At 41.6% G+C, this 144,179-nt stretch overlaps 3 protein-coding genes and 1 long non-coding RNA gene across 4 annotated transcripts in view; 3 read left to right on the forward strand and 1 right to left on the reverse strand.

Moving 5' to 3' along the window:
• Window positions 1-2,089, forward strand: part of LOC129516586 (uncharacterized) — a 2,307-nt gene extending 218 nt beyond the window's left edge. Inside the window, exons 2-3 of the long non-coding RNA XR_008665795.1 lie at window positions 363-432; window positions 1,294-2,089. This is a non-coding gene — a long non-coding RNA (uncharacterized LOC129516586). The remainder of the gene's footprint in view (window positions 1-362; window positions 433-1,293) is intronic.
• Window positions 2,090-32,389: 30,300 nt separating this feature from the next.
• On the forward strand, window positions 32,390-47,083 carry MED4 (mediator complex subunit 4). Its single transcript, XM_055335695.1, has 7 exons — window positions 32,390-32,520; window positions 35,194-35,260; window positions 39,162-39,332; window positions 41,671-41,728; window positions 43,178-43,264; window positions 44,499-44,630; window positions 46,202-47,083. The coding sequence occupies exons 1-7, from the start codon at window positions 32,396-32,398 to the stop codon at window positions 46,372-46,374; spliced, it is 813 nt and encodes a 270-aa protein (XP_055191670.1). The 5' UTR covers window positions 32,390-32,395; the 3' UTR covers window positions 46,375-47,083.
• A 3,378-nt stretch (window positions 47,084-50,461) lies between these two features.
• NUDT15 (nudix hydrolase 15) lies at window positions 50,462-62,561 on the reverse strand. The gene is made up of 3 exons (XM_055335696.1): window positions 62,391-62,561; window positions 58,400-58,596; window positions 50,462-54,150 (listed from the first exon to the last, which is right to left on the reverse strand). The coding sequence occupies exons 1-3, from the start codon at window positions 62,546-62,548 to the stop codon at window positions 54,008-54,010; spliced, it is 498 nt and encodes a 165-aa protein (XP_055191671.1). The 5' UTR covers window positions 62,549-62,561; the 3' UTR covers window positions 50,462-54,007.
• Window positions 62,562-77,195: 14,634 nt separating this feature from the next.
• SUCLA2 (succinate-CoA ligase ADP-forming subunit beta) lies at window positions 77,196-118,935 on the forward strand. Its single transcript, XM_055335697.1, has 11 exons — window positions 77,196-77,335; window positions 83,147-83,327; window positions 95,048-95,147; window positions 95,537-95,699; window positions 102,182-102,310; window positions 105,019-105,157; window positions 110,093-110,254; window positions 110,349-110,491; window positions 115,591-115,711; window positions 116,168-116,256; window positions 118,160-118,935. The coding sequence occupies exons 1-11, from the start codon at window positions 77,246-77,248 to the stop codon at window positions 118,232-118,234; spliced, it is 1,392 nt and encodes a 463-aa protein (XP_055191672.1). The 5' UTR covers window positions 77,196-77,245; the 3' UTR covers window positions 118,235-118,935.
• The last annotated feature ends 25,244 nt before the right edge of the window (window positions 118,936-144,179 follow it).

Raw genomic sequence — 144,179 nt, forward strand, 5'->3', positions numbered from 1 at the left:
GGTGACTGTGCTGGTTTGTCTGGGATTGAGGGGTTGTCCAGGAGGTGGGACTTCCAGTGGTAGAACTGGACCAGTCGGTCATACCAGTGTGGGTTTAGGACTGTATGGATCCTTTCTTTGCTCCTGTCACTCTCTCTAGGTACTTGTTCTTCCTTTGACAGCACATTGGGGTGTCTTATGCACCCTAATAAAACCCATGATGTCTGAAAATGACTACATGTTGAGGATTTAGGATATTTCAAATATCTTAACCTTGGAAAACCTTTCATTGGAGTTTTAAAATTACATAAATATCACATGGACATGAACTTGAGACGGGCATGCTTACACCTGTCTAAATAACAACTTATCATCACTTCTAGGCACAGAGTGAAGGTTGACTGCTAGGTGCCAAGCCTGATGCTGGCAATGGGGAGCTGAATGGATAAACAGGTAAATGCCACAGAATTACCAGCGCTAGGCGAGTGGTGTGGGAGGCTGAAGAACAAAGTGATCACTGTGGGCTGGGATACTGGGAGAGGCTTAAAACAGGAATTGGGATGTGGAGAGAGCTACAGAAGCATCCAGAAGAAAAGGTAGACTCTAGATGAGGGGAAGGCTTTTCTAGGCGGCGGAAACGGCTGCCTAGAGATTCAGAAATGCCTGCGTGGGGCCTGCATAGGCGAGTCGCCCTGAAGCTGGGTTTTCAAACGGGTGATGGGTTTGAAGACGGTGTGTGGGACAATTCTTGTATTTCTGTACCACTGCGTTGGCAATTACTCTAGACCCAGTGAGCCCGTCTTTACCAAACAGAGGGAGCCCTTTCTCCTCCTGTCCCTCTGCCAGCTTTTGTAGGTTAGGCCCGGCATCTCTAAAGAATGACCCAACTGTCTCAGTAAATATTTGGGGTGCAAAGAACTAGAGCATTGTCAAAATTCTGTGTGTCTACTCCACCCTTCCTCCTATTGAGTCCAGGACAGAGTAGGGGGGCTTGCGGACCATGGCCAAGGAAGCTATCCTTCACCTCCTTGTAAACAAGCTTTGGCTTGGAGACTTGGAGCATCGGCCCCTGTGCCCCAGTTGTCAGCAAAAGCAGTGAACGTTTGTATGTGCAATGGCTACTGGCCCCCCTTACTCTGCCCTGCTCTTTAGTGGGTTTTCAATGAACTTATCATCGATTGGACATAGCAAACTACCATGGCACCATTTTACCGAAATGACCTTTTCCTTACACAAATCCCATTGTGGTTTTTTTGTTTTGTTTTGTTTTGTTTTGTTTATGTTTTTTTGCTTATTTGTTTGTTTTGTTGGAAGGAAACTCTTTCAATCTGGGCAAAGACAACGGGAAGATGAGTTTGTGAACCAGATAACAACCATCATCATAAATGGGACCACGGAAGACAGAGGCAAAACCAGAAACGTGCCTTCAGTGAGATGTGGGAGAAGGGGCGGGCGGAAGGTTCTCGTGCCTCTTCCACAAGCTTTCCATCTAAAACTTCCTTCTCGTGGAAAGATGAGCTTTAGCTTGTAAATTCTCCTGGGAAGTTGATACCCGTCTTTACTCTCACACTAACGAATCCACATCAGTATTTTCCCTTTTGTGAGGCATGAGGAGAGCCTTGAGTGCCTCAAGAGTAAGTGTCTGCAGATATGAGAAAATGCTGCCAAAATAGAAAGCTTAGCATCTTAAAATCAAATTTATTGCACCAAAAATTTTTTGGAAATTTGTTATAGATTTTATCTGAGATGGCTTGAATCACAACAGCAATCGGTAGAACTGTCTTTTATTTTCCTTCTTTTGGATTTGTAGTTTCTCAATACCGTATGGTCTTGACCATCCACCACCTTCCTTTCGTTGTTTGGTGTCCTTCCTTTGCTCTCAGACTCTTTTGAAAACTATTTTAAGCTGCCCCATTTCTGCTCCTGAATGTCTCCCCCCTTGATTCCCGCTGGTCGTGTTTATTTATTAGCTCACAATGATTGCTTCCTTTCTCAGGTCTGGAGGGGCATGACTGTGCTCAGGTATGACTCTGCCCCTTAAAAAACATGAAAACAAGGCGTGAATATCATTGAGTTGATGACTGTATCTATTAAAAATATCGTGAATCACTGTTCCGCTATCATTTATTTGAAAACATAGGTTGGCAACTAATATGTCTATGCTGTAAAAAATGGGAGGGAAATTCCATTAGACAGTATTAATCAGGCACATTTTTTTTTTTAAAAAAAAAACCCTACCTTTATATTTCTTTTTGTGCCTCTTGGTCCTAATCATAGCTACACCCGAGACTCCTTCTTTCCCCATTCTTCTAGTCTCTGGTATCTCCTTACCCACATCTCTTTGTAAATCGTTATTATTATTATTTCTTTAGTTTGCAACTGGTTCTTCCCTTGGTGGTGTCAGTTAGATCACTCTCCTTTGAATTAAGTGCTAAGGTATGGTGTTTGCAATTAGGTTAAATGTTTCCTTGGAGTGGGTCCAGTTCTTTTTATCTTTTTTGATAAGCAGTGGCTTTCAAGGTCCTGGCTGGAAGATTGTTATTTTGAATTAGGAATCCTTATCTCTACATAATTTGAACAATCCCAGACTACAGGGGCATTGCCCAGGTCCACCAGACGGCTCTCCGTTAGCGCCGTTCAGTGTGAAAGTCTAGAGAAGAACTAAGGCTGCCAGGGTGGACCGGCCGGCTCGCCCGAGAACAGCCAAAGAAGCTACTCGGAGAATATTCTATCAATTTATGCCAACTTAAATACCACTGCCAAGTCATACTGTTCTCTAAAAATTCAGTTAGTCCCGGTTTATGGCTCAAAGCACTTTGCATGTATCAGCCCATTAGGCCTCTGCATTCCTCTGAGTCAGAGAGCTGACAAGTGGAAATAACCCAGTTTCCGAATGTGGACTCAGAGGCACAGACGCTGCAATAACCGCACCAGGATCACTAATTCAGGCCCCTGAACAGTGTACACACGGGACTGAGAGGGTGTCACCGTGTTCCCTAGGACTGAGCCTGGTAACCTCTGCTGGTCTTCCTGTAAGTGGCGGATCTACAACCTCTGGACGCCTTGTCCCTGACCCTTGGGGGGGCATAAGCTGACCTCAGGGAACATCAGTCACATAGGAGAGTTTTGTTTCCTGGGCCATCTTCTCTCTGAGTCAGTTTTCTTTCAGCCATGGCCAAGTGTCTGGACACTAGGACTAGAAATGCTGGAATTCAAACCTTGGCCCTACCAGTATGACCCTAGGCAACTTCCCTAACCTCTCCGTGACTCAGTGTCCTCATCTGTAAAACGATGATTAGTCATAGTGTGTCCCTCAGACAGGGTGATGTGGAGACTGAACACGTTAATTCACGCAAAGCGCTTAGAACAAGAACCTGACACATAAGGATGCCATAACCGTGAGTTGCTTCTCTTGTTCTTCCTCTCCTTTGGGAAGCCTTTTCAAGCTTGGGCCTCCTTCCCAAGGGGAAGTTCTCGTAGTTCCTCTTCCTATCAAAATAGCAAAGGACCCAGTAGCAGCTATTAACATTTTAGTGAGAAAGAGATTCATGTTACCTCTGCCAGCTGGTCTGCTTCTCAAGCATCGTCTCCAATTGTGGAATGAAAAACTTGATTCCCTGCTTAAGGAAGTTGGGGCACCATACGTGTTTTGAGGGCGTAGGGGGAGGTGGGAGATGAGAACAAGAAAACTCTCAATTGGCCTTAAAAATATCTGAAGGAACCTCCGAAGTATTTACAAGGATCATCTTTTGCTTAAGAACAAGCTCACCTACTTGACCACAGCCCCTTCCTTCTTTTTTAGTTATTTTATTTTATTATTATTTTTTTTAGCCCCTTCCTTCTTTGAAAAGCCCTCTCCATCCATCCCTATCCTGTTCCTTCCCATCTCAACGTGAACAATTATTCCTTTACTCACCCTTAGGAATTTTTTTTTTTAAGATTTTATTTATTCATGAGAGATACACAGAGAGAGGCAGAGACACAGGCAGAGGGAGAAGCAGGCTCCATGCAGGGAGCCCGATGTGGGACTCGATCCCAGGACTCCGGGATCAGGCCCTGAGCCTAAGGCAGGCGCTCAATTGCTGAGCCCCCCCAGGCATCCCTCACCCTTAGGATTTTATCCTTCTTTCCTCTCCCTCTAGAGCAAGCCCTTTCACTGCCAGGAATGTGGGGCCTGTTTTCATGTGTCTTCTGCTCCATCAGCCAATTCTGGCCTTGGTTCTCTTTGCCCCAACCCTGCTTTGCCTTGATGACACTGCTGTGTAGACCAAAAGTGAGAAGATTTAAACCATGAAAGTATAATTTGCATGCGCCACTTATGCCTGGTTGTCTATCAGCATAATAATATAGAATTTATACTATTAAATACATAAAACGTTGCCTTTATTAGTCTGTATTCGGAAATAACGAAAGTGTTCTCATATGCTTGGCGTTCTTAATTAGTCGCTGTCTGTAGCCTTATCATTTGATCACAGCCTTGTCCACGGTGTTTTTCCTGCCAGGCATGTGTAATTAAATACATGAAACTCAACTCCTAACCCTTTGCGACGTGGGGGAGACAAAGGTAAGGAACGGAGAGGGGAAAGGACTCGCAGGGGAGGGTAGATGGGAGACAAAGAACTCCCAGAGGCCAGAGATTACTTTCCCCTTGGGCCTTTCCCTCAACGTCACCACCAAGGCCATAAAAATTAATGATTCTCAGATTTAAGCTTGAGTTATCTTTGAATGACAATCGATCTTTCAAAGCCCCCCTTTTAAACAGAAATAGAAATTACAGTTGGTGTAGTTGTTTTAAATGACCTAAATAAAAAAAAAAAAATAAATGACCTAAATAACTTAACAAAAACCCTGGCCAGTTCTTCTAACTGCCCTGGGCAAATCGGAGACAGTGGTCAATGTTTTCTAACTTGCCCATTATCTTTTTGTGCCCTTTGTTTAAAACTTTATTATTTGTATTAGTATATGAAATTCACAGGCACTTAAATTTTTATTCACCATCTCACCGAAGTCCTACTCTACGTGTTTTAGTGGCCTCTGTGTGTATTCACACACTGTAACCCCAAATAACAGATTTTTAGTTCCTCTAAGCTGATCTCCCGTTAAATGTTTTCCCTGGCATTGTCAACCATAAACTCTTTATTTATTTTTTTTATTTTTATTTATTTATTTTTATTTATTTATGACAGTCACACAGATAGAGAGAGAGAGGCAGAGACACAGGCAGAGGGAGAAGCAGGCTCCATGCACCGGGAGCCTGATGTGGGATTCGATCCCGGGTCTCCAGGATCGCGCCCTGGGCCAAAGGCAGGCGCCAAACCGCTGTGCCACCCAGGGATCCCCAACCATAAACTCTTTAAATAAAAATCAAGATCACACCTGTTGGCACAGGCACCAAATGTTGAAAGGAATGTCTTTAGTCGGCCCAACTTTAAAAGTTGCCTCTGGTTATGCTAACACGAGTGGGCCGTATACCTGACCTCACTGTAATCGGTTTAGGATATATATATTGTGTGTGTGTGTGTGTGTGTGTGTGTGTGTGTCTGTGTGTGTGTGTGTTTAAGATTCTATTTTTTAAGATATCTCTACACCCAATGTGGGCCTCAAGACCACAACCCCAAGATCGAGAGTCACATGCTCCACCAACTGAGCCACCCAGGTGCCCCTAGGATATATAGCTTTTAACTTTGATCCAATATGGTTTCCAAACTATGTTCCCTAAATACTTGAGATCCACAGCAGACTTTTAAAAAGATTTTATGTATTTATTTAGAGAGAGAGAGAGTGAGGGGCGGGGAGGCAGAGGGAGAAGGAGAAGCAGACTCCCCACTGAGCAGGGAGCCCAATGCAGCTCAATGCCAGGACCCTTGGGGCTCATGACCTGAGCCAAAGGTAGACACCTAACTGACTGAGCCACCCAGTCGCCCTTCAACAGGGATTTTTGAGTGTCTTAGAAAAAAAGAGCATACACGGAATATGCTTTTGATTCATGTCCGGGTTCATTCTCTCTGGTCACCATTCCATAACCAACTACTGTTCTACGGGCAATTACGTAGGAATCTTGCCTGTGTTTGGACACATAAGATATGATTCACATTCACAAACCAGGTCATGCTTTGATGTACGTGAATATTTGCCAAGTCCTTATTATGTGCCAGCATTGACTCGGATTATTTACACTAGTCTTCCTAACCCACTCTGAGATGCAGGTGTGCTTATTAACCTGATGAAGTAGTAGACCTAGGAGATGAGGAAATCCACTCAAAGTCTCAGAGCAAAAGAAATCAAGAGAAGATTGAAGCCCTAGTATTTGGCTCCCCAAGTCCATGCCCTTAAACACCCAGGTCCACTAGCTCTCTAACAGCAGCAACTGCTGCAGAACAGTCTTCCAGGAATCAAGTTTTCCCTCCGTACAGTATGTTTGGCCCCCACTTCTGACACACCCACCTTGATGAATGCGTCGTCTGATGACCGTGCTTGGGCTATCACTTCCTCCCAAAGGTCAGCAAAGCTCGGGGAGGCCAGCTGCAGACCCCTGCATCCCCCCAGCTCCTTCAGTTCCTGGACGTGCTGTCTACAACTGGCTGCTTCTACGTATGCAAGGGCCTTCAGTAGGGGGCCATTCCTTCAGTTTTTGGAAGGGGTCAATGGATCCTGAGCTCTTATTATTCCATCTTGTTAGTCTCAGCTGAGTTGCCCTGGGGTGGGGGAGATGGATTTTGCTGTGGGTGCCCCGTGGTGCTGACTGACCACATCCCTCAACCCCAAATATGGTTCACCACTGCCACTCTGAAGTCTGCAAGCAAGACCACACTGACTCCATTCCTCAAGCTCCTCTGCCCCTCACTTCCCCACAGTCTATCTGTCATGAGGACTGCTCAGTCGTCCCAGAAACCCACACCCCAGTCTCCTTCAGGTAGATGGAGCCCTTGCCTCTCAGGATTGCTCCTCCATGGACACAAATGAGATAGACAGGCTCTGCCCTTCTCAGACAGTCCTGACACCCTTACTTGTTCTTGGGCCTCACAAGGTATCCTATCTCTCCAATAGCAGCTTGGTCTACTGGGGGGACAGAGCAGACTTTGGGGGCGATGGATTAGGAGAAACTACGGGGAAAACTAACCCACGTTGTCTTCTTCCCAATAACTCTAGGATTAGATCCTTCATCAGTGATTCTTACCGGTCTAAGTCAATCAGGCTATCTTGTCCTCCTTTCGCTTCAACAGCATTTCCTGTCTTTTAGGACACTTTTCTTTACGACCAGACACCTATCCCTCCCTCCCGCCCTCCCTCCCTTCATTGATCCACTCACTGTAAAGCATTTACTGAGCCTCTCCTCTAAGGGTCTTTTCAAGCACTTGGGATTACAATGATTAATAATACATAGTGTCTGCCCTTAAGGGGCTTTTAATCTACTGAAAAAGGTTCAAAGATAAATAGGCGGTTACAGTTATCACATATTGAAATGAGTAATGTTGCCTTGCTGAGCACTGAAGGGGGTACATGTAAATGGCCTTAATCTTCCCCCTTTTCTCTTTGGGAATCAGGCATATTCCATCTCACTGTGACTTCTGACCAACCTCATTAGGCTTTTCAAGGTCTGGACTAAAGTTCAATTTATAAAAGGGAAGTGGAAAATGCTGGACTCTTTGATAATGAAACCAGCTCACTTCAGAAGCAAAAGTAACACTGAGAGAAAACATGTTTTCCAGCCTGTGTCAGCTTTTCTTCCTTTCTTTTTTCAAATGACTTATTTGGAGCACTGGAAAGTGCTAATATCTGAGTTATCAAGGCCCTTACCCTGTCAATTCAGAATATTTATCCTGAGTCGCAAATTCACTTTTCAGGCTTCAGTAGTGGGTGCTTTGCAGTGTTTACAGAGAAGGATGTCTCCGAAGCACAATTATTTTGTCATGCACCTTAACTCTGAACATGCTGATGAAGCAAACTACCTTGTAGTTCTTTCTAAATGTTCTAGACCCAGTAGGGCATTCATATTTCCAATGGATCTTCACTTGGAGCACCCCTGCTGCTTCACTGTACCCTCCACAGGTTTCCCAGAATACCCTTGACTCAGATATGCTTCACTCTCCCAAAAGCAGCATTTGGTCTTTCGTCCTACTGCTTCGAAAATGTACTAAGTTAAAAGTCTTTTGGGACGTCTGGGTGGTTCAGTGGTTGAGCATCTGCCTTCGGCTCAGCATATGACCCCAGGGTCCTGGGATGAGTCCCACATCGGGCTCCCTGCAGGGAGCCTGCCTCTCCCTCTGCCTGTGTCTCTGCCTTTCTGTGTGTGTCTCTCATGAATAAATACATTTATTTTATTTTATTTTACTTTATTTTATTTTATTTTTTATTGGTGTTCAATTTGCCAACATATAGAATAACACCCAGTGCTCATCCTCATCCCATCAAGTGCCCCCCTCAGTGCCCGTCACCCAGTCAACCCCACCCCCCGCCCATCTCCCTTTCTACCACCCCTTGTTCGTTTCCCAGAGTTAGGAGTCTCTCATGTGCTGTCTCCCTTTCTGACATTTCCCACTCATTTTTTTTTCTCCTTTCCCCTTTTAAATAAATTTAAAAAACAAAAAGAAATAAAAGTCTTTTCATTCTTGGACCCCCAATTGAGTCCGCTCGCTCGCTCTGCCAAACACCCTGATGTTTATAACAGACACCCTGAGTGTCTTGGCCCATTGTTGGCCTGACCCAGTAATGGTTCAAATACCCCCCAAATACTCTTGGATAGAAGAATGAATACGATTAGCACCTGAGAGATTCTAGACACTATGCTATTTTCACTTATGTCATTTCATTTAATTCTCAAAATAATGTTAGAAGGCAGGATGAACAGTGCCTGATGCACAGTGGACGCTCATAGAACGCTTGTTGAATGAATGAAGAAATGACAGCTCCTATCTTACAGTCTAGAAGCCCACAGATGAAAGAGGTCATGTCATTTCAAGACCCCTTGGGGGCCAAGCAGGTCGGTGCGCCTCTTCCTTGTCCGTGCTCGCTGTAGCGCGTGCCTTTGGACCAGTAACTCATGAAATATCCTCTCTGAGGAGGCTTATGTTGCGTCACCATCTGACGCCCTAAGGATTTTCTAAATCATGGTAATCAACACTTCCTAAGCCCCCTCAAGTAATCGAAATCTTTTAATCCTCAAATGTGAAAGCTTTAGCTTTGTGTCTGTGTTAGATAAAAGTCTCTCCCGAACCTCATTGGTCTTGGATATCAATTATCCAAAGAAGTGTAGAGAAATTCTCGGGAAAATTCAAGGGCCAAAATTAATTTTAATGGCTTTGATTCACGTCAGGGCTATGAAGGAACTCTAGCTTCCTGACACAATCTTTGCCACATCGCCCTTTGTCTGCCCTATTGAACTCCAACAACTTTTTGGGCTTCATGTTCTTTCTCTCCCGCCACCCCCCCGGCTCCCCAGCATGTCCCTCTGCTTCCTGAGCCTTCCGCCGCTTCCAGTCAGCTTATTCTTATTTGTGGGCCATCGTTTATGATCCATCCTGCACCTGCAAGACTTCTATGTCTCCCCATGACCTGTGTGTGTGTGTGTGTGTGTGTGTGTGTGTCTCCATGACTTATTAAAAAGCAAGGCCTTCTCCCATTTCACTTACAGTCCTGCCTCCTTTTCTAAGAGCGGACATTTGCTTTAGTGGACATTTGTGGCACTGGGTGGATAGTCCTTACTTAGTCTTGTCTTGCCAACTGGATTGGACATTTTCCCCCATCTTAAGATACTCCTAAACATGCCTTAAGTGTTCCTGGGTGTAAGAGGTAGGTGGTGTTAAGTCCTATTAAATACTATTGATAAGCCACTCTCATCCTCTACTGGGCATCAAATAAAAGAGGAACCCGGATACTTCCCCATCTTTCATGGCCTTAGTGCTGAATTTCTTCTACAAAATAGGATAATCTTTCTGGTAGTATCAACTCACAGTTTTCTTTGTCTCCTTAAACTGGTCTATCTACTGTGTTCCTCAAATCCAACAGCCCAAAGATGAGCTCCCCATTTCTCTAGACCTGTTCCTTTTTTTTTTTTTAAGATTTTATTTATTTATTCATGAGTGACACACAGAGAGAGGCAGAGACACAGGCAGAGGGAGAAGCAGGCTCCAGGTAAGGAGCCTGATTTGGGACTCGATCCCAGGACCCCAGGATCACGCCCTGAGCCAAAGGCAGATGCTCAACCGCGGAGCCACCCAGGCATCCCTAGACCTGTTCCTTCTTGTGTCTTTGTCATCTAAATTAATGACACTACCTCTACTATGTCACCACCTAATTTAATAATTTAATTCTTCTCCATCTCCCTACCCCCATTTCTCTCTTTCCTAAATGCAATCAGTCAGACACTCCTTGTTATTTATCTAGTGAGTAAATTTTAAACTGTCTACGCTTTCCATTTCCCACTACTTGTATTTTGATTCAGACCCACATTATTTCTTGCTGGGACTGTTGCAATATTTCTTTATCTCTTTTCCCTCCTCCCGTCTCTCCTAACTGCCCTCCAACCCATTTGCTAAATGGTTGTGTCACTCTCTTGTTTAAAATTCTTTCACTAACTTCTTATAAAACCAAACCCAATTTTATTATGATTTCTAGCTCAATTGAATCTAATCAGAAAAAAATCGATAAAAATCTCTATGGAAGATATCTTGCTAAGATTTTCTTTGTAGTTAAAATACATGAGCAATATTAGTAGATGCTTCATCTACTCTAGTTCACAGAAAGGTCTATATTCCCTATTTGTAGTGTCCATATACTGTTTCTACTAAATTGAGTTTGATTATGTTTTTCAATAGAATGTGATCTTGGGTTTATTTGATATTTGGAATTCAAAAATTGGTTTACCGGGCAGCCCAGGTGGCTCAGCGGTTTAGTGCTGCCTTCAGCCCAGGGTGTGATCCTGGAGACCCAGGATCTAGTCCCAAGTTGGGCTCCCTGCGGAGCCTGCTTCTCCCTCTGCCTGTGTCTCTGCCTCTCTCTCTCTCTCTCTCTCTCTCTCTCTCTCTCTGTGTGTCTCATGAATAAATAAATTAAAAATCTTAAAAAAAAACCAAAAATCTATTTACCAGTGGCTATGCTATAATGATGTTTTGTCAGTTTCCTTATACTTCTGGTTTGTTGGATTGCTTTTGTTTCTTAGTTGGAATATATATCTCAAGCATTCATTCTTGCAACCGGGGAAACTTCTTTGTTGAAAAATTTTTTACCGCTATTTATTTTTATAAACAGTCTTGGAAATAAAAATGTCTTTTATGATATGACTTCCCTTTAACTCTCCAGGCTTTTCTTCTGCTATTCCCTACTTTTCTCTTGACGTACCACTCTGATAGCCTGCTTCTTGTGCTTCAGCTCCTTCCAAATACACTTACAATTATGCTCTTCCTGACATTCCTACATAACTATGACTTGATTTTCATATCTGAGCTCAACTGTTACATCTTGAACCTCTTTGTAAACGCTTAGCATCTGTACTTACCTGTCTTCTCACTTCCTACCTTATGTTATCTGTGTACATGTCTGTGTTTTTCACTAGCGTTAAGTCCTTTAAGAACATGGGCCAGATTTTTTTTTTCTCCCACACAAGGCCTGAAACATGGTAGGTTGCTTAGTTTTCTTGTACTGTAGCCAACTAAACTGAACTCCCAATGGTCATTGCACTTGGAGCCTTGTCCCATTCTAACTCCTCCTTCTCAAGTCCAACATGATTGATCATCTTGGGTTTCCATCATAACCTTCACTTCCTCCTGGATGTTTGACCTGACTTCTCCAGTATAAACTGGAGTGCTTCTTAACCAAGATGTAGCTTCTTTTCCAGGTTCTTTTGTCTCATCTTCCTTGAGTAACCACCTGAGAGTTTGTGATCTCTTGCCTCAGAAGTGGTTTCTTGTAATTCAGTATCATTGGACTTAGTATATTTAAAAGTAGTTGATCCACACACACGAGCATCTATCTATGATCACTCAGAAGTTATATTTTTCATTATAACTTCATTCATCTGTATTCCATGTTAATTAAAACTTCTTGAATAATTAGGTGTTTTTTAAATTTTTTTTCTTAATTTATGAGAGAGAGACAGAGTGTAATAGGGGGGAGGAGCAGAGGGAGAGGGATAAGCAGACTCTGCACAGAGTGTGGAGCCTGATACAGGGCCAGATCCCAGGACTCCAAGATCATGACTTGAGCTGAAACCAAGAGTCTGATGCTCTGCTGACTGAGTCATCCAGGCGCCCCTTGAAGAATTAGTTTATATAACCATTAATGTTTTATTCAGATTCCTTAAGTTGCAAGAACTGAAACTCAGTCAAACTAGCTTGTGTGTGGATGAGGGGGACGATCATTTAGGTGCAACAGTAAGGGAGACAGAGATCGTGAGGATTCATGAACGGAGCTTATGATAAAGCTGAACCTTTTGGGACTGAATCAGGAAAGCTGTCAGGAACTGGGGTGGCCCTCTCTCCCTCTCTCATGGGCCGCGTGTACTCTTCTTTCCTATTACCCCTTTCTTTCCCTATACTTTGCATATCTTTCCTTTTCCTCACAGCATCTACATATTCTTACTGCTTTATAATTTGCTGTCACAGCCTCTTCAGTTTTTCTCTGTGGTGATTTCTCTCTCTCCCTTTCTCTTCCTCTCTCTGTCTGTCTGTCTCTCTCCTCCTCCCCCTAATTTTTCAGAAAGAGAGTTAGTGCCAGGTTCTTCCTAAGCTATGGATAAACGTATCTGTAATTTCTTAACTTTGCTCCATCTCCATGGCTACTATTTTGGTCAAATGACTGTCATTTCTCACGCGAATTAGTACAATGATTTTCCTACCGCCATCTTCCTCCACTCCCAATTCATCTTCCATACCCTTCGGACATTTCCCATTGCCAACATGACGTATTATAGATGCTTTAACATCCTTATAAGACACTTCATGTTCTAGCCTCATGACCTGGTGTCTCGGTACCTTACCAGCCTCATTTCTTCTCAATACTGTACTCTGGCTCCTATCACACTGAAATTATGTAAGTTGCCTAAAACATGCTGTGTTTCCTCTTATGTCTGGTTATATGCTCTTCCTTCCATCTGGAAACTCTTCCTCTTCTACAACTGGCCTTCTCTGAGTCTTCAGCTCTCAGCTTAAACATCACTTTTCCAGGACGTCTTCCTTGATCAGGGTACTTGACTATGGTGCTATATGCTCCCATAGCACTGTATTTTCCCCACCATCACAGAACAATTTATGTTTGTGTATTTAATTGTCAGTCTTCCTAGGTAGAGTGTAAGACTCAAGAGAGCAAGGAAAATGTCTGTGTTGCTTTTGCTTACCATTGTATTCCTGGTATATAACAGTCAGTTAATAAATATTCAGTAAAGGAGTGTAGGCCCTTTCCTAGGTAACTGATACTATTAGTTATTGGGAGCAGGGTCAATTCAGAACATATGGATCTACCTTTATTCTAACTAATATATCTTTAGCACGTATTTGAGGACAGAGGTTTCCCTTAGTAGGGGCTGTGGTCCTGTTAGGCCACACAACTGAAACATTGAACACACGTTACCCTAAATCTGATTTGTCTTTGTGACCAGGAAGATTAAATGACTACTAGGTTGTGGGAATCCTGTGAAGCTCAACCCAAAGCAACTTAGTGACTGCCCTCTGCACTCCCATTGTAACAAAATGAAAATACCAGCTCCTTGCCATGACCTGTAAGCATTCACATGATGAGGCCTCTCTGTGGCACTCTCAGGTCACCCCATTCACTGTTTCTCTCACTATGCTCCAGCCTCCTCAAGCCCTCAAATAACCCCAGGTGTTTCCTATCTCAGGGTCTTTGCACTTGCTGTTCATTCTGCTTGGATCTCTCTTCTCTAGATCATTGCACAGTGAGGTCTCCCTTTACATCCTTTGGTTCTTATCGAAAACAAAACTCTCGGGATCCCTGGGTGGCGCAGCGGTTTGGCGCCTGCCTTTGGCCAAGGGCGCGATCCTGGAGACCCAGGATCGAATCCCACATCGGGCTCCCGATGCATGGAGCCTGCTTCTCCCTCTGCCTATGTCTCTGCGCCTCTCTCTCTCTCTCTCTCTCTCTCTATCATAAATAAATAAAAATTTAAAAAAAAAAGGCTGGCAGCTCTGCCTTTAAAAAAAAAAAAGAAAAAAGAAAACAAAACTCTCTTCTGAGAGGCCTTCCCTATAAAACGGCCTATGTAATATGGCCCCCACTCCTTCGTAATATTTTTTCCTTCATAATATTTTTTTAAATTTTATTCTTTATGATAGTCACAGAGAGAGAGAGAGAGAGAGAGAGAGGCAGAGACACAGGCAGAGGGAGAAGCAGGCTCCATGCACAGGCCCGATGTGGGATTCGATCCCGGGTCTCCAGGATTGCGCCCTGGGCCAAAGGCAGGCGCCAAACTGCTGTGCCACCCAGGGATCCCCTCCTTCATAATATTTATCACAAACTAAATTATCTGGTATGTTTGCTTGTTAATTCTCTGCCAGCCCCCTTGAGAAGGTAAGCTCTAGAAGGGCAGAGAACTTATTTGATTCATCCTCTGCTGTATTGTAAGAATCTAGAACAGTATTTATGACAACAGTTGCTCAATAAATCACTGAATGGATGAATGGATGAATAAATGAATAGGAAGGCTTGGGCTGAGAGTTGACGTAGGATTTTTGTCATCTGAGCCCTCTTCAGCCTTCCACTGCTATACTGTTTCCTGAAAGAAACCCAAGAAGGAGACAGTCTCGCCAAATGTATGCCAACTATCCCTGACAGAAGCCTAGGCACCAACCGCTCTTCCCTGCAGACTCCTCCAGGTTCCCTCATCTTTCCCTGACCCATTCCTGACCTTGACCCTTTGTCCTGACAGCCCAGGGCAGTGTCAAACTTCAGCGGTCTCTTTTCTCCTGTTGGCTGGGGCCGTTTGGAGTAATACCCAGGTTCCTATGGTGCATGTGCAGCAGAAGCTGCATGAATATCAAATAATACTTAGAAACAGAAAGAGGGTTAGTTAGAGCTTTATAGTCCCTGGACTTCTTCCCATCTCACTGTCCTTGATGCACACACATGGGCCAGATTCCTCATTAGTACCGTGGATGTAAAGTCGACTAATATCTCAGGATGCAAATAACCCAAAAAGGTACGATTTTGCAAAAAGATTTAAATATGCCTGTGTCAGAATGGTCCACTTGTCACATGCTTATGCACCACCATTCCACCGCTTCGTCTCTAAATCCGGCATTAAACCCACTCCAGGGGTGGCGTCTCCAGGCCCAGCGAAGAGCCACCGATGCAGCCAAAACCAAATGATCTGAATTCCCTCTGAAACTGTAAGGCCTTTGCTGAGGGATGACGTGGTGGTCCCGCCAGAACCCGAGAAATACCTTTGGGGCGCTTTGCACAGCACACGGGCCAGGCAGGAGCATTGTGCACAGGTCGGTCTTGGAAACGGATTGCCTGGTCATCCAGCAAGTGAAGCACTCTGCGTTTGTCTGGTTGAGAAGAGATAAAAAGCATGGATTAGACAGACTGAAATGTGGCCAAGGTTTGGCGCGGGCTTTCCAATGAAATGAAAAGGTCCTAACAAAGAGTGGAGCTTGCATTTTCAGATCTCCTAGGAGAGAGAATTTGGTGGCTGTAATTAGAAATTTTATATCAGGTGTTAGATTCACAAAATGGGCAGGCCGCTCTCTGGAAGCCTGACTGCTGAGGACAGAGAATCACTGTGCTCCCGGCTGGCTCGGGGCGGCCCAAAGGGAGGAACCAGTGGCTTGGTCTGAGGACCAGACCTGGCTAAAGCCCAGCACGTCGAAGAGCAACAAGTTATCCAAGAAGAGGCAAGGGCCAGGCACCAGAGAATCTGAAAAGACAAAGAAGCTACTGTTCTGCCCTGATGAGCGCCAAGAAACCTCCTTTAACCTCATTGCTTGTATTTGAACGTTTAGCAGTAAACTCATCCTTATGCCTTTAATAGTAAAAATCTTCTGGCTCAGGGTCGAAATCAGATAACAGGAGGATAAACGTATTTGAAAGTCAGTGGAAAAATGGGAAGGAATGATGATGTAGTTCTATTAAGAAGGCTAAATGGGCTGGGAATTTGGTGGTTTTGAGGTAGATTCAATTCTTCATTTCCTGGCACTTGGATATTTATCTCTGCCTTTGCAGGGGATACAGTGACTCATTTGCACACGGGGTCATACAGTACTTTCTGGATTGTGATAAACATTCAGAGAGACAAGGTTAAGGTGATCCAAGGCCAGTTTTGCCAATTGAACTATAATATTTAGCTCATTAGGTGTTTTCCTAAATTAAATCAAATCAGCAGACATTTATCAAACATCTGCCTATCGTATGAGGGCCCAACGCACAAAAATGAACAAGATTTGAAACGCAAGGAAACGAAAAGCAAACCGGCAGCATGGAGATTATAGCTAATCTTTTCTGAATTGTCTCCATGGTTAGAGACAGGAAGGGAACTAACTTTGTAACAGCCAAAAAGGAAATTTTTCTGGGAAATCTCCCTTCGTCTAGCCAAAACAAATATTTAGATCTGGGAGAAAACAAAAGTTGAAATGAATGTAAAACTGATCTTCACGTTAAGATGCTAGGAAGGTCAACCAACATCAATAAAAATACTGAACCTTTACAATGGAGTGAGAACTGGTTCTATGAAATTAAAAAGACATGGCCAACATTCATGGAGACAAACTTAAACATATACTATTCTATGCAAAAAATGTTCCGTTGTCCTCACACTTTTTTTTCGTTGTTGTTGTTTAGGGATATTAGATATAGAAGAATGTTTAAAAATATATTGTATTTGGCAAAATCTATTATGGACTCCTTGTGTAACAACTGAAGCCATGTGGGTAATGGTATAATTAAGTGGATTTGTATTTGGTTAACTGACCATACCCCAGCAGCATTGGTTTGTTGAATAATGGCTGCTGCATCCCAGAAGATTCTTTTTTCTTTTTCTTTTTTTTTTTTAAAGATGGATTTATTTATTTGGGAGAAAGAGAGAGAGTGTGCGTGCAAGGGAGGGAATCTCAAGCAGACTCCCCACTGAGTCCAGAGCCCAACATGCAGGGCTCCATCTCACAACCTTGAGATCATGACCAGAGCCAAATCCAAGAGTCAGACACTCAACTGACTGAACCACCCAGGCACCCCATCCCAGAAGATTCTTGAAGGCATTAGGGTATTGGGGCTAACTGAAATAGCACAGATCTTGGTTTTGGATTGGAATTATATTGACTCTATTCCACAAACACTAGCTGAGAAAAGCAGGAAAAGACATTTAGAGTGTATGTAATCCATTCATTCCTCCAGCTACCTTAAATCAGGTTATACCATCAGAAGACTCTATTCCAGGACATTAAGTGAGCCTCTCACAAAATTGTCTTTGTTGGCCCCAGAGGGGTCTTGGGAGGCAAGGCTTTCAGAAAAAAAAGGGGTATGAAAACTACCTGATATGTTGGAACTTTTGTAAAAATAAATGGAGAATTTTTATAAGAGGTTACAGGAAGAAAAAGAAATGGAGGGGCACCTGGGTGGCTCAGGGGTTGCGGGTCTGCCTTCAGCTCAGGGTGTGATCCTGGAGTCCTGGGATCAAGTCCCACATTGGGCTCCCCACAGGGAGCCTGCTCCTCCCTCTGCCTGTGTCTCTGTCTCTCTCTGTGTGTCTCTCATGAATAAATAAACAAAATCTTTAAAAAAAGAAAAAGAAATAGAAATTACTGGAAAAACTAAAAGCTGTGTAGGAAGGGATTATGAGATTAATATCTTTCTTTGTTCTGCTCTGAATGACAATTATGTAAATTATAATATCGTTAGCATTGTTGAGCACTTAAACATACTTTAGTGGCAGTTTACCTGAAAATCATCAGAATTTTTTTTTTTTTTTAGAGAGAGCTTGTGCACATGAGCAGGGGGAGGGACAGAGGGAGAAGGAGAATCTTAAGCAGGCTCTACACTCAGCATGGACCCCAACTTGGGGCCTGAACTTGAGACCCTGAGAGCATGACCCGAGCCAAAATCAGGAGTCGGACACTTAACCAACGGAGACACTCGGGAGCCCCCAGAATTTTTAAAATTAAACTTTCATTTTAGTATAGTTTTAGACTAACAGAAAATACTATAGAGATAGTAGAGAGATTCCTATATGTTCCACACTAGTTTCACCTATTATTAATATCTTTTATTAGTATGGCACATTTGTCACAATTGATGGACCAATTCCGATATATTATTATTATTAAAGCCCATGCTTTATTCTGATTTTCTTAGTTTTTACCTTGTGTTCTTTTTCTGTTCCAGAATCCATCCAGGATACCATCTTACATTTAGTTGTCATACCTCCTAGGGCTCCTCCTGGTTATGCCAGTTTCTCAGACTTTCCTTGGTTTCGATGACCTTGACATTTTGGAGAAGTCAGCTGCTTTGTAGACGGTCCCTCAGCTGGGTTTGTTGAATGGGATTATGAGTCTGGAGGAAGATCACAGCAGCAAAATGCCATTCTCATCACATTATATCAGGGGCATTGACTTCTTACTGCTGATATTAAATCTGATCACCTGGTTGAGATAGTATTTGTCAGATTTCTCCACCGTAAGACTTCTTCCCCCACCCTTTCTGTACTGGATTCTTTGGAAGGAAGTTACCATGAGCAGCATACACTTAGGGAGCAAGGAATTTATGCACCACCTCCCTGAGGGTAGAGTACCTACATAAATTACTTAGAATTCTACCTGAGAGATTTGTCTGTTCTCCCCAATCTATTTATTTATCCAAAAATTTATTTACACCAGCATGGACTCATGGATACTTATTTTATATTTTAGGTTATAATTCAGTACTATGTTATGTATTTTGTTACTCAAATTGTTCCACCTTTCACCATTGGGAACTCTTTCAGTTGATCCTTTGACATACCGCACTCCATAGGTCTTGCCTTTCCTTTCCTTTCCTTTCCTTTCCTTTCCTTTCCTTTCCTTTCCTTTCCTTTCCTTTCCTTTCCTTTCCTTTCCTTTCCTTCCCTTCCCTTCCCTTCCCTTCCCTTCCCTTCCCTTCCCTTCCCTCTTCCCTTCCCTTCCCTTCCCTCTTCTCTTCCCTTCCCTCTTCCCTTCCCTTCCCTTCCCTCTTCCCTTCCCTCTTCCCTTCCCTTCCTTTCCCTTCCCTTCCCTTCCCTTCCCTCTTCCCTTCCCTTCCCTTCCCTTCCCTTCCCTTCCCTCTTCCCTTCCCTTCCCTTCCCTTTCCTCTCCTTTTCTTTCCAACACTTCCTTACATTCTGGCACTAAAAAAGATGCCCAGGTTCATCTTGTATGTTTCTTGTCCCAGTGCTAGAATCAGGCATTTTCCCCAAGCAATGAATAATGATATTATAAACCAAGAACCAAGAGCTAGACCCTAAGTGTGCTTGTTGCTACCAGGGGAAAAGGATCATTGCTCCCAGGCCCTGTCCAGATGATGGCTCAAGGAAATACATGTGCATGTACTAATCAGAGTTTATACACACACACACCCCATATAAATATTGCTCTTTGTAACCATCTGTATCTCTGTTAAGTAAACATGATTCATACTGATGTGTCCAGCTCTAATCCACTACCACGGGGATTATTCTCACCTTGCTTGTTTATGACATTTTACCCCATAGTGAGAAACCAGGCTCCCGTATCTTCATCTACTTACTTACCTGTTCAATTCCTTTTCTTTTTTTTTTTTTAAAGATTTTATTTATTTATTCCTGAGAGACACAGAGAGAGAGGCAGAGACACAGGCAGAGAGAGAAGCAGGCTCCATGCAGGGAGCCCGACGTGGGACTCAGTCCCGGGTCTCCAGGATCAGGCCCTGGGCTGAAGGCAGCACTGAACCGCTGAGCCACCCTGGCTGCTCTTACCTGTTCAATTCCAATATACATGTATAGTGGTTTCAGAATTGTCGACCTGTACTCCCTTGGGGGGAAAAAAACTGGAATAACTAGACTACAGTGTTTATACATCATTTATTTTGCCTTTCGTCTTACAGATGAAAGTTACTTAGATCAGCACCCATTATACTCACACCCTTTCAGTGTGGCTGTTTCATACATTCGTAATACAGTTAGTTAGATGATTTTGTCACATTCTGCATTTCCTCCTAGGGTCTTTTGACCTCCTAAATAATTTTTTAAATTTGTAGACAATAAGGTTCACTCCTTGTTCTGTGAAGTTCTACGAGTTTTTATGAATGCATGGTGTCACGTATCCACCATTGCAACACCATACAGAAAAGTCTCGTCATCCTAAAAAATCCTCTGTGCTTCACCTTTTCAATCCTCCCCACTTCCTGAGCACTTGGCAACCACTGATGTTTTTACCATCTCAATAGTCAGCTGCTTTTGGAATGTAATAAAGTGGAATCATATAGAATGTAGCCTTTTCTGACCGGTTTCTTTCACTTAGCAATAGGCATTTAAGATTCATGTCACTGCATGGCTTGATAGCTCATTCTTTTTTATTGATGAATAGGAATATATTATGTAGATATACCAATGTTTGTTTATTCTATTACTTATCCAACATACTGAAAGATGTATTGGTTTCTTCCACTTAAAAATTGTTTTTTTTTTAAATTTTTATTTATTTATGATAGTCACATTGAATGAGAGAGAGAGAGAGGCAGAGACACAGGCAGAGGGAGAAGCAGGCTCCATGCACTGGGAGCCGACGTGGGATTCGATCCCGGGTCTCCAGGATCGCGCCCTGGGCCAAAGGCAGGCGCCAAACCGCTGCGCCACCCAGGGATCCCCTAAAAATTGTTTTAATAAATTGCAAACTTAAAACGAATCAGCAAAAATTACGTGACTTCCGAAAAACTTACTATAACACTAGTATGCACTGAAAGAAGTAGAGCGGTTATCACATTAGTTGCTGTGCAACATGGTGTAGTGGTGAAGAACACGGGCTTTGAATTTGGACTGTATCTCCCAAGATGTGAGCGGAGCTGCATTACCTAAATGTGCTGGGCCTCAGTTTCCTTGTTTGTAAACACGGAGAGTGATTATACCTATAGAGTATTAAACACTACTTGGCTTGATAAGCGTTAGCTATTATTCTAACCTATATTGTTTCCACACAGCATGTAACAAATATGTTAACTGTATTATTTTATGCCTTCCAACAAGCTTTCAAAGGAGTATGATTATTCCCGTTTGTAGATGGAAAACCTGAAATGCAGGCCATAAGTCAATGGAATCAGGACTTGAACTGAGGTCCACAGTATTGCAAAGGCTCTGATCTTTTAACTTTACTACAGTGATTCTCCAGAGCATAAGAGGAGCCCCCTTTTATTCAGCTGTAGACCAACCGTACCTGGAACATCATCTTCACTTTGAGTTGCTGCATTTTAAGAAGGGCCACCTGGGTGGCTCAGAGGTTGAGCATCTGCCTTCGGCTCAGGGCGTGATCCCGGGGTCCTGGGATTGAGTCCCACATCGGGCTCCCCACACAGGGAGCCTGCTTCTCCCTCTGCCTGTGTCCTGCCTGTGTCTCTGTTACTCTCTCTTTGTCTCTCAAGAACGAATAAATAAAATCTTAAAAAAAAAAGAAGGGCCATCTAGAATATGTGAAAAAGAGTAATTAGAATGATGAAACATCTAGAAACTCTTTAAATGAGGTGTTACTGAAGGAACTAGGGATGATTGGTGTGGAAAACAAAAAGTTGGGGAAAAAATATAGTAAAATGGTAAAAATATGTGTCTCTTAATGGTGGGTTAACAGGTAATTTTATTTTTTCCTTGTGTTTCCCAGATTTTTAAAGAAGAACATGTTTTCCTTTTGGTTTGCCTTTATTTTTTATACTTTTATAATAAAAGAAAAAACACTAGCAAATCATAGTTAAAAGGAAAAATTGAGTGATGGATGTTAACTAAACTTAACCTGGTAATCATTTCATAATATATACATATATCAAATCATTATGCTCTATATGTAAGTTATACAATATGATGTCATTTGTATCTCAATAAAACTAGGACAAAATAATAGTTACATATAAATATCCAGCACAATATTTACCCTTATTTTTAAAAGATTTTATTATTTATTTATTTATTTATTTATTTATTTATTTATTTATTTATGAGACAGAGAGAGAGGCAGGCATACAAGCAGAGGGAGAAGTAGGCTCCATGCTGGGAGCCCTACGTGGGACCGATCCCAGGATCCCAGGATCATGCCCCAGGCCAAAGGCAGGCGCTGAACCACTGAGCCACCCAGGGATCCCCAAGGCCCTTTTTTAAAAAAATGAGTTACTCAGGTTTTATTTGGAAATCTAAAACTGAAAATTTTGAAATGTGTATTTGAAAACATAATCATTTTTTCCTTGTTAATTCTATAAATACAGTTCACATTGAGAAGAAAGAAAGAAAGAAAGAAAGAAAGAAAGAAAGAAAGTTAGTTTAATGTGAATCTGTGAAAGACAGATTAGATGTATTATTTATGACCTCAGAAGACAGGTTAGGCCCAATGTGTGAAAAACATCCTGATGTACATTTGGGCTCAAAATAAATGAAAATGGCTGATGGGTGAGGAGGCCGGCCTTCCTGTGCCAGAAAATGTTTAATCCCAGGGTGGGGTCCAACTAGAGTAGATGACCTCTTAGGACCTCTGAGATGTCTTTCAGCATTATTTTTTTAAGATTTTATTTATTTATTCATGAGAGACACACAGAGAGAGGCAGAGACACAGGCAGAGGGAGAAGCAGGCTCCATGCAGGGAGCCCAACGTGGGACTCAATCCCGGGTCTCTGGGATCAGCTCCAGGGTGAAGGCGGCACTAAACCACTGAGCCACCCAGGCTGCCCTCTTTCAGCATTTCTTTCATAACCTGGGCTTCTACTAATGAGCACAACAGGTTTTTAACTGTCTTAGCTCACAATGCACAAATCGATGCTGCTAATATAAATGCATTTAGTTTATCGATCTTCAGGCGCCCAAAACACACAGCAATTTGCTTTATGTATGAGAAGAAATAAAGCCCTGTTTCCTTAGAATCTAATTGAGAACATCTCCTCATTCAAACTAGTTTGCACCGGTTGCCTAGGGCTACTGTAATAAATTGGCGCAAACCAGGGGCGCCTGGGTGGCACAGTCAGTTGAGCAACCAACTCTTGGTTTCAGCTCAGGTTGTGATCTCAGGGTTTTGAGATTAAGTCCTGCGTCAGGTTCTACACTCAGCGCAGAATCTGCTTGTTCCTCTCCCTCCGTTCCTCCCCCACCCCCACCCTAGCTCCCACTCTCAAAAATAAATAAATAAATAAATAAATAAATAAATAAATAAATAAATAAAATTAAAAAGAAGTTGGTGAGATACTTTAACCATTCTCTTTCTGACATTGACTCCTTCCTCTATCTCTGCCAGTCTTCCTGCTCCATCTGCTTTCTTTTTTTTTCTTTTTTTAAGATTTTATTTATTTATTCATGAGAGACACAGAGAAAGAGGCAGAAACACAGGCAGAGGGAGAAGCAGGCTCCACGCAGGGAGCCCGACGTGGGACTCGATCCCGGGACCCCGGGATCAGGCCCTGAGGTGAGGGCAGATGCTCCACCGCTGAGCTCCCCAAGTGTCCCTGCCCATCTGCTTTCTTAGGAGTCTCTACTTTCACTTCCTCCAGGAAGACTTCCGACCACTGCTGTCTTGTTCACCTTTGCAGGCCCAGCATTTAGTGCGGTCCCTGGCATGTAAACAGAGCTTAATAAATATTTGTTGAAAAAAATAAATGAATCTATGAAAGGAGGCCATTAGTGTTACCCACATTTCTTTTGGGTTACTGAGAAGTGGTTAGTTTTCAACGATGCCTGGGGAATCTCAGGAAGATGAGACTTTATTTATAGAAGGTCTGTTCATACCAGGAAACCTTTCCATTGAAACCACACCACAAATATTTAAAGAGAATGAGATGTTGAACCTAAACTGTTTTTTAATTCTCAAGGCACAGGAATGTAGGGAGTTAAAGACAAATGCCATGATTTTAATTTAATTAATGATGTTAATTTAATTAACGTTGAGCAATGTTGGACGGTGGAAATTTTTGCTGTGCCATATTTTGGAATGAGGGGGATAGAGCTCTTCAGATGGAGGCTCCATCATGTAACTAGGACGGGGGGGGGGGCGGGGGTGAAGGACATAAGAGGCTTTATTCAGACTGTTAGCTTCTCTTGCTGTACAGCAGCCCCAGCTGGATTTACCAGAGATAACCTGGCTTATTAAAAGCAGTTTAGGGGCACGTGGGTGGCTCAGTTGGTTAAACATGTGACTTTTGATTTTCAGGCCCCAATCTCAGGGTGGTGAGACTCAGCCCCACGTTGGGCTCCATGTTCAGCACTAAGTCTGCTTGAGGTTCTCTGTCTCTCCTTCTGCCCATCCCACCACCTCTAAAAAAAAAAACCAAAATTCAGTTTAAATGGCACATTTTGAGGCTTTGCAATTCATTTAAAAATTGAAGTGTTGTCTTAAGACCTAGCTAGTTGCTGGGAAACCACCTCTTCCCCCAATAGGTTTTTGAGAGGTAATTCATGTTTTCAAAAACCGTAAATGGTGTTTTTGAGATGGAGGCTTGATCTCGAATTGAGTGTTATTTTTACCTGGATTAGGGGCTCTGAGGCTCATGCTCTGAAGTAGAATTTCAAGGTTTTTCGCTTCTTCAAGAGAGTTAGTGGGTGTATGGGGCTTGTTTTCCTCTACTGACAGCCTGACTGTTGGGAGAGAATCGCCTAATCCTGACTCCCTACCCCACTCTTAGTGGGTTTGACGTTGAACACCAGTCCTCAAAAACTTACTTGGGAGAGTGGCTGGGGAAAGGAGCCCCAGGACTAGTGTTTGTTGGGTTACAAAGTAACCATGACCACCATCGATGGAATATTCCATTTCTGGTTGAGGATTTTATAAATATTTGGAGTTGCTTTTGAGAAACCCCAAGGAGAATCACGGACAGAAAAGACTGAAATTATGGTTTTACCATTTAGAGGCAAAACGACAGAAAGCTATAGTTTGTTTTCAGTGCCTCTGGTGGTTTTAGCACCTCGGTCAACAACAAACGTGGAAACACTCACCAGGGCCCAGCCTGCGGCAGGCAGCACGTCGGCACCGGCCGCCTTAGTGAGCAAAGGACAAGACCAGGGACAAAGTGGAAGGCCAAGCTCGCACTCAGGGGAAGCAGTACTTAGCAAAACACGCATCAACTCACGTACAGCGAGCTAGAAGACGACGGATGCTGTGGAAAAGGGCAGAGCAGGGAAAAGAGAATGGAAGGTGGGGGTCGACTGCAGTGAGGAAAAGGGAGCCAGGGAGGCCTGGGGGGCTCAGCGGGGAGCCTCTGCCCTGGGCCCAGGCTGTGACCCCCGGGTCCCGGGATCGAGTCCCACGTCGGGCTCCCTGCATGGGGCCTGCTTCTCCCTCTGCCTGGGTCTCTGCCTCTCTCTCTCTCTCTCTCTGTGTGTGTGACTATCATAAATAAATAAAAAAAATAAAAAAGAAAGAAAGAAAGAAAGAAGAAAGAAAGAAGAAAGAAAGAAAGAAAGAAAAGAAAGAAAGAAAGAAAGAAAGAAAGAAAGAAAGAAAGAAAGAAAGAAAGAAAGAAGAGAGCCAGGCCTGCCTGGGGAAGGGAGGCTCCTGCAGGGAGTGAGAGGGGGACTACTGGGGGCCCCCGGGGCAGGCGGGGACAGCAGGAGGGTGCCTGAGGCCCGGAGGCCCGCGCAGAGGGAACAGAGGCCAGCAAGAAGGGAAGGCCGGGGGGATGCCCGGGTGGCTCAGCGGTGGAGCATCTGCCTTTGGCCCAGGGTGTGACCTTGAGGTCTCAGGATCGAGTCCCATGTCGGGCTCCCTGCATGGAGCCTGCTTCTCCCTCTGCCTGCGTCTCTGCCTGTGTCTCTGCCTCTCTCTCTCTCTCACTCTTTCATGAATAAATAAATTTTTAAAAAAAATAAAAATAATTTTTAAAAAGGAGGTAAGGCCAGAGGAATGGTGCGGAGGGCCTCCCTGCAGCAGCTCCGGGTGGGAGGGGAGCCCCTGCAGAGGTGGGAGGCGGCGGGGCGGCCCCCAGGACAGGCACCAGGTGTGGGGGTGCACCTGCCATCGGCCAAGGCCCGGGCCCAAGCCCAAGGCTCTCGGCTCCTGGACGGTGCACGTGCGGGGGCCAAGCAGCAGGGCGTCTGCACCGGGAGCACGAAGACGCGGGCTGGGGGCAGGTGGCCTAGACCCGCAGGTGGGCTGTGCCTCGGAGCCCCGCCCAGGTGGAGGCATAATGCCCCCCCCCACCGCGCTAAGGGCAGCGAGGCACCCCCCTTGCCCTGGGGCTCGCAGGCCACCTACACCCCAGGTCAACCCCGGGCACCCGCTTCTTGGGCATAGGGTGGGCCCTCCTCTCCTGAGCCTGCTCCTGGAGCACCCTCCAGCACCCTGGAGCACCCTCCAGCACCCTGGAGCACCCTGCAGCACCCTGCAACACCCTGCAGCACCCTGGAGCACCCTCCAACACCCTGCAGCACCCTCCAGCACCATGGAGCACCCTGGAGCACCCTGGAGCACCCTCCAGCACCTGCACACCCTGCAGCACCTGAGCACCCTCCAACACCCTGCAGCACCCTGCAGCACCCTCCAGCACTCTCTAGCACCTCCAGCACCCTGCAGCCCCCCCGACAGAAGGCCAGGGCTCTGGGCCCTTTGCGGCCTGCTCAATCCCTGGAGCAACTCCACCTTCCCCCAGCCCCTGGGTCTGCGGCTTGGCTGCCCAGGCCCGCAGGTCACTAGCAGTTGTCTGGAGGTCACAGAAGCAGCCAGGAGGCTGGTCGACAAGCCTGCGTCCAGGGGTCAGGTCTGCAGGGGAGGCCACTCACGGCGGCATTCAAGGCCCCTGGTCTGGGTGACCCGACCAGGACGGAGTGGTGGACGGGAGGACTAAGATTGGGTGCAGGCCCCTGTGTAGGCACAGGCGCCTGTGTAGGCGCAGGGTGGCCAGGAGGAGGTGGCCGGAGAGACTGGGAGAGGGCAGGAGGAAGGAGCAAAACGGAGAGAGCCCGGCCGGCTGGAAATCGCAGCAGAGGACTGTCCTCCAGGACGTGGGAGGACTGAGGCCCGGGCACCCTCACCTGCAGCCACGTGCTGGTTTCCAGGGACTGTTACACCCGAGGGCTGCTGGGGAAGCCAGGGTGAAAACTAATTGCCAAAAAAAAGGATCCCTGGGTGGCTCAGCGGTTTAGCACCTGCCTTGGGCCCAGGCTGTGACCCTGGGGTCACGAGATGGACCACGTCAGGCCCCCTGCATGGAGCCTGCTTCTCCCTCTGCCTGTGTCTCTGTGTGTGTGTCTCAGGAATAAATAAATAAAATAAAAATAAAAAAAAGAAAGAAAACTAATTGCAACAGGTCTAAGGAGAGAGCGGGATTGAGAGCAAAATACCCAGCTAACTGTCTGCAGGTGTTTTGCCGCCCGGGAGCAGAGAAGCGAGTGAGGCAGTCACTGGTGAGGCGAGTGGGGCGAGAATGGTTTAAAAGCAGGGAAGTAGCAGCAGGCCCCGATGACAGCGGGGAGGGGGTGGCCCGGCTGCCAGGCCTCAGATAGCTGGGGCTGCGGGGAGAGAACCTTCTGTGGCCCCCAGCAGGGGAGGAGCAGGGGAAGGGCACCCAGGGCCCGAGACAGAGGGATTCCTCCTCCTTCTCAGTGAGTTAGAAAGTAAGGTCCCAGGTTGAAAGTGGGGATGGGGGGGGGTGTAGGGGGGGTGGGGGTAAGGTGTTGGAGGTTTGGAGAAAGAGGAAATGGTGGGAAGGTGCGGTGAGGACAGTGGGGAGGGCCCCGCGTGCAGCTGCGGTAGCCCACTGCGTGGTCTGGCCCAGGGAGTGGGCCAAATCAAGGTAAGGGCAGGGAGGTCAAGGGTGTATATGCAAGGCAGTGCTTAGAAATCTCCAGATGCCCGCCTGCAACCTCTCTGTTAGTCGGCTAAGACTCTTACAACAAGATACCACAGACCGGCTTAAATGACGCACACTTACTTTCTCAGGGTTCTAGAGGCAGGAAGTCCCCAAGATCAAGGTCTGGTTTGGTTTCTTCTGAGGTTTGTCTCATCGGATTGCAGAAGGCCCCCTTCCGGCGGCTGTCATTATTTCTTTTCTTTTCTTTTTAAGATTTTATTTATTTGAGAGAGAGAGAGAGAGAGAGAGAGAGAGAGCACACAAGCTGGGGAGAGAGGCAGAGGGAGAGGGAGAAGCAGACTGTCTGAGAGCAGGGGGCCAGACATGGGGCTCCATCCCAGGACCCCCCACCGGGATCAGGACCCGAGCTGAAGGCAGATGCTTAACCAACTGAGCCACCCAGGCACCCCTGCCTTCACGTATTTCTGTAAAAACACCAATCAGATTAGATTAGGGCCACCCTAACAGCCTCATTTTAACTTACTCACTTTGAAGGCCCAAATATAGTTACGTTCTGAGGTTCTGAGGAACAGGGGTGTAAGGGCCTCATGACTGCAATTTTGAGGGCACACGACTGAGCCCCTAACACCCTCCATCTACGCAGTGAATCCCAGAGAATCATCTCAACACAAACTTTTATTGTGCTTTAACTTTCCACCCCTAGAATACAAAGTTTATATAGATCCTTCCTTTGGGGCCCTTCTGGTGGAAGGAGTTGTTTTCCTAAGGGTCAGGGTTGGCATCCTCCGTACACTCCAATGCTTGCAAACTTTTTCAATCCACAGTAATAATATATATTTTATATTTGACCCGGTGCACACACACATAAATATGTAACTGGAAAGTCTGCACAGAGCAGTGCAATGTGTTTCGATGTCCAAGACAAATTTCCGTCCTTTTCCATTTTATATTTCAAACCCTCTACGGAAATATCTGTTAGGCATCTCAAATAAATCACATTGACACAGTTATATGTAAATAATAGCGTAGCAAGGAAAGAATTGACTATTGATTTAACAAAAAATTGGGTTCTGTGCATTGAGAGGACAGAAGAAGGGGAATGGGGCATGGAAGAGAGATGAAATCTTTATTCAGCGCAAAAGGAAAGAGATTTCTAAAAGAGTTGGAAAAAAAGATATAGAATGTATGTGAATTACTTTAAAATACGGAAACAGGGCAGCCCGGGTGGCTCAGGGGTTTGGTGCCACCTATAGCCCGGGTTGTGATCCAGGAGACCGGGGATCGAGTCCCACGTCAGGTCCCTGCTTGGAGCCTGCTTCTCCCTCTCTGTGTCTCTCATGAATAAATAAATTAAATATTTTATAAATAAATAAATAAATAAATAAATAAAAAATAAGGAAACAAGCATAGGAGAAACCGTGAAGAATGTCGAGCGTAGCTGCCAGTAGGGAGCTGGATATCCTTCATGGTTTCTTCTATGCTTTTGAGCAGTATTTCACTTTTTGATCTTTACATATATTGCTCGGTAAAAATAAAAAGATAATTTTAAAATGCACATAATACATGTAGCCACCTATTCTGCTGACTCTTAGGGACAGGCCAGTGGAGTTTCTTGCCATGTACTTCCACCTCCACCTCTTACCAAAAGTTTGTAAACTTCTTTTTACTCCAAATCCCAAACTCTGCATTAGAAAGTGCTTGTATTTTAGACCAGAGGTTCCCAACCCCTTTTCGATGCATGAAGATATCTCTTTCTTTAAAAACAGAGACAGTAGTTCTCCAAAAGAAGACTGTCCACTTCGTGAACTATTAAATAAAGTTCATAAAAAATAAAAATAAAAAAATTAAGAGAGAAGACAGGATAAATAACCAGTGGCTAAGAGCACAGACCTTGGAGCCAGACTCTGTTCAGATCCCAGCTTTGGCGCTTATCGGCTGTAGGATTTGGGGCAAGTCTCTGAATTCCTCTGCCTCTTCAGCTTCGTTATCTGTAACATAGAGATAATAACAATACTCACCTCCAGAAGGTGTGAAAATTCATGGAGTTCATTTTTTTTAAGTGCTTAGACCAGTGCCTGGCATGTTAAATATGTAAAATTTCACAAGAAGGTAGTACTTACCCCTTTGAATCGATAGATTGGGAAACTACTAAATTCAGAGCTACCTTGAGTTATTTATTAACTATTAAAAATATATATGATATTCCTATCAGTTATATTATAAAATAATTCGTATTTTCTTTATCACACCAGAATCTGCAGTTTGCCATAGAGTATGCCTGTAGGAAATGCTATTTCTTGTCAGTCTGTGGACAACGTTCAATACGCATATGACTTTGGGTGAATCTGAGGAGGTCTGGCATTCACAAGACACATATACTGTCCATCTACTAACCCTCCATGCCTGCAAAGTAGGACCTATGATTGGTCATTTTTAACTGATTAGGGTCCTCCCAGAATTTGTATGTGGAAGCTACACTAATAGGATCTCCCCACTCCCTGCACGGGAGTCATGCCCAAGATGAACCTATGAGAAGAAAACCAACACAGACTGCAGCTGAGCCCCTCAGAAACTTAAGAAATTACTGACCAGAGCTGCTGGCAGGTATGCTTGGAATACAAGGGTCATTAGGAAGCTTAAATCTAATGTATTCCATTGTCTGAGAATGGACCATATTTAGAGAAGGGTTTAGCCAAGAGCAGAAGTAGGGAATGGTTGGAAAACCAAAGGTGTCCTCAGGTCTCTTGCACGGTCCGGGGAAGAAGGCTCCCAACCCATGAACACCGATATTCCAATCTCTTTACTACAAACATCCCTATGCTATGGGGATACAAAGCCTGATGGTTGCATTTTTTAAAAAAATCTATATTCATTTGTTACAATCCAGGTTTACCAAGCCACATTCTGGTGATAATTGGTCTTCCTGTATAAGTTTGTCCACAAGGAAAATTGTGCTTGGCACTAATATTTTTCATTGTAAATGAATAAATCAGCATTCTGGATTGTATAGCAGTTGCTGTGAATGGTTTTGTTTTGTTTTCGCATGAGTCCCCGAGGAAATCCTCAAGTCTGGGTACCCAGCAGGAAGCAGGCTAAGCACCTCCAAGAGAACAGGCCGGAGGTCAGGATGACGGAATGAAGGAGACACTCCGAGCTGTTGTCTGTAGGTGACATCTCTCCATCTCATCTTTGAAAATCACAGCTTGGCCCCGTACAGAACCCGCATCCCCGGTACTGTTGCAACTTTGGGTTTTCCTGATAGGGAGAGTTTCCAACTGCATCGTTCTCTCCAGGAAAAGTGAGTTGAGGCGGAGTTTGGGCTTTCATTTGGAATCTGTGTTGTATTGATCATTTAAACCATTTTCATACACCACCACTTACCCGCTAGATTTGCTCATTCACTTCCAACAGGCATCTTGATCAGTGAGCGAGACACTTCGTTGGGAGATAGATGGTTAGAAAGATGGATTGCGAAACCGTAGAAGCAGCCCGCGTGTGTGCGGATGGATGAATGGATAAGCACAATGCGATGGGTACACGGGAGGGAATATTGTCCAGCCTTAAAAAGGAGGGGAATTCTGACACGTGCTAACACGGGGATGGGAGGGGAGGACATTAGGACATTACACTAAGTGAAATGACGCGGTCCCCAAACGACGAATATTGTATGATTTCATTTATATGAGGTCCCTAGAGTAGTCAAAATTTGGAGACAGAGCGTAGAACGGTGGCTGTCAGGGGCTGGGGCAGGAAGGACGGGGGACTTGTTCAGTGGACACAGAGTCCCAGTTCTGCAAGATGGAAAGAGGTAGTGGATGGTGGTGAAAGTAGCATAACCACATGACTACGCTTAAGGCCCCTGACCCTACACTTAGCCATGGTTAACACGGTCCGTTTTAGGTTCCGTGTGTTTCACAACCATAAAGAAAAAGAGGCAGATGATGGCTCTTGTCCTGTGGTGCTTACAACCCCTAGGCGAGGCCCACCAGGAGGGTGGGGCTAGCACTGTAGGGATGCACACTAAAGACCGGTTAATACTGAGGCCAGCCCATCTCACAAAGAAACTGATAGAAGGGGGCCTCTGGGGGCTCAGCGGTGGAGCACCTGCCTCCGGCCCAGGTCGTGACCCCGGGTCACGGGTTCGAGTCCCGCACCGGGCTCCCTGCAGGGAGCCTGCTTCTCCCTCTGTAAATAAAATCCTAAAAAAAAAAAGAAAAAAGAAACTGATACAAGATGTAGGTTGTTATGCAAATTTCCCCACATGCTTCAAACCCCTCGCATTGGTGCTTGAGCCCTGAGCGCCCCAGCCTGCTCCCAGGGCTGCACAGCGCCGCCGCCCGCAGTGCACCGCCAGTCACGTAGGGGGCGCTGCGGCCCCGCCTCTGCTCCGCGTACCCACCCCCACCCCCCGCCCCGCCTCGGTGGCCCTCACTTCCGCTTCCGGAGCCCGCCTCCGCGCGCCGGAGCCTGCGCAGTCTCCGGCTTCCGGCCCGCGAGCAGCATGGCGGCGGCCTCGGGTGGGGAGAAGGAGAAGGAGCGGCCGGGGGGCGGCGCGGGCGCGGCGGGCGGGAACAGCACGCGGGAGCGGCTGCTGTCTGCGCTGGAGGACCTGGAGGTCTTGTCGAGGTAGCGGCGTCGGGCGGGCGGCCTGGCTGGAGTCGGGGAGGCGGCGCTCTGGAGACCGCGGCGGGGTCGTGGCCTCGAGGTCGCAGCCCCGCGGGACCCGGACGCGGCCTCTTCCCCCCGCACCGCCCCCGGGGGACGCTTGATAGCGGCGGTGACCCCGGGACCCCGACACTGGGAGATGGGGGGAGGGGGACCTGGGGGGGCGCTCGGTGACCTGCAGGGACACCCCGGGACCCCGACACTGGGAGATGGGGGAGGGGGGACCTGGGGGGGCGCTCGGTGACCTGCAGGGACACCCCGGGACCCCGACACTCGGGGATGGGGGAGGGGGGACCTGGGGGGCGCTCGGTGACCTGCAGGGACACCCCGGGACCCCGACACTCGGGGATGGGGGAGGGGGGACCTGGGGGGGCGCTCGGTGACCTGCAGGGACACCCCGGGACCCCGACACTCGGAGATGGGGGAGGGGGGACCTGGGGAGCGCTCGGTGACCTGCAGGGACACCCCGGGACCCCGACACTCGGAGATGGGGGAGGGGGGACCTGGGGGGGCGCTCGGTGACCTGCAGGGACACCCCGGGACCCTGACACTGGGAGATGGGGGAGGGGGGATCTAGGGGGGCGCTCGGTGACCTGCAGGGACACCCCAGGACCTGACACTGTGGGAGATGGGGGAGGGGGGCCTCGGGCCGGGGGCTTGGTGACCTGCAGGGACACCCCGGACCCCGGCACTCAGAGATCGCTGTCACCTATTTCCATGACTGTGTCCCAGCGGCTGGGACCTAGTCAAAGCCGATGCCATCCTTTGCCTACAGAAGCCACTTAACTTGATTTCCATTCTACTCCTCTTAAAATCCATTTTCCAGGTAGCTTAGCAATTGCTTACAAACACAAATCAGGTCATGTCATTTCCGTTTAAAATGATCCAGTCAGTGGGGCGCCTGGGTGGCTCAGTCAGTGGGGCGTCCGCCTTGGGCTCAGGTGGGTGCAGGGTCCTGGGATTGAGCCCTGAGACCAGCTCCCCGTTCAGTGGAATCCGCTTCTCCCTCTGCCTCCCCCTCCATTTTTTTTTTTTCTCTCTCAAAATAAAAAAAAAAAATCTTTTTAAAAAAGTTAAAATGATCCAGTCGCTTTCCATTGTACCTGGAATGAAATGCTGATTCTTTACCATGACCCGTGAGGCCCTCACACAGCCTGGCCCGCCCGCCCGCCCTCCCGACCCGTCCTCATTGTGTATCCTGCTCCTCGGTACCTACTGCTGTGTCCCGGCCACCCTTCCTCAAACCCATCTTTGGGCCCCCGAACCCGGCTGTTCTCACTTGCAGAAGCCCTCCCTGACTCCACCAGTGTGCGTGGCCAGACAACTCACTGACACACTCTAACACTGCTTCAGTTTCTTCCCAGCCCTTCTTCTAACTCTGGTTTGATTTACCTGCTTTCTTGGTTTTTCTCTTCTGTATTATAATTTAAATTCCTTTGTTCGCTTTCATAAGCTAGGCATCCAGAAAGTGCCTGGCACACAGTGGAAACTTAAATGTCTAATCAGTGGGTGAATGAAGACTTTCCATTGCCATATCCACTTTATTCATTAATTAGCTAGCTAGTTCATGCATAATGGTATGAGAACCTCATAGTGGGGAAGGTTGGGTCCAGTTGGCACCATCCAGAAAAATAGTTTGAGGCTGGCAGTAAGGAAGATGGAAGTATGCAGGTGAAAATAGCCTGGCGGCCAGTGAGAAGGTACAGGCTTTACTGGGGCTGACTGGCGGTGTCCTGTTGCTAATTGTGCAGCTGTACCTCTTGCATAATTTCTGGAGTCCCATCTGTCAGCAAGTTTGAAACTAGTGTGTCAGGATATTACCTGATACATATTTTATACTCCTCTTTATACTAGTTTTCATAAAGGAAAATTGGCATGTCTAGTAAATAAGCATTCCAAAAAGGTAGGACTTTATTATACGTTAGAATCCCTCTTAGTTGATACCTGTTTGGTTAATTAAAAATTTCAGTTCACATAGAAAATCATTAAAAACGTGATTCATCTACTCCTTAATTTAGGGGGTTTTCTTGCATAAACCACCCATAATGCCTTGCCCACCAATTTCCAGTGTGTTTCGTTAAAGCGAAATGAGGGGTGCCTGACTGGCTCAGGCAGTAGAGTATGCGACTTGATCTATGGGTTGTGAATTTGAGCCCCACCTTGGGCCTAGAGATTACTTAAAAAAAAAAAAAAAAAAGTAAATAAGAACTTAAATGCTTATCAAGCAGTCTTAGGGTAGACTTTTGCTGAATTTTCATGACTTTGCAGTTCTTTGCAGGCAGCTGTTGAGTCTTTCCCAAGTATTCAGCTTAGGTTTTTATGGAAATTACTCTTTTCTGTTGACAGTCATATTTCGTTGGTATTTATGAAATGGATATTTAATATATTTAACTATACTAGTAAAGTAGAACTTTAAAACTTGCATAACTGGATCTGGTAACAGACATAACTGAGTCTTGGTGAGAGAGTACCTCGTAGCTGATGAGCGCCCAAGCGCACGGTCACTGGGCAGCGGCTCTGAGTACTCAGCATGCTGTGGGTGCCATGAATCCAGCAAGTCAGTTAGGTAGAGATCAGTTAATAAAGCTTCTGTTGTATTTATTTTGCAAAGATGTTTTTGTTTTTCTTTTTTAGAGAACTTATAGAAATGCTGGCAATTTCAAGAAACCAAAAGTTGTTGCCGCCTGATGAGGAAAACCAGGTAAGTGGTTTCTTTTTATATTACAAACAAGAAATCCCCATTATTTGTGCAATTTCCCTATTTACATTTACTTTGTGTGAGAACAGGAAGATTGGATTCTGTTAAATTATAGATTACGATTTTTAAATTGATACTTTCTTCGAATCACTTACATAGGCTAACACACTGCTTGAGAAGAAAAAAGTCTAAAGGTTTAGCAGTATTGTTTTTTCTTCTAGTTACACATTTATTCGTTTTTGTCTTTTGAATTAACCAACTAATAAACTTGTTACATGGAGGTTAAAACAATATTTGAAATAAAAAAAGTTAATGCTGTCATAAACTAACCTTTTATTATATAGACCTGGTTCCCCTAATGTAACTTGAGAATTAATAGAAATTAAAGAGCATACAGCTGTTAATAGAAGTTATTTTGTGGAGGTTAAATTTACATGTTTTTATTTTCTTTATTCCTTTCTGTGCTTTGTAATTTTCTACGGTGAGCAGATTTTTTTTCTGATCCAAAACCTTTTTTTAAATTAATTAATTTGTATTATTTACTCATGAGAGACCCAGGCAGAGGGAGAAGCGGGCCCTCTGTGGGGAGCCCGATGTGGGACTCGATCCCAGGACCCCGGGATCACGGCCTGAGCTGAAGGCAGACGCTCAGCCACTAAGCCACCCAGGCATGATCCAAAAACTTTTTAAAGAGGGCAAATGTCATTTTATGTGTTTTCTACTGTAATTAAAAAAAAAAAAAAAAAGTTTTTTTTTAAAAGAAAACAGCTGGGAAAGATTAACCTTTTTAATAACAGGAGACATCTCATAGATCTCTTCTCCATCCTTTCTGCCCTATTATTATCTTACTTTTATGATATGTTTTGAGGGCAGAGAAATTCAATCGGCTGATAATAGAGAAGTATCATAAAACTTGTTTTCTTCAAGGATTAATCCCTTCAGGTGGAGAGGGGGAATTAGATACGCTACAAGTAGTAAAAGCTGGGACTTTTGGGGAGATTAAAGTTGTTTTTTGTCTGTTGTTTGTTTTTAGGAAAAGCTTATAGAGAAAAATCCTAATAGAGGAATGCCAGTCCCAGATACTTTATTGATAAATACATGTAAAATTAAGTAAGTACTTACTACAAAATGAAATACAGGTTTTGACTTTACTTCCCAGGCACACAGATTATTCAGTAGGTCATAACCAAGACCTGCCTGGTCAGCACTAACTTTTCTTATACTTTTTAAGGACTGGCAGTTCTGTCCCTAAAAAATAACAGTACCTTGTCACATAAAGTTGTTGTGAGGATTTACGATACAGCATGTTAAGTACAAATAAGGAGAGCTCAGTAATGGATAATTGTCATCATCACTACCCAGGGAAAGAATTAAACTTTATACTTGTGAATTCCTGTATAATGTTCAATGAAAGTACTAAATATTAGTTTGGATGTGCCCATATGAAAATTTATTTTTGGAAATTGCTCTTTTTTAAACCATCTTCATCATAAAACAATAGTATGCATGACATCACAGGTCTAATATGAGTTATGTATTTTCTTGAACATAATAGCACAAATTTGCAACTGTAAAAGTTTTTTTAAGTATCATACATTTATCATAATAGTATTTCTGCAATCAGCTTAACTCTGAGACAGCCATAATGAAGCATTTACTTATATTGTCAAGTTTCCTTATATAGTTTAATATTTTACTCATTTATTTGCTGTTATAGTTGATTATATACAATTTTGTGACTTTAAAAAAATGTACATTTTGTCATGTCTTTGCATCGTGTTTAGCACTTGGGGTTTTTTAAATTTTTTTCTATTTTTCTTGAGATAACAGAAATATAACATTGCGTTAGTTTAAGATATGCGACAATGATTTGATACATGTATGTATTGTGAAAATGATTATCACAGTAAGTTTAGTTAATTTACGTTACCTCACATACTTAAAATTTTTTTTTCTTAAGAACTTTTAAGAAGATGTCAGGGAAACTGTGGCACCTTTTCATGTACCTGTTGGTGATTAGGGTGCCTTTGGAAAAATTTCTATTCTGTTTCTCTGTACATTTTTAAGAACTTTCTTAAAGTTGCTAAAATTTACTGTCTTAGCAACTTTCAAATATACAATGCAGTATTGTTAACTGTACTCACCGCTTCTGTACATTATATTTCCGGAACTTATCTTATAGCTGGAAGTTTGTACCTTTTGATCATCTTCACCCATTTTGCCCTGGCAACCACCAATCTGATTTGTTATTCTTTGAATTTGGCTCTTTTAGATTCCACATGTAAGTGAGATCATGCAGTTATTTGCCTTTCTCTGTCTGACTTATTTGACTTAATATAATGGCCTGAGGGTTCATCCATGTTGTCACAAATGGCAAGATTTCATTCTTTTTTATGGCTGAATAATATCTCTCTGTGTGTATATATACATTCCACATTTTCTACTAGTTCGAAGGGATACAGGTACCCAATGTTTTTAGCAGTATTATCAGCAATAGCCAAATTATGGGAAAAGCCTAAATGTTCATCAGCTAATGAATGGGTAAAGAAGAGGTGGTGTATATACAGCTAATGAATGGGTAAGAAGAGGTGGTGTATAGAGGTGCTCACACACACACACACACACACACACACACACACTAGAATATTACTCATAAAAAAATAATGAAATCCTGCCATTTGCAGCAATGTGGATGGAGCTACAGAGTATTAGGCCAAGTGAAATTAAGTCAGAAAAAGACAAATACCATATAATTTCATTCATATGGAATTTAAGAAACAAAACAAGTGATCATAGGGGAAAAGGGGGAGAGGGAAATCAAGAAACAGACTCTTAACTATAGAGAACAAATTGATGGTTACCAGAGGGAAGGTGTGTAGGAGAATGGATGAATATAGGTGATGTGGACTAAGGAGTGTACTTGTGATCAGTGAGTATGATGTATGTATTGTACACTTGAAACTAATATTACACTGTATTGCTACTAACTGGAATTTAAATAAGAACTAAAAAAAATACCACATTTTCTTTATCCATCCATATATTGATAGATTGTTATCTATCAATCTTTCAGTCCTGGCTATTGTAAATGCAGCAGTGAACACACGGGTGTAAATGTTTTTGAGATGATAATTTCATTTTCTTCAGATAGGTACCCAGAGTGAAATTGCTAGATCATATGGTAGTTTTATTTTAAAATTTTTAAGTAACTTCCATACTGTTTTCCATGGTGGTTGCACTAGTTAACATTCCTACCATCAGTGCACGAGGGTTCTCTTTTCTCTACATTCTCACCAACACTTACCTCTTGTTTTTTTGATTACAGCCTTTGTAACTGGTATGAGGTGATACCCAATTGTGGTTTTGATTTGCATTTCCCTGATAAGTTAGTGATGTTGAGCACCGTTGCATGTACCTCGTTTGTAGGTCTTTGGAAAAATGTTCAGTTTCTTTGCCCATTTTTTTTTCTTTTTGCCCATTTTTAATCAGACTGTTTGTTTTGTACAAATTTTTTTTTGTACAAATTTTTTAAAGTTCCTGGTGTCATCTAAAATAATCTCAAATACCAAAATTGGGGCGAACCTCCATTACATTATGTTTTTAAGGATAAACTTTAAAATTTTTATTTTTACCGGGAAATGAATAAACCTCATTTTGGCATATTGGAAGTTCTGAAGACTTGTTTTGTATGAAAGAATAGCATATAATTAGAAAAAAAAGTTTTGATACTAATTTGTTTTCTAAAATAATCATAGGCTATTTTTATTCTTAACATTGATTAGAGTAATACATTGAAGGTGCTAAAATTTTATAGCCTGGCCAATTCACATGTAGAGTCTTTGTTTCATTGGAATGCCATTTTTCAGAATTCTGCTTTCTGCTTTAATCAACTGTTACCTGATAGGTCCTGGAGTTGTTAATTCACAGAGATGGGGAATTTCAAGAACTGATGAAGTTGGCACTTAATCAGGGAAAAATCCATCATGAAATGCAAGTTTTAGAAAAGGAAGTGGAGAAGAGGGACAGTGATATTCAGCAACTACAGAAACAGCTAAAGGAAGCAGAGCAAATACTGGTAAGTTGATAGAAGGAAGATAAAAAAGGATATTGTTTAATCTGTTTCTGAAAAAGAAAGCTATTTTAAAGTTTATTTAGATTTCCACAGGACTGGATTAATAGAACTGGGAACTTGTACTTTTATCTTGTCCTGTTAGAAGTTTTCAGTTATTAGTAGCCTAAATCTTTACTTCAGCTTTTAAAATATTTTGAAATCGGTAGAAATATGTACCAATTTTAAAAATTGATTAAAATTTATATTAACTGGGACACCTGGGTGGCTCAGTGGTTGAGCTTCTGCCTTCGGCTCAGGTTATGGTCCCGGGGTCCTGGGATTGAGTCCCACATCGGGCTCCCCGCGGGGAGCCTGCTTTTCCTTCTGCCTGTGTCTCTGCCTCTCTGTCTCTGTGTCTCTCAGGAATAAATCAATGAACTCTTAAAAAAAAAGTTTATAATAACTATTTAGTCTTTCATTCTAAACTAGGTGGAATTTGGGCATATGTCAACTACTCTAGTTTTGGGTTTTTGTTTTTTTTTCTTGCTGTTGGCTACTATTTCAAAAAAAACAATTTCTTTGCTGTTATTTGCCCAGTTGTTTCACTAAATACTGACTAATGAAATTGTTATATGGTGGTATCACAGCAGTGGCTGAGTCTGAGTCTCAAATGGAGTAGATATTGCTGGAATCCTTATCCCTAATGAATCTTCCAAATGTGTCCCAATGGGCTTCAGTAAATAGAAACCTCAGGGGTTCAGGATACTTTAACCACTCCGGCTGAAGAAATGACCCCAAGTAAATGCTTTTTAAAAAAAAAATATATAATGAAATCTATTTTCCATTAGGAAAGTAATACTTGCTAAAAGATACTCAGAAAATAGAGAAAAGTAGAAAGAAGAGGAAAACATTGTCTTTAGTCCCTCTGTTCAGATTACCATTATTCTTAGTTTTGTGCATTTCATTTCAGTGCCAGATGTATTTTTTTTTAATTTTCCTGTAGTCTTATAGGTGATTTTTATTTTTATTTTATTTTTTTTTAAATTTTATTTATTATTTATGATAGTCACACACACACAGAGAGAGAGAGAGAGAGAGAGAGAGAGAGGCAGAGACACAGGCAGAGGGAGAAGCAGACTCCATGCACCGGGAGCCCGACGTGGGATTCGATCCCGGGTCTCCAGGATCGCGCCCTGGGCCAAAGGCAGGCGCCAAACCTCTGCGCCACCCAGGGATCCCTATAGTTGATTTTTTAATTGAAGTCTGATTGACACACGGTGTTACGGAGGTTTCAGGTATACAAACTTTTTTTTTTTTCAGAAGTTTTCATTTTTTATGTCATAATTAGTAGGATACTAACCGGCTTTTATTTACTGTTTATTAAAACTTAAGTGTTTTTCATATATCCTTTGTTTAGTTTTCCAACTTTCTGTTATAAAGAATGCTTTGAGTATCATTGCAAAAAAGTTCTTTTTCTCTTCTGCATTTCAGATTATATTCTTTAGATTAGATTTCCAAAAATGTAATTATTGAATTAAAGACAGTTAATGCAAGGACCATAAAAAGACGGAATTTTATGACTTAGGTATAGCAACTATCATTTATTGGGCACTTGTGCATCAGGCCTTGTGCTTATTTGCAATTTACATGTATTATCTCAGTCTTCTTAACAGTTACTCTAGGTTAGTATTTTACAGATGAAGAAACCCAAGATTTTAATTTTTTTAAATTAACGACTTTGCCCAGGAAGAGTGAAAAGTAGAGAGATGGAACTTAAACCTAGTTCTCTCTGACTCCATATTCTTAACTACTGTTCTAGTTGAGGATGCATATACTAGCTTAACTTCATTTTACCCTTTAATGGAGCAGGGTTGAGGGGGGAACTTGGGGATGTTTTCATTATAGCTATCATTAAGCATGGAGGTAATGGTATTGTATAAGTGAGTAAGACTGTCAATCCAAGAATGTATCTTGAAATTAGAAAAAAAAGTATTTTGGTATTTTCTCTTTGAATAAGAAGAGATAAACGCAAGAATAGGATGTTTTATGAGTCATATGTGATCTGGTTATCTTATGCCTATCTATGATAGAAGGCATAAAGAAATGTTAGTAAACAATCTAATTTATACTTTATTTCTAACAACTAATGAATGAAGACAGATTCATGAATACATATTTCTTTTATTAACCAACTGATATAAATGATTCCCAAGTGGTGTTTCAGAATATTGCAAATAAATTATGGGGATTTCCAAATTTTGCATATTGTTCCTGTGGGATTAATCATTTTGTGAATGAAGGTAAACATTCTGCTTGATAAAGTTAAGAATAAACCATATTTCTTTTTTAATGTTCAAATTAGGCAACAGCTGTTTACCAGGCAAAAGAAAAACTCAAATCAATAGAAAAAGCAAGAAAAGGTTAGTACTATTGGGAACATGAATGACTTTCTGTGTAAAATCCAAGTTTTGGCTTCAAGAAATGGATGAGAGTATTACTGGTAATCATTTGTTGCTATTGAAATGATTCCAATAAATATTTATTGTAAAGTGTCTGCTAGGCTCTAGTACTATATGCTATGTATTGTTAGGGAGATATACCTTTTTCAGGTTCTGAGAAGCAATAATATAAGGGAAGTTATGGCTTTGTATCTGAATGTGCAGTAGACAGGTTTATAAAGTTGTTGGGAGAAAGGAAGAGAACTGCAAGCTGGAAGCAAGTGGCATGTGAGTTGGATCTTAAAAGACAGGATAGAGAGTGAAAGAAAATGTGCAGTGGGCGACTGAAGTGAAATGAGAGTGTCCTGAAGTCAGAGGTAGATGTGGCTTTGGGATGTGTGCACATTTAATGGTGCAACCCCAGCATGCCTTCTTTTTTTTTTTTTAAGACTTTATTTATTCATGAGAGACACAGAGAGAGAAGCAGAGACACAGGTAGAGGAAGAAGCAGGCTCCAGGCAGGGAGCCTGACTTGGGACTCGATCCTGGAACTCCAGGATCACGACCCGGGCCAAAGGCAGGCGCTAAACCGCTGAGCCACCCAGGGATCCCCCTGGTTTGTAGATTATTTACCTATAATCACCTCAGAGTTGTCTGACTTTCCTCCTCTTTTCCTGTTTCAGATAACTACTGTTAATGTTTAGTGTGTGTCCATTTTTTAGGTGTTTAATGCAAATACATATATGTACATATATTCTAAAAAACCAGGTCATGCTATACATATTATTTAGCAGCTTACTTTTTTTTTTTTTTTAAGATTTTTTTGAGTGGGGGGAGAGAGCACAAGGAATGGGGAGGGGTAGAAGGAGAAGCAGACCCACTGAGCAGGGAGCCCAGTGTGAGACACCATCACCGGGCCCTGGAATCACGACCTGAACCAAAGGCAGATGCTTAACCATCTGAGCCACCCAGGCATCCAGCAGCTTAGTTTTTAAATCTAATGAATATATTGTGGACATGTTTCTACTTGGGTCTACTTCTATCCTTAGGGTCACGTTAAGTCACAATTGAGTGGTGTAGTATGAGCTGCTGCTGTAATAGCTAAGCTGTCAATGCAAGACAAAACACCCTTTGCTGTGTCTTATTTGTGTTCACTGTTGCTTTCAGAACAGTAGGAATGTTTAATGGTAGTTAGTAATCAAGATCAGTGGGCATTATCATGCTAATGTCCCAAATATGATACTTTATCAGGTGTATTTTCTAGATGTCTTGTTCTTTAGTTGGGAAATCTTATATGATTTAATAATATACATATTAGTTTTTACTAGGGAAGGTAGGTAACTCGGATTATCCTATTTTCAGGTAATTTAAAATTTAGTAAGTGACTTGTAAGTTACTAGACTAACATGTTACTCTCTCTTCTTGACTCAGGTGCCATCTCCTCTGAAGAAATAATTAAGTATGCACATAGAATAAGTGCAAGTAATGCTGTGTGTGCTCCACTCACCTGGGTTCCAGGTAAAAATACTTCTCTTTTTATTAGGTATATATGGTTTTGAAAATTCTTAGGTAACTATACTCAAAAATAGGAAAAATTTAAATATAGAATATATTTATCCTTAGAAACCTCCTCCGTATATTTTCATATCTTTAATATCTTACAAGTAATAATTTGGGTTATGGGTTTATCAGTTTGGTTTTCTGCAAAGCTTTTGCCATAGAGACTGTGTTTTTGTCCTTTTTAAAGAAAAATCATAAATTGATGTTTAAAAGTACCAGATGATATGTAATGATTCTAAGCTGTAGATTTATATGTCTGTAATATCCAGGCTGGCCAGAAGCCCACTTCTTAGAACCATTGGGATGTCGTCAAGGGTTCTGCCCTTGGAAACGAGACAGTCCCAGCTCTTCAGTGATACAGTGAAGCACTGAGTGCTCACAAACAAACACATGGGACTGGAAAGAGCTGGAATAATTAGAAACAGCACAAAAGGGTAACAAACTACAACATACATTGACAGCACATAAAACATTTATAAGACAGGGACCTGCGGTAGAGCAGCAATCTTCTGGGAAGAGTGGGAGAGTATCTCAGCATCAGAATCTCATGATGGTGGCATTTCACCATACTAAAAACACTAAGATTAACTGCAGTTTCGGAGGTGAGTGATCTGGAATGAGAAATATTACTAAAAAGTTGGTCCAAATCTGCCAAGTTTTCATTATCCCAAAACTATCATGATTAGAAATGAAAGCTCCTGATAAACCTCCACTGGAAAGTTCTACGAATTAATCTCTAAATGACAAGATCAAAGAGGTTGATTAGAAAAAGTTTTAATTTAGGTAGTCCTTCAAATAAGCAGTCCTTTCTGTCTTGTTAAAAAAAAAAAAAGCGCCATATATTTATTCTCCTTCAGAGTATGTATCATTTGTTCTTACTAGGAAATGCGGGTAACTTAGAAGACTCAAGATCATTATTATTTTCTTAATTTGTCATCTAGAATTGCTAAAATGACACTTTTTTTTTTGTATAGAGAATAGTATATTTCTGTGCAGATTCAGAGAAGAAATGCATGTATTTTTAAATTTAATATATTATGCTCTTAATCACAATTGATAAGATGACCTTCCTGTATGAAAATCGAAAATATATTTTTGAGTTTTTCAAAGAGAACCGAGGAAAATCAATACTTCAGGGAAAGTATTGCTGCTTATTTTGCATAAGATTCAATTAAAAGCAGTCTTTTTTTAGGGGACCCACGGAGACCATACCCAACTGATTTAGAGATGAGAAGTGGATTATTGGGTCAAATGAACAATCCTTCCACGAATGGTGTAAATGGTCATTTACCAGGGGATGCACTTGCAGCAGGCAGATTGCCAGGTAATACTAATCAGAATGGGGTTTTCAAACACACCAGAGTTTTTAAGACATGACTGTCTGGCTGTTGAACAAGTTTGAGAGTCTAGACCCAACTCGTTTTAATAGCTAGGTTTTTTGCCAATTATCCTGCTCTGTAGATCAAAAACTGTTCTAGTTGGAGTTTATGAAATTAAAATAAATTGATTTCTCTCTCATTGATTGTTTATTTGCCTCGGCATTAGGCCTTTAATCATTAAAATCTAAACAGCTTTTTAAATTGTGAAATATACTGTACCAACAGAATAAGAAATATAAATGTTCATTTTAAAGAATACAAAGTGAACTCACTCTTGAAAAACTCCCAAGTTAACAAAACGAGTAACAACTTTTTACTTTTGAATAACTGAATAGCACTTTTGAACTAGATAGCACTTCTGTGAGACTCAGACTGTTCTGAATTTCAGCCTTCCTCAAGTTTTACATGTAGTTTTGCGTTATTACATTTATTTTATGTTTCCCACCTTTTATCTTCTGTAGGTGACTTGTTTTGATTTGGTAGAACATTTAAAAAGTTTTTTAAAACTGCTTAAAGGACAAACTGAGAACTCACTGTGCATTAGTTTCCTTTGATATCTTTGCCTTTTTCTCATTTGGGTTATTCCATATCCTGCCAGTCACAGGCCAGTCATGAGGCAGAAACCACATAGTAATATGAGCAAGGAAAATTTAAAGAAAATTTGGTACTGACTACTAAAGGGTAAAGAGAGCTGTTTTTAAAAAATAGAGCACTAACAGATGCGGGAAGCAGCTGCGGCCCAAGGGACGGCAGAGAGGCTGGATGGGGTGTTCCTAGGCTGCAGCCGGCAGGCAGGGATCCAGCCACCAGCCTTCAGATTCCTGGGAGCCCTGCTGGGAAGCCGCCTTGAGGGTGAGGGTGAGACTTCAACGCCCCTGAAACTTGCGAGGGAGTGAGCACCGCTTGAGGTGCTTGATGTCCCTGCGCCGCCGCGCAGCCGCAGCCGGCACCACCGGCCTGAGAAGGAAAACTATAGGATCCCTAGGCCTGGTCCCCTTGCACAGTCCCTCCAGTGCCCTCTGCTGACGAAGATTAACATGGTGGCTGCTGGCAAAGGAGAAACGTTTTCAGGGTCCAGGGAGCAGAGTGGATCCAAAGCTTAGGCAGTTTAAACTTGTAATACTTAGTATAGCACATGTTAGCTATTTAAAATGTGTAGAGAGAATACTATATACGACCTAATACAGATCTGCGTATAGTTTACATCGACACGTATAAGACACATTTGATGGGTCATTGTGAACGTCTTGCAAAAGAAAAATTAGGTCAGCTGATTATATAAAGTTACCTAGATGGAAGCATGATTTCTAAAAAAATAAAACACAGGTTCTGGTTATTAAACACCATGCTATTTCTTGATAACTTTGATCTTCATTAATTTTGCCAAATGTATGTTTTGATTCCTGGCCTTAAAAAATTACTGGCTTCAGATTCTGTGCATGAAGGGAAGTGTAGTTAAGTAGTAAATTAATTACTGGTAGAAGTGTTGTTACATATGCTTCTTTCTTTTCTCCAGATGTCCTTGCTCCGCAGTACCCATGGCAGTCAAATGACATGTCCATGAATATGTTACCACCAAATCACAGTAATGACTTCTTGTTGGAACCTCCGGGGCATAATAAAGAAAATGAAGATGATGTAGAAGTTATGTCAACAGACTCCTCGAGCAGTAGCAGTGACTCTGATTAAAAACATAAAAGACACAATTCATACAGAATTGAATACCATGGGGAGCACTTGGGTGGCTTGGCTGAGCGTCAGACTCTTGATTTTGGCTCAGGTCGTGATCTCAGGGTTGTGAGGTTGAGCCCCGTATCTGGCTCTGTGCTGGGCATGGAGTCTGCTGAAGATTCTCTGAAGATTCCCCCTGCCTCTCTCCCTCTCTAAAAACCAAACAAAACAGAATTGAATGCTGTGGAATTTTGTTTCTAAAACTATTGTAAACCTGTAAAAAATAGCCGGGTAATACTGGCTATAGCGGAATGGTGCGGCCCATCAAGAATCACTGGACTTTTCTTTTAAAAGCCAAAAATCATGGTTTCAGTTCTAAACCACTAAATGAATATTTAAAGAATAATCAAAATTTATTGTTGGGAAAAAAATTACTCAGTGCTGTTCTACGCCGTTATATTCCAGTTATGTTGGACTTGTACATAGTAGGTCTGGAAATACACATTGAGGGAAGTGACCGCTGTACATACACTAATCAGCCCCTGGAATTAGAAAAGCATTTTAAATAAGGGCAGTGGATCACCGAATGTCTGTCGTATCTCAGAGTAACAAAACCCTCATTTTAAAGTGAAGGCTGGGTAGCTTCGGTCACAGTAACGGAAATTGTCTCAATTTGTACTATCTGTAATTATTGTAAGTTTTGTAAATAAACTCTCTTTTGTTTGTACTCCGTATGCTTTTTTCTTTTAATTGAAATATGTCGTCAGTGAAAGTAAATTATTTCTGTAAATCCAGTTGCATTTCATATGCACTAAAGTAGAATTCGGGAGTGTGAATGAACATGCTGTACTGCATACAGCTGAACTAGTAGTCGCAACTGGTAGGTCTCACAAAGGCCCATACTGACCTTAGAAGAAATACAATGAAGTTGGTTCTTGTGGGGTTTTTTGTTTTTTCCATTAGTCTTCCCCTCGTTTTTTGTTATTTTTTAAATAATTTTAAAAAGCTTACATAATAATGTCTGATCTTAAGAATGACATTGTCTGAAAGGTTTTAGAATGGGAAGCATGCCTCTTGCCTTCACCTTCCGTTTCACTGCAGTTCCCAGAGGGAATCACGTAACCACTTTTAACTTCTAACGGTTAACCTCCATGTTTAAATAATATGCTTATACAGCTACAATTTATTTTAGTGTACTTTTAATTTTTTTTTCAGATTGCAAAAGCAACAACATCCATAGTGGAGCATTTAGCAAATAGAGTAAATTACATAGGAGAAAATGAAACCAGCATTCTACCAAGAGATCCTATCAACATTTTGGGGTAGGTTTTTTGATCTGTTTTAAAGATCCACGTGTATACATTTTTTTAAATGAGAATGTGTATTTCCTGAGATGCTATAATAGTTTTTAGTAATCTACATCCTTGCAACTTTTTCCTTTTTAGTATTTAAATGGAAGGACCTGTAGAAAAACATTTGTCTTCCAACTTCAGCAATTATCCTGGAAACGAAATTCCATTTTTAGATTGGAATCTTGAATAATACAAGGAACAAAGTGTGAGTGTCCTGGTTTGGGATTCTAACAAAGTATAAATTATCTCAGTTCAGTGTCTTTACTTTTGTTTTAATGTGGATTCATCGGCATGCCACAGTCAGTCACTGGTATGTGGCATGGGTAAAATATTGGTTGCCTAATTAAAAAATATACGTGTATATATACTACAGCCAAGGAAAAGGAGGTGGAAAGGAGTGAGCCGAAACGAGGCAAAATCAGTGCTTTTCTGAGTGTAGGGTATATGGAAGTTCACTGCACTATTTTCTGCTTCTGGTATGTTTGAAAATTTTCATGTTAACTTTTTGTTTTCTGCATCTGGTGTTAATTCTATTCCAATTTTATTCTGTTTTAAAATACCAAGGAAAGGGAAAAGCTTGGACTCTTCGGTAAGATGGCTTTGATGCTGCTGAAGCTCCACTTCAGGAATGGCAGGCATGGAAGGTGTGTGGGAACCCACAATAGCAAACGTTGGTTGTTTCGGTTCCAGTTCCTTAAGCCCTGATACTTAGGCCACCTGTTGGGTCAGTCTGTTAGGTGAGCTGTAACGAAAGAACAGACTCTGGTCTTGAGCAGGAATTTTCAGAGTTCTGGATTTTAGAAGTCCCAAGATCAGGGTGTTGGGAGGTTTGGCAAGTCTCGTGGCTTGCCTTCTTGCTGTGTCCTCACATGACGTTTTCTGTGCATCCCCCCCCCCCCCAAGTCCTTGTGTCTCTGCGGATCCAAATTTTCTAAAGACTGTAGGCAGACTGGATTAGGGTTCACCCTAATGGCCTTATTTTAGTCATCCCTTTAAAGACCTTATCTCCAAATGCAGTCACATTCTGAGGTATTGGGGTTTAGGCCTTCCACACTGGAATTTTGGGTTTCTGATACCAGTCCCAATGTGTGTGGTGGGAGGGGGTGGTTCCCTGCACCCCCAACAACAAGCAATCTGGACAACAGCAAGAGGCCCTATGATTCAGTGCTGATACTACCTGGCTATAGGATCTGGTTCCTCCCTCCACTTGGCCAAGGTGGTGATGCCAGTCGCATGTCCAGGTTGTCGTTACCTGTATTTCTGACTGACTGGCTATAAATCCGAACTTCCCCGCACATCTTCCTGAGGTTTGATTAATGTGCTAGAATGGCCCACAGGACTCAGGAAAGCTATTTACGTACTAGATTACTGATTTGTTATAAAAGGATACAAGTCAGCAACATCCAGATGGTCAAGATGAACTGGGCAAGAATAGGGAACGAGCTGAGCTTCCATGCCCTCCCCAGGCATGCCACCCTCCCAGATCGCCAACCCAGAACTCTGATCTCTGCCCTTCCGGGTTTTTATGATTACGTTGTTGTCCTTTGGTGATTACTTCAGCCCGTAGGCCCCTCCCCTCTGCAGAGGAGGTGTGCAAGGCCCGATCCTCTAATCACCCTACTCACTTAGGTGGCTCCATTGGCAACCAGCCTTCATTCTGGGCCCTTTCCCAAAGCCACATTAACGAAAGCCACTTTTTTATCACTCTCCAATACTGTGGAAATTACAAGGGTTTTGGAAGCTGTAAGCCAGGAACTGTGGACAAAAGCCAAATAGATCTATGAGAAATTCAGATGACCAAAGTCACAATATTGTATGGGGACACAGATCAGCCCACCACATCACCCAGGGGACCGGATAAGCTTATGAAGTAAATGTTTAATGGTCTGGTAACGTATCTGCTTTTTTATTTTTTTTTTTATTTTTTTTTTTTTCGTATCTGCTTTTTTAATCTTACATTCAGTTTGGCGTATGTGAGGTCCTTTCTAAGGTCCCTTGCATAATCAATACATACACTTAAGACCATTTTACTGAATTTGGTTAGTAGTTTCAATGAACTATTTTGTTGTATCATCATTTTAACACCAATTTTTTTTCCAGCAGTTTGTATGAGACCAAACCTTTGGCCAGCATGTATCTCCCTGATTTTAACATTTACCTGGTAAAATGATTTTCTTTGTAACAATTGACTTCAAGGCCATTTAAGTGAATTCTGTTGCCACAAAGTGGGTACTTTTATTTCTTAAATAACCACATTGTCTTCTAAATCTTTTGCTGAAACCTCCCTTTTAAATGTCTTAGCTACTTTACTTTCTAAGGAACTTGCTGGTTGCCTGCTGACTGGAGATCCGGGTGAGGCCTTCCACCCAGTTTGAGCATCAGACCCTAAAGCCTTTCCGGACCCATCTAAGACTATTAGCATTAGTGATCATGCGGAACAGATTTCCACTAGGTTCACCTCCCAGTGACAGGTGCTGCCTGCTGTATCGAAGGCCTCCTAGGCCGACGTGGGGTCAGTGAGAAGCAATATTTGCCATTCACAGTGTCGATCTCGAGCCCCCGTAGCTAAGTCCCCCTCCCCTTTATCCCGTCCTCTGCTCTCCCTTTCCTTTCTTACTTTGAGCATCTTCCAAGTGCTGAGGGTACAGCGAGGAATAAGACAGAGGCCGCGGGGCAGGGGATGGCCAGATAATACGCACACGACCCAAACACCAAGACAAATCCAAATAGTGGCAAGCACAATAAAACACAGGGACAGTTCAAAACTTCAACATTTATTGCAACAATGTGACTTCTAAGAAGGTAAAACAAAACAAACAAAAACTGCCCAAGAGTTGTGGCATGGAGCAGGGCCTTCAAAAATCAATAAATACATACACGAGTGTTAATTAAAGGCATTAGTATCAAAGACATCATGACCAAAAATGTCATAATCGAACACTTGGGTCTCCTGAGGTACAATCCAAAGTTTGCATCAATTTTTTATTATCTTTTTTAAAGACTTATTTATCAGAGAGAGAGAGAGAGAGAGGAGAATGAGCAGGGGGGAGGGGCAGAGCGAGAGGGAGAGAGAATCTCAAGCAGATCCCGTGCTGCGCACAAGGAGCCTGACACGGGGCCCAGTCCCACGACCCTGAGACCACGACCTGAACAGAAACTGAGATGCTCGACCAACTGTGCCACCTGGGCGCCTCAAAAGTTTGCATAAATTTTTAAACACCCCTCCCCCCCCAAAATGTCATGCTTTTGGATTGCTGCTTTTCCTGTACTGGAAAGTTCACTCCTTGATCCTGACGCAAGTACCTGAGACTCACGTACATGGGACCCTTGTTAGTGAGCGTGCCCGACGTGGGAGCAGAAAGCTTTCCCCCTCTTCTAGGTTCTTTGGCTGGTCTAATAGCTAAATCGACATGGAGTCACAGGAGGAGAAATCTAATGTTGTATATACGGGAGCCCATACGAATACGAAAATCAACGAAGTGCCCATGCATTGAAGGAACGATGCATTCATGAAGAACTGACAAAACCAAAGGGGTCTGAGCTTGGGGTGGTTAATCAGTGAAGAAGTAACGGTATCTCCGTCTTCTTGTTGCTAAATCCCCTATCTCTGGGGATAACCGTGTCTCTCTTCCTCCTGGTGCATACGGACGGTGCCTTTCACGGGGGAGATTTATTTCCCGCTTTCGGGAACACAGAGGAGGGTGAGGATGCCTTCTTGCACTGGCTATTTCTTCAGTAACCTTAATTAAAATTAATCAATATGCCAAAATGGCCCATTTAAGGGTGGCGTATTCCCCTTTACCTAATAGCACTCATTTCTCTGTCACTGAAAACCCGGTTGCCACAGGTTTGGTATGAAAACATCCTCAGGAATCACTGCTTAGTGCTCTAAGAATGGGCTTTTCCAGAATCCCCTCTGCTCAATTTTTTTCTAACCTGCATACCAGAACATTCCGTGCTCTCGTCTCTACTGTGCAACAATAGGGTTTCACTTTAAGTGTCAACAGTATCGTTGATATTTGGTCCGATTTAATACAATGGGATTGCACTCAAAGTGTCCAAGGTTTAAAATTAGTATCCTACAGCTGCCTTTCCCCTGTTAAGGATGTTAGGTTTGTGCAAAGCGCCAACGGCCACATCGGTTACACGGCCAAGTGCCTGGAACGGGGTGTTTCTCCAAGTGTGGCCACATTCAAGCGTTTCAGAGTCACGGGGAGGCTGTGGGAAGGCGGCCTGGAGAAGCTGCCCGCTGCCTGCTGCCTGGAGACCGGGGTGGGGCCTTCCACTCAAGTTTGAGCATCCGGCCCTACAGCCTTTCCGGACCCGTCTCAGGCCCTGCATCACGGTCCAAGGGTCTTAGCACCTCTTCCCTCCAGGAAGCTTGTGGTTGCACTCGCAGGCCAACACAGACAAAACGACAACAAATAAACCCAAACAGAAAAACACAGAGGACTAAGGAACATAGATTCCTTATGAGGGTTCATGGGGCAGACGATTAAAAAAGAAAAGGGAGGGACACTCGGGGGTGCTCAGCAGCTGAGCATCTGCCTCTGCCCAGGGCATGATCCTGGGGTCCCGGGATTAAGTCCCGCATTGGGCTCCCTGCAGGGAACCTACTTCTTCCTCTGCCTGGGTCTCTGCCTCTTTGTGTCTCTCATGAATAAATAAATAAAATACTTTTTATTTTTTTATTTTTTAAAGATTTTATTTATTCATGAGAGAGAGAAAGAGAGGCAGAGACCCAGGCAGAAGGAGAAGCAGGCTCCATGCAGGGAGCCCGATGTGGGACTCATCCTGGCCCTGGGCTGAAGGCGGTGCTAAACCACTGAGCCACCCAGGCTGCCCAATAAAATCTTTTTAAAAAAATAAAATAGTCACGTGTGCCTCAAAGAAATCAAACTGCTGTGGACACGCTCACTTTGCACTTATATATACAGCTCTACGACCCCTCAACCTAAGCCCTGGGGTCTAAATGTATTTCAGAATTTGGATTTCTTAAAATATTCTAGAAAGTCAACAGGAGGGACTCCTGGGTGGCTCCGTGGTTGAGCATCTGCCTTGGGCTCAGGTCGTGATCCCTGGGTCCTGGGATCAAGTCCCGCATCAGGCTCCCCGCCTTCCTGCATGGAGCCCACTTCTCCCTCTGCCTGTGTCTCTGCCTCGCTCTCTGTGTCTCTATGAATAAATAAATAAAATCTTTAAAAAAGACACTGGCCAGTAGTGAGCATTCGTGGGGTGCCATCAAAGGCAATCCTCAGACCATTTAAGAATGAAGCGCCCACAGCGGCGCCTGGGCGGCTGCCTCAGTTAACAGCTGCCTTGGGCTCGGGTCTGAGGCCAGGCTGGGACCCCGGGGTCCTGCGCAGCCGGGACCCTGCTGCCCCCTCTGCCCCTCTCCCCACTTGTGCTCTCGCTCTCTCAAATAAATTTTTAAAAATCTTAAAAAAAGGAATTAACTGCTTACCTAAGAGTTCTAGATCCTCCTCCGTTCACCTGGTTATCTAAAGAAATATTTACCGACTGATCATGGGATGTCAACTGAGCACATTCGGTGCTGGGGTAAATGCAATCCTCCTGTAATACGAAACCTATCTTTTGACCTTTTCCTATAAATAAGAGAGCCCGGGTTAGTTTTTGATTTGCATTGACATAAACCTTCATGTCTAATTGGGTGAATTTATTTTAAAGATTTTATTTATTTATTCCTGAGAGACACACAGAGAGGCAGAGACACAGGCAGAGGGAGGAGCAGGCTCCATGCAGGGAGCCCGACGTGGGACTCGATCCCAGGCCTCCAGGATCACGCCCTAAGGCAGGTGCATTTTAAACCATGGAGCCATCCAGGGATCCCCTGAAAATTTTGTTTTAAATAAAACAGAAGAGGAAAATCAAACCACGTGACAAATGCTGCGGCAGGCATGCCGTGTCAGCGTCTGAACGAGGATCTCTATTTGAAGGGACACACGGAGGCTGTTCTATTGCCGTCCCCTCCATGCAGCGGGTAACGGCAAACTGCACAGTAAATATCACAGAAGAGTACAGGATGCAGAATTGCACAATATCACCATTTATCACACTTTCTGAGTCTCCGTCTCACGTGACCTAACTGACCTAATGCCAGAAAATGTTTCACAAGTCCTGGCTGAAAGGGTGGTGGGTATATGAAGAGACAGCAAATAAATTGACAATCACATGGAAACTTTTAGGTAGAATGCAGTTGTTCTGAAATGTGGGTTATTTTTCATTCTCTAACAGGACCTCATTTTGTCTTTTCAAAATAGATCACGTTATCTTCTTGCCTAGAGATGATGATGGCCTTTGTACCCCACCAGATGATCCAAGTCCTCTTTAAATGGATTGTAGCCTTGTTCCTTTAAACATCGCAGTGCCCAGAAAAGCTGGTCCAGGGGAGGAAATTCTTCCCAGGGAACCCACTCCCAACCTAGAAAAGAAAAGATACCAAATCAATTTATTTAGCTGGAAGGAAACAGAGAATATTTACGTTGGCAAGTTAACCTACACTTAGAAAAACAAATTAAATTTAAAAACGACTTGCTAATAACAGCATGCTACTAATCACAGTGGGGCTATGCATTAGCTCTGCTGTGCCAACATAATTTGCGTTTAGAATGATCTTAACAGAACGGTGATCGTTTAAAACATGCTGCTATGTCAACGTGAAGCCCAGCTTATAAAGGCCCCATATGGTAAAACCCAGATTAAGGACCACTCAATTTTTGCTTGAATATTTGGCTAAACAAAACGCACAGAACTTTATATACTACAGGTTACAACGCTACATTAAAATAGACCAGTTACCTCACCTATAGAACAGGTAATCACGAAATTCCTCAGCTATCCTCCACCTTTTTTTTTTAGTATTTATTCATTCATTCATTCATTCATTCATTCATTCATTCATTCATTCATTCATGAGAGACACAGAGAGAGGCAGAGACACAGGCAGAGGGAGAAGCAGGCTCCCTCCGGGGAGCCCGATGCGGGACTCGATCCCAGGACCTCAGGGTCACGATCTGAGCCAAAGGCAGACTGTCAACCACTGAGCACCCCCAGGCGTCCCTATCCTCCACTTTTTTAAAAGGCAATGGAAACTGTGCAGAGAATAAAAAGTATTCTTCTTGGTGTACTTTAGATAGACAGTTTGGATGGGACTGGATTACAAAAAAATCCATTGGAAGAGGAAAGATTTACAGACGCCTGCGTGGCTCAGTGGAGGAGCATCTGCCTTCGGCTCCTGGGGTCCTGAGATCGAGTCCTGCATCGGGCTCCCTACATGGAGCCTGCTTCTCCCTCTGCCTGTGTCTCTGCCTCTCTGTGTCTCATGAATAAATAAAATCTTTAAAAAAAAGGAAAAAAGAGGAGAAGCTGTTACAAAGCAGGGCAGGGCAGGCTCCGTATGAGGGAACCCCATCCCTTTCATCCCCTCCTTCCTTCAACATATTCTGAGCAACGTACTCTATGAACAGGAGCCGGGCAAAGGTGAATGAGCCCACGTATCTGCTTTTGTGTATTCACAGTTCAAGAGAGGACGACCTGAAGCTGAACCCTTGAACTGAACCCGAGGTGCCTTCTGAACGTCAGGGGAGAACGCAGGCCTGCAGCGTGGGGCAGGACGGGAAGTCACTGTGCACCAGGGCTCGGCCATGCACACCCCTGCCAAGCCCCGCAGAGGCCGGGAGAGTGGGGCCCTGGGAGACACAGGCTGCTGGCCGGGGACTGGCCAGAGCTGGGGGGACGGTCGGTCCCTTGGGCGCTTTCTCCTCAGCCCTTCTCTACAAATGAACACTTCCTATGTCTGCTTCTTGAGGACACGAGGTATGCAAAACCAAACCACTTCATCATTTTGTCTCAGGTTTGTTTTTTGCCTGTATTACAGATAAAAATTAGGAAATGGTCATTCCTCCTCAAGTTTAGGGTTTTTAAGATAACAATCGGGGACACCTGGGTGGCTCAGCGGTTGAGCGTCTGCCTTTGGCCCAGGCCGTGATCCTGGAGTCCCGAGATCGAGTCCCACATCGGGCTCCCTGCATGGAGCCTGCTTCTCCCTCTGCCTGTGTCTCTGCCTCCCTCTCTCTGTCTCTCACTGATGGATAAATAAAATCTTTTTTAAAAAAGATAACAATAATTGGTGCATATTACCTGAATAAAAGAAACCTCAGACTGATTTTAAAAAAATTGTTATATGAATTATATTTTGCTTTGTAAAGGGAAAAAAGCTGAGTCCCAAGAAAGGTATTAAAGTGTAAACCTGCCTATTTACACCTCAATTTAATATTAAAAAGACAAGTAATCAACTGCTCCTCCCTGCAGCTTCAGGATGTCAAGACTCTTTTTTGTTTCCACTGTTACGGTCCTCAATTCACCCAGGACAGTTAGGGGTGGGAGAGAGCGCCGAACTCATAGCGGGGGGCTCCCCCAGCGAACCTGGTGCGTTTCTCACCCACCTCTCCTGCTTTCCCGTTTTGGAGCATGAATGATTTCAGCTGTAATCTAGGCCAACTGAGGCCCTTTGGATACTTTTTGGGTGTTTGTGTGTGTGTTACTGTGATATAAGAAATATGTATCTGGCCTTCCTCCCTGTTCCCTGGCACAGAGCTCCTGAGACCTTTGTAATTTCCCGAGTGACAGAGGTGAGAGCAGCATCACTTGTCATCCACAATGAGCCCCCTTCAGGGGCTGACCTGAGTTCATGCTAATAAGCTGATGGGTCGTTGGGGTTCCCTACATAGCTTCAGCCTGGGGGCTGGTGACCAGAAGGACTTTGGACCACCCACATCCCACCTGAAGGGAAAGGGAGAAGAGCTGGAGATTGAGTTAATCGCCAGAAGACAATGATTTAATAAATTATAGCAATAATAGTATGTAATGATCCCATTCCATAGGCACCTCCGTGAAAACCCTACAAGAGCCTCCCGGTTGGTGAACGCATCAATGTGCCGGGAGGGCGTCCTGTGGAAGCTCTGCGTCCTTCTCCCCGCCAACCTGGCCCAGTGCCCCTCTTCCATTTGGCTCTCCTTGAGTTGTTTCCCTTATAATAACCTGGTAACATAAGCAAACTGCTTTCCCGAGTTCAGCAGGCCCGTTCTAGCAAATACGGAACCTAAATAGGAGGTTGTGGGCAGTCAGGAGTACAGGAGGCCGGGACTTGCGACTGGTGTTTGGAGTGGGGGCAGTCCTGTGGGGCAGAGCTCCTTAAGTTTTGGGATCTGACACTGACTCCAGACAGTGTAATTCTAAGACCCTAACTGATGTCTGGAGAACTGTGTGGTGTGAGGAGAAAAGCCGCACATCTGGCGTGAGAGTGCAGTGAGTAAAAACAGCTCAGACTCTGCAGCTCACTTTAGAGGGTTTCAAGGAGCTGCTTTATGAAAAATCGTCTCGGAGTCAACAGGCCTTTGGGTGGAACATGCCCTTCTGTTCATGCAAGCAGTTCAGTCTGCAAAACACTTGAGCAATGATTCATTCATTCCAGAGACATCACTGCCTCCAGGCCTAGGCATCTCCGCCCCCCTCCCCCAGTCCTCCCTGACCACCCTACCTGATGCGGTACCCAAGTGTCCCTGTGTTTCTTCTTATTCCTCACCGTTGGATTTTAAAACACCTGTTAATTCCTTGCCTTCCCCAATCCACCCCCCTAAAACGTAAAGTCTGAGAGGGCAGGGGCTTTGCTCTACCCACCAGGGTTCCTTTAGTGCCTAGAACAGTGTCTGGCACACGGTACTCAGTGAGTAACATTAGAGAATAAATGCAATGTTCCCAGGGGAGGTCCAGTACATAAGACACACCTGGGTAAGGTTTCCGATGACAAATAGTATGTTTGAGAAATTTGAGATTTTATTCTTTCCCGTGGAGCTTTACGGAATTTCAAGTGAGGTGAGACATGCAAAGCCCCCAGAACAATGCTTAGCACTCGGCAAATCTCAATTGTTGTTAAAGCTTTCGGAGCACTGGACTCAACACAGAGGATTAGCGGTTTTGTCAGGCTCCGTCACTTGCTTTTTGGGAAATTAATTAATTAATTAATTATATTTGGGAAATCAATTAATTAATTAATAGATTTTACTTATTTATTCATGAGAGACACAGAGACACAGGTAGAGGGAAAAGCAGGCTCCATGCAGGGAGCCTGATGTGGGACTCGATCCTGAGTCCCCGGGATCACGCCCTGGGGCGAAGGCAGGTGCTAAACCGCTGAGCCACCCGGGCATCCCTATTCGGGAAATTTATACCTTTCTTGCACAAGTGAGAACACTGAGGGTGGCCCCTTAAATGTTTCGCTGAGAATCAGTTTGAAACAAAATTAAACACTAACAATAAAACTAAGATTTCCTGAGCGCTTGTGGTGTCCACTTGGTTCTTTATACGTGTTATATACGTGTTAACTCATTCCATCCCTACAACCACCCACCTGAGGTTGTTACTTGTATCACAGAGGAGAAAAGAGGCCCAGAGACCTTATGTAACTTGCCCGAGGTGACACATCTCTAGTGGGGAAAACCAGGATGTGAGTCAGGAGGTATGGCTGCGGAGCCAGTTCTCTTTCCTGCTGTGTCCTTATGTCCGGGCGGGGGGGGGGGGGGTATATATTTATATTTCCATATGAAGAGACTCTAATTCTCTTCCCGTGATATGCTGCTTTAAGAAGGTGCATGATTATAGAATTCTCTTACTTTCATTTTTTTCAGGCTCTGTGTTCTTTGGCTCTGGGTCGTGAGTCAGATCCACCTCTCCTTTCATTAGTATGGTCACATAATGGTAATTTTCTTTCTCGACGAAGGAATTCACAACTGAGGCAAAGCGAACATTTTTCAGGTGAAGAGCTGCTTCTTCCCAAGTCTCCCTTTGAGCACATTCTTCCCACGTTTCCCTGGAACACAGAAGCACGCCACTGTATTCAATTCCGTTTACGTACTTTACTATTTTTTTTGCTATGAAATTCTTGGCTAAGGAATTTCTAGTGTAAAGCAAAAAGAACCGGCTCATGCTTTAAAACAATCAACAACCCAGCTTCTGATACTCTTCTTATCTGGAGTATAAGGTATCTGAAGTTATCGGAAGACCAGAAGGACTCCCTATGGAGTAAAAAAAAAAAAAAAAAAAAAAAAAATTATTAAACATTCAGCCAATTCAGCACCAGGTCACGTGCCTGGAGGCCATATGTCACCAGGAGACAGTTTAGCATACCAGGTAAGAGCACAGGCTTTGGAGCCAGCTAGACCTAGCTTTGATTTCAAAGTCCATTACTTTCTACCTTGGACAAATAAAAGGAGATAAGCCACCCTCTCACTGGGTTGTACGTGTATCAAGGAGTGGATGATGTCTTTTCCTGTAGCTCAGATTTTTCGTTTAAGCCTCAACTTTGAGGACAATAGGCAATAAGCACCTCTAAATTCTAAAGAGCGCAGCAAAAGAGCAAACAGGTGCCATCTAAACTCAAAGGTTTCCAAAGGACAGAGTCGTCTTTTGACCTTCACCCCACCCAGTCTACAAAGTAAGAAACATAGGAGATTTGGGGGAGGCAGGAAAAGTCACAAAGTTTCAAGCATAGTAGCAATATTTCCTTTCTTCCTGATGAGGGGACAACTCTGCCCCAAAGCCAAGTGAGAGGTGCTCCGAGAAAACTGGTGGCAGAGATTGGGTGTGACTCCCAAGGAGATACAGGGGTGCTACTCCCCTGCTAAAGACGTTGGGGCTGCGGAAACTCATGGGCTGTGCATCAGAGCAGAGGTAGTAGGAAGGTAAGAGCTCTCGGGCAAGTCGCAAATGTGTCCCTTGGTGTTTAGGGATGCGTGTGAATACAGAAGCTGAGGCTTGTTCTCACTTTCAGAATCTGGAAGGCAGGAGACTGGCTGGAGAAGCTCACGAGAATGAGCAAGGAGAAAGGGCAATCACGAAGGCATTTCCACTGCAAATTTCCTCTGGGCCCAGCAGATACTACAGGAGACCACCAGGGGCGGGGGGGACCCCAGCATGAACAAAACACAAGACAGTTGCTAAACCAAGAGCTAAATGGGTCACCTATGTCAGAGAACTGTGCAGTAGAGACATCCTCACAGGACTTCCAAACCAAGAACTGTACGCTGAGAACGAGAGCACACCTGCGGATGCTGCATCCAGAGGGTCCCGTGGGTGGATCACAGCAGCACTAGTCCTGTAAAGCGTCTGCCCCCTCCCGCCCTCCCCAACAGCCTGCAGAAGGAAGGAAACCAGAAAGAGTGAGACGTGCAGGTGGCCCACCTCCTCTCTCCTTTTCCCCACTACAGGGGAGAGGCAAATGCTTGCAAGTGCATCATAATGACCAAAACAAGTCTACTTTTACAATCAAGTGACGGGAAAACAGCAGAATTTGCAGGGAATATCTTGGAGCAGCAGAGAAGGGGAAGACAAATCATGTTTAAAGACAATGGAAGGGGACGCCTGGGTGGCTCAACAGTTGAGCATCTGCCTTCGGCCCGGCGCGTGACCCCGGGGGTCCCGGGATCAAGTCCCACCTTGGGCTCCCTGCTCGGAGCCTGCTTCTCCCTCTGCCTGTATCTCTCGTGAATAAATAAAATCTTTTTTTTTTTTAAAAGACAATTGAAGGAGAAAAAGCCATTTCCTATTTGTTTCCCATCAAACTTAGCCCATTCAGTGGACCAGTCATTTAAAGATACGTGAGAGGGGGCAGCCCTGGTGGCTCAGCGGTTTAGCCCCTCCTGGAGCCCCAGGTGTGTGATCCTGGAGACCTGGGATCAAGTCCCACCTCGGGCTCCCTGCATGGAGCCTGCTTCTCCCTCTGTCTGTGTCACTGCCTCTCTCTCTCTCTGTCTCTCATGAATAAATAAAAATCTTTAAAAAAAAAAAGTGAAAGCACACATGTGAAGAGCTTAGCATAATATCCAGCACTTAGTAAAAAGCTCACTAAAGTTCAATTCTGGCTCTTATCATTGCATATCTGAGTGAAGATTCCAATACTTTATTGTGTAATTATTACTTTAGCCATTGCTCCAGTACTTATATATTCTAACTAGTGCTTAGTTTGTGACCTAACACTATCAACAAGGTACAATATAGTGTGTCCGTCTGGGCAATGTGATGCTCAACCTAGAAATTGTATGACTTATTAACTGACGGCTTATATCAATTATCTAAAAATGATAAAACATTTTTTTCTTAAGATTTATTTATTCATGAGAGACGAGGCAGAGGGAGAGAAGCAGGCTTCAGGCAGGGAGCCCGAGGTGGGACTCAATCCCGGGACCCCAGGGTCACGACCTGAGCCTGAGGCAGGTGCTCGACTGCTAAGCCTCCCAAGCCTGCCTAAAAATGATAGGCTTATTGATGCTTTTTAAAATCCTGAAGACCAGAGATTCCTGGGTGGCTCAACGGTTTTGCGCCTGCCTTCGGCCCAGGGCGTGACTCTGGAGGCCCGAGATCAAGTCCTGCATCAGGTCCCCTGCAGGGAGCCTGCTTCTCCCTCTGCCTGTGTCTCTGCCTGTGTCTCTCATGAATACATAAAGAACATCTTTAAATAAAATCCTGAAGACCATTTAAAAAACTCCATGTGCTGAAGGATCGTAAGAACTCCATGTTTCATAAAAGACAAAGTCTGATTAAACGGAGCTAGGACAAAAAAAAATAATAATAAAACAAAAAACGGAGCTGGGACAAGGCTCCATGTCTAACGAGCACTTTAGAACAGATGGATTAGGAGAATATAGTCAGAAGGTATCAAGTTCTCCATATGACCCAGATTCTTCACCAGGGCACGGAAAGAAAGGGAAAGTGTGTGTGTGTGTGTGTGGGGGGGGGTGTTACTGTTGGATTTGGAGATTTAAGAAATTCATCAACCGTAAAATACAAGTAGTTTTTTTTTAAGATTTTATTTATTTCTTCAAGAGACACATAGAGAGAGGCAGGGACCCAGGCAGAGGGAGAAGCAGGCTCCCTGCGGGGAGTGGATGCAGAACTCGATCCCGGGACCTTGGGGTCACGCCCTGAGCCGAAGGCAGGCGCTCCCCGGGCGCCCAGTACATGTGATTTGTGCTCTTCTTCGCTCTCGATCGGTACAATAAAAAGGCATTTTCAAGACAATTTGGGGAAACAGTACAGACCCAGCAGCACAGCTTGTTCAAGAGTTATCTCGCTGGGGTGAGGAAACGGCACGTTGTCAAGGTGGGAACCCACGTGTCCGTTTTCTAGAAACCTGCCCCCGGCACGTGCCCGCCCTCGAGGGCTGCGATAATACATATCGGAGTCGCCCGGCAGACGGGTGCGGACGGCAGGAGCGGCGGGCGTCTGTCGGGTGACGGGGCCCCACGGACAGCGGGGCGACCTCGGAGGCGGCTGCAAAGCCCCGAGCTGGCTCCGACGAAGGCTTGGCCGCTGCTTCCCTGCGCTCGCCCCCCCCCCCCCCCGCTCGCGGGCACCGGATGCAGCTGGCACAGGTGCAGAGGCCCAGCCGGCCACCCCGCCCGCTCGAGGTTAGAGACCCACTGCCCCGCCCCCAGCAGCTGAGCACCCCATGGCGCAGGCGCGGCTCCCGGCCAGGGGGCGGGGCGCAGCAGCCCGAGGCGCGGTGGGCAACCCCGAGGCGACGCAGCGTCAGCACGCACGCACGCACGGCGCGCGCCCGTCCCCCGCACCTGGGGCTCTCCCGGGGTATATCCTGTGGCCGCTCACCCGAACTCCAAGTGGCCCCCCGGAAGTTGAAAACTGCCGGCTCCGAAGGACCCTTTCCTCTTGCCCAGGAGGACACAGCGCGGGTGCCTGCTGCTCGTCACCACCACGCCGACCCCGACCCCAGGCCGCCGCCCCGCAGCCTCCGGGAGGGCGACCATCCCGCGGGCGGGCTGCCGGCCGGAAGTGACGTCGGCCCCGCCCCCCCCCCCCCGGGCCGCCACCAATCGCTCCCCGCGTCTGCGCCGGCGCAGAACTCAAAGCCGGAGTTCTGGGGCTTACCTTGGAGTGCGGCGTCTCTGCTTCACGTGGACCGGGGGCGGGGCTGGGGGAGCCGGTGACCCCCCCAGGCCGGCCCGTCGGGGCTCTAGTGATGCCTCTTTGCGCCGCGCTTGCAGCGTTACCCGTATCTGATGTGGGAAAGGAGGGCGACAAAGTTGTGAATCTCCTTACTGTGTGTAGACCATCGGTGACTCGTGGAAACGGGCACAGGGACCTTCCTCTAGGAGCCCAGCCGCCTCCGGGTTAAACTTTCCTTTCCAGGCAACCTGAGCCTGATCCCGGTAGGACCCTGTAAGCCTTCTTTAATTTGTAAAAATTCCTTTGGAAACTTCCCCTTATCTCTATCCTCCAAGATAGATGTTGGGAATCATCCCCCAAGCCTGTGGCCCACTGATACACATCCGAAGGGTCTCGTGCCTGAGTTTTTATTAAACAGTAATAAATGACCTTATTTTCCCCTAATGGTAGGCCCCTCAGGATCCTGAAACCTGGTTTCCAAAATATCTTGGAGGCTTGTACTGTCCCTAACCTCCTCCCAACTTGAAAGGATATAATAATCTTAACTCTGGGAAACAAACAGGGTTGCCAAAGGGGAGGTGGGTAGGGGGATGGGATAACTGGGTGATGTGAGGAGCCCTGGGTGTTAGACCAACTGACTAATTATTGAAATCTACATCGGAAAATAATAATGTACGATATGTTGGCAAATTGAATTTAAAGAAATGAAACAAAAAGAAAGCATGTGATCAGTCACCGGTCACAACCCCAGTGCAGCTCTTTCTGCCCGCAGGTCCTGTCCCCATGCTTTAATATAACCACCTTTTTTTGCAGCGAAGATGTCTCAAGAAATCTTTCTTAACCATTTGCTCCAAACCCCAACAATTTCTATATTAATATCTACTCTCAGATTCCTCCAGACCCTGCATTTATCAGCCACCTGCTTTTATAATCCTCTGTGCCTTGCACATCCTTTTCTTTTTTTGTTTGTTTGGATGAATTTCTCCACCACAGGAAATTCATTGTAGCTACAGCTCAAATCAGTGTGGTACCAGGGCAAGGACAAATGATATAGAAACAACCTGGTATAAATAATTCAGAGTATTAACACAACATGGAAAAAAGTTAAAGACAATCAATACATTGTGCTGGGAGGAGCTACTAGGTATCTGGGAGGAAAGAGAACCTGTTTGAGTTGTTCACACTATGCACCACCAAAAAAAAAAAAAAAAGTCCCAGCTGAATAAGAGTTGTAATGAAAACAAACTAAAAACAAACAAATGACTAGTCTCTGGATGGGGAAGATTTACTTTTTTCCATTAATATAAATTAAATTTGACTTCTACCAAAGTAATGTGCATATAATCTAAAAACATTGAAAAACAAGGACGAATAGGGATGACTTTATGCACCAGTCTTGCTTTCATTCACTTTTAGCTCTTTGAACTGTTATTTCTGATATTTGCCTACATATTTCAAAGTAATATGTTTATTCTTCATGTTCTTTTTTTTAATTCTTCATGTTCTGATAAATGACTAAACATTTGTGCATCATCTCTCCTTCCACCGACAAATACATCCTTTAATAGGTTATGCAGCCCAAAGATGTTCTATGATATTTTCCCAAATAAAAATTGGCAACATATAAGAAAGGATAATACGTCATGACTGAATGGAGTTATTACAGAACTACAAAGTGGGTTTAATATTTGAGAAATCAATCAATGGAATTTACTATATTAAAAAAGAAAAAAGGAACACATATAATCATCTTAATAGATGTAGAAAAAAAACTTGAGAAAATTCAGCACTTATTAATGATTTTAGAAAGTTAAGCAAACTAGAGCAAACTAGAAATAAAGGAATTTTAACAACCTGATTTAGGACATTTACAAAGACCTACAACCAACATCATAATTAATGGTTGTTATGGACTGAGTTACACCCCCTTCCTCAAATTTGTGTGTTGAAATCCTAACCCCCTGATACTTCAGAATATAACTATTGTAGAGATAGGAACTTCATAGAGGTAATTAAGTTAAAATGGAGTCATTAGGATGAATCCTAATCCAATATGAACGTTGTCCTTAAAGAAGGGAAGATTAAAGCAAACACAGAGGAAAAATCCACGTAAAAACACAGGGAGAAGATAGCCATCTGCAAGCTAAGGAGAGAGACCTCAAAAAGCCAACCCCACCGATACCTTGATCTTAAACTTCTAGACTCCAGAATTACATGAAAATAAATGCTATTTAAATCACTTAGTCTGGTACTTCCTTATGGCAGCCCTAGCAGACCAATGCAATGGTGAAATATTAAGATTTAAGAGAAGCAAGGATATCACTTTAAGTCATCACATCGCTGGAGGTTCTAGTTAGTGCAACCAATAAAATCAAGAAATATCAGTGAAAGTTACATTGGAAAGGGAGAAGTAAGTGTCTTTATTCACAGACAATCCTAAGGAATCCACAAAAAGCTACTAAAACAAATAAGTTTAGCAAGTTCATAGAATTCAAGGTCAATATACAAAATCAATTATATTTCCATATACAGATAGTGCCCGAATTATGAGGTTCTATTTATAGTTTTTTGACTTTATGGTAGTGTGAGATCAGCACACATTCTGTAGAATCCATCATTTGAATTTTGAATTTTTATGTTTTCCCAGGGTAGCGATATGCAATGTGGTACTCTCCTGTGTTGCTGTATCCCTGAGATACAGCTCCCTGTACCTTTACAACCATTCAGTTTTTCATGTCCAGTGGAGTATTCAAAAAATTACATGAGATATTCAATGCTTTATTATAAAATAATAGCAAATAATATTTAATAAATTCAGAAACTGAATCTAAAAAGCAACATCGTGGAAAATATAAAATATTAAGGGATAAATTTAGCAAAAGATGTGTAAAACCTGTACAATGAAAACTATTAGACATTCCTGATGGAAATTAACTAAAAGGAGATAAATACCATGATTTTGGATCAGAAGACTCCATATGGTTAAGTTGTCAAATCTCTTCATTTTTTAAAAGATTTTATTTATGTATTTGTGAGAGACACAGAGAGAAAGAGACACAGGCAGAGGGAGAAGCAGGTCCCATGCAGGGAGCCTGATGTGGGACTCGATCCCAGGATCCTGGGATCATACCCTGAGCCGAAGGCAGATGCTCAACTGCTGAGCCACCCAGGTGCCCCCCTCTTCATTTTTTTCAATTAAATTTTATTTTTTTAGATTTTATTTATTTATTTATTTATTCATTTATTTATTTATTTAATAGAGAAAGCATGAGAGAGAGAGAAAGAGAGAGAGAGAGAGAGAGAGAGAGAGAGAGTACGTGGAAGTAGGGAGGGGCAGAGGGAGAGGGAGAAGCAGATGCCTTGCTGAGCAGACAGCCCAATGTGAGGCTCCATCCCAGGATCCCAGGATCATGACTTGGGCTGACAGCAGACAATTAACTGACTGAGCTACCCAGGCACCCCTGTCAAATCTCTTCAAATTGATTTACATGGATTCAATGATATTCCAACAAAAATGCCAGAAGGCTTTTTTTTCCCCAGTAAAAATTGACAGTCTAATTTTAAAATTTATATAGCGATGAAAAGGAATTGAATAGTTAAAACAACTTTTAAAAAGGAAAAACTTAGAGGATTCATATTACCTGATTTCAAGACCCAGGATAGGGATGCCTGGGTGGCTCCATGGTTGAGCATCTGCCTTCAGCTCAGGGTGTGATCCCGGGGTCCTGGAATCAAGTCCCACATCAGGCTCCCTGCATGGAGCCTGCTTCTCCCTCTGCCTGTGTCTCTGCCTCCCTTTCTGTGTCTCTCCTGAATAAATAATATCTTGGAAAAAAAAAGACCTAGGATAATGCCACACTAATCAAGAGAGTGTGGTATTTGTTGATTTATTTATTTAAGAAAGAGAACAAGCACTAGGGGGGAAGGGCAAGGAAGAGGGAGAGAGAGAGAGTCCTAAGCAGGGTTCATGCCTAGCATGGAGCATGATGTGGGACTTGAACCCAGGGCCCTGAGATCATGACCTGAGCCAACACCTAGAGTCAGATGCCAACTGAGCCACCCAGGCACCTGCAGACTGTGGTATTTATTAAAGCATAGGCACATAGACCAATGGAACAGAATGGAGAAGCCAGAGATAGACCTTTTTTAACATATGGTGCACATCAACAACAACATATCATTTATACTTGGCACCACATATAACAGTTCATCAAAATGGACTGCTCCTCAATAAAAATACCTAAAAAGTATACATTTTCTCTAAGAAAATGTAAGACAATATCTTTGTGATCTAGGTTAGGCATAGATTTCCTCTATATGACACCAAAGGCATGGTTTGTTAAAACAACTGATGATGTGGACTTCAACAAAACCTAGAAATTATTCTTGTTGAGAGACACCATTAGGGACTGCATTGTATTTCACCCCTCCCCAAATTCATATGACGAAGTCCTCTCTCTCCTCAAATATTTTTTATTATGAGGACTTTGGTAGGTAATTAGACCTAGAAGAGGTCATAAATGTAGGGTCGTCATAATGGGACTAGTGCCCTTACAAGAGACCAGAGAGCTTGATCTTTCTTTCTCCAACATGTGAGGAGAATTTAAGAAGGTAGCTGTCTGCACACCAGAAAGAGGGCTCTCACAAGGAATCAAATCTGTTGGCACATTGATCTTGGTATTCTCAGCCACCAGAACTGAGAAACAAATGTCTGGCATATCTGGTATTTTATTATAGAAACCTGAACAAAGCAAGTTATAAACTATCTTTCAAAATGGAAAGACAAGCTACAAACTTAGGAGAAAAGTGTGCAAAGCACATTTCTGATAGAGGACTTGGATCTAGAATATGTAAGGAATCCTCAAAACCCAACAATAAAGTGGACAACCCAGTAAATAAATGGGAAAAATTACTGAGCTGAGATTTCACCAAAAAGAGGTATGGGTGGCAAATAAACACATGCATGTGTTCAACATGGTGAGTCATTAAATTTTAAGCTACACAGAGGCATACCTGTATACATGTATTATAATAATATATATAATATTATATATATTTATATTTATATATTTATATATTTCTTAACCACAAGGACTGATAATACCAAGTCCTGGGAGTCCAGTTAGAACTCTCGCACATTCTTGGGTATGTGAAATGGTACGGCCACTTTGGCAAGCAATTTACCATTTTGTATAATGTTAAGCATAGGTTTATCATACAACTCAGCAATCCCAGTCTTAGATATTTACCCAGAAGAAATGAAAACTTATGTTTATTCAGGACCTGGATGCAAATACTTTAGTGGTTTTATTTATAATTATCAAAAGGGCAGCCCGGGGGGGGGGGGGGGCTCAGCGTTTTAGCTCCACCTTCAGCCCAGGGTGTGATGCTGGAGACCCAGGATAGAGTCCCACGTCGGGCTCCCTGCATGGAGCCTGCTTCTCCCTCTGCCTGTGTCTCTGCCTCTCTCTCTCTCTCTCTGTGTGTATGTTTCATGAATAAATACATAAATAAATCTTTAAAAAAATGTAAATAACTGAAAGGGTCTCCAGCTGGTGAAGGGATTAATCAGCTGTAGGACAGTCAGTGTGGTAAATTCATACAATAAAAAACTATTCAGCAATATAAAGGAACAAACTTCTGATACATTTAACATGGATAAACTTACGTTATAGTAAGTGAAAGAAATCAGATGTAGGGATCCCTGGGTGGCGCAGCAGTTTGGCGCCTGCCTTTGGCCCAGGGCGTGATGCTGGAGACCCGGGATCGAATCCCACGTCGGGCTCCCGGTGCATGGGGCCTGCTTCTTCCTCTGCCTATGTCTCTGCCTCTCTCTCTCTCTCTCTGTGACTATCATAAATAAATTAAAAAAAATCAGATGTAAAAAGCTACCACGTGTATGATTTCATTTATTTATTTATTTATGATTTCATTTATATGACATTCTGGAACAGGTAAAACTATAGTCATAGGCAAAAGGTCACTTTGCCTGGGGCTGAGCATGTGAGGAGGGCTCCAAGGGCACGAGCCGTGGGTGAAGGAGCTGTTCTACATCTTGATTGTGGCAGCGATAACACAGTATGTGTTTGTTAAAACTCATTGAACCCTCCACTAACATGGGTGAATTTTACTATATGTATATTGTACCTCAATAATCTGACTTTTAAAACAGGCAAAAAAGAAAAGATGCATTGTGGACCTGCGGAAAGAAAAGGTGATTGGCAATTCAGCGGTAGAGAGCTTCAGGGCAGCCCAGAGCTAAACTGCTCTATTTTACCAAAGTTAAGAGTTTTCTTTCTTTCTTTCTTTCTTTCTTTAGTCACACACAGAGAGAGAGGCAGAGACACAGGCAGAGGGAGAAGCAGGCTCCATGCACCGGGAGCCCGACGTGGGATTCGATCCCGGGTCTCCAGGATCACACCCTGGGCCAAAGGCAGGCGCCAAACCGCTGCGCCACCCAGGGATCCCAAGAGTTTTCATTCTTGTTTGTGGAGTTGTCCTTTGGAGATTATTGTGTTTCCTGGGAGCTAGCCTTGGGCTGGAGCCTGAACTGGGGTGGGAGGGGGAGGGTGTTGGGGGGATATGTTCAAGGTCACAAGCATCCTGTTAAGGAGGGTGGGCTACTCCCTATGCTTAGTAGGGAGTCAGGGCTAAAGGGAGTGATGGTTGGGGGGGGGGCGCCTGGGTGGCTCACTCAGTGAAGCGTCCAACTGTTGGTTTCAGCTCAGGTCATGATCTCAGGGTTGTGAGACTGAGCCCCATGCATGGCACAGAGTTGGCTTGAGATTCTCTCCCTCTTTCACTGCCCCTCCACCTGCTTATACTCTCTCTCTCAAATAAATAAATCTTTGAAATAAAAAATAAAGTGGTGGGTGAGGACAGCCTGTGACATTCAGGAGTCACATTTAGTGGCCAGGTTAAAGTTTTCCTTTATTGGGTTTATAATTCCGTTTTACTATCCTGAAGCCTTCAATAAAGTCTGGTTACCTGTTACAGCCTGGTCTTACCTATGCTTTGAAGAGTTGTGTAAAGATGTGAAAAAAGAACAGCATCAGGCCAGAGAAGCTCTGGGGTCAAGGAGAATATCTTTGATCTCAGTTTCCTGGGGACTTGGGAGTAGTGACTGAAATGGAAGTGCCCTACAGATGAATACTGGAACAGAAGCTTCTCTCCTCCTTATTGATGTGGAGAATGAAGGCAAAAGAAAAGAAATTAAACTTCCTGATAACTTACAGCCCGTTGACAAGTGTCTGGGACAGGCAGTGTGACCTTCCCCCAGGAACTCAAGTGCCTCAATGTTCATACTTTGCTAAAGGCAAAAGGCAACCTTAGCTTGACATCAGGCTGACCTCCAGGATCCTGTGAGTCTGCTTAAACATATGAAAATCCCTCTGGAAACTCCCTTTATCTCTACCTGCCCTCCTCCCCAAGATATATGTTAGCAATCCCCCTCCAAGCATACGGCCCACTGATACACATCTGAAAAGTCTCATGATTAGGGCTTTACCAGACAGTAGTAATGACCTTATCCCAACAGCAGCTAGCTTTTCAAGGTCCTAGAAACCTTGCTTCCAAATTCCTTAGAGACTCACGCTATCCCTAATCCTCTCCTAACTTGAGAGCATGTCATCATCCTCTCCTCATAACCCAAGGGCAGCTCTTTCTGCTCAGGGGTCCTGTCCCTGCGCTTTAATAAAACCACCCTTTGTGCACCGAAGATGTATCAAGAATTCTTTCTTGACCGTTCACTCCCAAACCCCAACATTTCATATTAATTACCAGTGTAGCAAACTAATATCAATGCATTTAAGCAAATCAGAAAACGATGTTTTTCCTGAAATATTTATGCAAATGTAAAAAGGTGGCATGATTCACATGAAATACAAATCGTTATTTTTTTAAATTTTTTAAATTTTTATTTATTTATGATAGTCACAGAGAGAGAGAGAGAGAGGCAGAGACACAGGCAGAGGGAGAAGCAGGCTCCATGCACCGGGAGCCCGATGTGGGATTCGATCCCAGGTCTCCAGGATTGCGCCCTGGGCCAAAGGCAGGCATCAAACCACTGCGCCACCCAGGGATCCCCAATACAAATAGTTATGAAGGGAAAGAGACACCAAGCTGATGTTCATGAATCATATAAGAGAAGTGTGAATTAACCCACTTTGTTGTCACTTACTCTATTCTAGAGAATCCACATACCACAATTCCCTTCGGCGGGGTTCCCAACTAGTTGAACGAGGTATACCGGTAGTTACTGCAGCATTAGAAGCTAACAGAGCTTCTCTCTCTCTCAAGATTTTATTTATTCATGAGAGACACATGCAGAGGGAGAAGCAGGCTCCTTGTGGGACTCGACCCCAGTACCTCGGCATCCAACCCTGAGCCAAAGGAGGATGCTCAACCGCTGAGCCACCGGGCGGCCCCTAACAGAGCTTCTTATTGCCACATCGCCTTCCTAGTTTATCCAGGTTCCCAGGTGAAGGTACCAGGCACAAGAGCCCCTCCCTTGCCCAATTCCAGCACTTTACGGGGAGAGCACTGTTCTCCTCCCAGTCTGTCCAGTGTTTGATATTCAAAGCTGTATATAACTCAAGCATCCACCTTACGGTTTTAGTATGGTATTGTACGCATGATGGCAAAATTTGAAGTTAATAAATTTAACTCACCTCACAACTCAGATGTACAAAAATAATGTCTTTCTTTCTCTTCTCCTTCCCTTCTTCCTTCATTTTTCTCCCCAAATCCTTTGTCCCTAGTTGGCATTTGGCTCTGTAGAAAATTCATTAAATATTCAGTCTGGTTCAAAACAGTCCAGTTTAATAATTTGTCAGGCCCCTTTTTTAAAATTTTTTTTAATTTTTTAATTTTTAATTTTTGTCAGGCCCCTTAAATCACATTCAGTCTCTCTTGTTTTATTTATTTATTTATTTATTTATTTATTTATTTATTTATTTATTATTAAAAATTTTTTTAATTTATTTATTCCTGAGAGACCCAGAGAGAGGCAGAGACACAGGCAGAGGGAGAAGCAGGCTTCTTGTGGGGAGCCCCATGTAAGACTCCATCCCAGGACCCCGGGGTCACACCCTGAGCCAAAGGCAGATGCTCAACCGCTGAGCCCCCTGGGCGTCCCGAGTGTCTCTTGGTTTAAACACCTGGCCTCTCAGTTATCTTTCTCCTCATTTTTCACTTAAGATATCCAAATGTATGAAGTCCTGTGTGTGACTTGTGACATATTGTAACACTTTTGGAAGACAGTTTCCTTGAATCCATGTGGACTTACCATGTGCCCAGGGACCAGGCAGGCAGGTAAGAAATCTGGAGTCCTCCCAGAACAACCAAGGGTGGCTGAAAGCCCCCCTCCGTCTGACTATCCCATGTTACCAAGCGGGGCCTGGTTCAGGAGATTCTTCAAGGCAACCTCCTTCCAGGGCCTCAAAATATTAGCGTGACGAGGCTGGGGCAAGACAGATCTGCCTTCAACATTGTTCCCAGTGGAGCAGTGATGCCAAGTTCATTCCATATTTCTTATGTAGGAGACATGTGACTATTTTTGTACATCTGAAGTTTAATTCTATTATTAACCTTATTACATTGAGTGCTAGGAACTTCGCCTCTGGTGCATCAAGATCTATCTCCCACCTTAGATCCAGGAGGTAAATGCAGTGACAGATGAGCAGGGGCCATCTAGCCTTTGGCATTGTTAGCTAACTAAGCTGACATTTATTGTCACAGCCCGCTTCCCATATGCTCTGCGTCATCGTTCTTCACAGTCTATCCTTCCATGTTTCCACCTGCTGTCTCTCCATGCTTGTCTACAGAGCTGTCAAGGGTTCTGGAAGCCCCTGCAGGCTTACCCAGCTTTGGTGCAGTGGGTACAAATCCTGGGAATATGATTCGACTCCCTCTGCAGGTGTACACCAGCCTGCCGGAGGTTCCCACTCCTCCTCTGCCACCACTGGGCTCAGGGGATTTTGCGTCTCCTTCCAATATTCCTTGCTTTAGATTTCCAAATTATTTGGGGGATGGAAAAACCCTCCATCTTGGACACAGTGGGCTTGGAGAGCATACAACACAGGGGCCTCCTCGGAACCAGCAGGGTATCTGGCTTTCCTCCCACTTTCTCCGCTCCATCTTCTCTAGGGGTGAGGTAATTCCAATTCTGTTTCCGAGGCAAGAAACTTTCCTCAAGTCCTTCTTGGTCCTGGCTTTTGAAACTTGAAGTCCAGTCTCCTGCCAATCCCAAATCCTTGCATTTGCATCTTACAACGTGTCCTCCACTGCTCTGCACCATCATTCTTTCCTTTAGGTGGTGAATACTGTTAACTAAGTGGAGTGAAAGGTAAAAGGTTAAAGAAAATGATAAGATGATACCAATCTTGTTATCTCAGATTCCATCTTGACGTACAGAATTGGGTTCAGATGTTGTGCTGGAACAATCAAGTAAACGCTGTGACTCTGGGCAATTTACTTGGTTTCTGAGACTTCATTTTCCCTTCTGTAAGATGCAAGATTGTGAGGATTACTAAGAAGATGTGTATCTCTTTGTCCTTTGCCCTTGCCATTCTAGGGTCGTCTAGATAAGTGTTCCTACTATTATTTCTGAGGTTTTAAGAGAACAAAGAGCAACGCTGTGTAAACCCACAGGTGTCTATCCTGTGTTACACATCTTCTTTCACCCCTAAACTTTAGTTCAAGTGCCTATATAAATCTGGCAACTATTTCTTTCTCTGACAGGGGATTGGATGGGTAAAATGGAATAAGATGAAAACCAGGGAATTATGAAAAGTTTTCCTGGCAAAATAAAGGATAGGGGGAAAATGTATATAAGGATCTGACGCTAAAAACCAGGTGTTCAGTAAATAACCATTATTCACTCAGCCATCAATAGAAGTTCAGGGTAAGCAGATATATTGAAAGTTGTTTCTACAGCACTTTGTAATTCTGTTAATTCTATAGTTGACAACAGCACAATTTATTTATTTATTTTTTAGGATTTCAAGGGCTTCATTTCACCGTAAAAAAATTTTGCAAGAGTAATTTGAACCGCATTTCAAACTCGCCTCCTTCTTGTATGACTTAAAGTTCAAACCAAGCGTATTTTTTTTCCCCTGTGCCTTGGTTGGGTTGTAATACTTGTTTCTAAGTTTGAATCCGTCTCCACCATTTCATCCATTGCATTTTCAAAGTCGTACAAGATAGTCACTTTTCTCATCTGTGTCGACAATTTTGCAGTCGCTAACTGGCTGTGTATCTAGAGTCTCTCGAGTCTATATAGCGTTAACATGATGGGCAGTGCTAACATTTCCAAGTTCTCTTCTATGACTCCATTTACATTTGATTCAAATACTTCAAAGTTATTTGTAAAGTGAGGTAAAATATTTAAAAAAATTATTATTATTATTTTTTGTTTTGTTTTATTTATTTATGATAGGCACACAGTGACAGAGAGAGAGAGGCAGAGACACAGGCAGAGGGAGAAGCAGGCTCCATACACCGGGAGCCCGACGTGGGATTCGATCCGGGGTCTCCAGGATCACGCCCTGGGCCAAAGGCAGGCGCCAAACCGCTGCGCCACCCAGGGATCCCTAAAAAAATTATTTTAATTCCAGTTGTTAACATAGAGTGTTATATTAGTTTTAGGCATACAATATAGTGATTTAACACTTCCATATATGCATACCCAGTGCTCATCACAGCAAGTGTGCTCCTTAATCCCCATCACCTAACCAACTGGACAGTTTTCATAAGGTTTCGCTCTGGACAATAAAATGTGGAGGGCATAAAAAGTCTAATCATTTTATGGGATTGTGAAAAAAAATTAAAGTCTTTCCCCCAGGAAATTTCTTTCCCCTTTTCCTGCATACCACCTGCGCCGTTAATCTGCAAGTAGAAGGCAGAGACAAAGTGGGAGACTGTTTCATTTTTTTAAAAGTCTGAGTGCCTAATGGTGAAGCAAGGTTAGCAGGTAGGAGTCCCATCATTTTACCTCACTGGATTATTTTATCAAGACTCACAGACCTCTGAGCACAGTCAAGAAGTGCTGAGGCAGGAGTGCACCTCTGCCCCTCGCTTGGGCTTCCAAAGGAGCCAGCCCCACAAGATCTGCACATTCTCCTCACTCCTTGGCTTAGTCCATATTTCTGCTGTTGCTTTTCCTGTTAAGAGAGTATCGAAGACATGCCAGGAGAGATGTTTAATGGATCACCCATGACCTAGACTTGAATGTACATTATTAGTACATTGACTTATTCTTTTTTTTTTTTTAAATTTTTTATTTATTTATGATAGTCACACACAGAGAGAGAGAGGCAGAGACACAGGCAGAGGGAGAAGCAGGCTCCAGGCACCGGGAGCCCGACGTGGGACTCGATCCCGGGTCTCCAGGATCGCGCCCTGGGCCAAAGGCAGGCGCCAAACCTCTGCGCCACCCAGGGATCCCTATTCTTTTTTTTTATAAAGATTTTATTTACTTATTCATGAGAGACAGAGAAAGAGAGAGAGAGGGAGAGGCAGAGACACAGGCCGAGGGAGAAGCAGGCTCCATGCAGGGAGCCTGAGGCAGGACTCTATCCCAGGACTCCAGGATCACACCCTGAGTTTACCCATGTGCCCTTTAAATAACTGTCCTTGGACTCAGACCGTTTGTTGTACCTGGTAACTCAACAACTGTGTTTATTAGCAATTAAAAAAAAAAGACTTGAAAATAAGTATGTCCTACTCAGTCTGATGGGATATGTGTTCCTAATAGAAACTGGAAGGTCTGAGCCCCAGCTTTTTGGACAGATTTTTTTTTTTTTGGACGGATTACCCAGATCTTATTTGATTGGCAGTGATGGGGAGGAGATGCCATAGGCACTTGAACACCAATGTCTGTTTCCCTCCTCTGTTTCTAACCGCACAGAACACCTTTTAGTGATGAAGGGAGCCTTGAGGATGGTCCTCGGTGAGTGCCAATGAAATTAAAAAGTCCTTGACAAAGTCTTGCCTTTAAGAGGCCAGAGATTTGGGGGAGCTGCAAAAAGCCCCTCTCCGTTCCCTAAGCGGATACGCTGCTTGTTTTAGATTCATTTTTTTCTTTATACATTGCTGTTCTGTGCATCGGGCCACTGGGCTTCAGAAGCAGGTGCCGCAGCCTGTACAACGCTTGTCAGCCACTGCCATCTATCTGTTCCTGGGTTAGCATCTTGCACACTGAAAACTCTTGGGCACATTTTAAATCTAGCTATCCAGGGGGCCTCGGCGCCCAGTCGCCTGCCCAGTGGCCAGGTCTGGATGGGGCACATGTCATCTAGGCCTTTTCTTTTCTTTCTTGCTTTCTTTCTTTCTCTTCCTTCCTTCCTTTTCTTTCTTTCTTTCTTTCTTTCTTCTTTTTTTTTTTTTAAGGAATCCACTAGGAAGTGGCCCATTTGTTTAAACAAAAAATTTTTTTTTAAGATTTCATTTATTTATTCATGAGACAGAGACAGAGGCAGAGAAGCACCTGATCCCAGGACCCCAGGATCTCGCCCTGAGCCTCCCAGGCGTCCCCAGCTCAGGGTTTTCAGGGCTCAAGGTGCTCACCTCATTCCCCTTGAGAACTCCAAGAAATACCCATGTCCTGACTCCACTCCTCGGAGGATGCGTCTGGGGAAGGGAATTTTTCGGAAGCGTCCTAGGTGATTGTGAGCCATCTGGATTGGTAACTCGTGGCTGATTTCCCTTCCCTTCCTTCTTTTCTTTTCTTTTCTTTTCTTTTCTTTTCTTTTCTTTTCTTTTCTTTTCTTTTCTTTTCTTTTCTTTTCTTTTCTTTTCTTTTCTTTTCGAAGACAGGACAGCTCCGTGTTATTCACCGCCGCGGGCACGCACCTGGCACAGCGCAGACGCTGAGAACGCGTGAACGCCCCGCGCCCCGCAGGTGCGGCCGCCCGGCTCCGAGCAGCCCCGACCCCCTCCTTCGGGTAGCGCGTCGCACCAGGGGGCGTGCAGGTGGCCCGGCGGCCGCGGGGGGCTCCTGAGCAGCGGCGCGGGGCTCCACCGGGCAAGGTCCGCGGGCCGGAGTGGGCGCGGCGGGCTCCGGGGCCCCGCACAGGGAACCCACGCCCCCTGCGCCAGGACCCCGCGCCCCCGCACAGGTCACCCGCGCCCCCCACCCACGCCCCCGCGCCCCCCGCGCAGGGAACCCGAGCACCCCGCGCCCCCGCACAGGTCACCCGCCCCCCCCCCCCCGCGCAGGTAACCCGGGACCCCGCGCCCCCGCACAGGTCACCCGCGCCCCCCCCGCGCAGGGACCCTGGGACCCCGCACCCTCCTTCAGGGAACCTGCCCCCTCCGCGCCGCCCCCGCACAGGTCACTCGCGCCCCGGGCCCCCGCGCCCCCTCCCGCCCCCTTGCAGGGAACCCAGGCGCCCGCCCGCCCGCCGCGGGGGAGGAGGGAGGGTGGAGGGGGAGGGGAGGGGAGGGGAGGGAGGGGAGGGGTGGGCGGGGCCGGAGCGCGCGGCCCGAGCGTCTGGGCCGCCGGCCGCCGCGCCTACTGCGCCTGCGCACGCCGCGCGGGGACGGGGTCGGGCTCAGCAATGGCGGCCTCCGTGTTCTACAGCTGGCGATTGGCCGCCGCCGCCCTCCGCTGCCGCGGGTCCCGGCCGGCGCTGCGGGCCGCCGCCCAGGTATTGCGGCCCCGCCGGCTCTCGCTTCGAGAGGGCCGGCAGGAGAAAGGGCGAGGTGGGAGACCTGGCTCCTGCGGGCGGGCCCGGCTCGGGGTCATTTCGCAATAGGTGACATTGGGTGACACGGGGGCGCCCGGCCGGGCCGACGGGCGGCGTGTCCTGGAGGGCTGCCCGCCCTGACCGCGCGTCTCCGCGCTCGTCCTCTGCCCGGGGGAGCCCGGCCACGGCCACGGCGGCGGCGGCGGCGGCGGCGGCGGCGGCGGCGGCGGCTCCCTGGGCTTCTGGGGGGCGGCGGGGGGAGAGGGGGGAGGGGGAGGGAAGGAGGGGGGAGAGGAGGGGGAGGGAGGGGGGAGGGGAGAGGGCGGGGAGGAGCGGGGGGCGCTTCTGCGTGCAGGTGCGGCGGGGAGGAGGAGCGTGCAGGTGCGGGGGGCGGGCGGCGCCTCCGGTCAGGTGCGGGGGGCGGGCGGCGCCTCTGGTGCAGGTGCGGGGAGCTGGGGGCGCCTCTGGTGCAGGTGCGGGGGGGAGAGGCAGGCAGTTCGCCCCGCGGCCCTGCTTGGGGCGGGGGGTCGGGGGAGATGCCCTGCAGGGGGACTCGGGTCCCTTGGGAGCGGTCGTAGGCGGGAACGCGTCCCGGGACCCGCTTGCTGACGGGCCTTCTGGGGGGTCGAGGCCGGGGAAGTTTCCCGCCCGCCCCGCGTGGCGGTTTCCTCCTGTGTTTGTGAACAGTGGGGACAAGATTCCGTTTATCATCAGCTTACCCAGCTGGGAGGTCGGACGGCGCTCCTCTGGGTCGCTTCATCCCTGGGTGCAGTGCAGCCCAACGGTCCCGACGGTCCCGAGTTCTGGTTGGTTGGTTTGGGTTTTCTTGTTCCGGGGTGTGTGCCCCGGACAGGTTGTGGGCGTGTGATCCCAGCCCTCTTATTGCCCCTGAACCTGAGCCCTTGTCGGGCAGACAGTGACCTTGCAGGCCAGCCCCCCCCCCCCGCCCCCGCTGCTGGACCCCACACCTGCTGAGCTGGGCCAGGTGCTGAGCTGGGCCAGGTGCTGAGCTGGGCATTTTACTTGTACGTTCTTTCCTTTCTGTTTAAAGATTTTATTTATTTATTCATGAGAGATCCAGAGAGAGAGGCAGAGACACAGGCAGAGGGAGAAGCAGCTCCCTGCGGGACCCGATGCAGGACTGGATCCCAGGACCCCGGGGTCACGCCCTAGGCCAGAGGCAGATGCTCAACCCCTGAGGTGCCCCTTGCTTGTAGGGAGGCTTTTCAGCTCCGCTCTAAGGGCTGTCAATATTCTCATCGTTGATGGAGAAACTGTCGCTTAGAGAACTAGTAATTGGGGCTCAGCCATAAAGCAGGTGAAGTCAGAGCTAAGGCGTAATTCCAGAAGTGTCTGGCCCCAAAGCCTGTGCACTTCAATCTGCTCTTCAGTTTTTTTTTTTTTTTTTCCAGGAAGCCTTGGCTTGTTTTTTTCAACGTTGTCACCAAGAAACTTGTGAAAGGGCGTGATTGGCTTCCAAGTCAATTCCAGAGTTTTACGTTATGTTCTGAAATGAACTCCTTAGACATGACAAAGATGAATTGACCTAGATTTTTTTTTTAAAGCTGTTCATAGTCTAAACCTGGAGGCAGTGAATTACATGAGTAAGCTTCTTAATAGGAGAAGTGATTTTTTTTTTTTTTTGGCCTTGAACTTCCTTCTCGTGAGTTTTAGAAAATGAAGATTTGATGAACAACTATGTTTTCATCTATCCTTTTGGATATTCTGTTAAAAAGCTCTTGTCTTTCTGTAGGGAAGTGCCTACTATGTTGTCTTGTAACATCTCTTTTTTCCCACCCACTCGTTAAATAATACAGCTTTAGAATTTTGAAGACTAACCCCTTCTGTACCTGAGGACACAGAGGTTCAGGATCCTAGGAAACTTATTCATGGTCACACATTGAGTTTAGCAAATACTTTTTTTTTTTTTTTTAGCAAATATTCTTAAACTTTTTTTAAAAAAATTTATTTATTCAAGATAGAGAAGCAGAGACACAGGTAGAGGGAGAAGCAGGCTCTCTGTGGGGAACCCGATGCAGGACTCGATCCAAGGACCCTGGGGTCACGGCCTGCACCAAAGGCAGACACGCCACTGCTGAGCCCCCAGGGATCCCATTCTTAAACATTTTGTTTAATTCTTTGATCCCCTTCTAGTTTCTCTGTATCTTTTGTCCAGTATATATCTGGTAACATAGTTCCGGTTATGAGCAGATGAACTAATTTAAAATATTTTCTCAGTTGTCCTGAATCACATCCCCCAGTAACGACCTTTCCCCACATTTTAATAAATACGATTTAAACTAGGTGAATGATTAAATAGGTGGTGGTATAGGGATTTGGCCAGGAATTGGTGGCCTTTTGGCAGGAGGAATATGCTAAGTGATAATGTGGAGAAAGACAAAGACTTAAATGTGGGAATCTTTGTGATTATGCAGGAATATTTATTACCAACATAATTCAGAAGTCGTATTTCAAGTCATAACTTATAGTGGTACAAGGAGAGGATTATCAATACTTCAGATATTCAAAACCTCTAAGGGGTATAAAAGTTACCAGCATTACCCTACAAGTACTACTGATTCTTTATGAGTATAGATATTTGAAAGAAACTGTAAAAATAGAGCTTTGTGTCATTGGTTTACCTTGAACTATTTTTTGAAAAGTTTGAAACTGGTAGAATGTTCCAGCAACATTTCAGTGAGCACATATTGTTTTCATCTAAATTTAACATTTTGCCAACATTTGCTTTATCTTTAAAAAAATTACATTGATGTGCATATGTGTATTTTTATATGTATGTATTAAAATGACATTTATTTATATTTGCTCAACCATTTGAGACTAAGCAGCAGGTATCATGGCACTTTATCCCTAGATATTTTAGCACATGGCCTTTTAAACATAAGGATATTCTAATAACCACATTTATATTTAGGAAATTTATAGTTATCCTACTTAGAAATTTAGATTTAGGTTCCTCAGTTCTCAAGTGTCCTTTACAGATACTAGTTTTTTATTTTTATGGATTTATTGATTTTTTTAAGAGATTTCATTTATTTGAGAGAGAGAGCATGTGTGCATCAGTGCGGTGAGGTCGAGGGGAGAAGGAAAGGGGAGGTTGACTTGCTGTTGTGCATGGAGCCTGCTGAGGCTCCATGTCATGACCATGAAATCATGACTTGAGCTGTAACCAAGAGTTGGATGCTTAACTGACTGAGCCACCCAGGTGCCCCACTTTTTTTTATTTTCAAACTGGGATCAGGTCTCTGTAATATTTTTTTCTAGTCTGTCCAGCTAATTAGTGGACAGTGCTACCTAATGACTCTGCAAATGCTCTTATATGTGTTGTAGGTGTTCATTTGCATGCTCATTTACATTAGATGAATTCTGTGATTGTGACCAAGTCGGTTTTATTCTTTTAGCATCCCTAGTACAGTGTCTGGTATATACGCATTCAGAAACTGTTTGAATGTAGAACTCTTTTTACCAAGCTGTGCTGGGTACTCCCCTTTCCCTCTTATTTTTATTGTTATTTTAAAGTATAATTTATATAGAGAGTATAACTTGAGTGGGAAGCTAGATTAATTTTTCTGTGGGTATCCAGCTATGTCTTCACCATTCAGATCAAGGTATGTAATATTTTTAGCCCTCAAAAGTACCCATGTCCTCTCTCCTCATCAGTACTCCAGCAGAAAGTGACCACTCCTTCTGACACACTCCTATCACTAATCTTGATTGGTTTTGAACTATATAAAAAAATACAAGTATGTATTTTTGTGTGTGGTTTCGTTTCCTCAGAATTATGTTGAGATTAATTCATTGTTTTGTGAGTGATGGGTATTTAAAAAAAAGTGCTCTGTGGTATCCTAGTATATGAATATGCCATATTTTATTCTGTTGATGGGTGATTAGGTCATTTTCATTTTTTATTCATTTTGAATAAGCTTGCTATGCACATTCTTTTTTTTTTTTTTAAGATTTTATTTATTCATGAAAGAGAGAGAGAGAGAGAGGCAGAGACCCAGGCAGAGGGAGAAGAGGCTCCATGCAGGGAGCCCAATGTGGGACTCGATCCCAGGTCTCCAGGATCATGCCCTAGGCCGAAAGCAGGCACTAAACCGCTGAGCCACCCAGGGATCCCGCTATGCACATTCTTACATAGGTGCCTTTTGGTAGACTAACCACTCTCTTCTGTTGGGTATATAACCAGAGTGGAATTTCAGAAAGTAGATCTGTGCTGAACAGTTTGGGATGTTGCCAGTTTTTAATATTGAAGTGACACTAAATCAGGGAATTGAGCTACTCTGGTGAAATATTATTCAGGATTTTAGCTTATCAGATGAATCAAATAAGTTGTTACTAGATGTGTTATTAGACTGTGGTTCTCAAACTGTAGGGTACTTAAGAATCAGATGAACTACTTGTAAACGAATGCAGATTTCCTGAGGCCTATTCCAGAGATTCTGATTTTGTAGACAAGAGTGGGGCCCCAGAATCTGCATTTTTAGATACATCCCAGGTAATTTTGATGCAATTGTTTTATGAAATCCCTTCAGGAAATAGACTGTTTAAAAAAAAAAAAAGAAAATAGACTGTTTAATAAAGCAATAGGAGATAGCCCAGAACTATACATTTCTAATCCTCTAAACTATCTCTAACATGGACTATCCATAGTTTCCAGTATTTAATATTAAAAAAAAAATAGCCTGTACATACGATCCTTTTAAATTCAGTTCTTACAATATTGTGTGTTTCATATGAAGCTAATTTCAGTGTCCTGCATTCTTTGTATAGAGAATAGAAATGTATGGATAATACTTAAAATGTCTAATTTCAGGGCTTTCATAGCACTTAACTTATTCAACATATTGTCATATAAAGTTGATAGGATTGAGGAGTTTGGATGATATTTGCAGGCTGTGAAATCAGTTTCATAGAGGAAGTCAACTGGAAAGTGATACCTGGATCAACAGCTGTGAGGGAACGAAGGAGGAATGAGTAGAAGAAGTAGAACCGTGGTACGGTTGCAGTAGGAACCTTTGCCTTTCCTGTGGGAAATCTGGAATTATTCCTTCAGAATTACCCTTCAGAATTATCCTAAATTGGGGTGAGGTGCTAGGACTTTATATCCTTATCTTAACCACCAGTCATTGGATGCATGCTGACCAGGGAAGATGTGACATTGGACAAGGATGCGCCAACGAGAGGACTCAGCTGAGGGCTGTCAGCAGCCAGTGCTTCTGGCAGTTGGGCTGTGAAAGAGGAATCTGAGTAGCACACCGCAGTGACCACTGCAGATGAGACCACAGTTTTTTTTGAGTCTTGTGTGTATGAAAGAGTAATCACTCAACTGCCACATTTGTAGTGCCAAGCGATTTGTTAGGTGCTGGAAGAATGATGGAGAGAAGGAAGTTGGGAAGGATTTTTGGTCTGTTGGAAAGGATGAGTTTGGTTTTAGATCTTCTGAATTTGTCATTGAAATAGAAATGCTCTGTAAGTCATTAGAGATACAGTAGTAAAGCTCAAAACATAAGGACTAGACATTTGATGAGAAAATAGTTAAAACTACAAGAATTACATTTGATATTTGGCTGGAGGTTAGCTCTCAGGTTATCATTTAGGTACTCTGAATATTATACTTTGATGATTTAATGTAATGGTTTTATTATGGTTATGAAGAACCAGGTACTGTATATTAAAAAAGTATTTTGAGAAGTTGTTTTTATTAAATTCCAAATCACTGTTATAGTAATGTGTCCCCGATTTCTCTAGGTTCTGGGAAGTTCTGGATTTTTTAACAACCATGGACTCCAAATACAGCAGCAGCAACAAAGGAATCTCTCACTACATGAATACATGAGTATGGAATTGTTGCAAGAAGCTGGTGTCTCCATTCCCAAAGGACATGTGGCAAAATCACCAGATGAAGCTTATGCAGTTGCCAAAAAATTAGGTACTAACTTAAGGAAAACTTATGCCATTTGACATGGGCACTCAGTTAAGATGTGAACTTCACTTTTGGTTTATAGCAACTTATAGGTTTTAATTTTTAAAAAATTTTATTTACTTAGAAGGTAGAACTTAGTGATTGTTGACATTCTAAAATTATTATGAGATTATTATGAGCTAGTAACTTAAGAACCAGTTATATTGGCTTTAGGAAGCCTTTAAAGTCCTCTTTTTAGTTGGAATATAATTATGGGGAAGGAAGTTCTGTTTAATATTATGAAGCTTAAAAGACTGATGTCTGTGATGATTCTAAAAGGAATACTGAAGAAAATCTTAGCTGTTTATGTGGCTGTTAAGAGGTCTAATATTCCTCCCCTCAACTTTTTTTTTTTTTTTTTGTTTGATGGGAAAATTATGGAACCAAGGTCGGGGTGGGGAAGAAGCTAGACTGTAAGCTCCATGAGAGCAGGGTGTCTTTGTCTTATCTTGTCCAGTGATACATCCTAAACTCTTAGAAGAGTACCTGGCACTTAGATAATCAATAACTCTTGGTATTTGTTAAATGAATTAAGTACTTGTCTATGTTTATTAGTAAATTCTTTTATTGATAACAAATCTAAAAAGGTTTTGTTACCTTGAATTTTGTTGATTTATATTAATCTCTTAATAATATTGACTCTAGAAGATATTTTTCACTTTACATTTTTAATGATTTAATATGAAGCCATAATAATGAGTAATGTGCTAACTATACACTGCATTTTATTTTTAACAATATTTAAAGTCCCACCAATTTTATGTAGATTAGCACAATCTCTGCTGGATTTATACTTGATTAACATGACTTTGAATGTGCTTTGGTGAAGACTTTGATTTTATTAGTATTTTAGGAAGGCTATGGGGCATTTAAAAATGTTGAAAAATTTTAAAGTTTTACTCTCATTCTGTATTTGTGTCTAGAATGAGTTTTTCTTCCAAAAATATGGGCATGTACAAGTTCAGAAATGTCGTATATTCTTAGCTGTTTTGAATGAGATGTTGACTTGGAAGCATTAGTTTTCATTGATAATTTTTTATTAATCAAAAAATCCTTTTTATTCAGATTATAAGCAAACTTCTCTTTATTAATTGAAAACCTTATGTACATTGATATTAATTTTGGTGAAATTTTTGTTAATTAATGGTGACCTATAGTTTGAGCTTGTGCATGATAAAAGATGTGCCTCATTTTTACCTTCAAAACACTGTACATTAGAGGTTCTTAAAGGTCAAGTTTAAAGAAAACTCGTGATTGTAATTCTTGCAAAGGCTACTTTTTAATAACTATTCCCTTGGGATTAATCTTATCTATATGACCTAAACTTTAATTTCTAAAGAAAAGTCAGCTAAGTAGGAGGAAAAACTTGGAAATGCAATGGAGAAAGTGTAAGATTTTCTTATTCGGCCGTTCTGTCCTTAAGAATGAAATTTAGACCCTTGACTTTGTTCTTTTATTTTTGTTAGTCTAATCTTTTAAGTGATTTTTTTTTTGTTTACCAATTGTTTCCTTTTTAATAATGCTGAAGCATAAAATATTTTTCATGCCAGTGTTAGTAAGTCCTGATTTATATATAATGAAACCAGTAAAAACTATTTTTTTCTATTTCCAAATTATAATTGATTTTTCTGTATTTTCCATATATTTGCTCATTTAATCAAAGTTCATTGTTTTGTCAAAAAAAATTGTATAGCAACTTTTTCATAAAACAAATAGGATTTATTTGGATGCCAATTTCTTGATTTCTTTACTCCTTATAAACTTTAATGATGCTTAAGTGATTAAAGGAAGAAAGAATAGTTAGCATGTACAGGATATACTTTAATTATGAGTATTTCTGGGAAGGTCTCTGGGACCAGGACTTATTTCAAGTAAGGAACGGGTGGTAGGCAGCTCTGATTTTGAACCCCTTTGGAACAGAAGGTGTCTTGTTCATCTAGAAAGTGTGTTTTTGTCAAATAACACTGCTGATGAAGTTTATAGTATGAAAGTGGGATTAGTGACTAAGGAGATCTTTTAAATTTAGAGAATCAGAAATGCTCTTTTTAAAGATATATTTAGTAACTACTATGAAGGTGTTGAGGACAGTTTTGTCTTTTGTTGGGATTCATTAATGTTAGAAGATACTGATTATGGGATCTAATTGCATAAGGTATGGTATAAAGCGCCTTAGTAATACACCTGGTTCTGTCAATCTAGCTAGCAATCCCCAATGCTGATTGTGGCTACCTTGCTTCTTGAGTTACTGAAAAACTTACAAAGCATTAATTTCCATTTATTAAAAAGTCTTACATCACCAACTGATACTATGAGATATAAATGCAAGCTTGGGCCAAACTTGCTTCCCCTAAGTTTTGTGGGTGGCAGGAGAAGCTGAGTCAGCATTGGGACTGGGGCCACTGAGCCTTACAGCTGGTGACTCCTGAAATAGCTCTGGCCTCTTTCCCCAGTATTCCCTACAAATTCTGTAATTTTCTATGTGTATCATGATGTGAAAAAGTTGGAAACGCTATTCTAGAGGCTAGTTTTGCTTGTTGTGAATAATTGAAGTTAGGGATGGAAGGATGGTTGGAAAGAAATCTAATTCTGGTTTCTTTTCCTTTTTTAAAAAATTTTATTTTATTTAATTGTATTTGAGAGAGAGACAGAGATAGTGACAGAGATAGCCGAGGGAGAAGCAGGCTCCCTGCTGAGCAAGGAGCCCAGACGTAGGACTGGATCCCATAAACCCAGGGTCATGACTTAAGCCTGGAGGCAGACACATAACCGACTGAGCCACCCAGGTGGCCCCCTCCCTATTTTTAAATAGACTGGTTTTCTCATATCCATTTTTAAAATGATTTAATTTATTTTGAGAGAGGGAAAGAGAGAGAGTGGTTGGGTAGGGGCAGAGGGTGAGAGAGAGGGAGACTCTCAAGCAGAGTCCCTACTGAGCTGGGAGCCTGACATGGCCTGATCCTAGGGCCCTGAGATCATGACCTGAGTTAAAATCGAGAGTCAGACATCTGACCGACGGAGCCACCCAGGCGCCCTTCTCATATCTGTTTTTAATGGTAGATCTTTAGTAAGAATAATATCTTTTAGGCTTGGGAAGTTTCTGCCATTTTTGTTCTACTTTTCTGAGGAACTGTAAAAACTGTGCTTCATAGAATTTTTATAGGGAAACCCTAGTACGTAGCTCAGATACAAATACATCTTAGTTCCCCCATTACTCTAAATAGAATTGCATCTGTATTGGATTTCCATGTTTGAAATTACACACAATGTAATAATTTTGCTGCTTGAAAATTGTTTAGCCTAGTGAAATTTGTGTTGCCTGACTAGTTTGTGTTTAGTACGTATTTTGTTCACTCTTTTTTTTTTTGAGGAGACTTTAATTGCCAAATTCTAAATTTCATTAACAGTAGTACTTATATCTGCTATATGTGTTTCAATTGCTTAAAACATAAATTTATTCTCACATTTTATAGGTTAGAAGTTTGAAATGGGTGTTAAGTCCCATCTTTTTCTTTTTTTAAATTTTCCTTTAATTTTGACCCGCTTCATCTATTTTTCTTATGCCCTACCCTCTGCCTCTGGCAGCCAGCAATCTGTTCTCTGTATCTATGAGCTTAGTTGTTTTGTTTTGTTTTGTTTTGTTTTCCAGTTCCATGTATAAGATTCCATTCATATGGAATATGTCTTTCTCTGGTATACTTCATTTAGCCCTGTAGGTCTATCCATGTTTGTTGCAAGTGCCAAAATATCATTCTCTTTTGTGGCTGAATATATATATACACCCCCACCCCCCCTAATTTCTTTACTCATTCATCCATTGATGGATACTTAGGTTGTTTCCATATCTTGGCTATTGTGAATAGTGCTGTGATGAACTAGGGGTACATATATTTTTTCAAGTTAATATTTTCTTCAGATAAATAACCAGAAGTGGAATTGCTGGATCATATAGTAGTTCTCTTTTTAATTTTTTTGAGGAATGTCTGTACTGTTTTCCATAGTGGCTGCACCAATTTATATTTCCCATCAACAGTGCATGAGTGTTCCCTTTTCTTTACATCCTCACCAACACTTTTATTCCTGTCATTTTGATAATAACCATTCTAACAGGTGTGAAATAATAACTCATTTTGTTTTGATTTGCATTTCCCTGGTGAATAGTGATTTTGAGTATTTTTTGTGTGTCTGTTGGCCATCTGTATGTCTTTGGAAAAATGTCTGTTCACATCTTCTGCCTGTTTAATTACATTTTTTTTCCCACAATTATATGAGCTCTTTATATGTTTTGGATATTAACTCCTTGTTGGATAAATGATTTGCAAATATTTTCTCCCATTCAGTAGGTTGGCTTTTTATTCTGTTGTTGATTTCCTTTGCTATGCAGACGTGTTTTAATTTGACATAGTCCCATTTATTTATTTTTGCTTTTGTTACTTTTAATTTTAGTGTCAGATTAAAAAAATCACCACAAGATCTGTGTCAGAGGGCTTGCCATCTATGTTTTCTAGAGTTTTATGGTATTTTAGGTCTTATGTTCAAGTCTTTAAAGCACTTCAAGTCAATGTTTGTGTATGGTGTAAGATAATGGTTGAGTTTCATGCTTTTGCACATGGCTGTCTAGTTTTCCCAATGACATTTATTTTATTTATTCATTTAAAACCTTTTTAGATTTATTTATTTTTAGAGCAAGCAAGCAAGCATGGAGGGTGATGAGGCAGGAGGAGAGGGCGAGGGAGAATCCCTAGCAGACTCCCTGCTAAGTGCAGAGCCCAACACAGGGCTCTACCCCAGGATCCTGAGATCATGACCTGAGCCGAAATCAAGAGTCAGATGCTTAACTGCCTGAGCCACCATTTACTCCCATCCCAACACCATTTACTGAAGAGATTATTCTTTCTCCGTTGTATATTCTTGACTCTTTTTTGAAAAATTAATTGACCATGTATACATGGATATGTTTCTGGGCTCTCTATTTTGTTTTGTTATGTCAGTACTGTACTGTTTTGATTATTGTAGCTTTGCAATATAATTTAAAATCCAGGAGTGTGATATCTCCAGCTTTTTTCTTCTTTTGTAAGATTGCTTTGGCTACTTGGGGTTGTTTTTGTGGTTCCATACTAATTTTAGAATTGCTTATACCATTTCTGTGAAAAATGCCTTTGGAATTTTGATGGGGAGTGCATTGAATCTGTAGATTGCTGTGGGTAGTATGGACATTTTAACTGTATTATTCCAACCCATGAGTACGGAATATCTTTCCATTATTTTTGTCTTCAATTTCTTTAATCAATGCCTTATAGTTCAGTATCAGATTTTTTTTTTTTTTTTTTACCTCCATGGTTAAATTTATTCTAGGGTATTTTATTCTTTTTGATGCAGTTGCAGGTGAGATTTTTTTTTTTTAAATTTCTCTGCTAGTTCATGATTAATGTATAGAAATGTCATCGACTTTTGTGTATTGATTTTGTGTTCTGCAGTATTGTGAATTCATTTATTCTAATAGTTTTTCAGTGGGGTCTTTAGGTTTTTCTACTTAAAATACCATGCATAATGAAATAGTGACAGTTTAACTTCTTACTTTCCAATTTGGATGCCTTTTATTTCTTTTTCTTGCCTAATTTCTGTAGATAGGACTTCCAATACTATGTTAATTAAAGTGGTAAGAGGGCACCTTGTCTTGTTGCTGATTTATTTTATTTTATTTTATTTATTTAATTTAATTTAATTTAATTATTATTTTTTAGATTATTTATTCATGAGAGACACAGAATGAGAGAGAGAGAGAGAGAGGCAGAGACATAGGCAGAGGGAGAAGCAGGCTCCATGCAGGGAGCCCGACGTGGGACTCGATCCCAGGACTCCAGGATCTGCTCCTAGGCTGAAGGCGGCGCTAAGCCGCTGAGCCACCCGGGCTGCCCTTGTTGCTGATTTTAGAGGCCAAACTTTCAACTTTTCACTGTTGAGTTGGATATTAGCTGTGGGCTTGTCTTATATGGCTTTTATTGTGTTGAGCTATGTTCCCCCTATACCTGCTTTGTTGAGATTTTTACATAAGTGGGTATTAAATCTTGCCAAATGACCTTTTTTTTTGCATCTCTTGAGATGATCATATGTTTTTTTATCCTTCATTTTATTAATATAGTGTATCACATTGACTGACTTGTGGGTGTTGAACCAACCTTTTATTCCTGGGATAAACCCCAGTTGATGATGGTATACAATTCTTTTAATGTATTGTTGTATTCAGTTTACTAATATTTTGTTGAGGATTTTTGCATCTGTGTTAATGAGGGATATTGGCCTGTAATTTTCTCCCTTGTGGCATCCTTGTCTGGTTTTGGTATCTGGGTAATTCTGGCCTTGTAAAATTAATTGCAAGTTTCCCATCTCTTATTTTTTTGGAACAGTTTGAGGAGGATTGATATTAATTCTTTTTTAAATGTTGATAGAATTCACCAATAAAGCCCCCTGGTCTTGGGCTTTCATTTGTTGGGAGGATTTTGATTACTGATTCAGTCTCCTTATGAGTAGTCTGTTCAGATTTTCTATTTCTTCATGATCCAGTCTTGGTAGATTGTATCTAGGAATTTATCTCTTCTTGGTTGTCCAGTTTGTTGTCATGTAATTGACCATAATAGTCTCTTATCCTTTGTATTGAGTTTTCAGTTGTAATAGCTCATCTTTTGTGTCTGACTTTATTTTAGAGTCCACCCCTTTTTTTCTTCGTGAATCTAGCTGAAGGTTTGTCCATATTCATCTTTTTGAAGAAGCAGCTCTTAATTTTCATTGTCTTTTTAGTTTCTGTTTTATTTATGTTCTAACCTTTGTTGTTTCCTTCCTTCTACTAACTTTGGGGCTCATTTGTTGTTTCTTAGTTCCTTGAGGTGCAAAAATTAATTTGTTTGAGACTTTTCTTGTTTCTTGAGATGGACATTTATTACTGTGAATTCTTAGACTGTTTATGCTGAGCCTGTAAATTTTGGTATTGTCTTATTTTGTTTGTCTGAATGTATTAATTTCTTTTTTGATTTTTCTTTGACCCATTGGTATCATGTTTAATCTTCAGATATTTGTGAATTTTCCAGTGTTCTTCCTTTAATTGATTTCTAGTTTCATACCATTGTGGTTGGAAAAGATGCTTGATGTGATTTCAGTCCTCTTAAATTTATTAAGACTTGTTTTGTGGTTTAGCAGGTGATCTGTCCTGGAGTATGTTCCTTCCATACTTGAGAAGAATATGTATTGTTGCTTTTGGACAGAATATTTTATGTATGTGTGTGTGTGTGTGTGTGTGTGTGTGTGTGTCTAGACCATGGTCGAACGTGTTAAGTTTAAGACCTGTGTTTCCTTATTGATTTTCTGCCTGGATGATCTGTTGATTGATGTAATTGGTATTAAAGTCCCCAGCTATTAATTGTGTTGCTGTTTTCTTCTTTATGTCTATTACTATTTGCTTTATATATTTAGGTTCTCTTATGTTGGATGCATAGATATTTATAAATGATACATCTTCTTGTTAGATTGGCCCCTTTATCTTTATGTAACCCAGCTTTTTTCTTCTTTTGCAAGACTGTCTTTGTTATAAAGTTGTTTTTTTTTTCTGATGTAAGTATAGCTACCTCAGCTTTCTTTTGGTTTCTGTTTGCATGGAATATATTTGTTCATCCTTTCACTTTCAGTCTGTTTATGTCCTTACATCTAAAGTGAGTCTCTTATAGGCAGCATAGATTAGTCTTGTTTTTTTATTTATTCAGCCATTCCTAATGTTTAGGATTCTAGTATAATTAAGGTGGAATTTTTGTCTGATTGAATAAACATGTGCAAAGGTTGCCAATTAATGAATGCCACCCTGGAGGGAGATTTTTAATGGCATACAATAGGACTTTGCCTTCTTTTTTCTTCCCAGTGTTTTGTTAGATGACTACGTATAAAGAATGCTTAAGGTGTTTGTGAATAATGAAGGCTAGAAGGGATAGTGACTATATTTTAAAGACAGTGTTTGAATCCATAAAAGATCTTGTCTGACTAAAGCAAAGGTCCAAATCTAATAAGACTGTAAGCTCTCTACGGGCAGGGTAGGTCTCTTCAGCTCAATGGTGTATCTGTGGCTCTAGCAGGTAACTGGTATATAGATGTAATTGTTGAATGAATTAATGGAATTGAATAAAATCTTTGTTTCAATCAGTTGTCCTCAGATTTCTCTTGTAATTCTTCTTGTCTTGATAGTTGATGAGACTATATTCATTATATATTTTTTGGCTTTTCTTTTGTTGTGAAGGGCTTTTTTAGAAGGAACTTTTGTGAAATTGCTTCTGCCCTAAAGAAACTTGTATTCCTAAAGAAAGGAAATTGACACTTTGGGGGAAGAGACTTCCTTCTTGTAAAATGTTTTTGAAAAACTAGAACTTTATTACTCCTAACAGGTCAGTTTTTTAAGTTCTCAGTTTAATGTTAAGAATGTTTGAATTTAGCCCAGCAAAGCACCAGTTTAACTATTGACCATTTTTACATTATATTTATGCTGTTGGAATTATATGTATCCTCTTTGGATATAAATGAATGTTTCTCAAGTACTGGAAAACCATGACTTGGAAGGTAACCAGAAACAGGTAAAATGACTAGTGACTACTCCCTTTTATTTTGGGCATGAACGCTGTAATTTGCCATTGTCCCTGAAGCTACCTATTTTCTTTCCAATAAGAAAATTATTTGTTTTAAGGAAATTTCTTATTAGTTATTTTTACCTGGGTATGATGGGGACTGTGGCAGATTGAAAAGACTTTATCTTCAAGGCACTTCTAATCAGCTTTAGTTGCAGGGCCCAGTATTTCCAGTTTTGAGTTTTTTTTTTTTTTTTAAGATTTTATGTCTTTATTCACGAGAGACACGGGGGCGCGGGCTGGGAGAGGCAGAGATACAGGCAGAGGGAGAAGCAGGACTCGATCCTGGGTCTCCAGGATCATGCCCTGGGCCAGAAGGCAGGCGCTTAACTGCTGAGCCACCCAGGAGTCCTCAGTTTTGAGTTTTTAAAACAGCAGTGGAAAATCTAGATTTGTAAGAATTCTTTCCATCTTTAAATGTTCTTTTATTCAACATTCAGAAAATATATGCTAGGAACCCTCCCAGGAGCTTGAGAACATCAGTGAACACAATGAAGCTTCTGCCCTTCTGGAGCCTGTATTTTAGTGGGGGAGCAAAACAATAAATGGTAGACATGAGAAAATTATATATTATGTTTGAAGGTGATGAATTCTATGGAAAAGAAGGCAGGGTAAGGAAGATTGGTCCCAACTGGACAGGTTGTAATATTAAGTAGGATGATCAGGGTAAGCCTTATGGATAATGAGATGTAAGAAGAAAAACTTGAAGAGAATGAGGACCTTTCTCAAATGGATACAGGTATCATCTGGTATCTGAAAGTAGAACATTCTTGTGAAACCTTTTGTTACCCAGAATGGCATAAAGAAAAAGCAGTTAGCGGTAACTTATATGGAAGGATTTTCAAATATTCCCAGATCCAGTGAGGCTTTTCTGATACCTTAGAGCACATCTTGGTAACAGCGATACACAAAATAAGTCAAGATAAAGTACAGATGCTCACAGGCACAGTTCAAAGCTTTGGTGGCTTGATGCCGAGATGCTGCAAGAAGCATCTTGGGTGAAAAGGTTAGCAGGGCCACTCGATGCTTGGAGTGCATGCTGCCTCTGTAATGGCTTTCTGCAAAATCAACACAATGCTATTTTTGCAAAAGTGAAAATCACTTTCCGATTTCTTTTGGTTAGTGAAAACAGGTAAATGATTTAGGTCTTTTGTAAAAGAGAAGTGATGTAATGCAAACTTTTGAAAAGCAGAGAATTCCTGTATTTGGATGAAGAGTATTTCAGGTGGAGGGAGCATTAGAGCTAAGTTAAGTCCTGAAGGCAGAAGCATGCCTGGGAACAATGGAGACTAGTGTAGCTGGAGTGGAGTGAGCAATGAGGAGGTCATAGGAAATACAAGTAATAAAGGTGCTGGGGGATTATATAGGGCCTTGTAGGTCATTGTAAGGAGTATGACTTTTGCTCCAAGTAAAAAGGGCATTCACTGTAAGGTTTTAAGTAGGGGAGTAAGTGCTCACTTTGCTGCTTTGAGAGTACTGTTAGGGACAAGGGTAATCTAGGTGAGATAGAATGGTGGCTGGGACCAGGGTCCACAGGAGGTGATGAGTGGTCAAGATTCTGGATAAATTTTAAAGATAGAATCATATAACTTCCCAATTGAATGGATATGGGGTGTGAGAAAGAGGTTTTTTTTTTTTTTTTTAGCATTACCTTGACTGACTCACAGGTCAGCTTCTAACTTCTAAATGTAGATTCATTTACATCATTTTCTGAACGTTCTTTGGTAGTAATTTTTTAAGGGTAAACTTTAATTCATTTCTTTTTTTTTTTTTTTTTTTTTTTTAAATTTTTATTTATTTTATGATAGTCACACAGAGAGAGAGAGAGAGAGGCAGAGACATAGGCAGAGGGAGAAGCAGGCTCCATGCACCGGGAGCCCGACGTGGGATTCGATCCCGGGTCTCCAGGATCGCGCCCTGGGCCAAAGGCAGGCGCCAAACCGCTGCGCCACCCAGGGATCCCCTTAATTCATTTCTTACTGGTTTTATCAAAAGCTGCGTTTGTTACCTCTTTGATTTGGTTGGCTTATCTGATGAGGTGCGAGTCCCTGCATTCTGCATGGTGTGAACATGGATCGGTGGTTATATCCCAGAGTCTGCTGCCTTGGGCTTGTAACTGATAAGAATGAGACTGTGTCCTTAATCCTAATCTCCAAGGTTATTCTTTTGCCATTATGTAATACTAGTATCGCACTGCTAGTGTAGGCAAAATGAGGGGATGCTAAAATTCTGCTAAGGAGACGGAGAACGCCCCTCTAAGAGGCCTAGACCCGGATCATGAGTGACGAGTGGTACCTAGGCTAAACAGCTGGTTTGCTGATTTTCTTCAGCACATTTGAAAGGAAGACAGAAGAGCGAGATCAGTCTACCTATTAAAGAAGAAAAACTCAGAGTATTTATTTAACCAATTTCATTAAGAAATGTTAAAAAGTTTCATAAAAAATGAAAAACTCAAGACTTACATACATAACATCCCTGAATCTTCTGCTAAATATAGCTTACCTCCTGATAATACCCCTCATAACACTATAGCTCAAGAATTTATATCACAGGTCTTTCTGTTAGTGGAACAATGTCCGTTGGTATCACTACTAGTACTTTCCCCTTAAGTCGTGATGTATTTCTACTCAGAGTAGCATTTTTGACTCCACTGTTCACAGGATGGCAATTTACATGTGAATAGAAAGGGAGGGAAGTATTGGGAAGACATTTGAGTTTCAATTTTGTACTTTTCATACCTTCCAAAGCACTAGAGATTTAAAGTGTTAAAGTAAAATTATTTTCAGTATACTTTAAGAAATGATTTCATACGAATGAATGGCTCATTTTTTAAACTTATGGATCTTTAGATGGTGAATGTGTTTTAATGTTCTAATCTAGAAAAACTATGGAATACTTCATTTTTTTGACATTGTGGGTGAATGAGACTTAGCTACATTTAATAACATCACTTAATATGTATGCTTAATAACAAAATAATGTCTTGCATGCTCTTCCACGCTGGGGATCTAACAAGTGTTTTTCTTTTAGGTTCAAAAGATGTTGTGATAAAGGCACAGGTTTTAGCTGGTGGTAGAGGAAAAGGAACATTTGAGAGTGGCCTCAAAGGAGGAGTGAAGATAGTTTTCTCGTAAGTCCTGCTTTGAAAAGAAAAATCATTATTATTAAAGAAAAAATATGTTGTAAAAATTACTCCTTATTATTGAATTGATGAAAATACTGAGATTTAAATATTAAATGCGAGGGGTGCCTGGGTGGCTCAGTTGGTTGAGTGTCCAACTCTTGATTTTGACTCCGGTCATGATCTCAAGGTCCTGGGCTCGAGCCCTGTGTTGGGCTCTGCACTCAGCACAGAGTCTGAGTTTCTCTCCTTTTGCCTCTCCCCGCACTGGTGTGTTCTCTCTGTCTCAGAATAAATAAGTCTTTTTAAAAAAATAATAAAAAAAGATAAAATTTTGGCTGTCATGTGCTTTTGTTTTTCTGACTTGGAGAAAGAATGAGTTCTTTTTGTTATTTCAGTCCAGAAGAAGCCAAAGCTGTTTCCTCACAAATGATTGGGAAAAAGTTGTTTACGAAGCAAACGGGAGAAAAGGGGAGAATATGCAATCAAGTGTTGGTTTGTGAGCGAAGATACCCCCGGAGAGAATACTACTTTGCAATAACAATGGAAAGGTCATTTCAAGTGAGTAATTTTAGGCATGATACCTTTAGGATGATTTTATTACATTCAATTTCAAAAGTTGGTTATTTCTATTTGGGAAGGATTTAAAAGGTATGATCCATAATCTTATTTGTGTATATCATGAGCACAGTATTTTTGTGTTATTAAAAAAAAAAAAACAACCCAGAATAGTTAATGATACAACATTTAATATATAATACTGTAAATAAAGCTGTAGGCAAAACCTTGCTGAGATAGATTCCATAGGACTTCTAAAATTTTTAATTTGCTAAGAGCTGCTTAAATCCTTTGGATTCATCTCTAGATTCCATTGACTAGAGAAAATAATTTCTAGCAGAGTAAAATCTAACAGAGTTTCTGAACCCATTAAAAGAATGTGTTTCCATGGCTTCATTGTCTTCTTTTTCAACCTCTTGGTGTTTTGTTTTTTTTGTTTATTTTTTTAGTTTGGGGTTTATTTTATTGTATGATTTGGTATTTGGCAAGTTGAAGGATGACATTCAGTAGCAGACAGTATGATTTTTTTTTTTTTTCAGACAGTATGATTTTAAGAAGCATAACCCTACCTCTGCTTTCCTCTCTTTATGGAACCTAAAATGCTAGCATTTAATGTATCGGATGAAGAGGAAGTCCTTTCATAAACCTCTTGGCATGGAGACAGCATTGATAATCATTTTATACTATAATTATCTGGCTTTTTGTTTTGTTTTTTAAAGATTTTGTTTATTTGGCAGAGAGAGAGAGAACATAAGCAGGGGAAGAAGGAGAGGGAGAAGCAGGCTCCCTGTTGAGCAGAGAGCCAGATAGGTTCCATCCCAGGACTCTCAGATCTTGACCTGAGCTAAAGGCTGACGCTTAACACAATTATCTTGCTTTTTGAGTGCGTTGGTTAATTTAATGGGCTGAATCTTTGTGGTATCTACTTTGATTTTTGAGGCAACTTGACTGTGTATTTGGAAGTCCTAGTAAGGATTTGATGTAAATTAAACAATTACACAATTAGTAATACAACAAAAATTTTAAGATAATGAAAATAGATTTCTTATATAGAACAGCTTTTTCAAAAAATGTTAATATCTATATTGTGATTTTTTCCCCCTACAGTTAATTACATTTCTAGTGATGTTTGAGGGATATTATAAAGTGTCTTTTGGAACTTAATTTTTATAAGAAAGTATTTCTTAAAGTTTAACACTAGATGGTGGTAAAAACCCACTTAGGATGTAGGATAAAAGACATTGTTTTATTTATAAGCGATGCCTTTACCATTATAGGCTTCTCTTTGTGGTAGAATTTAGTTTTATAAATTACTTTAGAAATCTTGTGACAGGGATGCCTGGGTGGCTCAGCTGTTGAGTGTCTGCCTTCGGCTCAGGGCCGGATCCCGGGAAGTGGATTAAGTCCCATATTGAGCTCCTTGCCGGGAGCCTGCTTCTCCCTCTGCCTGTGTCTCTGCCTCTCTCTCTCCCTCTGTCTCTCCTGAATAAATAAATAAAATCTTAAAAAAAAAAAAAAAAAGAAATCTCATGACAAAAACCTTATATATTACATATATTTACAAAAACTATATTTTTACAAATTCACTTATTTTCCTTATACTTTGCATTGAGGTTGTATATCAGCATCTTTCATTTTGTTACTGTGTTTTTATTTTTTGTTATAGAGAGTCCTATAATACTACACAGAGTACCTCATTTTGATTGGAGTAAATACAGCAAACTGAACTATGTTATTAAAGATGTGGATATAACACAATGAATATCTTATTAAAAATAAAATGACCAATGAGAGAAGAGTCAAGACCAAATGCATTAGGGAAAAGGGTCAGAATTGAGTTCATTTTAAGGACTTGAATTTTTTTTTTTAAATATATATTTTTTTAATTTTTTTATTTATTTATGATAGTCACACAGAGAAAGAGAGAGAGGCAGAGACACAGGCAGAGGGAGAAGCAGGCTCCATGCACCGGGAGCCCGACGTGGGATTCGATCCCGGGTCTCCAGGATCGCGCCCTGGGCCAAAGGCAGGCGCCAAACCGCTGCACCACCCAGGGATCCCCCTAGAACTTTTTTTTTTTTAAATTTTTATTTATTTATGATAGTTACACACAGAAAGAGAGAGAGAGAGAGGCAGAGACACAGGAGGAGGGAGAAGCAGGCTCCATGCACCGGGAGCCCGATGTGGGATTCGATCCCGGGTCTCCAGGATCGCGCCCTGGGCCAAAGGCAGGCGCCAAACCGCCGCGCCACCCAGGGATCCCCCCCCTAGAACTTTTTCATTTTGCAAAACTGAAACTATATCCATTGAGGAATTTCCCCTCTACCCCTGTTTTTTAGCTTCTGGCAATCCTCATTCTACTTTCTGTTTTTAAGAGTTTGTTTTAGATACAGTCAAACCTCGTGGACTAGATACGTGGAATCATGCAGTATTTATCTTTTTTTGTGACTGGTTCATTTTAGTTAGTGTTATGTCTTCAAGATTCATGTTGTAGCGTGTGTCAAGATTTCTTTTTTTTAAAAGGCTGAATATATTCAGTTATATGTATGTACAGCTTTTTAAATTTATTTTTTGTCTGTTGATGAACTTTCAGGTTTCTTCCTCTTGGCTATTTTCAATAATGTTGCAGTTAACATGGGTATGCAGGTACCTACTTGAGATACTGTTTTCAGTTATTTTGGATGTATACCTAGATAAATGGGATTGCTGGATCATATGATGATATGGTATTTAATTTTCTGAGCACTGTTTTCTACAGTAGCTCCACTATTTTACATTTCTACCAACAGAGTTTAGGAGTTCCAATTTCTCCATTTTTACCAGTGCTTTTTTTTTTTTTTTTTTGACATAATCCTTTATGGTGTGAGGTAATATCTTTCTGTGATTTTGATTTGTATTCCTCTAATGATTAATTAATAATGCACACCTATTCTTACACTTGTTGGCCATTTGTATATTGCAATGGACTGAGGTTTATCTCCCACCCCAATTCACATGTTGAAACCCTAACTCCTAAATACTACGTTGAATAAAGTAGCAAGAGTGCATCTTTGCCCTTTTCCTGATCTTAGAAGGTAGCTTTCAATTGTTTGCCATTGAGTATGTTGGTTGTGGGTTTTTTTTTTTTAAATATACGGCCTTTATTATGTTGAGGTAATTCTTTCAATTCCTAGTTTGTACAGTGTTTTTATAAAAGGATATTGAATTTTTTTCCGATGCTTACTCTGCATCAATTGAGATGATCATGTGGTTTTTGGTCTTGATTCTGTTAATGTGATGAATTACTTTGTTTTTGGTATGTTGAACCATCCTTGCATTTCAGGAATAAATCCCATTTATTTATGATGTATAATCCTTTTAGTGTGTTACTGAAATTGATTGCTAGTGTTTTGTTGAGCGTTTTTGTATCAGTATTCATCAAGGATATTGGTTAGTAGTTTTCTTATAATATCTTTGATTTTGGTGTCAATAATGGTCTCACTGAATGAGTTTGGAAGTGTTCCCCCTCCTCAGTTTTTTGGAAAAGTTTGAGAAACATTGCTGTTCTTTAAATACTTGGTGGAATTCTTCAGTGATATCCTTTGGTCCTGGCTTTTCTTTGTTGGGAGGTTTTTGACTACTGATTTGATTTCCTTGTAATATGTCTATTCAGATTTTTTTTTTCTTTCACGACTCATTTTTGGTTGATTATATGTTTCTAGGAATTTATCCATTTCTTTTAGGCTATCTAGTTTCTGGGAGCTATGTTGGCTGCTTTCTGCAGTATTACAAGTTACGTAGTGCTGTCCCAAGCTGCTGAGCTCTTTTTTATTCTGTTGTATTCTTCCCCCTCCCAAAGGTAGTTAGAGTATGTTTTTCCCAGCTGGTCCTCCAAGTCAGGTGAGACAGAAACCAGTTGCTTTGTAGCCCCCTGAAATGCAGGAATGTTGGTTGTGGGATCCACTTTCCCCTTTTCCTCCCAAGGAGGAAGCAGGGCATTGGGCTATTTCTTTTGATCTTTAGCTGTGTAAGCCTAGGGGAGGCGCTGACTTGGATGAAATGAAATTGCTTTTCTTACCTGTTCCATTGCAGTTGAACTTCAGTAACTACAATTTCCTAACTGGTTTCTGACATTCTCATAAAGAGATTTATTCTCATAGAAGGGAATAAAAATTCAGATCACATATTGTTAAGTTAGTGTTTCTGTGGGAGAATTAGGTCTAGGACTTCCCATTCTACCATCTTACTGATGCCAAAATCCAGTTTTTTTGGGGGTGCTTTATTAAGTAGACATGTTTGATTATATCATTGGCCACTTAGTTGAGCTTAATCTCCAGGCCTCCTTTCCTCCCAGAAGGGTGGGCTGATAACAATGTGGCTCAAAGCTGCAAACCTCTAATCAAAGTGTTTGTCTTTCTGTCCTGGCCTGTGGCCTACCTGAGTCATTTCCTTTGTATTAACTAGAGGCCCACCATGAGTCACTTCAGTAGCATAAACTGTCAGTGTTAGTGGAAGGGTTTTTTTTTTTTTTCTTAAGATTTTACTTATTTATTTGACAGAGCACAAGCAGAGGGAGAGGGAGAAGCAGGCTCCCTGCTAAATAAGCAAGAAGCCCAATGCGAGGCTCAATCCCATGACCTTGGGATCATGACCTGCACTGAAGCACTCGGGAGCTCCTATAGTAGGTTTAAAGGTTGCTTTCCAGACGCTGGGGACAAAGGCCTGCCAAGTTCTTTATACATACATATTGAAATCTAATCACTTAATATAAAATTTAAAGTGTTTGAAGATGTACAAGGAAATATAAATCTCCCACCCACACCTGTTTTCTCAGCCACTCAGTTTTTCTCCATGGAAGTTAGTACTATTTTTTAAGTCATTTTTTTCATCTAAGTAACAGTTAATTCTCTTAAAAAAGTAATAGGTTATGTTTTTCCTCTGGCTATTGCCTTATTTTGAGGAATTGAAGTATTATTTTGTTTTCTAAACAATAATGAATACAATACTATTCCTTTGCATTATGTCTTGAAATGAGTTTGTTACTGAAACACGCTAGTTGCTGGGATAGAAAAGTGGAAATAGTCGTTTTTTGTTCTTGCTTTTTTCCCATGAAAGTCACACTTTCACCGTCCGCCCGGATTAAGAATACTATGTTCACTGTAAAAAAAATTGTGTCTGTGGGTGGAATGGTAACATAAAATAATAAAAATCTTATCATTTAACGTTTTCCCATCTTTTTTTCAGTTTGGGTGATTAGTAGCTGCATATTTAAACATACTTTATGTTGAAAAAACCCACATGATTGAGAATAGAATCTAAAGTTTGTATCATTTTTTCCCACATAACACTATTGAGATCATTCTTCTGTATCATTAAATAATCTTCATTAATATGATTTTACCATTTCTTTGCTTTTGCATGTTAGGATTATTTCCAGTTTTGTGCAAAAAATAAACAAATCCATTAGATTATTTTGCTTTAAGGTTTTTTTCTTAGTTTATTTTAGAGGACTTAAAAGTTAATTATTTAGTATTTTTATCTTACCTTATATTGGTCATGATAATAGCTAGGACTATTTTTTTTCTTTTTTTTTTTTTAGCTGGGACTATTTTAAGGTCAGTAACTTTCTTTTTTTACTAACTTGCAGTAGGGCTAGAGCTTATAAAATCTTCAACTTTAATTCATTAGACTTTCTTTTTAAATATCAATATCTTTTTTATGATTTTTAAAAACATTATTTTCTATTTTTTTAATTTATTCATTAGGGAGAGAGAGAGCACGCACACAGAAGTGTGTGAGCAGGGGAGGAGGAGGAGCAGAGAGGGAGGGAGAAGCAGACTGCTGAGGAGGGAGTCTAATGCAGGACTCAATTCCAGGACCCTGGAATCATGACCTGAGCTGAAGGCAGATGCTTAACCATCTGAACCACTCAGGTGCCCTAAAAGCATTCTTTAAATAATACTTTAATTGCCCTTCAGTTCTTAAGAAAAACACACAGGTTATATTTTTATATTTATGTATTTATATTAACTTATTTGATATAAGTTTTATATATATTTTTAATGTTTTTCCCCTCACAGGTAAGATACTGTCTTCCTCTACGTTTTTATTTTCCATTATTTCTTCCTTTTTTTTTTTAAAAATATTTTATATATTTATTCATGAGAGACACAGAGAGAGAGAGAGAGAGAGAGAGAGAGAGAGAGAGAGAGGCAGAGACACAGGCAGAGGGAGAAGCAGGCTCCCTGCGGGGAGCCCCATATGGAACTCCATCCTGGGACTCCAGGATCCTGCCCCGGGCCAAAGGCAGACACTCAACCGCTGAGCCACCCAGGTGTCCCTCTTTTCCATTATTTCAAATGAACACTTATGTAGAGGGAGTATGCAGGAGGTATAAGGAGAAAATCTTGAGGAAATTTAAAAATAGGAGTGGGGAATGATAGTCTGATACTGTGCATAAGTAGGTTTTAACATTTTATCAATGGATCCTGTATTTATCTTGCTAGGGTCCTGTATTAATAGGAAGTTCTCAAGGTGGAGTCAACATTGAAGATGTTGCTGCTGAGACTCCTGAGGCCATAGTTAAAGAACCTATTGATATTGTAGAAGGCATCAAGAAAGAACAAGCTGTCCGGGTATGTTTTATTCTGAAAAATTTTTATCTAGCTTTATTGCATAATTGTAATACTTTAAAAAAAAAAGAAAGAGAATTAACTTTGAATAAGTGAAGTGATTGATGAAACTTTTTAAAAAATTTTTGAGTGTCAAGGCATGTTAATATCTTGTTTGAAATTGAAACTTTTAGAAGTATCTACAATATTTCCTTTTTCTTTTCATAAATATTTCAGTATTTGTCTTTAAAAGGTAAGGATTCTTTTAAAATGGCCACTATACCATTGTTACACCTAGTAAAATTGATAATAACTCCTTAATATCTTTACTTACTTACCCAGTCATTCACATTCCCTTCTCAAGTTTTTCATTTTTTTTCTTTTATAATTTGTTTGAGTTGGGATCCATATAAGGTCTTTCATTGTTTGTGGTTATTTTCTCATAGGTCTTTTTCTAATTTATAGGTTTTCTTTCCCTTACTCTCTTTGTCCTTTTTCTTTCATTTCTTGAAGACACTGGGATGATTATACTTTATTATTTATCATAGTCTGAATTTTACATCCCCATGGTAGCATTTAATATGTTCCAACCTCTCCTTTATTTCCTGTAAATTGTATGGAATGGTAGGGGCACTGTCTTATACATCCCTGTGACAGATTAGTGATTTTATTTTTGGGGGTGGTTTATGGACTTTAGTGTATGCACATACACAATAAATTTTGCCCACAATTTAACTAGTTTTCTGTGTGCTTCTTCCTCCTTCCTCTATCCACCCATCCTACTCTCCTCCCCCCACTCCCCTCCAAAAAAACCAACCGTGAAGTTTAACTCCATGGCCTGTGAGAGTTGTTTGGGAAGGTTGGTAAAACTGCAATTGAATTAAGTTGTTTATTTGGATATGAAAAATAAGTGACCCATTTTAAAAGAAAAGTTTCAATATTAAAGTTTGAAAGAAATTAGCATCTATTAGTGGAAACTATGTCAAAATAAGCTTAGGATATTGAAGTACAGTAGAGCAGGAATTTTTGACCGGCACAAAGGTTTAAAGGAGATAGAGAAATTACTTTGGTAATGTCATTTAGGCAAGAGAATGGTATAAATCTTTAAAGGGGACAGAGATTTGATTCATTAGGTAGTTATGTAAGAATGATGACTGGACACTTAAATTTAGATAAGAAAGAATACTTGATTTACAAGAATACTTGAAGACATAATCTACTAAGGTTATAGCTTTTTTTTTTTTCTTTTTAATTTATTTATTCATGATAGACAGAGACACAGAGAGGGAGAAGCAGGCTCCCTGTGGGGAGCCTGATGTGGGACTTGGTCCTGGGACCCTGGGATCATGCCCTGAGCAAAGGCAGACACTCAACTACTGAGGCACCCACGTGCCCCTAAGATTTTTGAGTGATGAATAGAAATAGTTACCTAGCACAGCATTCAACAAATTAATGTCATTTTGGGTTGATCAACATTCTTATTGTAATTCTCACATGTTTAGATCTAAATGGTGGATTATGACCTAGAGAAAATCTTTCTTAATGAAATAATATATTATTTATTATTTATAATTTCTCATTTATTTCTTATTCTTTATTTGAAATAAGTCTTAACTGAAAATGATATTTCTTAGCTTTTTATTGGTGGTATTTGACTTTTTATAAAAATCATATTCACCCTTAAAGAATTTATGATTTTCTGTAATTGAAATTCAAATGTATTGCAGCCTTAGATAGAGCAGTTGGAAAAGAGTAAAACCTCCTCCATAGAGTTTTTGAGCAGTGACAGCAGTTAGAATAAACATACAGACATGTAGCTTCTCGTACCCGTGGTTCAGAATTGCTTATGCAATTTCAAAAATTATGGATGGCTTGGCTTGTCCCACTGTAGAACTTGTGAACTAGAACTGCTGTGTTGGGACCTTGGGATATGTAATTAAAAAAAAATCTCTTCAAGTATATCTAGCTAGGAATCTGCTCAAGACTAAACGCTTCTATTAGATTGGAAGCTTAAGTATATATATCTTTTGGTCTTTGCTTGTATTAGGTATTCAGTAGTTTTTTGAATAAATGCAGTTATACTGGTCCTCACTGCTTGGTAGATACTCTTCATAAATTACATAAAACACAAAATTGGGTGATTTAGTATTTTTGCTATCATTTGGACCATGGTGATTATCAGTCCACCTTTTATACGTTGTTTTAATAAAATATAAGCCTCTTCTTAGTCTTAGATTGCCATAAGGCTCGAGGCAGTATGGAATAAGCTTTGGAACTGGAATCTAGGCAAATGGTGGGTCACTTGACCTCTCATTTGTAAAATGGGCATACTACTTGCCATGTGAGAATTTTGAATAAAAATTTTTGCTTAGGGGCACTTGAATGGCCTAGTTGGTTGAGTTTGGTTTGTCTCTGGTCCTGATCTCGGGGTTCCGAGATTGAGCCCCACGTCAGGCTCCCTGCTTACCAGCAAGTCTGCTTCTTCCTCTGCCTCTGCCCCTCCCCTCCCCTTGTGCACACGTGTGCACGTGCTCTCTTAATAGAACATCTTTAGGAAAAGTTCTGTGTAACCGTTTAGTAATAGTAGTTGCTATTTCAGTCATTCATGTTTGACTACAAATGATTCATGCTTATCATTTTAATGATAAACTGTAAGTTTTTATATTTACAAGTATTTAGTGTTGATTGGTTATATGTAACATACCTACAATAAAGAGACAAATTGATTTCAGCTTGCACAGAAGATGGGATTTCCATCTAATATTGTGGACTCTGCGGCAGAAAATATGGTCAAGCTTTACAACCTTTTCCTGAAATATGATGCAACTATGGTAGAAATAAATCCAATGGTAGAGGATTCAGATGGAACTGGTAAGGTATCTTTTTAAATCAAATATTGATGATGTATTTATCTGTCAATCATATGTTTCACTAAGGAAGTTGAATTCATAAGGGAGTGAGCTCATTCCAATGTAGAAACTTATTTACTATAAGTAGAATGAATGTGAACAAGTATTAAAGATGCCTATTAAAACAGACACATTAAATATATATTTTTATACACATAGGGTGATAAAAGCTTCACTGTATAATATAGGGGCTATAGCCCCATGGAGCAATTAAAATTAGTTAAAATGATATGTGATTAAAATATTCCGCAGTCGAACTAGTTACATTTCAACTGCTCAGTAGCTGCATGCAGTTACCACATTAGACAGCACACATATAGAATATTGCCATCATTGCAGAAAGTTCTTTTGGGCAGTGCTGATTAGAGAGTATCCAGTGTGGTAGTGAGTAAATGGCTATAGTTTTGGGAATTAGCCATCGGAGTGTCTCACAAGTTTCAGACTTTAAAGTCATCATGAATCTTTATTATGTAAAAGGTTGACTCTGATAGTTGAGTCCTTTTGTATTTTTATCCACTGGAGAGGTAAGATTAGCTTTTCTTTTCTTTTGCATGTGTTTAAAGATTCTTAATTATCACACCTTCCATGCATAGTTATTTTAAAAATATTTTAAAAATTTAAGTTGCATTATTGCAGCCTAGATTTTTCTTGATAACTTGTATTAACTACTTTTATTACTGTAATTTATTGGATTTGGTTTCAAGTCCCTTTGGACATTTTACTGTTAAGCATTTGTAGATCACCTTTCATTTTTATACTTCTGATTAGTTATATTCTTTATTATAGAAATTGATTTTTGGTTGGTCATTTATATAGTTATATAACGAATGAGTACTCTTGTGATCATATGGGTAGTTTATAAAACTGAAAAATTAGGGCAGCCCCGGTGGCGCAGTGGTTTAGCTCTGGTTGCAGCCTGGGGTGTGATCCTGGGGACCCTGGATTGAGTCCCACGTCGGGCTCCCTGCATGGAGCCTGCTTCTCCTTCTGCCTGTGCCTCTGCCTCCCCCCTCTGTCTTTATGAATAAATGAATAAAATCTTTAAAAAAAAACTGAAAAATTAAAATTTTTAGAAAGAGTAAAGGCATATTTTAAGAATGCAGTGTTCAATGAGGAAGAATTATTTGTATAAAACAGGTATTTCTTTTTTCCCCCTTATGTAATGCTAACATTGAAAGCAAGATTCCTGAATTATTTTTCTCTGTGAAATTCTGCAGCTATATTCTCTTGCTAAGAGAATGTCTTTGTTTTCTTAAAAACCATTTTTTCGGGATCCCTGGGTGGCGCAGCGGTTTGGCGCCTGCCTTTGGCCCAGGGCGCGATCCTGGAGACCCGGGATCGAATCCCACGTCGGGCTCCCGGTGCATGGAGCCTGCTTCTCCCTCTGCCTGTGTCTCTGCCTCTCTCTCTCTCTCTGTGTGACTATCACAAATAAATAAAAAAAAATTAAAAAAAAAACAAACAAAAACCATTTTTCCCTTTATATTTAGTTTCTCTTTTCTTTGTAGGCATTTCTATATGTATATATTTTTTAAATATTGTATTTATTTATTCATGAGAGACACAGAGTGCGAGGCAGAGATATAGGCAGAGGTAGAAGCAGGCTCCACACAAACAGCCTGATGTGGGACTCAATCCTAAAATCCCGGGATCACGCCCTGAGCCGAGGGCAGAGGCTCAACCGATGAGCCACCCAGGCGTCCCGCATTTCTATATATTAGAAGGATTTTTTGTTTCTAATTAATGGCATTGTATATTTATTTTAGAAAATTTGCACCAAGAAATATAGGTAGGTTGGAAAAAACTCCTATAACTTCATTACCTAACACCATTGTAATATTTTAGTAGTTCATTTCAGTCAGTTCTGTAATTGAGATCATATTGTCTATTCAGTTTGTATTCTTCCCTTTTTAAATTTAAAACTACATAATAGAATCTTTTGATGTTAAATATTTTTCAATTTTTAGAAGCCTGTATATTATTTGTATATAAATCTCTGAAGTCTTGATTATCTTTCATGTAGATTCTTAGAGGTAGAATTTTTGGGTCAAAGAGGAATAATATTGTAACATATGTTTGATTATTGGGTCAGATAATAACATTTTGAGATATATTTTGCCAGATTGTTGTCTGGAAAATTTGTTCTAACATACAGAGTGTCCATTTTATTGCCTACTTGTGTTAGAAGTGAATTTTATATTGGGTTTAAACTCTTTCAATGATAACCAGGAAATGGTGTCTTATTTTTTCAATTCTTTGATTATTTGTTTTTTTTTTTTTTTAAAGATTTTATATATTTATTCATGAGAGACAGAGAAAGAGAGGCAGAGACACAGGCAGAGGGAGAAACAGGCTCCATGCAGGGAGCCCGACATGGGACTTGATCCTGGGTCTCCAGGATCATGGCCCAGGCTGAAGGCAGTGCCAAACCGCTGCGCCACCAGGGCTGCCTTCTTTGATTATTTGTGATGTGAAGTTTTCACATTTATTGGGCAGACATTTTCCTCCATAGACTGCACATTTTCTGTTGATGTCCTTTGGTAACCGTGTTAGTTTCCTGTGGTTTCTGTAACAAATTACTACAAACTAGGTGGCTTAAAATAACAGGTACTTATTCTCAGAGCTTTAGAAGCCAGAAATCCAAAATGAGTGTCACACAGGTTCAAGGTGCTCCCTCTAGAGGTTCTAAGGAGCCTTCATTCCTTGCCTTTTGTAACTTCTTGTGGCATTTTGTGATCTGTGGCCATCTCATTCTAGTCCCTGCCTCTCTGGTCACATTGCCTCTTTCTCTTCTGTGTGTATCTAATCTCCCTCTGCTTGTCTTTTATAAAGATACTTGTGATGTAACTTAGGGCCCTTTGAGATAACCCAGGATAATCTCCTTCCAAGATCCTTATTTTAATTACATCTCTGAACATTTTAACGTATAAGGTAACATTCACAGGTTCTTATGTGTTAGGATCTGTGTATCTTTGGGTGGCTGTTATTTAGCCTATTATAGTACTCAAAGGAAACATGGATAGTTTTCCTTATTAATTTGATAAAGTCTTTATTTTTTGAAAATTTGTTTACATGATTTGAAGAATATTTTTATTGGACACAGAAGTCTAGCTTGACATATCTTTTCTCATCACTTAAAAATATTTTCTCCTGGCCCATTCTCCTTCCACTGTCACATGTTAGATAACTTCATGCTGTCTAACAGGTCACTATTTTTTTCAGATTGGGTAGCTTCCAGATTCATTGATTCATTGATCCATCTCCAGCAAATATGTTGTTAAGCATAACCATATCTATTGAATTTTTCACTTTACGTATTACACCTTTTAGTTCTAGATTTTCCATTTGGCTCCTTTCATAGTTTTATTTCCTCAAAGTTACCTATCTTGTCTTTTATTATGGCCATATTTTCCTTAAATATATTTAAATCCTTAAATATATTTAAATCCTTAAAAAATATATATATTTTATTTATTTTATTTATGATAGTCATACAGAGAGAGAGAGAGGCAGAGACACAGGCAGAGGGAGAAGCAGGCTCCATGCACCGGGAACCCGACGTGGGATTCGATCCCGGGTCTCCAGGATCACACCCCGGGCTGCAGGCGGCGCTAAACCGCTGTGCCACCGAGGCTGCCCTAAAACAACTTTCAGAGTCCTCTGGTTCCAAATCTGGGTTGTGTTGGGTTTGGTTTTTCTTGATGCTTTTTCTCTATATGGGTGGTCATATTTTCCTGTTTTTCTTTCACCCATCTAGTGATTTTTAGTTGTGCACTGGATATTTTGGGAGAGATGGAATTGTGTTTCTCAGAAAGAGTGTTGATTTTTGTTATTAGTAGTTAACTGGACTTCAAATTCTGTCTCTTGTGTTGAGCAGCTTGTGTTGAGGCGGAAATTGCTCAGTTCTTTCAGCCTTTTATCAGGCACAGCAAGGAGAATGTTGCAGTTATATTGGAATGAGGAAGAGATAATGTTCTGAAAGATGAAGTTGGGAGAGATGACCTTCATATTAGCCATTTATGTAGAATGCTGGGGTTAAAACCTGATGAGAGTGGATTTAGGGGGGATGGTGGGAGAAAAAATTTGTACAATGAATTTAGGCAAAGAAGTTGGCATATATAAATATTTTAGGTTTTGTGGGCTACATATGGTCTTAGTTCCTGCTTCTTTTCTTCATATCCCTGTTCTTCTCTTTCTACTTTTTTCCTTCACGACCCATTCAAAATACATAAAAATGTGAAACCTGTTCTTAGCTCACAGGCAATACAAAATAGGCATAGGCTGAATCTGGCCCCTGGTTTAAATGGACCATTCATTCAGGAATTTTTGCTGTATATGAAGAGAAGAGTAAGGGGGAAGAAGTGGCAAAATATTTTTTTCTTTCTTTTTTAAGATGAGAGAAATAACAGCATTTTGGCAAATTGTTGCCAATAGAAAAGGGGCCAGTTGATAATGCAGAAAAGAGAATTGTTGGAACAATGTCGTTAAGTAGGTAAGAAGAGGCAGTGGGTCCAGGGTGCAAGTGAAGGGGTTAGCTAGGTGCATGGCTGGTTATTTTTTGGTAATTTTAAAACAAATTTGAAGTGTTTTTGAAGTGTTTTTTTTTTTTTTCCCCTCTTTTATCTGTTACCATCTGCCTAGGAAGGACATAGAACTAGTAGCTTTGATGGAACAGTTTTAATTCCCAAATTTTGTTTTAATAATAATTTGGATACATAAAAATTTGTGAGCATAAATTGAAATACTTTCTTTTTTTTTTTGTTTTTTGTTTTTTTTTTTTGAAATACTTTCAATAAGTAACAAAACCTTTTTCCCCTAAATTAAGAACATTTGATTATTGGATTGTTTATTGTGTCTGTTTTGAAATTAAGATCACTTTCTTTTTTTTCCTTCAAAGTGCTGTGCATGGATGCAAAGATCAATTTTGATTCTAATTCAGCTTATCGCCAGAAGAAAATCTTTGACTTACAGGACTGGACCCAAGAAGATGAAAGGGAGAAAGGAGCAGCTAAGGCAAATCTCAACTACATTGGCCTTGATGGAAATATAGGCTGTCTAGGTACCCTGTGTTGTTATGTTAAATTTGGATTGGCTGAGCTCAATTTATTTTCTTCGTGTTTGTTGTTTATATAAATCATTTTCCCTCTTGACAGTAAATGGTGCTGGTTTGGCTATGGCCACAATGGATATAATAAAGCTTCATGGAGGGACTCCAGCAAACTTTCTTGATGTTGGTGGTGGTGCCACAGTCCATCAAGTAACAGAAGCATTTAAACTTATCACTTCAGATAAAAAGGTAAGGGCAGAGCTTATGTTTTAGAATTTGAATGATGAGAAGCAACTTACTTGATAGTAGATGTGGTCATTACAGTAGTAGAGCATTAAAATTCAAAAGACCTAATTAGTTTGGAAAAAGTTGCTGAAATCAATGCAATTAAAATTAACTAGAAAAAAGAATAAAATTTCTCACAGTAATTTAGAAAACAAGATGAAAATATATTAGATGGTATTAGGTAATACTGTAAATGGTAGTGATCAGGAATGGGAGCCATTCCTGTGGAAAACTGCTGGAGATGTTACTTGATCACAAGAGCCCAGAAATCTGGCAAATCTATAAAGCTACGAGGAAGAGAATTAAAATTACCTTTAAGTCTATCCAGAGAGAATTTTTGTTACTATTGATCATTTTTTTTAACTTGTTAATGCTTGTATATTTCACACACACACACACACACACACACACACACACATATTCATATACACATTCCCTTTCTCTCTCTCCTTCTGTTTGCATATATATCTTTATAGAAACAAACTTATTAAGATATAATTCACATGCCATAAAGATATGGCATAAGATATAATTCCCATCCATAAATATTTAATCTTTCAAAATCACATATTTTGAGTTTTTTGGCTAGCATATCTTGAAACACTTTTTGCATTCACTGAGGTGTTCTTCTAAAACACTCATTTTAATGTTTGCATAAATCTTTCACATATTGACAGGCCATAAATTAGAACTATGATTTTATATGTAATTATCAGAATACAAGGGATTTGAAACATCATGATCCAAAAGATATACAGATTATCAATCATTTTTAATTTTTTTAATTTTTATTTAATTTTTATTTATTTATTTTTTCAATCATTTTTTAAAGAAGTGTATCTACTATGTGGCCATTGTGAGTTTTGTAAGACTTAAGGAAAAAAAGGATAGTGGCTTCTGTGGAACCAGTTTTACTGAATTTAGAACTGAGAATTGCTCATTGGTAAAGATCGTTTCTTTTCTTTTCTTTTCTTTTCTTTTCTTTTCTTTTCTTTTCTTTTCTTTTCTTTTCTTTTCTTTCTCTTTCTCTTTCTCTTTCTTTCTTTCTTTCTTTCATTCTTTCTTTTTCTTTCTTTTTTTTCCTTTTCCTTTTCCTTTTCTTTCTTTTTTTCTTTTGCCTCTTCCCATGGCTGGCAAAGTATTCAGTGCATGCAGAGGTCATTAATAAGTATTTACCATTGATGATGCTGACAATGTACATTTTTACTTATGGTGTTAGACTCTAGAATTGTTTTTAAAAAATCTATTTTAGGGATGCCCAGGTAGCTCAGCGGTTGAGTCTCTGCCTTTGGCTCAGGTCGTGATCCTGGGGTTCTGGGATTGAGTCTTGCATGGGGCTTCCCACAGGGAGCCTGCTTCTCCCTGCCTGTGTCTCTGCCTCTCTCTCTGTGTCTCTCATGAATAAATAAATAAAATCTTAAAAAAAAAATCTATTTTACCACTCTCTGAACCTAGAGAATTATCTCTAGACCCTAGAATCATTTGCCATATTTACCTTACACAAAGCATTGAACTGAAATGAGAAAGAAAAGTGCTTTATTTTCCTTTTTTAATAACCATTCAAAAATAAGTCTTATTGGAATTATATTTTTATTGCTCCTTTTGGCATAAACTCTAAAAGAGTATAAAAGAGTTTTTTCATACTTATATATATTTATATAAATAATTACTAATTATTTAACTGTTGAGTACTTACTAAGGAACTAGAATTCTAATTATTTTTTTAAGTATGACTTTTAAGTGTAGGTACAAGAGTGGAGAAAAGCAATGAAGAGTTCCAGTATTGTGGACTGACAGGAAGGGCATTAGAATTGGAAACAGGCCCGGAATCCAGTGAGACAATGTGGATAGCATTGAAGTAGCTGTATACTTATTATGTCTCCATGTGTTGGACACTGTACTTGGATTTGAGAATACATGGTTACTTTGCTCAAGGCATTTATAGTCTGACTGGGGTGATAAACTGAGTATAGTGCTGTGGAAGAACAGAAGTCAGAGCTGGTAACTAGTAGAATCAGGGAGCCCTTCACTGCATGAATGATCCCTTGAGTCGTCTTGAGAAATTGAATAAATTAGGCAAGAGGAAGAAAATATACAAAGGCATGTAGAGTTCAAAAAAGACGATTATGTTTATGGAATAGTAAGATGCTTATGTGTGAGAATACAGCATTATTGGAATGAATGATTAATGTTGTCAAATGGAGACCACATTGTAAAGATCTTTGTATCTGTAGTCAGGACATTTGGATTTTAACTCCCTTACCCTAGTCCATACATGGCATATATGTAAATATGTCCCCTACTTTTTTGTTTATTTTTTTTCATTTTTTAAAAGAAGGTAACTCTGCTAGTAGAGGATGCAATGGAGAGTAGGGAGGCACTGCCTGGAGAGATAATTTGGTTGTTACACCTGCTTATTAAAAAATATGAAGAGGTCTAACAAAGGTAGTGTCAGTAAGAATAAAGCAAAGAACCCTAATTTAGAGGCATTTCTGAGACAGAATCATTAAATTCATTTTTTCCCTTTTTTGTTGGAGGGCCGTGGAGAAGGGTTTGTTAGATTAACATTAGGACTTTTGGTTGGGGAGAATCATTGGGTGGCGATGCTTTTTGTACAGTCAGAGGGAAAGTAGAGAAATGGATATTTCTGAATGAATGTGTTAAGTTTGGATTGTGGTGACTGTATCTAGCAGGCGATTATAAGGTTACTGTACTTCCTATAATAGTTGTATATATATGAGAGTCCTTGGTGCTTTGAGAAAAGTTGAAGTGTTAGGAGTTGGTAAGATGACCCATGTGAGTGAGATGAGAAAACCAAGAATGGGTTTCTGAAGGATTGAATAGAGGAGGAAGACACAATAAAAGAACAAATTGACAGGTGCAGATCCAGAGAGAGTGATGACATCCAAGGCCAAGGTGGAGAGTTTTGAGAAGTAAGGGATGGGCAGCAGTGTCCATCTATAGGAGTGATCATGTAGAGTAAGGACTGAAATAATGATCGGGAACCCTACCAAGAGTAGGGAAGAAGGGGGCAGAGACCAGCTTGTAGTGGCTTGAACTGTCATCAGGAATTGAGGCAGTGGAGACATCCAGGAGGGATTACCCTTTCAGGGTTTTTTTTTTTTTTTTTTCTTTTCTTCTTTTCAGTTTTATTTATTAATTTGAGAGAGAGAAAAGAGAGCATGAGCAGGGAGGAGGGGCAGAGGGAGAGGGAGAAGCAAATTCTCTGGAGTGTGGAGCCTGATGCTTGACTGAATCCCAGGACCCAGGGATCTTGACCTGAGCCAGAGGCAGGTAACTGAGCCACCCAGGTGCCCCTAGGGTACTTTTTCTGAAGGCACAGGAGGACCTAGAATTAGCAGTTGAATGGAGGTAGGGTTGAGGAGAGCTGTTTAGTGTGTATTTCCTTGCTTGTTTGTTTAGAAGACCAAGAATATGAGCTGTTTGTAGTTGGAGAGAGAAGGGATTTTAGGAGTGAAGACTTGGAGGAGATACAATACAGTAATGAGGTGGTGAGATTAGTTTTAGAGAGGAGGTTAACTCCTTCCTTGAGGTATCATAGGAGAAAGGAAGATCGATCTCATGCTAAACATTAGAGCTTGAAGTCAGATAGGAGTCTTATGAAGAAAGTGAGAGGTATGAGGCAGATCGTTAAAGGAAGGATTGTTTTCCTTGAATGAGTAAACTGATAGGCTGGAATCATCCAAGTGTGCATTATTTGAAGGAATGGCAGAGGCAGACTGGTCTTGAGAGGAATGGATATGGGGAAATTAAGCATGCAGGTAGCAGTATCCTTGTGCTCAGCCACAGGTTCCAGGCTCTGTAGTGAAGAAAGCCAGATCGGCTGACAGCTGAGAGTCTTGGAGATTAGAACAAGATTGAGAGACTAGAGGCTTTTAAGAGGAAAAGACTGGGTTTGATGGAGTTAAAAATGAGAGGTGTTACAGACAAAAGGAGAGGAGATTAAGCAGAGAGTGGGATTTATACACTCAATATTCTAGAAACCTTCATTGTGGTCATCAAGGATTTAGCCTTGGTGTCATTATTTGAAATGAATTGGAAGTAAAAGTAACATGGTAGTGATCCAGTAATTTTAAGGCTGGAGTGTTAGATGATGTCTGTGGTACATATTGAAGCTATCCGGAATGCGGTGGGAGGGGGAAGAAGAGAGGAAGGTGTCAAGGTCACTATGAGATCTAGTCTATTTCTTAATTTTTTTAAAGATCTAGAAATAATATTTGTAAGGATAAGGAATGCATAGTATAGTTTGGTGTGTTTCAACCTTTTTAATGTCAAATCATTCACAGAAAATGATATTTCAATGGGGCATAGAAGGTAGATGGAGAAGGTTGCCTGTAGTCGGAGGCCAGTGGCCCAGAGGTGCTCGCTGTCCCAGAACCTTCCAGGCTGCCGTAAGAGTAGAGGGGAACAGTATCTTGGTATGTCTGTAACCCATTTGTATTTCACTAGTTGGAAGCTCTGTTGTAGGTGAGTAAACTAAGACACTTTTTTGGGGGTGTAAGTGATAGAAGAACGGTGATTCAGACTATCAGTGATGTAAGAATGCTGATCCAAACAGGCCTTGAAGTTTAGATGTCAAGTGAAGCTAGGAGTGGGTATTCAAGAGAAGCTGAGTGATTCTGAGGTTCTGCTTTGTGTGAGGATTTGGTTGAGCTGATGGGGATAAATGAAGAAGAACATTAAATTGGAGATCTTGCATGTGATGTTATCTTTTATCATGATCTGGGGCAGTCATGTTGGTGAACGGCGATGTTTCATAGGAAACACGTAAATGGAATCCCCAGGGAATCCTGTTCATATGGGACAGGAGAGAAGAGACTATGAGCCAGGTGTTGAAATCACCCAAGTTGGGGAGAATAAGTTCTGATTTTAGAGAATAAGTCTCTCTAAAAGAGCTGCAGAGGATGTGATGGTCAGGCCTGAAAATAGTACCATGGAATTAATTTGTACCATAAAGTACAGACACTAGTATTTTCTTGAGAAGGAAGGACATATACTCCTTGCTTTCAAATTTTAATCTACGAAAACCATTTTATTCACAGGTACTGGCTATTCTGGTCAACATTTTTGGAGGAATCATGCGGTGTGATGTTATTGCACAGGGTATAGTTATGGCAGTAAAAGATTTGGAAATTAAAATACCTATTGTGGTACGGTTACAAGGTGAGTGTAAAAGATATCTTGGACTTGTCTGTGAATTCTGATTGTTTAAAAGTTCCTAATTCCAAGGAGTTCAGTTCATTTAAAATACAGTTTTCAAATAGCTGTATCTTTTAAATGAAAATGTTATATAATAGAAATTTTTAAAGTGTGAGTTCACAAAAAATTTCTCACGTTGGGGCAAAATTGTTTATCATTTTGCGTGGTATAATTTAGTATGTTATTTATTTGTTGTGCTTTGTCTTGAATTCTGACCTGCCTGAGTTACCAGTGACATGGTAAGGCAAGATATTTCATGAGGTAATTCCAGACTTCTACAGTACTTTCTTTGGTTTTAGAAACATTTATATTAAATAATGGGAAGTACTTCTATGTTGAAATTTCACACTGTGACCAACATTTTAAATGATTTTGTGTATATATTTAAAACATCTTTATATTTGCATAAATCATTTCCAGGTACAAGAGTTGATGATGCCAAGGCACTGATAACAGACAGTGGACTTAAAATTCTTGCTTGTGATGACTTGGATGAAGCTGCTAAAATGGTAAAAAGGCTATGTTAATCTAAGGACACAAATTTGCAAAGTGTGTAAGATGGAGATACAAGTATAAGGTGCTCAGTGCTCCTAATATTTAGAAGAAATACTCCGTATTAGCAATATTAGCTGACTCATTTTAGAATCTAAGTTAGTTTCATTTATTTATTTTTATTTTTTAAGAAGATTTTATTTATTTGAGAGAGAGCGAGCATGAGTTGGGAGTAACAGAAGGACATGCAGATTCCCTGCTGAGCATGGAGCCTGACGTGGGGCTCATCCCCAGAACCCTGAGATCAGGATCTTGCTGAATGCAGACGCTTAACCAAGGCACCCCTTATTTATTTATTTTTAAAGGAAGTTTTGTTTTATATAAATATTACATGGTTCCAAAGTCAAAACTAAAGCAAGGTATATGCAGAGAAACTAACTTTTCTACTTATTCCTATTTCTTCCACACATAACCAGCTTTTTAAAGAAGTTTTTAGTCTATCCTTCTACTTTTTAAAAATGATAAAGAAATATTTAATGTATGTGTATACATCTATATTATAGCTCTGCTTTCTCACATTGTATGATGGTAACATATTTTATCTCACTGCTTTTACTTAATAATCTGTCTTGGACCACACACCATAGTAGACATAGAGATATTTTTAAATGAGAACTTTTGATTCTTTCCTACCTTTGTTTATAGACATTTCATGGAATACTCTGGGGCTATATGGTTTAATCAGCAATAAGCTTTTGAGACTTGCTAAGTTAGTGTGAAGTCATTTCATAAAAATAATGGAGGTCCTAATGTCCTTCTTTGGGACATACTTTGGGGAAGTATTTACTAGTAATAAAAATCAACTACACTTTAGTATCAGAGAGATTTATACTCAATCCTGAGTTTAAAATTTTGAGCAAGGGAACGCTAAAGCAAAAGTGTTTCAGAGAGCTTTGTGGACATGGAAAAAAATAGAAGAATCAATCAAATCTTGATCAAACAGACCATGAAAGATAAAAGTGAACAGTTGGTTTAAGTTGTGACTGCAGTGTTTTTCTACTGATTATGAGATCATGGAAGTTATGACAGTATTAATAATGTGACAATGATAGTAGCAACTGCTGCCACTTACTATTTATTGTGCATGCAATGCTAAGCTTTTTCTTCTGGTTTTATCTTGTTATGAATTTGGTTATATAATTTCTGTTTTTATAGATGTGGAAACAGAGGCTGAATAAATGAACTTATTCATCAAGGTCATATGTCATAAACAGAGTGGGATTTGAACCCAGGGGGCCTAACTGAAACCCTCTGCTGCTCTCTTCAGCAGGAGGGAGGCTGAATCTGTGTTTGGTTTTAGACATGTTTAATTTTGATATTTTGTATGGTACCAGCTGGCTATTCTCAGACAGATTGTAGAGACAACATTGGAATTCAGCTTGACAGAAAACGAAATACTAACTCCTGGACCTAAGCTCCTATCCCGATATTGCACGTTAAGATTGTATACGTATTATTTGAACACTTTTAATTAGATGTGCTTTGTATTATGTGATGTCCAACTAAGACACTGTTTCTGCCTTTAAAATAGATAAAATTTAGGCAATAAAAAAAGAGGTATATACATATGTGTATATATATGTGTGTGTGTTTATATATATACATATATATATATTTCGATATATACGAAATCAGAAGGTATTGAACTGGGGCATGAGTTATGAAGTGTGTCAGATTTGACTATCCTTCAAGAGTGGGACATGCTTATAAGAGTGTGAAGTGGAATATAACCATGTAAGAATAGCCCAGATGTTTTAAGTGAAAAAGATTGAACATGCATTAATTTCACATTTACTAGTAGTTCTGATTTTATGGTTTTGTGGAAATAAGAGAGAAAGCTGCTTTGTTTTTTCCTTTCAGGTTGTAAAGCTCTCTGAAATAGTGAACTTAGCCAAGCAAGCCCAGGTGGATGTGAAATTTCAGTTGCCAATCTGATCTGAGAACCCAATGGATGGCTGAAGGTGTTAAATGTGCTATAATCGTTAAAAATACTGTGTTCTTTATTATTATTGTTCCTTTTCTCTTTAGTGTGTGGAGTTTGTAATTGCCAGCTAGGCACAAAAACTTAAAAGCATTTGGTCTGCATTTAATTCTACTGTTCAGAGTGGGCTGTTTGTATAAAGAATGTGTAATGCAGTGATCTAGTTTGTTTTGTTGCAGCTTTCTTTTTCACTTCTATAGAATGTCATTTGCAATATGCCAGTTTACTGTTAGTTTCAACATTCTTCATTGATAAGAGTCCTATGAATAAAATAAATATGAAGATAAAGCTTTATTCTTTAGTGTTAGAAATATATCTAATAACTAGGCTCATTAGTAGAGCAATGTATTAAAACAATGTTTTATATAAGAAGTGTTTATCTTCAACACAAAATACCTAAGTATATCAATTACTATTTATAAACAGAGCTTTCAAACACTCCCCAGAATATTCTTTTAAGTATGTCAGTGAAGTAACTTGTTATTTGAACATTGTTTTAATCATTATAAAACACTGATTACTGTAAGTCTTCATGATCCTGTGGTGTTGAGAACCAGTAGGTTTGTATCAAATAAAGGTATATTCACTAAGGACTTGGCAGACAAAATTAACGATGTCAATTTAAGTTAATAAAAATCTCCCAATGTGACTTGGATCAATGTTTTTTCTTTTTTTCTTTTCTAAGCAAGCACAGTAGATGGTGATGTGTCCATCTTCGCGCTAAATATCTTCAAGGACCTGAGTTGTAGATCACGTACTGGGGCATGACATTACATACTGTGGAACTACCTACAGATATTTCCTTTGAATTCTGATATTTATCTGTGTACCATCTGGTACCTTCTTTAAAAAGATGTTTTCCTTTGTGTGCCTGTGTGTGTGTGTGTGTGTGTGTGTGTGTGTGTGTGTATTAATCTTTCGTTCACTGCTTAGAACAGTTGATATTTAACTGCGAACAGTGTTAATACCATGGAAAGGAATACCAGCCACATGGTAGACTATGTAACCATAATGGCGAATATGAGAACTTTTACCTGTTTTGCTGTTCTTACCATGTATTCAGATATATATTCTAGGAGACATTGGATAGCATAGTGGTGATGAGCACAGAATTTGAAAGTTGTCTGGTTTGAATCTTGGCTCCACTACTTATATGAGTTTAGACCAGTTTTTAAATTTCATTGTATCTCAGTTTCCTTAGCTCCTTTCTCATCCTGACTAGAATTTGGTGGGGAGAGGGAGATAGAGACATAGGACAGCAGGTGGTGGAGGGGGAGGGAGAAAGAGGAAGAGACATCATATAAAGAGAATATATACAATATATATTTAAACCAACTATACATATATCATTATCTGTCAGTCTGCCCTTCCTGTTCATATATTAAAAGACTAAATTAGAGCCATTAAATCACTGAAAATTGTCCAAGCCTTTGGCTTTTAATTAATAATAAAAATTCTAAAGAATGTCAGCCAATGATGAACTCAGAAAAGACTGGCATTTTGTATTAGTTGGGGTCTACTCAGGAATTTAAAATAATGCTTGGTATTTGGGAGAGGATATAATAAAGGCTGTTGGTAATACTAGTGTTTCAGTTACCTGTTCTTGCGTAGTAGAATACCCTAAAACTAGGTGCTTTTCAAACAACATTTGTTATCTCATAGTTTCTGTGGGTCAGAAATTTGGAAGCAGTTTAGGTAGATGGTGGTTTTGGTACTGCAGTTATTTGATGGCTTGACTAGGGCTAGAGGACCTACTTCCAAGATGCCTTTCTCACATGGCTGTTGGCCAAACGCCTCAGTTTCTCTTGATGTGGGCCTGTCAGCAGGGCTGCTTGAATATCCTCGTGTCATGGTAGCTGGCTTCCCCCAGAGCCAGTGATCCAAGGGGACAAGAGTGAAGCGACATTGCCTTTTGTGTTCTCATTTCTTTGTACTTTGTCCTTTCTGCCACACTCTGAGTTAGACATGAGTCACCGAGTCCAGGCCACAAGAGGAAGGGAATTCAGCTCCATTCTCAAAGGGAGAAGTATCAAAGAATTGGTTGACATATTTTCAAACTATCACAACACGTGTTGGAAAGCTGAAAGAGCAAACTGGATGCTGAATTAACTCAGAGATTAGTTAACTGCTAAGACTGAGGCAGTAGGGAGAGTCTGGGAGCTGGGAAGACTTCTGATGCCTCCAGCCCTGAGAAGGAGAGTGCTATGGCCTCAGCGGTGGGCCCAGGAAAACTACAGGAACATTTATCAGTGAAGGCAAGGAAAGAATGTTTCAAGGATAGAGTGATCAGTGGTGTCAAACACAGCTTGAGAAGTCAAGAAACATATGGACCAAGAAATATTTAGTGGAATTGAAATGATGTAACAACTTGGTAAGTGTGATGGTGGTGTAGCCATGGGGAGGAAGTGGGAGTTCTATAGAGAATTTAGAGTGGAAACAACCGCCTAGTAGCTGCTTAGACACCCTCCCACTGCAGCCCCTAAGTATCCATTCACCCTTGAGTATTCTTTTTTTAAATTTTGATTTAAATTCAATTAGCTAACATATAGTACATCATTTAGTTTCAGATGTAGTGTTCAATAATTTATCAGTGGTGTTTAACACCCAGTGCTCATCACGTCACATGCCCTCCTTAATGCTGATCACCGAGTTGTCCTACCCACCTCCCCTCTCAGAGCCCTCAGTTTGTTTCCTAGAGTTAAGAGTCTCTCATGGTTTGTCTCCCTTTCTGATTGCTTCCCCTGCATTTTTCCCTCCCCCCTCCTACGATGTTCTGCACTGTTTCTTATAGTCCACATATGAATGAGATCGTATAATTGTCTTTCTCTGTTTAACTTATTTAGCTCAGCATAATACCCTCCAGTTCTGTCCACATCAATGTAAATGGTAAGTATTCGTCCTTCCTGATAGCTAATATTCCATTGTATATATATATATATATATATATATATATATATATATATACCACATTTTCTTTATCCATTCATCTGTCAATAGACATCTCGGCTTTTTCCCCAGGTTGTCTATTGTGGTCGTTGCTGCTATGAACATTGTGGGACAGGAGCCCCTTCGGATCACTACATCTGTATCTTTGGGGTAAATCCCCAGTAGTGCAATGGCTGGGTTATAGGGTAGCTCTATTTTTAACTTCTTGAGGAACTTCCATACTGTTTTCCACAGTGGCTGCACCAGCTTGCATTCCCACCAACAGTACAAGAGGGTTCCCCTTTCTCTGCATCATCACCAACATTTGTGTCCTGTCTTAATTTTTGCCATTCTCACTGGTGTGAGGTGGTATCTCATTGTGGTTTTGATGTGTATTTCCCTGATGGCCAGTGATACGGAGCATTTTTTCACGTGCTTGTTGGCCATGTGTATGTCTTCTTTGGAGAAATGTCTGTTCATGTCTTCTGGCTATTTCTTGCCTGGATTCTTTGTTTTTTGGATGTTGAGCTTGTAGGTTCTTTATGTATCTTGGACACTAGCCCTTTTTCTGCTGTATCATTTGCAAATATCGTCTCCCATTCCATAGGCTGCCTTTTAGTTTTGTTAACTGTTTCCTTTGCTGTGCAGAAGCTTTTTGTCTTGATGAAGTCCCAATAGTTTATTATTGCTTTTGTTTCCCTTGCCTTTGGAGACATGTCTAATAAGAAGTTCCTGTGGCTGAGGTTGAAGAGGCTGTTGCATGTGTTCTCCTCTAGGATTTTGATGGATTCCTTACATTTAGGTCTTTCATCCATTTTGAGTTCAACTTTGTGTATGGTATAAGAAAAAGGTCCAGTTTCATTCTGCATGTGGCTGCTCCATTTCCCCAGCACCATTTATTGAAGAGACTGTCTTTTTTTCCATTTGATATTCTTTCCTGCTTTGTTGAAGATGATTTGACCATAGAGTTGAGGACCCATTTCTGGGTTCTCTATTCTGTTCCATTGATCTGTTTGTCTATTTTTGTGCCAATACTGTCTTGATCACAGCTTTGTAATACAGCTTGAAGTCTGGCATTGTGATGCCACCAGCTTTGGTTTTCTTTTTCAACATTCCTTTGACTATTCAGGGTCTTTTCTGGTTCCATACAAATTTTAGGATTATTTGTTCCAGCTCTGTGAAAAATGTTGGTATTTTGATAGGAGTTGCATTGAATGTGTAAATTGCCCTGGGTGGCCGCATAGACATTTGAATAATATTTATTCTTCCAGTCCATGAGCATAGAATGTTTTTCCATCTCTTTGCATCTTCCTTAATTTCTTTCATAAGTGTTCTGTAGTTTTTATATTATGGATCTTTACCTCTTTGGTTAGGTTTATTTCTAGGTATCTTCTGGTATTTGGTGTAGTTGTAAATGGGATCGATTCCTTAATTTCTCTTTCTTCTGCCTCATTGTTAGTGTATAGAAATGTAATAGACTTCTGTGCATTGATTTTATATCTTGCCATGTTACCAATTGCTGATGATTCTTGCAACTTGGGGTTGAAATCATTCATAATTTTACTAATTTGGGTCCTTTCTTCTTTTTGATAAGTCTGACTAGGGGTTTATTGTTCTTACTAATTCATTCAAAGACCCAGCTTCTAGTTTTGTTAATGTGGTCTGGTCTCTATTTCATTGATTTCTGCTCTAATTTTTAAAAATTTTTCTTCTCCTACTGGGTTTAGGCTTTATTTGCTGTTCTTTCTCTGGATCGTTTAGGTGTAAGGTTAGCTTTTGTATTTGAGCTTTTCCTAAGTTTTTGAGGGAGACTTGTATTGCAGTGTATCTCCCTCTTAGGACTGCCTTTGCTGTATACCCAATGTTTTGAACAGCTGTGTTACCATTTTCATTTGTTTCCATGGATTTTTTTTTAATTCTTTAATTTCCCAGTTGACCTATTCATTCTTTACTAGGATACTCTTTATCCTCCAAATGTTTGAGGTCCTTCCAAATTTCCTCTTGTGATTGAGATCAAGTTTCAAAGCATGTGGTCTGAAAATATGCAGGAAATAATCCCAACCTTTTAGTATAGATTGAGACCTGATTTGTGTCCCAGCATGTGATCTATTCTGGAGAAAATTCCATGTGCACTCGAGAAGAATGCGTATTCTATTGCTTTAGGATAGAATGTGAATATATGAAGTCCATCTGGTCCATTGTGTTATTCAGAGCCCTTCTTTCCTTGTTCATCTTCTACTTTGATGATCTGTCCATTGCTGTAAGTGGGTTGTTGACGTCCCCTACTATTATTGTATTATTATCAATGTGTTCCTTTAATTTTGTTATTAATTGATTGATATAATTGGCTGCTCCCAAATTAGGAGCATAAATATTTATAATTGTTAGATTTTCTTGTTGGATAGACCCTTTAGGTAGGATATAGTGTCCCTCTTCATCTCTTACGACAGTCTTTGATTTAAAATCCAATTTGTCTGATATGGGGATTGCTACCCCAGCTTTCTTTTGAGGTCCATTAGCATGATAAATCATTCTCCATCCCCTCACTTTCAGTTTGGAGGTGTCTTTAGGTCTAAAATGAGTCTCTTATAGACAGCATATGGATGGGTCTTGCTTTTTTATCCAACTTGATACTCTCTGTGTCTTTTGATTGGAGACTTTAGCCCATTTACATTCAGAGTAACTATTGAAAGATATGAATTTAGTGCCATTGAATCATCTGTAAAGTCCCTGTTTTTGTAGATGGTCTCTGTTTCTTCTGGGCCTGCTTGGGCCTCTCTTTGCTTATAAGATCCACCTTAATATTTCTTGCAGAGGTGGTTTAGTGGTCATGTATTCTTTCAGTTTTTGTTTCCTGGAACCTCTTTATCTCTCCTTCCATTCTGAATGACAGCCTTGCTGGATAAAATGTTCTTGGCTGCATGTTTTTATCATTTTGTACCCTGAATATATCATGCCGGCCATTTCTGGCCTGCCAGGTCTCTCTGGAGCAGTCTGATGCCAGTCTAACATTCCTACTCTTACAGGTTAAGAACCTCTTGTCTGGAGCTGCTTTCAGGATTTTCTCTTTATCTCTGAAAGTTGCAACCTTCACTCTTTTATGTTGATCTATTTTATTGATTTTGAGGGGGGTCCTCTCTACCTCTTGGACATGAATGCCTGTTTTTTCCCCCAGATAAGGGAGGTTCTCAATTATGATTTGCTCAGATATGCCTTCTGGGCCCCCCTCTCCTCGGGGACCCCAATGATTCTGATATAATTTCATTTTATGGCATCACTGATTTCTTGAAGCTCCCTTCATGGGTCCATTAGTTGTTTTTCTCTCCTTTCCTCAGCTTCCTTCCATTCCATCAACTTGTCTTCTATCTCATTTACTCTCTCTTCTGCATAATTTACCCTAGTTGTTACAGCATCCAGGTTAGACTGCATCTCAGAGCATTTTTAATTTCGACCTGATTAGATCTCATTTCTCCCCTAAGAGATTCTCTTGTGTCTTCTATGATTTTTTTCAAGCCCAGCTAGTAACTTGATAATTTGTTTTCCTGATTTCCATCTTCAATATTTTCCTTATATCCATAGCAATTAGATCTGTGGCAGAGATTATTACCTCTGGTTCTTTGTTTTGTTCTGAATTCCTCCTTCTACAGTCATTTTGCCCAGAGAAGAATGGATGGATTAATGCACATTATCAAAAATATCAACCACAACCTAAGCAAAATACACATTAGATATATTTGAAGAGGTCAGAAACCGAGGAAGGAAAAGAAAAGAAAGAGAAAAGAAAAAGCAAAAAATAGGGAAAGAGAAAAAGGGGGAGAGAAATAAAAGAATAAAAGGAGAGAATATGATTTCACAGGGTATATAAAACAGGGCTATCCACTTGGTCCTGAATGTATTTTGGTATGTGTGTTAGAAGACACTAAATCCCAAAACTGTAAAAAAAAAAAAAAGCAAAACTTTTTTTTTGTATATATACAAAAATAAAATTGAATAGAGTGAAAGGAAGCCAAAAATTAAGAATATATCTATAAAATGTAAATGTAAAAATGAAAGTTAAAAGAAGACTTAAAGAGTTGATAAAATAACAGATTAGTTGAAAAGGGAAAGAAGAAAAAAAGGAAATGGAAAATTTTAAACAAAGATAAATGAATCATGAAAAAAAAAAACCTTAGAATTCTGTATACTATTTTCCTCTAGCCCTGGAGTTTTACAGTCTTACCTGGTCCTAACCTTGCCGTGCACCTGTTCTAGTTGGTCATCTGGGGCAGGGGACTGCTGTGCAGATTCTTAGGCGTCTGTGCCTGGGTGGGGTTGCACCGCCGCTCACCAGGGACGGGCTTACTTTGGTTGATCTGTGTGGCTTTTGTTCCCTGAACATTTTGTGCACCTCTTTAGAGGATCAAAATAAAGGTGGCACTGCCGGGATCTCCAGCCCCAGAGCCGAAAGATCACAGTCCCCTTTCTTCAGCAAACCTTGGGGATAAATGGTCTTCACTCTGAGTGTGCCAAACGTAGACTCCTGTGGTGTGCGCCCACACCTAACTTCCTGGGGGACGGCGGAGGGGCCCGTGCTCCTGCACTTTGTAGGGTCCTGGCTCCGAGGTTGGTGGCCTCACCGTGGACACCCCCACTCTGCCCTTCCAGGGGAAGGTGAGGATCTCTGCTTTCCTTTCTTTTGCAGGGCTCTGGCACTGAGGGCTGTTGTCTGGCCATGGGCACACCTGCTCTGCCCTCCCAGGGGAAGGTGAAGGGACCCTGCGTTCCCGTCCACTGCAGGGTCCCCACATGGACAGCAGTCACTTGACGGGCACTTGGCTCACTCTTTATGGCCATATGACCTGAGTGCCCCCTCTTGGGCTGGTGACCATAACCAGTTTCCCTGCTCCAGTGCTTGGAGACTGTACTGGCTCAGGCATTCCCGTTCTGTCTGTAACTGTAGGGTTGCTGAGACCACACTGTCCCACCTAGAATTCTGCTCCATGTCACCACCTGAGCACCTTACAGCAGGGGTATCTGTCACTGGAGCAGATTTCTAAGGGTTCTGATTTTGCCCTCCAGGGCTCTATCACATTCCAGTAGCCAGCTTACGGAAGGTTTCCCCCCACCCCCTGCCATTTGTCTGTAGATATATCCCCCCAGAATCACTTTTTCCACATGTCCTACTTAGCAAAAAGTGGTTGCTTTTCCACTTGTAGAGTTCCAGATATTCTTTTCTTACATCTCAGGTTGAACTCATGGGTGTTCAGAATGATTTGATAGTTGTCTAGCTAAATTCAAGGGACAAGATGAAAAGAGGTCCCCTACTCTCCTGTCATCTTGCAACCCCTCGAGTATTCTTTTTTTTGCAGGCTTGATACTTCTGTCCTGACAGCCCTACCTGCTTCCTGTGAAAAAACCTACTTTAACATTTGAATTCTACAGTTGAGGGCAGCCCTGGTGGCGCAGCGGTTTGGCGCCGCCTGCAGCCTGGGGTGTGATCCTGGAGACCCGGGATCGAGTCCCACGTCGGGCTCTGCCTGTGTCTCTGCCTCTCTCTCTCTGTGTCTATGAATAAATAAATAAAATCTTTAAAAAAAATGAATTCTACAGTTGAGTAAATCCATCTGAACGACTCCACGTTCAGCATAGAATATAACCAATTTCGGCTATGATATCAGCTCGTAGAGCCCAGGACACCAACCCTGATATTCATACTTTGTAGTAGGTGGGATTTTAGAAACCCACATGCTAAGGGGAAGATGTAAAAACAAAACAAAGGGAGGGAAGAGAGAAAGAAAAGAAAAAAGGAAGAAAGGAAGGCAGGGGGACAGGTTGTGTAGCCACAGCAACCCAGCAAGACATTGAATCTTTTAATATTTTAAAAATATCTTGGTGAGCTGTTTCTGTCTGGCAAAGAATTCTATTTAAAGAAATTTTAAGGGGTGCCTGGGTGGCTCAGTTGGTTAAGTGTCTGCCTTCGGCTCAGGTCATGATCCTGGGTCCTGGGCGGGAGCTGCCCTGCATCAGGCTCAGTGGGGAATCTGCTTCTCCCTCTGCCTCTGCCTTTTCCCTGGCTTGTGTGTGCTCTCTCTCTCTCTCTCTCGTTCACTCTCTCAAATAAATACAGTTTTTTAAAAAAGAAATTTTAAGATTATGGGCATAAATGTTAGGCTGTGGTGCAGGTGCTCTAATTACAGTCATGCTCTTTGGTCCCCTTGAAACGTAAGGGGGTGAGATAAGACCGGCGGAAAAATCAATTTTCAGATTCGTGTGATTTATTGCGTGGTAGTAAAAAAGTCGAAATAAGATTTAGAGGTTTGCACTATAAAGTGAGGAAAGGCAAAAGGTTGGCAAATCAGTTATTGTCTAAAGCGTGATTTAAAATGAAGAGGTGAAAGTGAAGGGATAAAATAATAATTATTTAAAAGCTGGCATCCAAAGTGGCAGCTGGAGGGAGGCCCGAGGAGGGAGGGCTGTGCCAACGCAGAGGGACTCGAGATTGTAAAGCCACGGTGTCCTCGGGCGCCAGGATTTTGTCCCCTGTCCGGTCTCGGGATTGACGCTATGGTGGTCTTCATTCTCTTTTTCAAAAATGTAGCTCTGTCAGCTTCTCTGTCCACGTTGGGGAAACGTGAGCTTCTTTGTAATTCGTGGCCTCGCCTCACAAGGTGGTAAGACTATGAACAACGTTTGCTTCTCTACAAGTAAGCAGCTTCTTTCTATCTCTGATTTCCTCCAATCTTGTGTGTACGCTGTTGTTTTCCCGTGTATTGCCTTCCCCTCATGGTTAGTGAGGAGGGAGCCCGGCCACGCGTGCCACCCCCACTTTGCCTTCCTTCGCTTGACATTCTCATTGGCTGTGCGGTCACAGCAGCAAATTTGTCAGTCAGCAGCCATCCTGGAACGTGACACTGGAAGGGACGACCCTACCAGGATCCAGTTAGTTACTTCCTAAAGGAGTTTGATTTACCCTCCGCATCACCTCCTCTGTGGTTCCGTCATTACGTGTTTTCATTCCTTTGGTGTTCGCCTTTAGGTTTCCTACGTGAACCAGCAAATGTGTGAGGACTCACCTGACCCTGTCCGTTAGGCAGGATGGTGGCTCCTTCCAGATATCCACACCTACTCCTTGGACACTGTGCACATGTCACATTATGTGGCTAAGGGGCTTTGCAGATGTGGTTAAGGCTCTGTGAACCGTAAAACAGGGAGATTATCCTGGGTTATGCCCATAGGCCTGTTTCGGTCTGTTTGGGCTTCTGCAACAAAATACCATAGACTGGGTGGCTTATGAGCAACAGAAATTTGTTTCTCACGGTTCTGGAGGCTGGGAAAGCCTAAGATCTTAAGGCACTGGCAGGTTCAGTGTATGGTGAGAGCCTGCGATGTGTTCTGTGTCCTCACATGGTTGGAGGAGCTACGGTGCTTTATGGGGTCTCCTAGAAGAGCACTAATTCCCTTTGTGAGGGCTCCCCCCTCTTGATCTAAGCATCTCCCAAAGGCCCCACCTCCTGACATTATCTATATGGGCATTAGGTTTCAGTGTAGGAGTTTTGAAGGGACCAATATTCAGCCTATAGCAGGGCCCAATCTAATCACATGAATCGTTAAAAGAAGAGAACATTCTCTGGCTGGAGGTGAGAGAGAGGTGGCCAAAGGGGAGGCTGAGAGATTTCAACATGAGAACTCGATATCCCATTGCTGCTTCTGAGATGTAGAGAAGTCTGTGTGCAAGGACCACAGAGAAGCCTGTAACTGGGGGCAGCCCTCAGCTGACCAGCAACAAGGAACCGGAGATCTCAGTCCTACAGCCAGAAGGAACTGGACTTTGCTACAATCGGATGCATTTATAAGTGGCTCCTTTCCGGAGCCTCCTTATGACAGCATAGCCGGCTGACACCTTGATTTTGGTTTTGTGAGACCCTGAGCCGAGAAACCAGGCAAGCCTATCTGGACTTCTGATCTACAGAACTGTGAGATAATACTTGTGTTGTTCTCGGCTGCTAAGTTGGTGGTAATTTGCTCTAGCAGCAACAGGAAACTTATCATACTAACGTATCCTTGCTTCTGTATATTAGTCATAAAAGTCAATTTCTCTCAAACTGAGGCGAAGGGCTGTTTCTTAGAAATTTAAAATTTTCTAATCTGCCATGGACCGATTTTAGAAATCGCATTGCATTTTTAGGAAATGCAATCAAAACAATAACAAGAAATGAATTTTTTTTTTAAAGAAAAGCACATAAAAGAGGAGCCCCCCCTGATGCTTTTATTTATTTTTATTTAACAACATAGAACTTCAGATTGCTATCCAAGTTTCAAAATGCTTACTCTTAAATACCTGCTCATCTCTTGCAGTTTTGTGAGCTGTTTGTGGATCAGATCAGCGTCAGTCCACAGGTTATACTTTGAGTGGGACTGAGGAAAGCTCCGTCATGTCCAGTTGGGAGGATGCAAACACTACAAATTGGAAGTAGGATGTAAACAAACATCTAGTGCAGGGAGGCTCGGCATTGAATAGTTTGTGGGTCAATACGATGGTCCTCACAGCTTGGTAAATTTGTGAAGCAATCGCCATCACGCAGAAAAGCCGCAGACTGCTGTGTGCCCCGGAGTCCAGCGGGTGCTAACACAGAAAATCAGTTGAGCAAATTGGGGTATGAAGGGAGAGGGCCGGGGTTGGCCTGAGCCTCACGTCTCGTTTGTATGCTGCTAATCTGCACACTAACGTCGTCAGTGTCTTTGGTAGGAGTTGACCGAGACTGGTCGAGACCTTGCAGTCCTGCAGTTCCAGGTGACAGGACAGATAGTTCATAATAAGGAAACGAACGGCAAACCTTGAGTGGTTCAGGATTAGTCCTATGGTCAGTCCTAAAAGCAGAAAAGCATCTTTTTATTCTGTTTCTGATATATGTGTCTGATGAAACTAGCCTCGTTTTTAGAAGAAGAGACCTTTGCTTCAAGGAAAATGATACATACCCGTTGTAAAAACATAGAAACCTCCTTGGTACAGGAAGTACAGAGACAAGGAAGACTCAGTGGCAGCCCCAGAACCCAGAGATAACAGCTGTTAACAGTTTGGTAAATATTCTTCTGGTCTTCTCTACATATGAGCAGATGGGCACAGATATGTGAACAGGCTTTTACATAAAGAAGGTCAAATTCCAGATAACGTGCTTTTCTTCTAAGCCCTCAGGCATCTCTCCATGGCGTCCAGTAGAGGTCTGCCTCATTTCCAACACCTGTGCACACAAGCGAATGCATGTACACTGTTTTACGTACCCGGTCTTACATTATTGACATTTGTTTCCTACATTTAAACACTCTAAACAAAAGGGGTGAACGCCCCGGTGCCTAGATTCTCCTCCGGATAAAAACCTGCACGCGGATTAGCTGTTGTGGACGCAGAGCTAAGCATTCTCACGGCGTCGCTGAACCGCTTGGCAGCAAGTCTATCCTGGTGAGTCTCCCACTCACAGCGGATAACGGTTTTTCCACGCCCTTGACAACAGCGCGTTGCTAATTCCAACGGGCAGAAGGCCTCTATCTCCCCCGGTTAGTGCTGATGAGGCTTTCACCTGTTTGCTAGTCATTTGCCGAGGAGTGTGTGTGTGTGTCACTTCCGTTTCAACGTTCTTTTTGGCTGTTTTTCTATTGACTTCAATCCTATTGATATTGAGACCTTTTCGCATATTTGAGATCAGCCATTTATCTATTACACATTGCGTATTTTATCATATGTTTTCTTAAAAAATTGTGGTAAGGTCTCACTTAACATGAGGTCTAGCCTCTTCACAAATTTTGAAGTGCACGTACCGTATCGTTTACGATAGGCACGGCGTGGTACGGCCGATGACTAGAACCTTCCCACCTTGCCTAACTGAAACTTTACACCCGTTGAATAGGGTGTATTTTCCCCTCCCCCAGGCCCCGGCAACCACCCTCCTAACCTCTGTCTCTATGGCTTTGGTTCTGTGAGATGCCTCCTATGAGTGGAATCATCAAGTACTTATCCTTCACACACATAATTTTCAATATGATCAAGTACACCAGCGTCTCTGGTTTCCATGGTACACTTTGAAGGGCTTCAATTTGGCATTAGTTCTGAGCTTGAGTTACGAATGCAGAGTTTTTGTTCTCTGTGAATGGCTGTCCCGTTTCCCAAACATTACTTGCTATTTCACCTATTCCCCACCAGTTTGGGAGTGCGGTCTCTATCACACACCAACGTTTTGTCCGTTGTTGGGTGTATGTGGAACCAGCACTTAACAGGGACACTCTTCATTTAACTTTACCTGGAGTAGGAGGCGGGAAACCTCCGACACCCTAACGGAGGGTGTAACATGTGAAGCGCTGCTGTCCGACTTATCCCTGTGTTTTAGTGGGGGAAAAAACCAAAACCAAAACCAACCAAACAAACAAAAAAACAACAACCAAACTTTCCTGTTTCTGCTGATTCCGATTCTACTAGAGGAAAAATAAATTATAATATTTGGTGTCAGGTGTATAAGACAGTGTGGGCTGATAGGGAAGAAACGGGAATGTTGGTTAGAGTGATGATTTACTTCGTGTCCGGCACAGCATAACTCTTGTGAACTCAGAAGGCAAAGATCTGAGTCTCTCTATCTGACCTTTCCTCTTACTGCTGGTGGGGCTGATGGGAGCACGTGACCACTGGCTGACCTCTAGAGCCAGGCCATCAGAGGCTCCTCACCTGATCCCCTCCTTGGAAGGTACCCTCGTCCGCCCACCATTCTCACAGCTGGAGCCATTTTCGAGGAGGCCGCCCTGAGAGAGCCGCATGGGGTTCAGACCACCCGAACAGCAGGCTGGGACTGAACCCAGGGCAGGCCTCTGTGCAAACTCTCAAGGTCCTTGCGGGCGGACGGGCGTGGACATCTACTTGTCTCTCGGCTGCCGAAGACGAGCCTCGTAAGTTCCCTGGCTTCTGGGGACGGCCACCTACCAGTCTGGAGGGGCCTTTCTTCAAGCTCTCCTTGTCCCTCTGTGTTTGGGAGTCAGTTTGTGAAAACCAGCATTGAGCAGTTTCAACAAATTGGGTCACGGCTTTCTTATGAAGTGTGTGATTCAGCAGCCATGATCCATTTTTTTTTTAAAGATTTTATTTATTTATTCGTGAGAGACACACACAGAGAGAGGCAGAGACACAGGCAGAGGGAGAAGCAGGCGCCCAACCACTGAGCCACCAGGTGTCCCTGACGTGGTCCATTTTTTTCAGCTGGTGAGAGCCTTTTCATTATAAGCCAACTTGTTAACAAGCGTAGACTTCACACCCAGGCTGTTGGTTCTCACGGGTTCGATATCCTAAGTCAGTACGAAGCCTTCAGCCTCGAGACCGTTGAACACAGAGGGAGCTGACTCTGAGTCCTCTCCCGGCCAACCCAGCATCCCCGACCTTTGGTGCCTCTTATGCCTCTTTTCTTGGTGTTCACCCCTATGGTTTAGTCTCCCCTCGATGCTTGTTCTGGTGTAACTGTACTGTGTACTGAGCTCAGTAGCTTGACTGGGCACTAATGGCACAGCAGACTAATGTCATCTTTATGATACAACACTTGGCCTGGTCCCCCATCTTTTTTTTTTAAGATTTTATTTATTCATGATAGAGAGGCAGAGACACAGGCAGAGGGAGAAGCAGGCTCCATACCGGGAGCCCAACGTGGGACTCGATCCCGGGACTCCAGGATCGTGCCCTGGGCCGAAGGCAGGCACTAAACCTCTGAGCCACCCAGGGATCCCCATGGTCCCCCGTCTTATAGAGGGGTCATGGCTGGTGGCTCAGGGTAGTGAGAAGATCTAAAAATTGATATCCTGTTTTACATTGTCGCTGCAGTGCCAGATGATTTAACTTCCAGCAGTGCCACTCCACCTGCTTCCTTGAGCGGGGGTTTGGCAAGCCAGTCACTGAGGGGACTTGCGAGACAAATCCCGTTCGAAGGAAGTCCATTATTTTAAAATTTCCTTACTGAGAAAAAGGTTGATTGAAATCCAGCCTACTTCTGAGATGAGGAAGTTCTATTAGAAAAAAAAAATCAAGAAAAAAAATCATTGTTCCTCAAGTCAACACAATTAAAAATTCAGTATCATACTGAGAAATGGGATCCTCGATATCAAGAATCCTATGAGGTTAATGGCAGTTACCATTGTAGGGGCCAAGGGCAGGCTGCCCCAAAATGTGCCCCCTTTGCACATTGTTTTAAATAAAAGTTACTAAAGAAACAGCCAGCGTGAAAACTCAGATCTTCCTTTGTCTCTCTGAAAGCAAAAATCAGTTTCCCATATGAAAGGGACCCTCTGTGAACTAAGAAGGAAAAAGATATCCTTATAACCAGAGATAGAGCGTTACAGCTGAGAAGGCCATAGAAACAAACCTTGTTACTTACCTTTTTTTTTTTAACTAATCTACGACCTCAGCCCAAATTCTGCTTAGAATTCCTTACTAATTAAAGCTCCCAAACATCCTTTTTCCTTATACTGTCTGTTTCTCACAAATTTATTGTCTCTTTGTCTAAAACCTATAAAAACTGCCTGCCTCGGTCATTTCTTTTGGTCTCAGTTTCATTATTTGGGGCTCCATGCACACAGTGATGAAACTTAGGCTTTTCTTCCTGTTAACCTGTTTCATATAAATTGAATTCTCAGTCCAGCTGAGATGTTGAAGGATAGAGAAAGAATTTTTCCTTCCCGACACCATGCACTTGGGCTGCTTAAACGGTAAATGGTAGACAGGCTGCAGGGCAAAGCCTGTTTATGGTGCGAGTGGTTTTGGTTTTCACATTGGTTGGTCGGCTACCCGTAGTCACGTGCTTTCTGAAGTAAGCATGTCAAGGGCAAAAAGTTCCTACTTGATGCCCACGTTTGGCTTTTTTTGGGGGGAGGGGGGGCAGCTGTAAAACTGTGTAAGCAGTAAGATCTTTTTTTTTTTTTTTTTTTTCTCCAGTCTCAGCTTCTCAGCTGACCTAGTCCAGTGGTTCCCAGATTTTGGTGTACATTAAAAAAAAAAAAAGTTCGAATGCCTGTTAAGCATGTGGCTTCCTAGGTCTCCTACCCAGAGATTCTAATGCAGGCGGGCCTGGCAACATCGTGTTTAATGAAGTCCTCAGGTGACTCGAATGCAGGTGCTCCTTTGAAAGGCAATGGATTGGGGCAGAGGGTAGGAGAAAATGAGTTGATGCTGTTTCCTGCACCTGCTGTGTTACCGGACTTGGTCATCCAGGGATACCTCTTTTCGATGGTTCCCTCCCAAACCTCAAAAACTGTGTCCAGCTGCTCCAGGAATAATATATGTGTGTGTGTGTGTGTGTGTGTGTGTGTGTGTGTATGTGTTAGAACCTATACCTAGGGACTCGTTCCTTTGATTTGAAGCTTCCTATTGTCCTTTAGAGACCGTCTTACGCCCAGCACAATGCTACTGAAAGTGCCAGGCTTCTGAAGCGATTTGTTACTGATTTGCAGCCAGGTCAGGACCCCGTGCCAGGATGTAAGTCCGTTACGTCCCTAAGCACACGGTGTAGTTCACCTGATATATATACATTTTGTCTTGGTGGCTAGATTTTTCCAACGGAGGAAGCTTCAGAGTTGTGATTTACGAGCTGGCCTGAGTTCTTGATTGGTCACATGCCGGTGACAAGTGGATTCAGGGGCCGCACTCGGAGTAGCGCTGCCTTAATAGACATTCGACCCTTCAGGGAGTAAAACACAGAACAGTGTTGAGCAAAGAGAAAAAGACTGAGTGGAAAAGCTCCCGAGAGACAACATTGGAGGTGCCAAGTACCAACTCTGCTTCCCCGGGCCTGGCTTTTGTAAAAGTTGCCAAAACTCATGCCCTGGGATTGGCTCGGCTTGCTCTCTTCCTGGCTGGCCTGTCCTGCAGGGGAAGTGGCAGTGAGGAGAGAAACCCAAATATGTTGCCCAGAGAAGGGGACCAATTTAGTTAACCTGTAACTCCTGGATTGACTGTGAAATCCGTTTGAGGATGGACGTGTAGACTAGTGAGGCGTCTCCCTCAAAGAGCCCGAAGCTGAGTTTTTGTCGGGATTCTCATGAATATTTCAACCAACACTTTAGAAGAAACATCCTTGCTATCACGATGGCATTTACTGATACTTGACGTAGATCAAACCGCTTCACTTCTTAGATCGTTCGCTCTAAATGGGAATACTTGACAGTAAGTCTCTGAAAGGATTGCTAGGGTCTCTTCATACTGGAGGTTCTGTGGTTCTAGAATTCTTTCATCTACACCATTATTTCAGGGATCTACTCCACTATTCAGATCATTCAACAAATATTAATCAAGCACCTCCCATGTGCCGCGCAGTGTATCAGGGGAACACTTGTAAACGAGAGGCATGATCCCTCATGGTGTTCACCATGTAGCTGGGGAGAGAGAGACATGCAATGAAATCAAAATAAGCCTATGAACAAACCTGGAGCAGAATGTGAACCTAATGAGAAAAGAGATGACGGGTGGTTTAATTGTTGCCGGATATAAATTTCAGTTCACCGGAACGCAGCAGATGGTGTGTGACTACGTCCTTTGTACCAGACACCGTGCTGAGTGTTAGAGACCCAGAGATGGGCAGAGAACATTCCTGACTGCAGCGCCCCTTGGAACTGTACCCGAGGAGCACCCCCCACAGCCTCCCCTCAATCCCATTGGATTTTGTCGGTTGATCGGTGTAGGCTTGACTATTTTACCTGCCCTTCATCCCATACTCTTCGTGTCATGATGAGACAGGACTTCCTGGTACTCATTTGTCTGAGGCTGTGGATCTGCCCTTCTGGGTTTGCAGCTTTGACCTGAGGAAAACCTTTACGTGATTACGGCTTTTGAAACTCCCAGCTGAGCTGCTGAACTGGGGCACAGACTCAGCGGAGTTGAGAATTATTATGGAACTTCTGTCACGAAATTGTAGTCTTTGCGTGGACGTGATCACAGGGGATGCTCATTCCTTTATTCAACACACCTGGGTTCCTTCCATGTGCTCGGCGTTGTTTTGGGCATGAGGGGAGAGGGGGACAAAGTGACACGAGTCCCTGCCCACTTACGTTCCTTCCAGCCTCGACATTTTCAACAGCTGGGAGATCCTTCCCTTACGGGGAGCCATCCCATTTTCAAACAGTCCTAAATATTTGAAAGGTCTCTATTACTCTCATCCTCAATCTGTCTCCCTCTAGCTTTTATCTGCTGGTCTGAAGGTCTATCTCTAAGCCCCTCTAGATATATCCAAACCCTCTTTCACGTGGCCGCCCTTCAAATATTTAAAAAATGCCCACGTTCCTCTTAAGGCTCCCCATTTCATTATTTTGATGTGTAGACGTACGCACAGACACATGAGACTATGGATATAACTCAACATAAGTCCACGGCGTCTTGATTTAGCTTGTAGTGTGTGTACGTTTGTTCTCCTTTGAATCCCTGAAATAGAGGCATGTTAACCATCGCTCTACCCATGGTTGAGACGAAAACTCCCCCTTGCTCAGTGTGTCAATTTCCAGAACACTCATGTGAGTAGTTACTTGGTGCTCACTACAATGTCACTGGCAGGTGTCAGATGAGGACGACAGAGATGCCAAGAAGGCTGAGTGGCGTAACTAGCGTGTCACCGAACTGGGTCCTCAGGCTTCAAAATCTGTGTGTTTCATACGACTACATTCCTCCCCTATGCCTTGCTGGCTTTGAAGGGGAAGTGATGTTAGGGCTTTATTTTTTTTATTTTTTTAATTTTTTTTATGTTAGGGCTTTAGAATATTATGTCCCTCCATAATAGTTTTGGGAAGAACCCTAAACCCAGTTCAGAAATGTTCCCCATTTGATCGTTAGGAGGACTTGAGCGGGGGCAGTTTCCCCTTCCAGTCTTCCCTTCTGGTGGCCTGACCTTTCCAACCCTCACCTCTTTAACTTTCTTTTTGCTCTTCTCGTATGCTGATGCACAGGCTTTCATCTCCCAGGCTGGAAAGGTCTATGACTTGGGAGCCAGAGCGTACTGTGACACTGGCCAGAGCTTGAGGGCAGACTCTAAGTACGTCTGAATCTGCAGCGGGGCGGGGGGTGCAATGATGGGCAAGCTCCTTAAGCCTCCAGATTGAAACGAATCTGTTCCAGCAATAGACGTTTGTGCCCAAAGTTCAGGGGGCGGTGAGAAAAACTCACGCAAAGGAAAATATGCTACTTGGTAAACTACGGCAAAGCTGGGGTATTGGTTAAGGACACAGATACCAACCGTGTAATTGGATAGTGCTTTCACAATCACATTCCAAAAAAAAGCTGCTAACACAGCCTAAGAGTAGAAAGAACACCAGACCTTGTGAGAAGGAATGAGGCATGAACCCCTTAGAGGTGGCAAAATTAAATGAGCCTCTCACCCATTAATTTGCAAGAATACGAGATCTCTTCTGTGTTTTTGCTAAAAGTGACTCTAGCAGCTCACTCCTGCTGTCCCTTTAATCAGCAGAGAACACAAACTTGGGTAGTAAATAACTTATGGAGAATATGATTTGTGTCTAACTTTTGCTTTAGGATTCCTATTAACTATCACCTGAGGTCAACATAGCTCAATATACTGCTTTTTTCCCCATTTCTCGGCAAGAGGCTATAATTAAGCAGCCAATAATCAGCTGCTTTTTCTCACATGGAAATCTCCGTCCACCCGACAGACAGCACCAGAGGCTTATTTTCCAGAAGTCAAAGCAGCTAGTCCATTGTCGGGTAGAGGTCCCTCTCTTATTTTCTGCTGCGCCGCCTCGGATTCACAACAGGGCATTGGCAAGGATTGTCAGAGCTACTGCTGCTACCCACTGAATTTCACATTTCAGATTTATTTATACTCTTCTTTCCACAGAGGGATTTTGGTGGCCCGCAGCAAAACATGTGCAATCCAGTTTAGTCGAACCAACATTTGTCAACTGCTAGATTTTTTTTTTTTAAGTGGGAACTGGGGATACAAATATGACTAAGGTCTCTGCCATTTGAAGAGCTTAGAGGGGAAAACAGCGGCTACTTTTACCAGAACGTGGTTCCCACAATGACCAGGCTCTCCTTGGGGCACCGTGGGAGCAGTGATGCATGGTGAGGGGCGCTGCACTGCCCTGGGGACGTCAAGGAAGGTGTCGATTGAGATTTAAGCTTTAGATTTTATGGGCCCAGGGGTGACATAGATGTAAGGTGACCTCTGGAAAGCACAAGGAGCCCAGCAAAACGCACATCTCCAAGGCGACACCAGGAAGGAATGATTGGGGAGCACCTCAGGGACAGAACCCTCTTATGAATCCACATCAACATTTGTATGTCTCTCCTTCCACGATGAGGACCCTGTATTTCGACAACACAAACATATTTACTTTTCCGCCGAGTCTAATAACAGATCCAAGACCATTCCAGTATTGTTTTGCTCTTCTTCTACCATGAAGAGTTTAGGATTGGTTTGCCCTCCTGTTCCCTCACCTGGTGTCCTAACCCGCCCCAGACTGAGGGCTTCCAGACAAATACTTTGCTAGACCCTGTTCATAAATCACCTGGATTTGCTGTTTATTTTTTTCCCCCTTAGGTGTGACTCTATTTTTCATCTGAGATAGAATTAGATTCATTTGTTTCAGTTTGCTTTCAGCTTTTTTTTTCTTCCCGTCTTTATTGATTCGATGTTTCTTTTTGAGCAAGCGATCAATATGCTTTCAAGTCAGAACCATACAAAAAAGTCATGCTCAGTAGCATGAGTCTTGTATTTCCTTCCCACCTTTGCCTTGCAGGTAACCAATTTCATTGTTTACTGGTTTATGTATGTTTTTTTTTTTTTAACTTAACAGTGCCTCCTGGAAATCACTTAATATTAGTTCATAGACATCTCCCCCCCCCCTTTTTTTAAGTTCTAGTTAGTTAACACACAGTGTGATATTAGTTTCAGGTTACCATTTAGGGCTTCAGCATTTCTACACAACAGCCGGTGCCCATCACAGCAAATGCCCTCTTTTTTTTTTTTTTTTTAAAAAAAAGGGAATCTATTTTATTTTTTTAAATAATAAATTTATTTTTTATTGGTGTTCAATTTACCAACATACAGAATAACACCCAGTGCTCATCCCGTCAAGTGCCCCCCTCAGTGCCCGTCACCCATTCACCCCTACCCCCGCCCACCTCCCCTTCCACCACCCCTAGTTCGTTTCCCAGAGTTAGGAGTCTTCATGTTCTGTCTCCCTTTCTGATATTTCCTACCCATATGTTCTCATTCATTTGGGGAATATAAATAATAGTGAAAGGGAATAGAAGGGAAGGGAGGAGAAATGGGTAGCAAATGCCCTCCTTAATCCCCATCACCTCTATCCCCCGTCACCCCCAACTCACCTCCCCTTTGATAATCATGTTTGTTCTCTATAGTTAAGAGTCTGTTTCTTGGTTTGCCTCTCTCTCTTTTTTTCTTTCCTTTGCTCATTTCTTAAGTTCCACATTTGAATGAAATCATATGGTATTCGTCTTTCTCTGACCGACTTATTTCACTTAGCATGATACCCTCCAGTTCCATCCACGTTGTTGTGAATCGTAAGGTTTCATCCTTTTCTACGGCTGGATAACATTCCGTTGTATATTCGTACGTATGTATATCTATACGCTACCTCTTCTTTCTCCATTCATCAATTGACGGACACTTGGGCTGTTTCCATGGTCTGGCTATTGTAAATAATGCTGGTATAAACACTGGGGTGCATGTATCCCTTTGAATTGGTATTTTTGTATCCTTTGGGTAAATACCTACTAGTGCAATTGCTGGATCATAGAGTAGTTCCTTTTTTAACTCTTTGAGAAACTCTCCAGAGGGGCTGCACCAGTTTACATTCCCACCAACAGGGTAAGGGGGCTCCCCTTTCTCCACATCCTCTCCAACACCTGTTGTGTTAATTTTAGCCATTCTCACAGGTTATAACGTAATACCCCACTGTAGTTTTGATTTGCATCTCCCTCATGATGAGTGATGTTGAGCATCTTCTCATGTGTCTGTGTGCCATCTGGATGTCTTCTTTGAAAAAATGTCTACGTCTTTTGCCCATTTTTAAATCAGATTATTTGTTTTCTGGATGTTAAACTTTATAAGTTCTTTATATATTTTGGACACTAGCCCTTTATTGGATATGTCATTTGCAAATGTCTTCTCCCATCCCATAGGTTGTCACTTAGTTTTGTTGATCGTTTCCTCTTCTGTGCAGAAGATTTTTATTTTGATGGAGTCCCAACAGTTTATTTGCTTATTTATTTATTTTTTAAATTTCTTCTTTGGTTTATTGGTTGGCCCGTTCATTGTTTAGTAGCATGTTGTTTAACCTCCACATATTTGTGGTCTTCCCAGGAAATCTTCATTCTTTTTGACAGCTGCATGGTACTCCCTTGTGTGTATATGCCACAGTTTTTGCAGCCATTCCTTTATATAGATATTTAGGAAATTTCCAGTATTTTGCAGTTAAAAGTAACACTGTAATGAATAATCTTTTGTGCATGTATTTTGGTATTGAGATTATGTCTTAGGGTACATTCTGCAGGTGGAATTACTAGTTTAAAGAATAAACGTGTATATAGTGTTTTAGGTATTGTTAAATGACCCTCCACAGGGTCTATGCCATTTTGCATTCTCATCAGCAAAGTGTAGGAGGGCTTGGTTCCCTATAGTCTTGCCAATGGAATGTACTGCAGCTTTCTGATATTTTTTTTTGCCAACCTGAAATGTGATAAATATGATCTCAGTAAAGTTTAACTTTGCTTTTTACTTATTATGAGTGAGGTTAAACATTTTTTCATGTGCTGAAAGTTCATTCTCATATCCATTCTGTGAATTCTCTGTTCTTTTGCTCATTTTATTTATGATTTTTGGTCATTTTCCCTCAATTTTAAAGGTTTTTAAAAAATAAATTAGGGGAATTGGCCCTTTAACTTTGAAATCTGTTGTAAATATTTATTCCTAGTTTTCATTTGTCTTTTGACTTTGCTTATGGTATTTTTTGCCATGCAGAAGTTTTAATTTCTTTCTTTATGTAGTCAGATTTATCCATTTTTCATTTTATTGCCTCTAAATTTTGAGTCAAAATTGGAAAACCTTTTTCTACTCTAAGGTGAAAGAGGATTTCACTCTTATTTTCTTCTCATGCTTGCATAGTTTCATATTTTGGATTTAGATCTCTGATCCATTTGAAGTTCAGGCTTTTCTATGGTACGAGGAATGGATCTAGGCTTTTTTTAAAATTTTTTCCCAAATGGCTATTCAGTTATCCCAACACCATTTACTACAAATGATGACTTTGATTCAGTGCTGTTGAGAGGCTACATATATATGCTTAATTTATTTTGTGTAATTGGGTCTTTTTCCAGTCTATTCCTTTGATTTGTCTACTTGCATGCCAATAATATATTAACTATAGAGGCTCTGTAGTATTTTTTTTAAAGATTTTATTTATTTATTCATGAGAGACAGAGAGAGAGGCAGAGACACAGGCAGAGGGAGAATCAGGCTCCCTGCGGGGAGCCCAGTGTGGGACTCGATCCCATCCTGGGCCCTATCCCATCCTGGGACCCTGGAATCATTCCCTTGAGCCAAAGCGACACTTAACCCCTGAGCCACCCAGTGTCCCTCTGTAGTATGTTTTAATGTCTGATTGGGCTAGTCTTCCGAGCTTTTTCCTTGTCACTGTTTCTTAACCATCGTTGAGTGCTTATTTTCCCATGTAAATTTTAGGATTGTCTCTTATCTGACATTTAATGCTCCATTCTCTTTATTCCTGAAGGCATTCTAGGACTCATTGTTGGACACTATCTATCTCTAGGAATCTCTCTTCTACTGCACCATAAATAACTGCAGTTACGAGAACCTGCTACTAATGGTATACATCACAGCGTGTAGTATGTTGGAGCAGTAGAACGATAATTCTTAACCTTGACTACACATTAGAGTCACCTGAAAAGCTTTTAAGATGCCAACGTCAGTCCCCTCCATTAAATTAGAATCTCTGAAGTTTAGATCTTGGCATTTGTATTTTTTTATCCTTTTCATTTTTGTTTGGCTTTGTTTTAATTTTTTTAAAATTCAATTTAGTTAACTATATTACTACTTTCAGGGGTAGAATTTAATGATTAATCAGTTGCATATAACACCCAGTGCTCATTACGTCAAGCACCCTCCTTAATGCCCATCACCCAGTTACCCCTACCTCCACCCACCTCCCCTTCAGCAACCCTCAGTTGGTTTCCTAGAGTCTGGTGGTTTGCCTCCCTCTCTGTTTTTATCTTATTTTATTGCTCCTTCCCTTCCCCTATGTTCATCTGTTTCATTTCTTAAATTCCTCACGAGTGAAACCTTATGGTATTTGTCTTTCTCTGACTGATTTTGCTTAAGAATACCCTCTAGTTCCATCCACATCATTGCAAGTGACAAGATGCTAATCTCTTTGATGGCTGAGTAATATTCCATTATATATATATATATACATAAATACTACATATAAATATATTACATATATTTATATAATATAAATAATAATTTATATAATATATCTATAATATATCTATATATTATATGTAATTATATTTACATATAATTACATATAATTACATATGTAATAATATATATATTATATGTAATTATAACATAAACATATAATATTTATATATCATAAATAAAAATAAAAAAAATAAAAATAAAAATAAAAATTTTATTTTTTTATATTTTTATAAAAATAAAATTTATATAATAATATATATTTATATAATATACATATAATATTATAATTACATATACAATATATAGATATATTATAGATAATAGATAATATAATATATAATATCATATATAATATATGTAATGTATATTATATCTATGTATATATAAAAATATTATATACACACACATCTTCTTTATCTATCAGTTGATGGACATCTGGGCTTTTGGCTATCGTGGACATTGTTGCTATAAACATTGGGTGCATATGCCCCTTTGACTCACCATTTTTGTATCCTTTGGATAAATTCCTGGTAGTACAATTGCTGGATTGTAGGGTAGCTCTGTTTTTTTTTTAAAATTTTTATTTATTTATGATAGTTACACATACACAGAGAGAGAGAGAGAGAGAGAGGCAGAGACACAGGCAGAGGGAGAAGCAGGCTCCATGCACCGGGAGCCCGATGTGGGATTCGATCCTGGGCCTCCAAGATCGCGCCCTGGGCCAAAGGCAGGCGCCAAACCGCTGCGCCACCCAGGGATCCCGGGTAGCTCTATTTTTAAGTTCTTGAGGAGCCTCCTTTCTGTTTTCCAGAGGGGCTGCCTCAGTTTGCATTCCCACCAACAGTGCAAGAGGGTTCCCCTTTTTCTACAGCCTCGTCATCATCTATTGTTTCTTGAGTTTTAATAATAGTCATTCTGACTGGTGTGAAGTGGTATCTCATTGTGGTTTTGGTTTGTATTTCCCTGATGCTGAGTGATGTTGAGCACATTTTCATGTGTCTGTTGGCCATGTGTATGTCTTCTTTGTAGAAATGTCTGTTCATGTCTTCTGCCCATTTCTTGACAGGCTTTTTTGTTTCTTTGGTTGTTGAGTTTTTTTTTTTTTTAAAGATTTTATTTATTTGTTTGACAGAGCACAAGCAGGGCGAGTGTCAGGCAGAGGGAGAAGGAGAAGCAAGCTTCCCATGGAGCAGGAAGCCCAATGCAGTACTCAATCTCAGTACCCTGAGATCATGACCTGAGCTGAAGATAGATGCTTAACTGACTGAGCACCCAGGTGCCCTGGGTGTTGAGTTTGATAAATTCTTTATAGATTTTGAATACTATCCCTTTATCTCACATATCATTTGTGATATTTTCTCTCATTCCGTAGGTTGCCTTTTCATTTTGTTGACTGTTTCCTTTGCTGTACAGAAGCTTTTTATCTTGATGAAGTCCTAATAGTTCATGTTTGCTTTTGTTTCCTTTGCCTTTGGAGATGTCTCTAAAGCAAGAAGTTGCTGTAACT

Source organism: Nyctereutes procyonoides, unplaced genomic scaffold (assembly GCF_905146905.1).
Source record: "Nyctereutes procyonoides isolate TBG_1078 unplaced genomic scaffold, NYPRO_anot_genome, whole genome shotgun sequence".
Lineage (NCBI taxonomy): Eukaryota > Metazoa > Chordata > Mammalia > Carnivora > Canidae > Nyctereutes > Nyctereutes procyonoides.

Coding starts and splice junctions, on each gene's coding strand:
- SUCLA2 (XM_055335697.1), top strand. CDS start 77,246: ATGGCGGCCTCCGTGTTCTACAGCTGGCGATTGGCCGCCGCCGCCCTC. Junction 83,328..95,047: donor TGCAGTTGCCAAAAAATTAG/GTACTAACTTAA, acceptor TTTTTCTTTTAG/GTTCAAAAGATGTTGTGATA. Junction 115,712..116,167: donor TATTGTGGTACGGTTACAAG/GTGAGTGTAAAA, acceptor AATCATTTCCAG/GTACAAGAGTTGATGATGCC.
- NUDT15 (XM_055335696.1), bottom strand. CDS start 62,548: ATGGTCGCCCTCCCGGAGGCTGCGGGGCGGCGGCCTGGGGTCGGGGTC. Junction 58,597..62,390: donor GGGGGCCACTTGGAGTTCGG/GTGAGCGGCCAC, acceptor TCTGTGTTCCAG/GGAAACGTGGGAAGAATGTG. Junction 54,151..58,399: donor AGAGCCTGAAAAAAATGAAA/GTAAGAGAATTC, acceptor TTTCTTTTCTAG/GTTGGGAGTGGGTTCCCTGG.
- MED4 (XM_055335695.1), top strand. CDS start 32,396: ATGGCGGCGGCCTCGGGTGGGGAGAAGGAGAAGGAGCGGCCGGGGGGC. Junction 41,729..43,177: donor AATAGAAAAAGCAAGAAAAG/GTTAGTACTATT, acceptor TTCTTGACTCAG/GTGCCATCTCCTCTGAAGAA. Junction 44,631..46,201: donor TGCAGCAGGCAGATTGCCAG/GTAATACTAATC, acceptor TCTTTTCTCCAG/ATGTCCTTGCTCCGCAGTAC.